The sequence below is a fragment of the Ictidomys tridecemlineatus genome, chromosome 3 (assembly GCF_052094955.1).
Source record: "Ictidomys tridecemlineatus isolate mIctTri1 chromosome 3, mIctTri1.hap1, whole genome shotgun sequence".
Taxonomy (NCBI): domain Eukaryota; kingdom Metazoa; phylum Chordata; class Mammalia; order Rodentia; family Sciuridae; genus Ictidomys; species Ictidomys tridecemlineatus.
Window position 1 is genome coordinate 212,730,580 of NC_135479.1, and position 137,825 is coordinate 212,868,404.

General features: G+C 55.3%; 2 protein-coding genes and 1 long non-coding RNA gene across 12 annotated transcripts; 1 reads left to right on the forward strand and 2 right to left on the reverse strand.

The window, feature by feature from the left end:
- Positions 1 to 3,809: 3,809 nt before the first annotated feature.
- Positions 3,810 to 23,376, forward strand: LOC144376509 (interferon-induced GTP-binding protein Mx1-like). Of its 4 annotated transcripts, none has more exons than XM_078044674.1 (14): positions 3,810 to 3,960; positions 6,246 to 6,367; positions 8,513 to 8,705; positions 9,695 to 9,832; positions 10,542 to 10,696; positions 11,521 to 11,659; positions 12,202 to 12,400; positions 12,953 to 13,031; positions 15,026 to 15,148; positions 15,535 to 15,676; positions 18,279 to 18,437; positions 20,034 to 20,110; positions 20,699 to 20,938; positions 23,004 to 23,376. In XM_078044674.1, exons 2-14 carry the CDS (start codon positions 6,275 to 6,277, stop codon positions 23,232 to 23,234), a joined length of 1,968 nt encoding a protein of 655 aa, XP_077900800.1. In that variant the 5' UTR covers positions 3,810 to 3,960; positions 6,246 to 6,274; the 3' UTR covers positions 23,235 to 23,376. The 4 variants fall into 4 exon arrangements, with proteins under 4 accessions (XP_077900800.1, XP_077900799.1, XP_077900798.1 ...); XM_078044673.1 differs by having other exon boundaries at positions 3,812 to 3,960; positions 6,202 to 6,367; XM_078044672.1 differs by having other exon boundaries at positions 3,871 to 4,098; positions 6,202 to 6,367.
- Positions 23,377 to 28,084: 4,708 nt separating this feature from the next.
- Tmprss2 (transmembrane serine protease 2) lies at positions 28,085 to 62,745 on the reverse strand. Of its 7 annotated transcripts, none has more exons than XM_021725256.3 (14): positions 62,536 to 62,745; positions 53,082 to 53,152; positions 50,726 to 50,948; positions 46,006 to 46,092; positions 45,203 to 45,322; positions 41,504 to 41,630; positions 40,263 to 40,373; positions 37,414 to 37,457; positions 33,719 to 33,887; positions 32,439 to 32,614; positions 31,505 to 31,600; positions 31,077 to 31,219; positions 30,510 to 30,662; positions 28,085 to 29,454 (listed from the first exon to the last, which is right to left on the reverse strand). In XM_021725256.3, the coding sequence occupies exons 2-14, from the start codon at positions 53,094 to 53,096 to the stop codon at positions 29,443 to 29,445; spliced, it is 1,476 nt and encodes a 491-aa protein (XP_021580931.2). In that variant the 5' UTR covers positions 53,097 to 53,152; positions 62,536 to 62,745; the 3' UTR covers positions 28,085 to 29,442. The 7 variants fall into 7 exon arrangements, with proteins under 7 accessions (XP_021580931.2, XP_077900807.1, XP_077900802.1 ...); XM_078044681.1 differs by lacking the exon at positions 62,536 to 62,745 and adding an exon at positions 62,389 to 62,501; XM_078044676.1 differs by lacking the exon at positions 62,536 to 62,745 and adding an exon at positions 60,054 to 60,156.
- A 31,318-nt stretch (positions 62,746 to 94,063) lies between these two features.
- Positions 94,064 to 100,181, reverse strand: LOC144376510 (uncharacterized). Its single transcript, XR_013437064.1, has 3 exons — positions 99,716 to 100,181; positions 98,118 to 98,321; positions 94,064 to 98,032 (listed from the first exon to the last, which is right to left on the reverse strand). It is a non-coding gene; the product is annotated as an uncharacterized LOC144376510 (long non-coding RNA).
- Positions 100,182 to 137,825: the final 37,644 nt, after the last annotated feature.

The following is a 137,825-nucleotide window of genomic DNA, read 5'->3' on the forward strand; positions in this document are numbered from 1 at the left end:
GGAGGACTCACACTCGGGGGCCCAGAGGAGGATCCCGGTGTGCCCTGCAGTCCCTGAGCCCCTGGGCATCCACAAAGCACGTCCAAGCCCAGGGCAGCACAGGCAGAGAGCCCGGCTGATGAGGCTGCCTGGGCTGATCCTTATTGGGGGGGGACAGGGGGTGGCCCTGTCCACCACACCACCCACTCCCCGGCCCCTCCCCCTCTCTGGGACTTAGGCTCCTGGCATTTCCCTTGCAGCTGGCTCTTCTTTCTCACGACCAAAGAGGAGAAAGGAAACTGAAAGGGAACGAGAGTTGGGCAAGAAATGGGATGTTGGCGGGGAGGGGGGGACCCAGTGGCTTCCAGTCACCCTGGAGGGCCCAGGAGGGGCACTCTGCTGCTGTAGACCAGCCTTCCCTTGCCACCCTTCACACCAGGGTCACAGGGACACTTAGGGGCTGGGTGTGCTTTATGCGAAGGGCAAGAGCCAGCAGCAAGGACCTGGTGGTGTCCCCTGAGGGGTCCTCAGCCTGGCAGCAGAGGTCAAGATGCTGTGATAGGGCCATATTGCCTGGGTGAGGGGCACCTGGCCCTGTGCCCTGCCTGCTCACTGGGCATGTCCTGTGGGAAAGCCTCCATCAGCAAGTGCACTGGGCCTGGAGGAGGACGGCTGAGGTGTCCAGGGCTCAGGGCCTGGGAGAAGGAGTGCCCCTGGGCTAGACCAAGTTCATGTGTGTGTTGGGGGGGTGCAGTGAGGAAGTGTGTGGGGGCCCATGGGACCAGCAGTCAGGGCCGTGTGCACCATGCTGAGCACAGTGCAGGGGAGCTCTCCCCAGGAGTGGGACACCCTGTGCCGTGTGAACAAGGGCCACCAGCTTGCCACAGGGGTTGGAAGAGTGTGCGGCTTGGAGGAAGGGGGCGGACTTCACAGAGCCCCCTGAAGGGCTTTCCTTAGTAGCTCCGCTCTCCCCTGTCCCTGGCGAGCCCAGCGCAGCCCAGGCTGTGCAGCCTGTGGAGGGCAAAGGAGGAGCAGAGGAACCGCCGCCTCACACCCAGGGCTGCATGGGCTGGAGGATGGCAGAGGGCCAGTGGAGGGTTTGGCCACTACTAAGGTTCCCCTGCAGAGACTGGACAGGCCAGATGTGTTTACAGGAGGTCAGCAATCTCCTCAGAGGGCAGGACCCAGCCTGGGCCAGGGTGGAGCCACAGGCCCACACAAGGGAGCATCAAGACAGTAGAGTCACCCGTGACCACGGAGCACCTGCTGCAGGTTGCCAGGCTCAAGGTAGTCTCTGGGAAATGCAAGTGTGACCAGACCTTGCCCTGTCTCCACAGAGGTGACACCTCATGAAGGAGGTGGTCATATCCCCCACTCTCACCATTGTCCCTCGAGATACAACAGAATCTTGGCCTGAGTTTAGGCCGCTAGGGGCCCAGAAGACACCTGAGCCAGCGTTGGAAGGGCTTCGAGGGACAACTGCACAGCCAGGCAGACTTTGCATGGGTCTTGCCAGGAAGGGGACTTTCCAGGAGTCTGTGAGCACAGGGCAGCCCAGAAGGAGGACCTTCCTAAACAGATCTCAGGAGGCAGAAGCTTGTGTGGTGGGCAGTGGGTGCTGGGGAGGAGCAGAAGTTCCCCGCATGGGCAGGGAGGCGGTTCTCCAGGGCTGGGGGTTTGAAGTTCTTTTTGATGGAAAAGAGAGACCTGGCATTTATTTAGGAGGGAATACCTTCACAGCAACTTGGGTGGGAGGTGCTGGGGCTCCTGAGGGCAGGCGCTGCCTCTTGATCTTAGCAAAGGGGCAAAGGTGCAGAAGGATGCAGGTGTGGGGGCCAAGTCCTCCCTCCCAGCTAGGGGCCCGCTCCTTGGACCTCAGTCTTCTCCTGTGTGAAATAGGAGTGAGAATCTTCCCACTGGGAGTGTGCTCCTGGGGTGAGTGACTGACCCCTATTCCTCTCTGAGGCTGCTGCCTGACATGCTAAGTCAGTACCCATGATCTGGGTCCAGGTGGCGGCCACTTCCCACTCTCTGGAAGGCCCTAAGGTCACTGTCATGGTGTGCTTATAAAAGTGATGAGGTTCCCGCAACAGAGACCGGGAGGGACCAGGGCAGTGGGGGAAGCTCAGGGCACAGACTGAAGGAGGCCTGCAGCACCCGCCAGAGTGGGGTTCCTTCAGTTTCGGACTGGGCTCCGTGTGGCCCTTCCTCTCACAGTCCTGGCTCAGCTGAGACTCAGCCCAGCTGTCAGTTGGGGGCTTTTATGAACTTTCCTAAAAACAGTCACTGGTTTGTAGGAGCACTGCTGCCCAGCTGCCCAGAGTGAGATCTGGGGATGTCCCAAGGCCTGCATGTTGGCACCTGTGTCCTGCAGAGACCTCTGTCACTGTGCTGATGGCCAGAAATTGGGTCTCTCTTAAGTCTGAGTGGAGGTAAGCAGCTCCGAGGGCTTGCAGGCTTCCTGGGAGGCCCTGGGAGAGGGAGACCTTGGGATCTACCACCTAACACCTAGCACGGGTGGACCCTGTGTGGCCAAAGGACTTCAGCCCAGGCCGATGCGGGCTGCAGGGCTCCCCTGGTTTCCACAGACATTTGAGTTTCTGGGGACCCCGTAAGGAGCGGGGGAGGGTGGTGTGGAGGGGTGGAGGATGTTGATCCCTGATCACAGCAGACTTTGGGGGACTTGTGGTTTGGAACCCTCAGCTGAACTAAGGGGTGTGGAAGAGGGGTTCCTCAGTTCCCCGAGGGACACGTCATTCCCCTGCACCGGGAGCAGGAACCCCCGAAGGAGGGCCAAGCTTGCTGGGAGCCAGTCCAGGTTCTCCCATCCTTTTCCAACCTGGAGAAGTCAGGGGGCAGAGCTGCAGGGAGGCCTCCCAGCCTCCAGAGAGTAAAGGGGCAGGAGGAGATGCACTGGAGATGCCCAAGGGTCCCGCTACCTGGAACACAGAAAGCTGGACTCCTTGCTGCAGTGGGGTGGCCCCAGGGAGTCTAGTCAAAGGACCATCCATGCTGCCATCAGTGCTTCAGGCAGCTCAGAGCATCAAGGGACAGACAGAGGTCAGTGGTGGGAACCCGAGGTTCAGGGACTAATTCTATGAAACGGATCCACTGTGCTGACCCCCACTGCGCTGACCCCCACGTGCTTTCTTTTCCAAGAAGCCATTTACCTGCAGCCCTGCCTGGCCTCAGTGGGCAGGATATGTCCCATTCCTCAGTAAACTACTCTTAACTGTAGGAGAAATGCAGGCCCCAAATAGTGTGGAAAAGAGGAACAAAGGTACCCCAAAGGAGGGGACTTTTGTGACCAGATCCTGAAACTCTGAGAGACAAAGGCAGTTCCTCCTAATCATAAAATCTGTAAGAAGGTACAGTTAAGAATCCAATTAGCACCTAGAGTTCCATGACAGTGGGGACCTTAGAGTCACCTTGCTGTCCTATGATTAGTCAAAAGTCAAGAGGAGGACTGTGCAGGGCTTTTGGAACTCCCCTGGGACACCCAAACTGAAGTGCAGGAGAGGATCCTTGCCTCTCTCCTCTCTGAGAGCACCCATTCTCTCTCTTGAGACTGTTCTCTTCTTTCCCCTTCAATACATTTGTCCTGTTATTCTAAGGGACACTTAGGAAATCTTTGGGACTTGATCAGTAAGAATCAGGGTTTTAAGAGGGGTCTTTGCAGCTGGCTGTATAGCAAGCCTGCAGCTTCTCCTAAAGATGAAGCTGACTGAGACACAGCAGGGTGGCCTGGCTGGAGCATCTCCTTTCAGCAAGATCCAGGAGGAGGAGCTCTGCAGGGCAGCAGCCTGATCTGGGTAAGAATCGGTTTCATTTCTGAGCCTGGCTCCACCTCCAACTCCACCTCCAAGGCTGGGCTGCAGAGGGACTGTCTCCCTTGTTTTTCTGGGAAGCAGGCGGGGTTTGTCAGAACCACATAAAGCCTCCCAGCTGGACATCGCCTGCACTGTACCTGCACAGGGACAGGTGAGTGTCCAGAGAGGCGTGGAAAGCACAGTGCATTCCTGCTGTGGACTGCCGCCCAGGGGAGGCACTGAGGGGGACATTGCTGCCTGCAGGGAAGTTGCTGAGTGTGGGGAACAGTGATACTGACAGGAGCTGCAGGTGAGCTCAGACCCCCTTTCATTCTAGTTCCCACCAACTAACTCCTGCTGAGGCTCTTGGGTGGAGCTTGAGAAACTGTTCCCTCAGCAGCAGTGGCTTTTCTGCTGGTGTTGGTGGGCAGGCAGAGGGATGGGGAGTGCAGGGGTCGCAGAGGGACTCAGGCTAAGGCTGAGCCCTGAGAAAGTTTCAGACCCAGGGCTGCTGGGGTGCGAGCCCACGCCCGCTGCTGACCATGGTCTCGGTGGGTTGTGTTTCCCCCCTGAGGAGGTGCAGGCAGCAAGGCCAAGTCCAGGAGATCCCTGGAAGGGCAGAGGAGTCCTCAGGGATCCTGCAGGAGGTTCCCAGGAAGGGGTGGCAGGGACTGGCTTGTGCACAATGCCCCTGCTCCAGGTCCTCCCCAGCCGTGGACTTGGACTTGGACTGCCTAGGATCGTGGGGTCTTGGGGGTACAGAAGGGTGTCAGTGGCTGGGGCAGACTCAGGTTCAGGGGTCGGACTCAGTTTGCAGAGATGCCTTGGGTGGGCCTGGAGGGGTGGAGAGTGGCAGGAGTCCTGCAGACTGATAGAGGACCCAGGGGCCTGGGAGTCCTGTCCCTCAGGAGGTTGGTGACCACCCACTGCTCAGATGGGGTACTAGGAATGAGTGGTCACATTGTAAGTCAAGGTTTTTCCTGGAAGCCCATCAAGTGCTGGTGGCCACGAACTGTCAGTCCCAGAGGGTTCTAGAAGAAAAACAAAAAGGGGACTAGCCCTGGGAGGGCTGTTTTCAAGCCTAGACTGACCACCTTGGGAAGGTGGCTGGTTCTCAGTGCCCTAGGCTGTCCCTAGAACTGCTGGGCAGGTGGTCCCTTTAGGCTCCTGAGGGAGGAAGGCTCTGAATCCTCCCTGCGTTCCCTGCTAGCCTTTGGGCTCTGAGTTGGGGACGCTGCCCCACATGGATGAGCCCAGCCAGCAGGCTGGATGGCCCCTCACCTGCTGTGGGCACTGTGCCCAGCAATGCTGGCAGCTGGCACCTTGGTCTGGGAGATATGTGCAGGATCCCACAGCCTGAAATCTGGAGTGGAGAGGCAGCAGCCTCCCACCCAACCTCACAGGACAGTCGGTGGCCACAAGGCAGGATCCTGCCCTAGAAAGGAACACAAAGAGCCTCAGCACCTGGACAGTGGCCCCTCCCTGACCCTGAAGTGTGATGACAACAGAAGTCCAGGCCAAACCCAGTCCTCTGCACAATGTGACCACACTACCCTCGTGGGCCCTGCCCAGTGGGGTCTCAGTAGTGAGGGAGGAGAGCTAGGGAGGAGAGAGGCAGCCCAGCTCCCTTGCAGTCTCCCCGCGAACACAGGGTGCACTATCTGCACCTCACGAGCAAACGTGGGCTGAGAGCTGCGGGTCATGACCAGGGGACTCTACCAAGCCCCATGGTGCTGGGTTTGCTTGGTCCAGGTGCACATGGCAACTGGAGGCCCAGAGCAGAGAGAGTAGAAACTGGTGGAATGACTGAGATTTCCTTTCTGTGAATCCACCCTGATGATCAAATGACCCTAGAAAGGTACAAAGCTTGTGGTTTGCAGACAAAACATACAGGACTTAGCTCTCAGGAATCTCCATAGGAAACAAACAGAGGAAGGGAGTATCTACCCAACGACTGCTTTGGTTGCTCAAAGCGAGTCCATGGTCATGGAGAGCAGGCCAGGGACCCATGATGTCACCTGATGGTGTACTAAGGCCCACTGAGACCGTCCTGGCCCAGGAACATGCTGATCTAGGGGGCAGACGGAGGGGGTCTTCTCTGTGGAGCCAGGGACACTGTAGGAACCCAAGCTCTCAGCCCACGTTTGCTCGTGAGGTGCAGATCCTGTTTCCAAAATAGGTGGAGGGCGGTTGTTTTAAGAGAGTTCTGTGGATGGACAGACTCCCTAAGTGGCCTCTGACTCCATGACCTTCCTTATCACCCCACTCCCACAGACAAAAGGAGCCACCCTCCCTTTCCAGAGGGCCAGGGATGACTAGACGCTGCCCTAGAGGCACACAGTCCTGGGGTGGGCAGAGGCTGTTGTCCTCCAGAGGCCTGGGCTGTGGTCTTTACCAAGGCCCCATCACACAGGGCCAGGGCTTCCACCTGCCCTGACTGGCACATCTCCTGTGAAGTTCAAGGTGGACAGGAGACAAGGAAGAAGATGAGTCCTCCTCCATCGGAAGTCAATTGTGTGGAATCCAACCATCTCTTCCCAAACGGAGATGCTTCCACGGCAGAGAGAAATGAGGCATTGGTGAGTGGCTCTGTTCAGAGGAATGCTTTATTTAAGGAATTTTGACACAGTAACAGGAAGATGGCTGTCACAGTGGGTGTGAGTCCTTCCCATCCCCACCCTAAGACTTATCACCCAGCAGGAGGGGCGTCTGGGAGGGAACCCTAAGCAGGTGCTGTAAGGGAGGAGGCGTCGGGTGGGCCTTCTCCTTTGCCTGTGACTTCAACCCTGCTGCTGACACCACTGGACAACTGTTGAGTATTGCTGAGAAATGGAGTCCACCAGAGCAGGCGAGAGGCCAGCATTTGAAACCCAGAGTAGCAAAGACCCCAGCCCCCCCAAGGACCTGACTTGAGCTGCCCTGACTGCCCCCCAGGGCCTCGAGAGCGAGTCCTGTTGTGATTCCTCCTTAGAGCTGGGAAGCCGGCTGCCGAGGGAGGGAGACCTGTCACATCACCCGGCTGAAAGGGCCAGTGTTGGGATCAGTCCCCAGGGCACCTCAGTCCTCACTCCGTGTCTGCTTCGTCCCAAAAGGTCTCCGTTCTACACTGTGGAGACCACGTGGCTTCCCTAGGGATGGAGTGTCCTAGTGAGACCTCCACACTGAGCCATGGTGAGACAGGAGGCAGCACAGTGCGCCCTGGGTGTGGATCCCAGCCCTGTCCCTACACCAGACCATCTCGTCCCCCTGGTCTCCCAGAACAACATGGCGCCCAGCCACATTGAGCTAACCCACTTGGTTGTACCTGGGCCCCAACAGAGCGTGCAAGGACCCAGTTATCCTGCTCCAGGAGGGACAAGACTGACTCAGTTCCTGGTGTCAGAGGTTTCAGTTCATGACAACTTGCTGTTACCTTGAGATGTGGTGTCAGAGCATGGCAGGGAGCCTTGCCACACACGGTGCTCCTCTCAAAGGCTGGGAGACAAAAGAGAGAGGAAGGACTGCCCCTACGTCCCCCCAGGCCGCACCTGTTACACTACACACTAGCTCCCAGTCATTCCAAGCTGGGAACTCAGGCTTCACCACATGTGCCTCCGGGAGACAGGTCCAGATTGTAACCTCTGCTCTCCCCACCTGCCTGGGAAGCAGCTGGTCCTTTCTAGTCTGGGTGAGGGTGTACGTCTGTGAACCCCACGTCCACTTCAAGGTAAGACTGATGCTGGTTCTCAAATGCGCCCCCGACCACAGCATCCGCAGAGCCTGGAAGGTGCTGGAACTGCAGGTACTCGGGCCCTCTGCCGCTGAGACCTGGAGATTTAGAGACGTAGCATGGGGCCAGGATCAGCATTGATGGCCCAGGGGTTGTCTCTCGCCCTCTGGAACCCGTGTGCTCCTGGAGGCCACCTGCACAGCAGTGTTTATCACTTTTCATGGAACCAGCCCAGGGGAGAGTGCAGAGCAGGAAGAGGTTGCCTTGTCGGAATCCCACACTGGCCATCACGTCCTGGCCAAGGCACGCAACTTCTAAAAAAAAACAACAAAGAAGAGCAGCCTAATGAATCCTCCTTAAAATAGAACAGAGTCACCGGCCTGGTTCCTGCCTGCTTCTAGATGAAGGCCACGTGTGCTGGCGGGAGACACGCTGCCCCTCCGTCCCTGGGTCACCCACCGCCCAAGCCATGCTCATCCTGCTTCTTTTCAAAAAGAGGTTTTGGTGGGTCTAGAATCCCACGTTCCTGGGGTTTTCTGAGTGTGTTTAGCCTGTCAGAGAAGGAGGGTACAGCCCAGGGGTAGGGCTGTGCTCAGCAGAGTGGGAAGCCTTGGACTGAAACCCAGCAATAAACCAACCCGCACCAGAAGCAGTGTCCCCCACCTGGTTGGTGGGAGGTAGGAAGCTGCTGTCTAGCCCATCTTTGGTCCTCTGTAGAGAGTGTTTCATGTGCTGGCCACTTTTAGCATTTCCCTTCGGCCCTGTGCTACAACAAGTTGACTCTAAGGTGCATGGATGTAGTTTGTTTTGTATTTCCTGTTTTGGGGTCTTTATGAGGGTTTTGGACCTTTGGTTTATGTTTTGCTTTCGATGGAGGGGTGCGTGCACGACTTCTTCAGGTATTTCCCCCTCCCCTTGGTGGGATTCCAGGGACCCTGTATTACTCCTGTCCACATTGCCACCTTTGGTGGAGCGTGACCTGCACATAACAGAGTGTCCCCTTGGCCTTCTCCAGGGGTCCGAGTTCAACCTCTGCAGGCAGTACGAGGAGAAGGTGCGGCCCTGCATCGACCTCATCGACTCCCTGCGGGCCCTGGGCGTGGAGCGGGATTTGGCCCTGCCTGCCATCGCCGTCATTGGGGACCAGAGCTCGGGCAAGAGCTCGGTGCTGGAGGCTCTGTCGGGAGTGGCTCTCCCCAGGGGCAGTGGTGAGAACTCATTTCTAACTATTGTCCTCGGGCACCTGGTGGCTCCCAGAGCAGTTCTGTGTTCTCCACAGTCTGGAGGCTGCAGGTGCAAGGTGAACGTGGGTTCTCCTGAGGTCCCTCTGGGCTTGCAGGTGGCCACCTCTTCACTGTGCCCTAACCTCACGTGGCCTTTTGTCTGTGCAAGATTCCTGGGTCTCCTCCTAATTTTACAAAGTTGCAAATCACATGAGTCAGGACTTTCCTGTTGTGACCCCTGATGACATCTATCAACTCTAATTGACTCTTCAGTGGCCCCATCTGCAAACACAGTCACTTCGGGGTGATTGGCTCAGCCTGTGCATTTGGGGTGAAGAGCTCTCTGTCTCTTGCACCGTCTGGTTGCACGCTTTTGTGGATTGTATGGGGTCTGCAGTTGGTGGAGAGTCTGAATGGATAGTATTCCAGCCCAGAACACTTGGGTGTCTTTCCTGAGCTCATCAAACCAGGTTACTGGCCAGCTGGGGGACAGTGATGGGCACGCTGTAGAGTGGTGCCTTTGACTTGCATGGACAGGGGTGCCTGTGAGAGCTCAGAGGCTGAGCTCTTAGACAGCCAGGATTCAGAGAGGGCTTATAGAGGCTCCTTCTGTAGGGGAATGTGGCCTGGGGGAGCAGTGAGTGGGGGGTGGCTCAGGAGCAGGCAGGGCTCTTTGCCAGTGTTTGGGAGTTTGTCACCTGAGCTGAAGGCAGTACATTGGGTTGAAACCCCAAAGTGTTCATGGGTTTAGATGAATGAGAGAAAGTCCCTGGGAGGACTGTTCCAAAGCTCATGTCTGAGGTCACCACAGACCCCATGCCCAGGTGCAGGAGAGGTCACTGCAGGGTTTGGAGACCAGAGGCTTCTTCCTGGGCATCTCCCCTGATGATGGCATAAACCTTGGAGATCTGTTGGTGCATGGCCCCTCCAGCCTCAAGAGCAGAGCAGAGGACTGACATTAGCGTGTCTCCTAGGTATCGTCACCAGGTGCCCTCTTGTGCTGAGGATGAAGAAGCTGGGACAGGAGGATGAGTGGAGGGGCAAGGTCAGTTACCTGGACATGGAGTTGGAGCTCTCAGAGGCTTCACAGGTGGAAGAGGAAATCAATAAAGGTGAGTGCCGTGGTCTTGCCTGGACACCAGGCCCAGCTAGTACAGAGGGTCCCCGTCTCCCCTGCCTTGGGCCTGCTCCCTCGGGAGCCCTCCCTTCACCCACCCCAGGGCTACTGCACTTCCTCTGCCTCATGTTAGGGTCACCCACACGACTTGGGGACCTGGGTACTGCAGGAGCAGGGAGCTGCCTAGGCCACACATGCCGACGTCATTATTTGCAGCCATGTTCTAGACTGTAACAGACCTTCCAGAGAGATGGTGTCTACGCTCAGAAGCACCAGGTGGCCCTCAGGAACCTTCTCCCATTCTAACTGTGTCAATACCGAGAGGGTCCAGAGAAGAGCAGGCTCCTAACAGAACTCACCAGTTCCTGGTGCCCTAACGAGTTCCCAGCTCTGGCCTGGGTCCCCTGTGTCCTCCCATTCCTCTCTGTGACTCTCCTCCCACACCCAGGGGAGGGTCACAGCATGCCATCAGGAAGGGCTCCAGGCTGGCCCAGTGGAGATGTCCCAGGTCCCTCTATAGGCAGTCCTATGCACCGCAGGGAAAGAACCGCGGAACCTCTTGAGGAAACATGGGGTCCAATCTCCAAAGGGGACGGGGCTCCAAACCTCCTGCCCCCCAGGACCCCCAAGCCAGAGCTGCTGTGGCAGGCTCCCTAGATGGGCACCTCCCTTCAGCTGCACCCCGTGTCCTTTCCTCTGCACAGCCCAGAACCTCATCGCCGGGACAGGGCTGGGCATCAGCGATGAGCTCATCAGCCTGGAGGTCAGCTCCCCCAGCGTCCCGGATCTGACCCTCATCGACCTTCCTGGCATTACCAGGGTGGCCGTTGGCAATCAGCCCACTGACATCGGGCGCCAGGTGAGACTCCAGCCTCCATCTGCCTGTGCCCCGATGAGGGGGCGCTGCATGAGTGCAGCCGGGAGTCCAGGTCCTGGTTGAAGGGGGCGTGTGGAGGTGATTGGCAGTGGAGAGCCAGCGTCACGATCCCCAGTGGACGGAGACGACCGTGCAGACAGGCAGCTCTGTCCTTCCTGCCTGTGGGAGCACAGCCTGCACTTCTGTAGCCTCCAAAGAGAGTGGTCGGGAGCTCTGGACGCTCCTTGAGCATTTCAGACATTAGCGCACCACCTCGTCCCCTTCCTTAGAGAAGAAGGGACTTTGGGCCTCAGAATGCAGAAAGGCTTCATCTCTGTGTGTTCGGCCGAGCCTTGGTTGGGTCACGGTGACGTTTTGTGTGGCACACACCCTGCCATCTCTTAGAGGGCTCCTAGTGGGCAGAGAGGGTGAAGGCGCAGGGGAGGTGACATCTGGCCTCCGTGGCTCTCACCCCAGGAAGGAAGACTCAGGAAGTGAGTCAGGCAGTAGGTCTGGTGTGTTGCTCTCCACTGGGACCCTCGGATCTGAGGCCTCAGGGACAGTAGGCAGCCACAGCCTCACGGCCTTCCCTGACCTGGGGCTCCACAGTCTGCGGGCACCGCGGCCCTGAGTCTGGCTTGGCAGAGCCATGGGGTTGTGTTTGCTGGTTCACTTTCCCACGGGTCCTCCTTTGAGGAACCGGTTGCAGACACTGAGAGCCTCAGTGCAAGTGCATGGTCTGGGCCTGTCTCCTGCTTGTCCACCCCAGTGTGTCTCCTGCTTGTCCACCCCAGTGCTGGGAAGTCACGGCCTCTTGTTTCCTATAGATCAAGCGACTTATCAGGAAGTATATCCAAAAGCAGGAGACCATCAACCTGGTGGTGGTCCCCAGCAACGTGGACATCGCCACCACAGAGGCACTGAGCATGGCGCAGGAAGTGGACCCTGACGGAGACAGGACCATAGGTGAGAAGCAGGGAGCTGATGGTGGGACCACATCCCTGAGTCCGGGGAGAGGCTGGCTGGCCAAGGGTACCTGCACATGGCTCAGGAACCCCCCCCCCAGGTGTAGGTTACGTGTCTGCTGGGTCTGGAGGAAGGGAGTCACGTTGACCCTTATTGGCCATCTCATGGCCTCCTGACCCATGTCCCTTTGGGAAGGCGCCCTGGGCTCTGAGGGCTGGGCAGGAACAGGATGGAGAAGCTCCCAGTTGAGATCTCTGGAGGGAAGCCAGGCTGGTCTGTGCATGGTGAAGGATGGACAGAACACGGCCTGTCCCTCCATGGGCCTGGGTGCAGGAGTGGGGAAGGGCCACCCCTCTAGCATGGCCCCCTGTCTCCCTGAGGCCTTCCCTGCAAGTTTTTGTGGACTGGGACTCCAGCTGGCACGTGGGTTCTGTAGGGGCCCTTGTCTGCTGTCACCTGGGCTGGGAGGAGGCCTGGGGGCTGGTTCTTCCCCTCTGCCGTGGGACACTGCACGGTCTCTGATCCCAGTCCCTGGCTGGCAGGAATTCTGACGAAGCCCGACCTGGTGGACAAAGGCACCGAAGACACCGTGGTGGACGTGGTGAGGAACCTCGTGTGCCACCTGAAGAAGGGCTACATGATCGTCAAGTGCCGCGGCCAGCAGGACATCCAGTCGCGGCTGAGCCTGGCCGAGGCCCTGCAGAAGGAGAAGGCCTTCTTCGAGGACCACCCTCAGTTCAGGTCGGTCAGCTGCACTTCCCCAAGGCCAGCCCCAAGCAAGGCGGCCGTCCCTGCCGGAGAGAGTGGCTGGGCTAAAGCAGGTGTTGGCAGTACGTGTGTGTGCGCGCGCGCGTGCACATAGGAGTGAGTGTGCGCCAGCCTGTGTGCCCCCGGCACTGACAGCAGAGCTCTGTGCGTCCCTTTCCTGAGAGGAAAGGGACGCACAGAGCGTTGCCCCTAATTTAAGGGAATAAGGAGGCTGCTTGCTGCGGTCATCAAAGCATATGGTGTCTGAGGAGCGCATGTGTATGCTTCATAGACCAAATCTGCAGTTGGATGTCTTGAGACACATTTATTTGATGAGCTGGAAGGGACAGTTCCAGCCCCTGTGGACATACCCGAGCTGCCCACAGGCAACCAGGTCTGATCCAGCTCTGAGCATTGCTTGGGTACCAGCTGTATGCCCTTGTGTTTGGTTGGAAGCGCCTGAGTCTGTCCCGGCCTGCCATCTGCACATGCAGACTCTGATGTGCTGTCCACGTGACCACGGATGTCCCTCTTGCTCTCTCCCAGGGCTCTGCTGGACGAAGGAAAGGCCACGATTCCCTGCCTGGCGGAGAGACTGACCACTGAGCTCATTGCACACATCTGTGTAAGCAGACCCCATGTCCTCTCTGAGGGGTCCCTGGCACCCAGCCGTCCACAATGCTGGGCAGGTCCTGTACCCAGACCTCTCAAGGCTTCTCGGCACACATCGTGCTGTCTTTGCCGTTGGTGACTCCAGCACGAGAAGCCTTGGTGTGGGGACTCTGCTGCCTCACACAGCAGATGTAGGTGGCACCCTGGCTGTGAGTCCGTCTGTACTGGGCTTTGATGGTGGGTATCCATAGGAGCTAGGTTCCCAGTGGGTCTCCAGGGAGAAGAGTGTTGGCTGCTGTGGGACCTGGCAGAGTGTCCCGCTCACACCACTGTGATTCTCAGCAGATGGGCCCTCAGCCGGTGTGGTTGGGGCAGCAGCCCTGTTGGAGAGATCCCTCCCGTGTGGGCACAGATTCTCAGTAGAGATCTTGCCATGCTGCCCAGCACCAGCGTTCAAGGTCTTTTCCAAAGTCCCAGGGTGCAGGGGGAGAGCAGGGTGATGTCTGCTGGACCTGGTGATGAGGGTGGCGCTCTCTGGGCCAGCGTCATGCAGAAAGAGCTCTTCCCTTAGCTAACTGCCCACTTAGAACTGCCTGGGACTTATCTTGGCCCTGCACTGGGTCACCTCCTAAACCCAAGCTCATTTTTCTTAGCTAGGTCACCGCCCGGGAGGCCCAAGGTGAGTCTGAGGCCCATCAGCTGGCTTTGGACTCTGAGTCTCCTCCTCACATTGCCAGTCGGGGGCGCGTGTGAGGGAGGCTGCTGAGGGCCTGGCTGCACCCTCCAAGCTGCAGGGGCGGGGACCTGGGGGCAGCAGGGCACCTTGTATTTTATTGTATGTACTTTTCATTTTTAAATAGGACTTTTGCATTTATTTCTGACTTTGCTTCAGACGTGAGGTGATTTCTTTACATTATGAAATGTATCAAGTATATAGAAAACAGTTAATAGACACTTATATACCAACTTGGTAGATTTTTTGGTATTTGCTTCAGATTCCCCCCCTTTTTTAACCAGTCCATTTTTTATGTGTTGTTTTTACATATATGTATGAGGGTGCAGTGCGTTTTGATATATTTTACATACGTGAAGTATGACTTCCCATCCCTGTGGTTGTGATGATGTGGAATTGCACTGGTCGTGTATTCATGTGTATGAATGTAGTAAATTATGTCCGATTCTCTCTAAAGTCGTCCCTATTCTCATCTTTCGTTTCTTCCCTTGATTCCCTTTTGTTTAAATCAATGAACTTCTCTTTCCCCCTCCCTCCTCATTTTTTGGGTGTTAGCATCCACATATCAGAATGTTTGGCCTCTGTTTTGTTTTGCTATTTTTTGGATTTCCTTATTTCACTTAGTAGGATAATCTCCAGTTCCATTTGGTTAGTGGTCAATGCCATAATTGACTCTTCACTATGGCTGAGTAACGTTCCACTGTGTACATACACCACATTTTCTTTATCCATTCATCTGTTGAAGGGCACCTGGGTTGATTCATAGTTTAGCTATTGTGAATTGAGCTGCTCCAAACATTGATGTGGTTGTGTCCCTTTGGTACGCTGATTTTAAGTCCCTTGGGAATATACCGGGTAGTGGGATAACTAGCCACCTGTTAGGAACAGAATTCCCTGCTAGCTTCTCCCTGCTGAGAACAACATCTAAATGTTGAGGAATCTCAAGGTGTTCCAACTGCAGACAGTGGATCTGTCTGCACCTCTGCACCACCAGAGCTGGTGGAACATGATGCAGAAACAGTGGCACGTTGGTGGCTCCTAGGTGGTCAGGAATCACGCTCAGTGGGCGTCTCTGTGCAGCTCATGGGCTTGTGTGCAGGAGCAGGCTGTGGGCAGCCCTGGTGGAAGGGGATGCCCAGAGTATCTCTCTGCACAGGAAAGTCTTTAGAGGACATCAGGATGTCACATGTACCTTGCAGCTACTCCGGTGAGCAGGCCTGTGGCCTCATTTTTTTTTTCCGAGTCCATATTTGTATATCCCATCGTTTTCCCAGAAATCCCTGCCACTACTGGAAAATCAAATAAAGGAAAATATCCAGAAAGTAACCGAGGAGTTGAAAAACTTTGGTGTGGATGTCCCAGAGGAGGAGAGCTTGAAAACTTTCTTCCTGATAGACGTGAGTATTGCCCGGGGCCTCGTGGGGCAGATTCTGCCTGGTGTCCACACGGGGATGCCGAGCCTCCTCTGCTTCTGTCCTCACTCCCATGAGGCTATCCACGGCCCTCTGCCCACTTGGTCCTAACAGGGACAGGGTTGAGGCAGTGGCAGGGAGTGGAGGGTGTGTGCAGGGTGACTAGCAGGGAGGAGGTCTCAGTCCTCCCCTCCACTGAAGGTGACAAGGGAAGGGTGGGACTTCCTGGTACCTGAATACCTCACCCCCTTTAATCCAGAGTCGCCCAGGAGCGGGATAGACTCATCCAAGCCCAGCACCAACAGGCCTGCAAACACCCTGGCGTCTGTTATTTGAAGATCTGCTCACACTGATGTTGTCCTTATTTGCAGAAAATCAATGAGTTCAATCAGGACATCAATGCTATAGTACAAGCCGAGGAAGTTGTAGGGCCCGAAGAAATGCGGCTGTTTACCAGGATGCGAAAGGAGTTCCACAAATGGAGTACTGTGATTGAAGAGAACTTCCAAAAGGGTGAGTGTGCTGGGTGTGTAAAAGCAGTGGAAACCCGCGGCTCACTGTTCTGGGTCTGTGAATGCCAGATCCAGGCGCCAGCTGATTGGGTGTCTGGTTTCAAGATGGCGTTGTCCAGCTGTGTCCTCAGAGGGAAGCAGAGGCCAAGCTCCCCTGACCCTGTTTCTAAGCACAGGCATCCAGATGTTGGGATAGAGCCCTCAGGACCTGAAGTCCGACTTTTAATGCCACCACATGGGAGAACTTCAGCATGAACTTGGGGACGAGTTTGGCCATGTCAGTGAGTCCAGGCCTGGTCATAGCAGGAGCCTTGGGCTGAGTCTGGGGGGAGGTTCCAGTGGTGGGGATGCTGGAGAGGCAGCTAGGAGACAGCAGCTCACCTGCTCGGCTCCATGCTGCGGGACGAGGCCATGAGCCTTCATGTCTGATGCCAAGGTTACCATAGAATAGGGGAAGATCTATTGGCCCCAACACTTCTTAGCCTCTAGAAGAGACGCTGCTCCTCAACAGTGAGTGGAGGGACATGGTGCATCTGGTGTCCTAGATCCCCGTGAGGGTACTGCTGGCACAAGCCTGGCCTCCTGTGGCAGCAGAGAATGAAGATAAACAGCCCACTGGACACCACCAGGCATCCGGGGAGGGAGAGGGCAGTTCTGGAATGATCTATCCAGATTTCAAGAGGCTGAAGGAAGTCATAGATGAGTTGATCAGGGTTTGGCAGCCAAGCATATTCCAAGTGACCTGCTGTCCCTCGAGGACCTTGATGTGGGTCCACTATTCACCTCCACCCTCCAGAGCTTCAGAGCAACAGATTTCCTTGGCTTTGCGTCTCAAGCTGGGGAAGTGGTGCTCCTCTCTGGGTAGGCCACCTGTGGAACCCACGGGCCGACGGCGTGGAGGGGGTGGGGACTTGGGGCAGTGCTCTTTGGAGAAGCCCATGGAAGGCTCATTAGGGGACAGCGACTTACCTCCTCACTGTGTCCTCTGTTCCTACACTGCTCACCCCTGCCATTGCTGGGAGCAGAGGCTGTCCCCTACTGTGGGTGCATCGGGGTTAGGGAGGGACACCTGCCCATTTCCAACAGGGAATCCTTTGCAATCTCACGGGGGTGAAACGCAGTGCATGGAGTGTAGAAGACAGAGCTCTTGAGACTCCATAGTAACACCCGAATAACCCAGTGAGAAAATGGGAAGAGACCCGACTTCAGGAAGAAGACCAGAAATGCCCAGGCACCTGAAAACCACAGGGTGACCACGTCACAGCCAGAGATGGACAGGACCCTCACGAGCTGCTGGTGGAAAGGGAGGTGGCACAGCTGCTTTGGATGATGGCCAGCAGCTCCACCCCTAGGTCCACACTCCAGGGCCCTGAGACCCATGTGCACACAGGAACTGCAGAACAGGGGTCCCCACAGAAGCCCAGGTGTCCCCACAGCAGCCCAGGTGTCCTCATGTGGTGGCCTTGGCCCATGTCCGGCTCTCCTCTATGGTGCTCACAGGAGCACCCTTATTTAAATCCCTTGCCTCTTACAGACCCTGCCCACACCACGGTTGCACTATGAGGCCTTAGGTGGTGTGACCCCCACCTGCATTTCCAGGAATTTCCTCAAACCACACACAACTGTGCGACGTGAAATTCTCAGTCCCGGGCCCAATGCGTGACCCATTCTGAACATGGCTGGACCTTGGACACACCCTGTAGGTGCAGGAAGCAGTCCCAACAGGCCACATGCACCTGCGTCAATACCTATGCCGTGTCCACAGTGGGCAGAGCTGTCGGCCAGCCAGCAGAGTGGTGGTCGCAGGGACTGGAGAGAGGGACCAACTGGCAGGGACAGTGACGGCCTGTGGCGTCTTCCAGGGGAGGACTTGTCAGCCTCTAGAAGAGAGAATGGTGGGGTCCCAGATCAGGGAGACACGCCGAGAACCACAGGACTGTCCACTTGGCAGAGTGAGTGGTACTGCCTGAGAACTGATCTCAAAAACAATTTCCTGCCAGGAAAACCCCTGAGCAAACAGCCCCCAGAGACCACCCTTCCAGGTGGGAAGCTGGGCCCCTCTGAGGCTGCATCCTGAGCATCCCCACGGTCAGGCACCCTGGGCACACAGTGTGAAGAGAAGCTCAGCATTCTGCCTAGTGGACAGTGTCACTGAGCCTCGGTACAGCACCTGAGGTGCCTGTGCCCTCTTGTCCCCTCTATGACGGACACATCCTCTGTCACCACAGCCCAAGAGCACCTGGTGGGCAGGTGGCTGCAGCTGATGTCAGGGTCCTTGCTGCCCCCAGAGGCCCTGTGGTCCTGGCTGGGGAGGAGATGTGTCGTCCTCTCTCTCTGGCAGAAGTGGGGCAGGGTGACATAATGACACAGGCCAGTGCTTTGTCCAGTGGGCCTTCCCTGAGACCTGCACCTGCTGTTCCTCTGTGTGACCCCTGGGGGGGCCTAGGGACACCACAATGGCCGTGTCCTTACTACAGACCAGAGGGTCACCCATTCCCAAATCGAGGTTCCTGGAATTCCTTCTCCCACTGAGGTCTTCAGAAGACCAGGAAGGTGGTGTCGCCCACCCGCGGGGGCTTACCCCAGCCCCTTTCCTCCTGTAGGGCATGGAGTTCTGCGTAAAGAGATCAGGAGGTTTGAAAACCAGTACCGTGGCCGGGAGCTGCCAGGCTTTGTGAATTACAGGACGTTTGAGACGATCATAAAGGAGCAGCTCAGGTCCCTGGAGGAGCCGGCCGTGGACATGCTGCACACGGTGACGGGTGAGCACCATGTCACTTTCTGGCCTTCACTTCTCAGGCAGGAGGGGGATGGGAGCCGGGCTCGGTTCACAGCTGTTCCCGGGGTTTTCTCCCAGCAGCCCTCTCTCCGCCCAGACCCCAGCCTGCTGTGGGGCTCCATTCTGACACACCACCCCACTGGCTAAGGACACACTCCCCCAAACTGTCCCCCAGAGTACGTGCCCATCAGGAGCCCATCCCTGCCTGTCCCTCAGGCCCGTCCTCAGGTTGGGGCGTCACAGGTGGTCCCAGGAACATGCTGCCTGGCCCCTGGTGTGCGTGGTGCGGGTGTGGAGGACACGGGGCTTGCGTCATGGCGGGTGGCGTGGGTCTCAGCTCAGACGCTCAGAGGTTTTCTGGAGGCCTCCCACCGGGGCCTGGTGATGACTGGAGCCCAGCCCCACTTCCCTCCCCGGAGGGTGGGCTGGGGTGGACACTGCAGCTTCTACAGCTGGCTTGTCCTCCTGGTGACCCACCTCATCCTGCATCTGTCCGTGCCCACAGCAATGTCTAGTGGGGCGAGAGATGCTCCTGTCAGGCAGGAGGTCCCCATGCCTCAACAGGCATGTCAGGGCTGGAGGCCTGGCTGGGGTGCCCTCTTACCCTGCCCCTGGCCCACGGCCCTGAGCACAGCCCTGGCAAAGCTCTGTGTGTTGGCTCCTCTGAGAAGCGGGGTTGGGGGAACGGCCATGCACCCAGTGAGGGCCTGGCACTGCCTCGAGGGTCGAGTGGGTGCGGTGGCATGGCTGTGGTCAGGGACCCAGGTCGGAGCCCTGAGGGCAGACCCGACTTTGTCCTCTCTCACCCCTTCCTGAAACCCTCTCCCCGAGGTTTGGAGAGGGCCTGGTGTCTCCCCTCCTCCCTCCCCGCACACCCTGCCTCTTCATGAAGACTGGTCAAGAGGTGGCCAGGGGCCAGCTGGTGGGCAGCTTCCCCGGGCTCAGCAGGGTGAGTCCCTGGAACCTGGCCTGCTGGGTGGCGTCCCCAGCAGCACCCTCGTCACTGCAGAGCTCTGGCCTATGGTGACCCTGTGGTCCTTGCAGCAGGTCCTGTAGTTACCCAAGAGAAGTGCAGTCTGTCAGCATCTCGGGAGCTACTTGGGTTTCACAAAACTGTGGTTTGGGGTCAGCTCAGACTATTCAAGGGTGATGATCTGGTGACCTGGGATCAAGGACGATCCTGGGAATAGGAAGAACGGGAATGTGTGCTCCTCACAGGAGAGTGATGGCGGGAATTTCTATGTAGTGAGAATCGGCTCTTGCATTTCGCTTCAAATGAATATCGTGGTCCTGCAGATTCTCTGGACAACCTTCAGGCTGATGTGACAGTTTTATCATTAAGGATGACTAGAATCCTGGCCCCCACAAGCCACATTCTTTGAAACTGAGCTCAACGAGTGTCTGTGGAGTGGCGGCCAGGGCTACTGAGCGAGGTACCCCTCCCAGGACCTGAGGCCCACTTCTGCAGGTGCAGGGGGGAGCAGGGCTGGCCCCTGGCCTGTCCTGTGTCCTGGGCTCTGTGCAGGCTGCGTGGGCCACCAGGGCCACCACTGTGGAACCTCTTTTTCTCTTTGGTCAGATATGGTGCGAGTCGCCTTCACAAATGCTTCAGAAAAGAACTTTGCTGAATTTTTCAACCTCCACAAAACTGCCAAGGTGAGAAGAAGCTGTGGTTTCAAAGGCTGACCCCAGGCTGGCGGGTCCTTCCTGTTTCCTCAGGCCGTTCCCGGCCTCTCGTTGGCTCTTGGAGAAGCAGTTCCTCCATCGGGCGGGTGGATCCCCTGATGAGGCCCCCAAGTGGGGTTGGAGCAGAGGAGGGCTGGGGAGGGAGAGAGCAGGCAGAATCGCAGCCTGTGACTCTCAGGAGAGAGGCCGCCTTGGTCAGGTTGGAGGTCACCAGGTGGGCGTGACCCCAGCTGTGGCCCTCAGTGAGAAGCTGAATACAGAAACAGCATCTGTGGAGAGTGCACAGAGAGCGAGGAGTGAAGGGGACCCTCCTGCCCAGAGGACAGGCGTGGCCCAGAGCCCAGCAGGGCCACCTGGGGAGAGGGCTGCTCAGTGGGCCCAGGACCCCAGGGCTCTGACCTCAGCTGGGGTCAGGCCTGCATGAGCAGGGGGTGGCCCAGGCTGCCCCAGGCCGTGCCGTCCTCACCTTGGTGACCCAGGCTGTGGGCATGCTGATGACCTACTGTCTATTGCCCGGGTGACTTGGTGCAGGGAGGCTGAGCGTCTCTCTCCCCGCAGTCCAAGATTGAGGACATCAGGCTGGAGCAAGAGCAAGGAGCGGAGAGATGCATCCGGCTGCACTTCCAGATGGAGCAGATCGTGTACTGCCAGGACCAGGTCTACCGGGGCGCGTTGCAGGGCGTCAGGGAGAAGGAGGCAGAGGAGGAGAAGAGGAAATCCCACGGCCAGAGCCAGCCTGTCTCTGCAGAGGAGTCGTCCATGGCTGAGATCTTTCAGCACCTCGATGCCTATCGCAAGGTGCGTGTGCAGGGTCTCCATCCTCGGGGTTCTGTGGTTTCCCTGCTGCCTGAGCACCTCTCTGTCTATGGCACGGTGGCTGTGAGGTGACCATCAGCCAGCTCCACCTCTCAGCCCTGGGGGAGCCTCCCTGGGGGCAGCCCCACCTCAGGTAGACAGAAGTGGTTGTGGCTTAGAGGACTTGGTAATCTGGCTTCCACTGGCTGTGTGGCTCTGGCCAAGCTGCTTACCCTCTCTGAGACTTGGATTCTTCTCTGTGCAGTGCTGTCTCACGGAGAATGTTCCGTGAGAGGTGTGTGGGCAAGACCCCCAGCACAGGGTTGGGATGGCTTGGCAGCTCCACAGGGACCCATGTCCTGGAGAAGCCTGCTTGGCCTGGCGCTGCCTTTGCTCCCCACTTGAAGTCACAGGTGCAGCTCAGGTGGAGCTTCGGGAGCTTGAACATCTGCAGAGTGAGGCGATGGCCCTCCTGGTTTCCAGACCCTGCCCTCCCCACTCTGGGCTGCGGTGGGCAGAGTGTCTCTGTGTGCACCTTGCACAGCCTGCAGCTCTGCCTGGATGCTCTGTGCCTGGGGGGCCCAGGGGCACTGTGGCTCATGGCCTGGCGCAGTACATGGGTCCGGTTGGAGAGCACCCACAGAGCGCAGGGCTGGCGGACAGGGCCCAGCCCCAGTCCCTGCAGACCCAGGGCTGCAGACCCGGAGTGAGCGGATTGGGAGTGGCAGGAGTGCAGGGCCCATCCTTCCCTTCCTGTGTGCTCAGGCTGCCCCAGGGGGGCACAGGGGATTTTGGGAGAGGGCAAGGTGTGACAGAGCAGAATGGCTGACCCTGCAAATGCGTGGCCACCACCCCGTGGGGACTTGCAGCCTGCCCCAGGAGCAGCCCTTCTCCAGGGTCTTTTGGCTGCTCCCAGGTGACTCTGTGCACTGCAGAGCTGCGCTGCACCTGCGTGTTCTCCTCCTTCTGCACAAGGGCTCGCAGGCTGCCCACGGCCCTGCACCTGGCCCCTCGCACTGCTCCCTGGAGATGGGTCCACTCAGATGCCAAGAGCAACCTGGCTCCCCCAGTGACTGCCCAGTGTCCCACATTAGGGTGGAGCACAGGAGTCTGTCATCTCTTGACAGCACCATCTCTTTGCAGCCTCTGCTACCACAGGGATTTGCAGAGGTGACCCTGTCCACAGCCCATGCCTGTGGAAGCCTGCAGTGCCCGGGCCAGGTTCTGCAGGCAGACAGGACCAGAGGGTTATGTCTAAAAGTCAAAAATTGGCCAATGACTGTGGCCAGTGACTGTGGAGCTGGAAACTGGGGCCAAGTGAGCCGAGCCCGCGGCTGGGGTTTCCTCTTGCCCTTGGATGTAGGTTTGCCCTGAAGGCCTCTCCCTGACTGGACAAGGCCACCCACAATGTAGAGAGTCATCTCCTTACTTAGGGCCAGCTGACCCTTGCATGCCCAGGTCCCAGCATGTCCCCCAAGGTCCCCTTGGCCCGCAGCCGTCCTCTCCTGCACAGCAGCTGGGGCTCCCCTGCTCACCCCAGGCGCCCCATGCTCTGCTCCCTCTCAGCCTCCCCTGCAGCAGCCACTGGGTGCTCCTCGCCTGCCTGGCATCTTCTTGGCTGGCATCTGACCACACGCTTCATCTCCTGGGCCATCCCAGAGGGTCCTGCCCTGCATCCTGCCTCCCAGGGAGGGAGACTGGGCCCCAGAGAGGTCGCAGGACTTGCCAAGCTCCGGCACCTGCCGATTTCCTGAGGTCGGCCTGTGCAGAGGAGCCGTCGGGGATGTGGAGACGTGGTTTTGTGCCGAGTGTGTTGCTGCCTGGTTAGGAATGGCTGCCTCTTCCACGAGGACGAGCCGATGGTCAGGGAGGCTGGGAACACTCGCTCCAGCTCGGTCTTGGACACCTGTGGGGTGGTTCTCTGCCCTGTGCAGGGCTCCCCTCGTCCCCAGCACAGAAGCCTCTGTGGGGACTGAGCCCAGGCGAGGGCCTGCACCCCCAGTCTGGGTCCGTCCAGGGTTCCTGTGGGGAGGTCAGCGTGCCCTGCTGACCTGTCCCTTCCTCCCAGGAGGCTCACAACCGCATCTCCAGCCTCGTGCCCTTGATCATCCAGTTCTTCGTCCTGAAGACGTTCGGCCAGAAGCTGCAGACGGCCATGCTCCTGCTCCTGCAGGACAAGGACGCCTGTGGCTGGCTGCTGAAGGAGCGCAGCGACACCAGCGACAAGAGGAAGTTCCTGAAGGAGCGGCTCTCGCGCCTGACCCAGGCTCGGCACCGGCTGGCCAAGTTCCCTGGCTAAGGCTGTGTGCACCAGGTCCACAGCACAGGGAGGCGGCCCTGGCCTCTCCTGGTGGCTCTGTGACCACTGTCCTCCAGCAGAGAGGGAGCATGAGCCCGGCTGCCCAGGCAGGGGCTCTGCTGGCCCCTGGATAAGGGTTGGGGCTCTGGGAGGCTGTGATTCCCAGTGGTCAGAGGAGAGCCCCTGAGCTCGGCCAGAGGGCTCAGCGCCCTGCCAGTTTCCTTCCTGATTTGCCATGTCCTCTCAGGAGCCATGTCTTGCTGTGGGGGGAGGGCTCGTGGTGGGTGTCCACCTGTCCCTAATAAACCCTGCTGCCCGGCTCTTCTCCGACAGGCTTTGTCCTTGGGGATCCCTGGATAAGGCAGGAGGAGGGGCCTTGTGCCCGACCTGCCCTGAAGTGCCCTCCCCAGGGTCTGGGAGGACAGAGGACAGCAGTGTCCTGCTGATTCCTAGAGATGGCCGGGGAGGGGCCAAGCTTGGAAAGGCAGTGACCTCAGGTTGTCACTGGTGCCTGCTGGGCGCCTGGCCTGCAGGTGAGGCTCTCTGGTCCTGGTGGAGAGGACGCTCTGCCAGTTCTGGCGAGAGGTCCTGGCCGAGAGGGCGGCTGGTGGATGTGCAGGATGGAGAGGCCCTGTGTGGCCAGCAGGGAGACCCATGGGCAGCCACCAGCCACACCCACACCCGAGCGTCCATGCTACTGCTTGACCTTCATCCCCTGGGGCCACCAGGATGGCGGACAGCCGTGCAGCAGTGCCCCGGGGATGGGGGCACCATGGCCTTGGCCCTCAGAGGAGCAGGGCAGCTCTTGCCTTCAGGAATGCCTGAGCCCACACAGGAGGCAGGGACCACCCCAGGCACGAGGGGCAAGGACCAACCAGCAGAGGGACATGGTCTAGGACACTCAGGCCGACCAGTCCTGCTGTCCTTGTGTCCCTGTGCAGCCACAGTCGAGTGATCTCCTCTAACTCTGCTGCCCCTTGACGGGGAGGGACTCAGGCCACACTGGACGCTGCCCATCAGGGGCAAGGTGGGTCTGGGTATGCCCCTGCCTCTCCCATGCACACCCCCACCCAGATCTCTTCTGACCATGAAGCTTCTTAATCCCTGGACGGTGTCGGGTTCGCCTCCAGGACGGGATGCAGGAGGACTGTGGGCTCGGCATAGTCCGCAGCTGTGGCAGGTGTCGCCACGAGGCGGGGGCTGCCTGTGCCCCTGCAGCAGGACCCGGAGCCCGGGAGCTCCAGAGCTGACCGCCGGCTGCAGTGAGGAAAGGACTGCGCCAGTTCATGAGGCTGGGCGGGCAGGGCCACTCCTTGTTTGGTTTTTTTTATTTGGTTCTGGGGATTGAACCCAGGGCCTTGTGCATGAGAGACAAGCACGCTACCATCTGAGCTGTGTCCCCACCCCAGTGCCACTTCCTAATGGCCCCAAGTCTCTCTCTCCAAAGACACTACTTGTCCTCTCTCTCCAGAGACACCCGGTGTCCTCTCCCTCCAGAGACACCCCTGGTCTCTCCCTCCAGAGACACCCCTGGCCTTTCTCTCCAGAGACACCCCCAGGCTCTCCCTCCAGGCACCCCAGGCCTCTCCCCATCCTGCCTGGGAGCAGCCCTAAGGCTGAGGCATTCGCAGTGGCTGCCGCCCTCTGGTGGCTGCTGGAGTCACTGCCCATGGCCAGGTCCCTTGCTGGGCTCTGCCCAATCTTGCAGGGACTTGCAGTTCTGTGGGACAGAAATGGAATCCGAGGTTTCCAACCTGACATGGACTCTGCTCTGCTGTGTGCAGTTTTCCTGGAGATCCCTGGAGGGTCTGGGGTGGGGGGGAGTGGAGTCTGGCTCCAGGGAAGGGCAATTTATCTGGAAGCTAAGCCTGCTGGGGCTCCGCCATGTCCAAGATGTGCCATAACACACCAGAGTCCCCAGACTTTCCTGACAGGTCATAGGCGGCCAGGGGTAATGTCCTGACCCTTCCCCTGACTCCTCACTGGGTGGGGCCTGTGCTCAGTCCAGGGCTGGACTGTCCTCTGCCACCCCACATGGGGGTGACCCCAGCTGCTGCCCACTCCATGGCAGCTGCCTGACGTCCATCTCCTGGGCAGAACATACTAGAACACCAAGGATGCGTGCTCATGGCCCTCCCTGAGGGCAGCTCTGGAATGGGCCCCACAGGCTGAGCAGAGGCAGGAAGGGCCAGAGAGAGCTGGACAGAGGAGAGCGGAGCACCTGGTCTCTGGAACCCGGCTGGCCCGCTGGAGCTGGACCAGGCTGGGAGGAGCTGGGGCTGGCGTGACCCTTGCTCCCTGACGCTCTGGCCTGGCTGTCCTCTCCCATGCCAGGGCCTCCGCCCTCAGGACAGTCCTCCTGTGGCATAGAGCTGGTCCCTTACCAGCGTGGGGAAGCCCCAGGGCAGGCTCAGTCCCTTGAGGAAGAAGTGGATCCCGGGGGAAGACCCTCCCCCAGGCGGCCATGAGCCCCAAGGCCTGAGGTTGGTCTGGTTCCCCTTTATCCTCCCCCAGACACAGCGCTCCTGGGAGTGCAGGGGTTTCACATGGTCTGAGTCCCGGTCCCAGTGGGGGGCTCCAGGTGGTCTGTGGCTCTTGGGGCTCAAACACCCACCATGGGTTTGTTCCCACTGAGCGGGTGACTACGCTAGGGATGTTCTCCGTGTGACTTTCCAAGTAGTGAAAGTCCCGGCTCCTGCCTCAAACACTGGGCGCAGCCGGTGAGCTTGGTCCGGGCCATGCCATGCTGTCCAGCCCTGTGTGGGCTTGTTGGGCCGTGCAGGCCAGTTCTAGGTCAGCTCTGGTCACAGCCTTGGATCTGGAATCAGAGCTGGATCCACTGAGCCACGGCAGAACTAGAGCAAAGGGCTCCAAGCTTGCCAGGGACCTGAGTTTTGGGTGACTGTCCCCAGGGACTCTGCAGAGGTGGACCCAGCTCTCATGCCCAGGCTAGGCTCAGGCTCGGCCAGCTGCAAGCTGCAGCACCAGCTCAGTCCACTCCAGCTCCCTGATTGGCAGCTGGGTGGTTCAGGCCAGGCCATTTCCTATGGGGGAGCAGCGTCCAGTACAGGAAGTCACTCTCCTTGTCTCTCCCCAGCTTTTCCTTTCAGGAGAAGTCATTGTCGCCAAGGATCAGTCATTCTAGGGAAAGTCATTGTCCAGGGACAAGGCTGTGGGGAAGCACCACACCTGCTCTGCACTGAGGGACACTGCTTCCCTTGATTCCAGAGCCCTCCCTGGTGAAGTGCCCCTTGCTGAGGCTTATTTGTGACACGGCTCCTGGGGACAGCTGGGCTCCCAGGCATCCTGGGCACGATCCGCTCAAAAGTGACACACACAGCCCCCACTCCACGTGTTTCCATGCAGATTTCTTGGTGGGTCCCCGGACGGTGTTCCCTTGATTCCAGAGCCCTCCCTAGCCAGCAGCCCTTTGGGGACTGGTGGGGAGAATCTGCCTGTCCTGTGCACCCCAGCGCCCCAGTCCCAGGGAGGCTGTTTTAGGGGCTTTTTCACTGCTGGGACTAAAGGATCTGACCAGAACAATTTCAAAGGAGGAAAAGTTTATTTGTGGGCTCATGGTTTGGGAGATTCCAGTCCAGAGAAGGTCAGCCCCATCCCTCAGGGCTTGAGGTGACGCAGAACATCGTGGCAGAAGAGTGTGTTGGAGGGAAGCTGCTCCCAGGATGATGGGGAAGGGGACTCCACTCTCCAGATACAAATTCACACCCAAAGCCGCACCCCAGTTCCCCCCTTCCCCAGCCACACCCGCCACTTCAGTTAATCCCATCAAGGACTCATGCTGATTAGGCTAAGCCTCCGCCCCTCATTTCTCCTTGGAACTTTCTTGCCTTGACTCACAGGTGGGGGCACCTCACATCCAAACCACAACAGAGGCCCACAGGTGGCCTGTGCCAGCTCCCTCCAGTTCCCGCTGTTGGGCTGTTCATTGCCCTGTGTTTGTAAATCTGAGTTTGGCTGGCGGTGTCCCTGTTCTCATCAGCCAGGGTGCAGCACTGCAGCGCCACTGTGGAGGCCAGCACAGGGTGGCGCAGCCTCTAAAGGTGACACGTGCTAGAGCCGTAGCTCAGGCTGTTAGGGGCTGCTGAATGGCAACGCCGTCCGGGGACCCACCAAGAAATCTGCACGGAAACACGAGGAGTGGGGGCTGTGTGTCACTTTTGAGCGTAGCGTGCCCAGGATGCCTGGGAGCCCAGCTGTCCCCAGGAGCAGTGTCAGTGCTGCCGTCCTAGATCCCTGGAGCTTCCCACAGAACCACTGTCCCCACTCAGAGCCTGTCATCCAAGACAATCCAGGGCTTGGGTCGAGGCTTCGCTCTGTTTTTTCCATGTGGACAGGTTTGAGGAGGGAAGCCAGCCACGGTCGTTTCCTCCAACCCTGGTACACGCTGAGGATGCCCCAGGAAGAGAGGCTTTCTGCCCCACGTGGGGAGAGGCACCCAGTCTCTCTCCTGCCTGCGCCTCCAACTCCAGGGCCTTGGGATGGATACACTGGAGGAGGCCTTTCTGCCACCGTGAACCCACAGAGACTATGGAAAGGAACTGACTGCTTTGGTCAGGTTGGGCCTGAGGACATGGGTACCCTGGGCACAAAGGTGGGAATGAGTGGCTCTCAGGGCCCGAATCTGGGAGAGGTGGGAACCTGGACATGGCCCCTCCAGGAGTCACCAAGGGTCACATCCCACGTGACAGGCTATGGGAATCGAGGGACCTGGCCTGGCCAGGTGCTCCAACCAGCATCCCCTCACCCAAGCCAGGCCCGAACTCCTTGCTGAACAAGGAGAGGCCACCCAGCTCTGCTGCCCGGCACAACTGCAAAGACTGGATGCATACTGGGGAAAAGCACACTTTATTTGCATAGTATTTTGTCATTGAACTTTACAGCTTAGAACAGACAGAGAGCAGGAGACGAACTGCGGTCCACACTGATGGGAGACGCACCGAGAAGGGAGCGTTTGGCCACTTCCAGGAGCTTGAGCATCCGGCCTGGGAGCAGGCACCTCTCAGAGCCGCACGTCCGGAAGGTCCCCGGTGCTACTCCCGAGGAGGTGTGTGGGAGCACCCACCCTCCCCTGCCAGCCCAGTGGGAGCAGCCCATCAGCCACTGGAGCCACGAGAGCTGGCCACGATCAAGGTGGTCACACTGTGCACTTGGCCATGTCCGAGCGGGCCCTCCCTCCAGTGGAAACCCAGGGCCACAAGGGGCCACGGGAGTGCCGCACACACCTGTCCCCTCTGTCACAAGCTTGGGGGCTTTTCTTTCACACTCCTCTGCAGGACCTTGAGTTAGGAGCCAGCTGTCACGTGACAGAGACTCAAAGGCCCCCTGTGCCTACGGGGCACAAGTCGAGCTTCAAGGAGCCCAGTGCGGGCAGGCGTCAAAAGCCAGGTCCCAGAGCACCGAGGTAGTCGAGGAGAAACCAGACCCGGAACCAGGGCTTCCGGATCTGCACATCCCTGAGTCCCCAGAGGACCTCGGCCTCCATGGGATGAGCCGGCCCCCAGAGGGTTCACGAGGGCTGGGCTCAGCCCACTGGCAGCCCAGGGGCCAGCACAGGCTCTGAGGGGGAGGGAGGAGGCCCAGGGAGAGGCCAGGGCCAGGCTGCAGGGGTTGCAGTGGGTCTGTGTTCAGCCCCGGCTCTGAGGGCTCGGCCTACACACTCAGCCTCAAAGGTTTCTGCTGTCCCCATAAGTGGCCAGCATAGCTGTGCCCTAGGAGGACTGGTCCCTTTGTTTCTAGCCAGCATCCACCCTGGGTGCTGAGAAGGCACTAAAATATGACCAGCCACCTAGAGAGCCAGCTGGCAAGGTGCCCATGTGCCTGCCCTCAGGTGGCCCTCCCTGGCCACCAAGACCCCTGCCCTCCCCTCTTCCCTCTCAGGTCATCCAACCATTCAGAGGTCATCCCTCCACACTCATCCAAAGGCGGGCAGCAAGGCTCAGGAGGAAGACCCAGCAGGGCAGCCCCTGCACGCATGTCCCTGGAGGGCCTGCCACCCCACTGGACAGAGGGTTGGGGGAGTGGACGGGGCGGGCCCGCAGCCTGCACTGGATGCGGACAGCAGCAGACAGACAAGTCACTGTTTAATCAAAGTGAAAGGACCTGGGATCATCTGGAAAGGCACACACAGCCCCAGGTGTCCTTGGGTACGACCTTGAGGACAAGGGAGTCGTGGACACGGCCACACAGGTCAGCTGTTCGCCTGTGCAGAGGGAAAAAGAAACAGACGCTGCTTTCTTCAAACAGCAGCAGGCAGGCTCCTCCTCCTCCAGGTGCAGATGGCAGGGGCCAGGCTGCAGGGGGACGGGCGGTAGGGACCCCAGCACCTCTGGGAACAGGCTCAGCCTGGGAGCCACACTCGGCTGAGGACACCAACACCTTAGGGGTGTCACCGTGGAGTCCTTGCTTCCTACCTGCCACACGTCCTGACACCCGGTCCTCTGCCGCTGCAGCCACACACACCCGCTCCTCTGCTCCCTCACCCCCGTGCCCAGCTCCCACTGTCCCTCCTTGTTGCCCCCAATCACAGCCACACCTGTCTGCGTGCAGCCACCTGCCCCTCTCCAGGTGAGGCCCAGCCCCAAGGTAACGTGAAGGCCCTGCACCCAGATGTCATTGAGGGTCAGAGGTAGAGCACTGCCCCTGGTCCTGGCCCTCCTTCAGCCCCTGAGACCTTGGGGACACGAGGAGAGGAAGAGCATGTCTCTCACCAGTGCCAGCCTGGAAGGAGTCAGGACCTGAGACTACGGGCGGCCTGCTGCCCCTGAGCTGGGGACACTCAGGGCTCAGGATGGCAGGGCAGGATGGCAGGGGCCTGGGGTCACCCTCTCCGTGCTCCTTACCCTGCTGCAGGGTCTGGGGACCCAAGGCCCCCAGACACTCCTGCACCCCTTGAGTTGGGGGCTGCCTGGGGCCCTTGGGAGGTCCCCATGAGAGGGGCGCCCCATCCGACTCTTCCCTCTGCTCCCTGCCCCTCACCACAGGGTTCAGTTGATGTGGGCGGTGGTGACTGGCCAGCTGAGCCGGCTCCAGTGCGAGGGCAGAGCCGCAAGGAGGGTCCTGCTGGCTTCTGCCACCAGCACCAGTGGGCACCAGGGCCTGGGGACACTGGATTGGGGGTAGGTGATCTTGATCTAGCTTCACTGCAGCCAGGGGAAGCAGGGTGGCCTGGTGCCTTGGTGGCTAACCAGCTTCCCACAGCAGAAGCTGGCCTCCTCTCAAGGAGACGAAAACCCAGTGGAAAGGACAGGAAGTTACCCTCATCTGTCGGTAGATCCAGTCTGTGAACACCGTCATGTTTCCGTACACTCCGGGCCTGTTAGGCTTGGCACACCCAGATCCCCAGCTCGTGTCCCCAATCAACCACCAGACTTCATTCTTCAAAGTGACCAGTGGCCCTCCACTGTCCCCCTGGGGGACACAACAAGTTACCGAGAGTAGAAAGGCTAGTTGCAACCCTCAGCCCATCTCAGAGCACCTAGAGGGCGCGGGGTCCGGGGTTAGGAGTCGGGGCGCCGTCTGCCCTCCACCCCGGGAGGCAGGCTGCGGCAGCAATGGACGCCCAGCTCAGCGTGGCCAAGAGGCCGGCTGTCTGTGGTTTAAGTCAGCACACTCCCTCCTGCTGCCCGGGACGTCCCCAGGGAAGGGCTCTTTCCCAGGAAGCCGAGCGCAGGAGGCTCTCATGCTGTTGGTGACCACCAGTCCCCACAGCTGCCCCAGAGCGGTATCAGCAGGAGGCCTCACAGAGCCCCGCAGAGCATGGACCCTCACAAGGGATCGGCAGGAACTGGCGAAGCTCAGAGTTGAAGAGAAACTGGCGATTACCTGGCAGGAGTCGATGCTGCCCTGCAGGTACCCGGCACAGATCATGGCCGGCGTGATGAGGTTATTGTAGACATATTTGCTGTTGCAGCGTGAGTGCTCAATGAGGTACACCATGGCAGCGTTCAGCACGTCCGAGGTCTTCCCTAAGGACAGAGTCAGGGACCAGAGGCTCTCAAGGGCGAGTGGATGTCCTTCCCGGAGGCCATGCCTGCTGTCCCCTCCCTCTGCCCATCCTGGTCCCAAGCATGGCGTGCTAGGTAGGGTCAGTGTGATTTTCCCCATTAAGATGGGGAAACTGAGGCACAAAGCCAGGTGAACTGCCTCAGATCATCAACCACTGAAGAACAGAACTGAGACTCAAACCAACTGCCCACGCCTTGCCCCGCGCTGCCCCCACGCCCCGCTGGCCTGCATGCCCCGAGCCTTACCTTTCTCATAGGTGGCCCCCCACCCAGAGATCCAGCACGGCTGTTGTGCCTCCAGCATCATGCCAGGATTGGGCAGGCACACGGGCTTCACCCTGTCTGTGCCAAGAGGAGGAAACCATGAGCCCTGGGAGTCCAGCAGTGGCCTCAGGCAAGAGACTGCACCTGGCCTGGCCCTGTGCAGAGGCAGCCCTCACCACCCTGCCCCGAGAACCCCGGATGCCTATGTGCCTTGACACCCCCACTGTGTGCCCTGGCAGGCCCCTCTTTCTAACAGGCGAGAAGTTCCCCTCTGAATCCTGTGACATCGCTGCTCCTAAAAACACGTTCAGCCTCCGGCTCCTGGCTCCTGGTGGGCTCCCCTGTGAGAGCCCTTTCCCACCTTGAAGGCAAGTTCTTCATGGGGAGGGGGAGGCCCTGCTTCATCTGCACCCACGTGGGGCTAGAACATTCCAGACCTTCGCATAGACTAGTGCGGGGGGGGCAAACAGGAAGCTGAGGGGACGCGCTGGTGTGACCCGTGATTCTAAAGGACATCACTCCCTGAGTGCACATGGGGAATAGAGCTCTCTTTAGAAATTGCAAGCCTCATGCTCCCAGCTGGAGGTGATTCCATCCCGGCAATGTCTGGAGACAGCTTTGATTGTCTCGACTAGTGGATGCTACTGACCTCTAGTGGGCAGAGGACAGGGACGCTGCTAAACGTCCTGCAAGAGGCAAGCAGCTGCACATCAACGAGGAGCAAATCTGGCCATCCCTGCTTCCCTTCCCTACTCCAGGGCACTCCTGGCCTCTGCCAAGCCCTCCTCTAGCAGCGCCAATCCGTTCAGTGCCAATCTGTCTTCACTGGCCACGCGTCTCGCTAACAACCAGCATCTCTCTCTTTACAACCTGGCCCACCACCACTGAACCTCAGCATCACCCCGGCCACACGTACCATTGAACGTCAGCGGTGCCTGCAACTTCATAAGCGCAACATCGTTGTTCTTGGTCTTGGAGTCATAATTGGGGTGAGAGATCACTTTCTCGACCCGGTATCCACTTCCATAGAGCATGGAGGACTGTCTCAGAAGGCCTGCGAACACCGTCCAGTACCGCGGGCTGTTGAGAGGCCTGGGAGACAGAGGCACAGCACACAATGTCTCACCCCGCGCCAGACGGTCTTTGCAAACTACGAGCTGGAGCGTTCCACCTATCACCCCCCCACACACGTGCCCCTCTTTCTGCCTCCAGCTGAGGACTCTGGCTGCTGTGGCCGCTGCACTGGACCACAAATGGGCCCTGAATCTGCCCTAAAGTTGCAAACCCCGTTTCTGGCAGGACTGGGTCCTATTAACCTTCAAATGTCAGGTCACTTCCTGGTAGACAGCAGGTACTCAAATACAAGTATGCTAATAAACACACTTGGACTCTAATAATAATCGAGACATTCCCTTTATCCACGGATTTTATTTGGGATCTGAGGGCCCCCAACTGCTAGAGAGCTCTCAGGATCCAGGGGCTTGAAGGGAGAGGCAGAAGGGGACACTCCTGGGCGAGACATGGACACTCCCTGCAGCTTTACAGCAGCCCCCATAGAGCAGGGCACACCTGTGTGATAGGTGCAGACCATGTAGGTCAGAAACACTGAGTGACCCGTCCTAGACACACAGCCAGAGGACGGCCAGGCCAGGAGTGAGGCTTCCTGCAACACAGGCGGGTGCCAAAGTAGACGCTAAGAAAAGGAAGCGGGCGGGGGCAGTACCTTCCACAACCCCCAGGCACCCACCCCTCCCTGCCCGTCTGCATGGGCACAAGGTCCCCAGTGCATCTGAGGGCTTCTCCTGGCACCAGCATCCGGGAGAGGGGAGGCCCGACAGCAGAGGCCCGGAAGGGCAGGGCAGGGCAGGAGGGAGGCTGCAGGGACCAGGTCACAGCCATGAGCACAAGCCACCCTGGCTGGGTCGCAGGGCCAGGGCCAGGCGAGCAGGGGCACACCTGCTGAGAGTGGACTGGCCTACCCACACTCAGCCAGGCTTCTGGCTGAGAGCTGTCACAGTCTGCCCAGGGCTCGTGGTTCCTCCTCTTGGCACAGACAGGGTGAAGCCCGTGAGCCCCACTCGCCTGTGGATACCAAGGCCTTGGAGCTTCACAGCCCTGAATAAGGCCACAGAGTCTCACTCCAAACCCAGGGTTCTTGCCACCCCCACCACCCGACCTCGAGGGACGTGGACATACTCCTCCACGCAGTGGGCAGCGGTCACAATCCACTCAGGGGTGATGATGGAGCCTCCGCAGACGTGGACGCCTTGGACGTGCAGGCTGACCTGCCAGGGCCAGTCGCCCAGGTTGGCGTTGGATCCACCCACGATCCTGCTCTGGCGCCGCAGAAAGGGGCCACCACACTCTGGGGACAAGCGAACGTCAGCGGGAAGCCAGCCCAGCAGGAGCCACCAGGCACCCAGCACCCAGCCCAATCCTGAGGGCACAGGGCTCCCACCCAGGGGTTCACCAGGCAGGGCAATCGGCAGGACGGCCCTCTCGCATTCCCCTGCATTAGGGGTCCAACGAGAGGTGTCACAGTGTGCCCTGGTAGAAGGGAGAGCTCCCGACTCTGCAGAAGTCCACAAGTAGGAGGAGAGTGAGGAGGTGAGTGAGGGGAATGAGGAGGTGAGTGAGGAGGGAGTGAGGAGGAGAGTGAGATGGAGGGAGTGAGGAGGAGAGTGAGGAGGGAGTGAGGAGGAAAGAGTGAGGAGGAGAGTGAGGAGGGAGTGAGGAGGGAGTGAGGAGGAGAGTGAGGAGGGAGTGAGGAGGTGAGTGAGGAGGAGAGTGAGGAGGAGAGTGAGGAGGGAGTGAGGAGGAGAGTGAGGAGGAGAGTGAGGAGGAGAGTGAGGAGGGAGTGAGGAGGTGAGTGAGGGGAGTGAGGAGGGAGTGAGGGGAGTGAGGAGGTGAGTGAGGAGGAGAGTGAGGAGGGAGTGAGGAGGAGAGTGAGGAGGAGAGTGAGGAGGAGAGTGAGGAGGAGAGTGAGGAGGAGAGTGAGGAGGAGGGAGTGAGGAGGAGAGTGAGGAGGAGAGTGAGGAGGAGAGTGAGGAGGAGAGTGAGGAGGAGAGTGAGGAGGAGTGAGGAGGAGAGTGAGGAGGAGAGTGAGGAGGAGAGTGAGGAGGTGAGTGAGGAGGAGAGTGAGGAGGATAGTGAGGAGGAGAGTGAGGAGGAGAGTGAGGAGGGAGTGAGGAGGAGAGTGAGGAGGAGAGTGAGGAGGGAGTGAGGGGAGTGAGGAGGTGAGTGAGGAGGAGAGTGAGGAGGGAGTGAGGAGGAGAGTGAGGAGGAGAGTGAGGAGGGAGTGAGGGGAGTGAGGAGGAGAGTGAGGAGGGAGTGAGGGAGTGAGGAGGTGAGTGAGAAGGAGAGTGAGGAGGAGAGTGAGGAGGTGAGGAAGTGAATGAGGAGTAGAGTGAGGAGGAGAGTGAGGAGGAGTGAGGAGTGAGGAGGAGAGTGAGGAGGAGAGTGAGGAAGAGAGTGAGGAGGGAGTGAGGAGGTGAGGAGGTGAGTGAGAAGGAGAGTGAGGAGGAGAGTGAGGAGAAGAGTGAGGAGGAGAGTGAGGAGGAGAGTGAGGAGGTGAGGAAGTGAATGAGGAGTAGAGTGAGGAGGAGAGTGAGGAGGGAGTGAGGAGGAGAGTGAGGAGGAGAGTGAGGAGGGAGTGAGGAGGAGAGTGAGGAGGGAGTGAGGAGGTGAGTGAGGAGGAGAGTGAGGAGGGAGTGAGGAGGAGAGTGAGGAAGAGAGTGAGGAGGGAGTGAGGAGGTGAGGAGGTGAGTGAGAAGGAGAGTGAGGAGGAGAGTGAGGAGAAGAGTGAGGAGGAGAGTGAGGAGGAGAGTGAGGAGGTGAGGAAGTGAATGAGGAATAGAGTGAGGAGGAGAGTGAGGAGGGAGTGAGGAGGAGAGTGAGGAGGAGAGTGAGGAGGGAGTGAGGAGAGAGTGAGGAGGGAGTGAGGAGGTGAGTGAGGAGGAGAGTGAGGAGGAGTGAGGAGGAGAGTGAGGAGGAGAGTGAGGAGGGAGTGAGGAGGTGAGTGAGGAGGAGAGTGAGGAGGGAGTGAGGAGGAGAGTGAGGAGGAGAGTGAGGAGGGAGTGAGGAGGGAGTGAGGAGGAGAGTGAGGAAGAGAGTGAGGAGGGAGTGAGGAGGTGAGAAGGTGAGTGAGAAGGAGAGTGAGGAGGAGAGTGAGGAGGTGAGGAAGTGAATGAGGAGTAGAGTGAGGAGGAGAGTGAGGAGGAGAGTGAGGAGGAGGTGAGGAGGAGAGTGAGGAGAGTGAGGAGGAGGTGAGGAGGTGAGTGAGGAGAGTGAGGAGGAGGTGAGGAGGTGAGGAGGAGAGTGAGGAGGTGAGTGAGAAGGTGAAGAGGTGAGGGAGGAGGTGAGTGAGGAGGTGAGGAAGTGAGTGAGGAGGTGAGGGAGGAGGTGAGCGAGGTGGAGGAGTGAGGAGGGAGTGAGGAGGAGAGTGAGGAGGAGGTGAGGAGGAGAGTGAGGAGGAGAGTGAGGGGGAGCGTGAGGGGTGAGTGAGAAGGTGAGTGAGGAGTAGAATGCGGGGGAGAGTGAGGAGGAGAGTGAGGAGGAGAGTGAGGAGGTGAGGAAGTGAGTGAGGAGGAGAGTGAGGAGGTGAGTGAGGAGGAGAGTGAGGAGAAGAGTGAGGAGGAGAGTGAGGAGGTGAGGAAGTGAGTGAGGAGTAGAGTGAGGAGGTGAGTGAGGATGAGAGTGAGGAGGAGAGTGAGGAGGTGAGGAAGTGAGTGAGGAGGTGAGGGAGGAGGTGAGTGAGGTGGAGAGTGAGGAGGAGAGTGAGGAGGTGAGTGAGGAGGAGAGTGAGGAGGAGGTGAGGAGGAGAGTGAGGAGGTGAGGAGGTGAGCGAGGAACGGTGAGGGGCCGGGAAGGCTGTGTGGCCTGAGTGTGCTCCCTGCGGGCCGCCAGGCCTGGGAGTCCTCCAGGTGAGGAGGTGGTTGGACCTGAGGCCAGGTCCTCTGCTGGCAGGAGAGCTGCCTCTCTGATGCCTGGGGGCCCTCTGGCAGCCCTGAGGCCCTGGGGGACGGTCTTATGGAGCAGAGCCAAGGGCTCAGGAGGAAGGGATGGTCGAGGGCATGGGAAGCCGTGGGAAGTCCCTGGGAAGGTGGGCAGTGTGGGGTCCACTGGCCAAGTGCTTCCCGGCGTGGCCTGTTGGCGCCTGAGGAGTGTGACCTGGCTCCTAGAGCACCCGTCAGGGCTCCTTCACATGCCTCCTCATTGCATGGAGGGACGTGGGTGTGGGGGGGCCCAGGCCTCTCCTGGCCGTGGGGACACCCCTACCCAGCGGGCACTGAGCGCAGTCTTGCCGGGAGCCACTGATTCTGTTGGCTTTAGCTCGTCCAAGGAGCGGCTGAGCCTGGGGACCAGCGCCCAGCGTCAGGGAGCAGGCCAGGCAGGCCCTGCTCGAGGGCTTGGGAACCATGCTGATCCCAACAGAGAGGTGCCGCCCAGCTGAAGCCGCGTCCGGAGGGGAAAGGAAGGGAGCTTGGCGTCTGGGCTCTCTCCTTCCAAGGCCCAGTGGCCACCGAGCCCCAGATGGCCAGGTGGTGGCACTGTCCTGAACCTGCCAGGGTGTTGGGCTCAAACCCCAGGTCTACACGGTGGCTCTGACGATGCCCCCTTCTCTCCCTGGCGAGGGAGCCCCAGGAAGCCTCCGGCTCAGGGGGACGGGAACAGGCCGTCAGGTTCCTATCCAGGGTGGCATGCTCTTGGACCACTGCTAAAGACAGCTCAAGCACACCCAGATTAACAAGGGAACCACAGGGCTCTGGGCACATCCCAGCCACTCCCTCGCCCTACACTTGCTGCGTCCCCTCAAGACACAGCAGAACACTTCTGTGAAGACGCACCATGTTTCCTGCTTAGAAAGACAAGATGAGCTGAGAGGCACTTACCCACGCAGCGTAAGGACACCACTGTGTTTGAGGAGCAGCTGTCACTGAAAGAGAAGAGGGGAATTCTGTCACCTGATAAAGGAGGAGATGCCTGGCCCGCAAATACTCAGAAATGAGATTTCCTCCCCCTGTTGTCTCTCCTGTCTCCCCAGAACAAAAGTGTCCACCCCTGAAGGCTTCAGAAAGACGACTAGATCTACAAAAGGGACAATTTTTAAAAGGGTCAAAGTACCAGGTCAGATCTCGGCTGTTCAGTACTGAGCAAGTTCCTTAAACCTCCTGTTCCTAAATTCCTCACGGGAAAAATAACATGATCAGGCAGGTTGAGCATCCCTCATTTGAAAACTGAAATCAGAAATGCTCCAAATTCGAACCTTTTCAAACAGCTCCTTGGGAGCACAGTGGAAAATTCCTCGGCATCTGACCCCATGGGATGGGTCACCGTCCAATGCAGGCCTATCAAAACTGTCACCTCAAGTCACCCTCAGCCCAGGTGCACAAGACACAGACAACTCCATGGGTTTCGTGAGTAGACTTTGACCCCGTCCTCAAGTGGATCACTGCAGACATGCAAAGATTCCGACTGGGAAATCTGAAATGTGGATCACTGTGGTGCCAGGCTTCTCAGACAAAGGTACGCAACATGCAGGGCCAACCCAGCTGGCCGGGAAGGGAGGCCCGCGGAAGTGATGGTGTCCCTTTTGTTCTTGCAACCCAGGCCACCTGCTAGTGACAGGAGGCTATTCACTGGGAAACGTGCCTTCAGATGGTGGCACCGCGTGTGCCGAAGGCAATATGACCCATGCTCGGCCTGGCAGCAGGAAAGAGCCACTTGTCCAGAGTCAACGTCCTTGGTTATGGATGACAAAGAAAGAAGGGGTGCCTTCCATCCCTGTCCAATAGAGAACGGTCCCCATACACTGAGGAGGGACACCAGAGCTGCGCCAGCACTGACCACTGGGTGTGGGTTCCATTGGACAAAGTCTGTTTTGCAGTGACCAGACCACTCTGACGGACATGGAGCAAGACACTCACCCCTGCCACGACGTGCCTAGACGCGGCAGGGACCTTGCCCAAGGCACACACATGAGCCGGCCTCGGGAGGCTGGCAGCCACAGTGTCACCGACACAGCCTGAGCCTCGTGCGTTCCAGCTCCCTGGGAGAACTGCACCAAAGGCAGCGCGTCCCAGAACCCCACACTGCCTGGCACTGCCCCAGGCTAGAGCCGCCCAGGTGCCCGCTGGGTGCCCTGGCCACGACAGCTGAGGGGCACCAGAGAGGCCACACAGAGGCAGACTCCTGCTAGAGGGAGGTGCTGCCTCTGTGTGGCACCCTAAGGTCCACGGGTGCCACCACAGGCAGCAGCACCTGGGAACACGGTGGTTATTCAGGGGACCTGGCCAGGAGCCACCTGGAGACTCAAGCATCAAGGGCGGCTCTGAGGGACCCCACCTGAGCCTGCCGTGCCGACGGGCGACACTCTAGACAATGACCTTCTCTTCTTTCCTCCAAGCCTGGCAGCCACCTTGCGAGTTCCCAGGGCTCTTGCCGAGGGACGGCAGCTTCTCCCCTCCCCTGCTCTGCCCGCCCCCGGGTGCCTGGCTTTTCCTGGCTGCCTGACTTCCGTGTAAGGGAGGAACACAAAGAACCGCCGGCATGTGCAGAGCAGGCAGCTGTGTTTGGCCCCGCTGTGTGGACGGTCCACCTGGCCTGCAGGCGCAGCCCTGCCCCGGTCCCAGGACAGCGAGGCTGCGGCAGAGCTCAGTGCCCCACCCCACCTCGGACAGAGCCACCAGCCACACACACCAGTGCCCACCTCCACACAAGGAGAAGTGGGTCACCTCGGAGCTGGAGGCTAGGTGACAGCGAACCCCTGGGGACAAGTGACAGGACCTGGGGGTGAGAAACCTCATGTGCAAAGCACACTGCACCCTCCAGGATGACAAGTGTTCTGGTAAGAGCAGGGGCCTGCAGGGGACTGGCAGAGGGGTGGCCAGTCCCTCCCTGCCTCCTGGCCAGTGCAGCCGCTGTTAGTGACTGCCCTGGAGCTCCCTGCCACCCATGGCGCCCACCGTGACCTGCCCAGGGTCACAGCTTAGCCTTGGGGTGCAGGAAATATTTGCTAAATGGAACTAGCCACCTGTGCCTGGCCCCTGCTGTGACGGACCCGACCCTGAGATGTTATTCTCGTGGATTCCTGCCTATGGACTAAATGTGATCTGTCCCCAGACTCATCTGGAGTCTTACGTTAGTGGCATTAAGAGGGCAGGAACTTAATCCAACTATGGTGTTTAAAGATGGGGCCCTTGGAAAGTTTAGACTAGATGAGGTTGGGGTGGAACCCCATGCTTTAAACCTGGTGGCTGTATAAGGAAGTGGAAGGAGACCCACAAGACAGGCGCTCCCCTCGTGAGGTGATGTGGCACAAGGTGCCCTTGCCAGAGCCTGTGCCACACTGTTTGGACCTTCTACTTCTAGAGCCATGAGCCAAAATAAATCTCCAGTCTTTATAAAGTAGTCTGCTCAAGTGTCTTGTTATAGTAACGAAAAGGTAACAAATGCATATTCCCTAGCATATGTACGTACACCTCTGGTACCTGGAGAATGAAAAAAAAAATCAACTACCAATAACAGGGCGGACAGCAGAGGTCACAAACAAAATGGCAAATAAGTGTCAATCTCTTCCCAAGAAGAACGAATCTGGAGCAGCCTGTCCTACTTAGCTTCCAACCTCTTCCCAGTGTGGAACTCATCCACACCCAGAACAGCAGCTTAGAGAGATCAGCTTGGGACAGTGATGCCCGGGGGTCCCCTGTCCTCACCACCACCCTCGACAAGGGAAAAACACCTGTGGTAGAGCTTTTTATAGAGATCGACGGTGACAACGCTCGCATTCAGCTTCATGAAGCTCGCGGCACCGCTGTCGTCCGCGATCCCCCGCGTGGAATAAAAGCTGTTCCTAAAAAACAAAAGCCTCCGTAAACAGCGTCACCTCAGAAGCCTTCGCGAGTCCCAGGCAGCACTTCCAAGCCGTGCGCCAGCAGAGGTGGCACTCTCCTGCCGGATGGGACCTCGCTCTGGAAACTGGCAGGGACACACCCTAGGACGGCCGAGGGCCACAGGGCTCCCTGGGAGAGAAGGTGGCCTCAGAGCACAGGGCCTTCCCCACCCCGAGGGCCGCCCTGCCTCCCCAGGGACCCAGGTCCATCTCCTCCAGGCCCACGCTGAGATGGGTCCCTGGGGTAAGTGTCCAGGGGAGGGGGACCTGGAAGGGGCATGTGAGTCAAAAATCCTCCCATCCTCCCTGGCAAAGGGACTGATGCCTACGGGGGGGTACTCCTCCTGAGGGTGGCTGTTGGGGACCAACCCCAGCCTCTGTGTCACCCTCTGTCTCACAGGAGCACATTTGCCCATCCGCTTTCCCACCCAGAGGCCAACCGGCCCAGGCCCTCTCCAGGTGCCGGCAGCATGGGGCACCATGGTCACACTTCCGAGCCTCCAGGACATGGGCCAACATAACCCTCTGCTCTGCACAATGACCAGGCTCAGCTCTTCTGTCACAGCAGCTGAGAACTAAGACACCGGCCACGCTGCTGAGCCCGGGCCGGGGGTCCCAGCCTGGGACACTGCCTCCTGACCAAAGCCCTCAGTGGCTCCCGCGGGCAGTGAGAGCTGCCTGGGATCTGCCAGGCCACCGCCAGTCCAGCCGTCCTGGCCCTGCTGCAGCGGCTTCCACCCGGAGAGGCGAGCCAAGCAGACTGCGCGCAGGCTGAGCGGCTCCTCCAGAAAAGAGCCACCCGAGGCCCTCAGCCTGCACCCTGCCCGGGCACCACGGCCCCGGGGACCGTTCCTGAGTCACAGCGGTCTACAGCGACCAGGGAGCTGAGGCGGCGGCCGTGGGCCGGGCTCACTAGACACAGGGGAGGGCGAGCTCTGGAGGCCCAGGTCCACCTCCCCATACATGGACCAGCTTCGGGAGGTGACCATGGTCTCCAGCACCTTCTCAGGAGGCGGAGACGGTCTGCCCTAAGTCTCTGCCGTCGGTCACTATCTCCGCGTGGGGCCGCCCCCCGGAGGCACCAGACTCACTTATAGCCCATGTCCTTGCAGGCCGCCCTGGCGAAGTGCTCATTCCAGTCATCCTGGCACACGGGGTGCCAGGCCTGCCGCTCCGGCGAGTAGACCTGGAGGATGAAGTTGGGTCCGTAGAGGCGAACTGCGTGAGAAGAGAGCTCTCCTGGGTCCCGGGCAACCGCACCGACCAAGGTGATCCCCTGCCACCCGCGTCCCGCCACCTGACCCGGGCAGCTCTCCTCGGGCACCACGAAGGGAGCCACAATTCTACACAAGAGAACTGGACGCGGTGTTCAGACGCATCCTCATATAAGTGCTCACTGCCGCACGGTCCACGACAGCCCAAAGCGGGCAGCCCAGTGTCCAGCAAGGGAGGACAGGGCAGGCCCAAAGTGTGTGGCGGACTGACATCTGCTGCAGACGGGAAGGAAGCTGTGACCCTGCCTAAGAGGCCAGTCCCAATGGCCCAGAGATGGCCTGAGACCACTAGGAGCCATCGCACGGAGGAGAAGTCTAGGAGAGGAAGGAGGGCAGGGGCGGCAGGAGCCCAGGAACCACGTTCTCCATTGACGGTGGATTCTCTGTGGTGGACCATGGCGCACACAGCTGCAGATGTGTAAACACCAGTGCACTGTCCACCTCACGAAGATGATTGTGAGCTACAGCTCAATAAAACTGGGCTTAAAAATAAAGAAATAAGCTGGGCGCAGGGGCCCACGCCTGTAATCCCAGTGGCTTGGGAGGCTGAGGCAGGAGGATCGCAAGATCAAAGTCAGCCTCTTCAAAAAATGAGGTGTTAAGCAACTCAGTGAGACCTTGTCTCTAAATAAAATACAAAATAGTTTTGGGGATATGGCTCAGTGGCCCAGTGCCCCTGGGTTCAATCCCCGATGGCCCCAAAATAAATAAATAAATAAGACAGAGGGTGAAAATTAAGTGTTCTTTAAAGAACTAGCTGACCTCTTGGTGTCCAGGCCCTGGGCTCTGCAGAGCACCCAGGGTGGCGACAAGGACCTGGCATCTAGGGGACTTTAAGTGCCTCCGGATTAATGACCTTGGCCTTGCAGTTTAAAGAAACTGGTCAGCTTTGGGGCACAGTGGAAGCCCTTCCCTGTCTGGCCCATCCCCCTGGAGTGGCACACCTGGAGCCCTGGGAGCCCTTGGTGGGGTGGAATCTCGTGAGAAGGACTGCTGGGTGGGTCGTGGGTCATCAGGAACAACCCTGAGGAGAGTGCTGCATGAGACCCAGCAAGCCCCCGCTCCCGGTGCGCAGTGAAGACGTGCCCAGGGTGGTGTCCACTCCGACGTGACACTGTTCCTCACAAACAGAAAGTGGCCATTGAGCCTCGAAGGAGACGGACGCAGCACTCAGTGCAGGGAGCCCATCTGAAAAAGCCTCAAACTCCTGGGCCCGGGACATTCCGGAAGGGTAGAGCCAGAGACCAATGGGGCCAGAGCTTCCAGGGCTCGACCCCAGGGCAGCCTATTCGGGAGGACGCCACTGTGGCCAGCACGCCGCACTGTGCTTCTGTGGAAACCCACATGCTGTGGGGCGACTCCTGATTCCCCGCTGGGCCTTCTGTGAGCCCAACGCTGTTGGGAGAATTAGAAGGAACTGGACCTAACGTAGCTCCACAGGTACAGGTGGAGCTGCCCCTGCAGAGTGAGAGAGACCTGAGGGTCCCGCCTCCTGGGGGTCCCAGGCTGCTCCCTCCCCCAGCCATTCACATGCGGACCAGCGGGAGCCACAGTGGGCAACGGGGAGCTGGACAAGCCTCCAGTTTGTCTGTTGCGCTTCCTTTTAGGAACTAGGGATTTTTCCAGCTTTACCAAGGTCTAAAGGACAAACACTGGGTGTGTTCCGGGGTGCACCGTGAGGATTGGATTCCCGTGTCTGCCGTGAGAGGGTCACCAGCAGCGCTCACACCCCCATGCCCCTCGCCCCAGAGGCATGAGGGTGAGAACACTGAGACAGCCCTCTGAGCCCGTCCCAAGGGCACCATATTCGCCGCTAGCTGCAGTCGCCGCTGCCACTCTTCAGTTTCTCTTCCAACATTCCCAGGAAGACTGGCGGGACAGCAGGGGAGAGAGCCGACCACTGCTGACACACTTACATGCACACCTTGCACAGAAAACTCCGTGCGTGGGGATGGGACGTCCTTCCAGGTCAGAGCCAACCCGTGGTGAGAACCGCCTGCTCTAGGAGCAGGTCGGTAGCACACTCCCGTTAGGTGCAGCCATCTCCTCCCAATGAGAAGTCCACGTGGAACTGGGAGAATGGCAGGGAGGAGCCACACACGGCAGCACGCGGAGCCCCAGCCGGAGTCCCATGTCCTGCGTGTGCTGGCAGGCCTGGGGCACTGCTGCTGCGGCTGCAGCCGGAGAGAGAGCCCTCCTTCCACCAAGAGCCTTCCTTCCCTCTCCTAAAGGGGGAGGAGGCAGCCCTTCTGGGGAAATGAGGCAGCGCTGCACCGGCTGCAGAGCCCAGGAGACATGGCGTCGGAAGAGACCACGCCTGGATCTCCCTGCCCACTCATTCAACCCAGAACAGGAACCCGGGGAGCGGCAGCACACCTCGGTGCCACGGCCTGGAGAGGCCCACAGAGACGAGCACCGCGGGCTGGAGCTCTGACCCTCACACTCAGGCAGCCACCAACTGCCCTTGAACCCACCTCCACGAATCAACAGGAGATAGAGAGAGAGTCTCAACTTAAAACCACAGTGAGATGTCACCAAAGAGGAAGAAGAGGAAGATGATGGGGCCAACAGCCAGGCAAGGACAGAAGCCCTCGCTCCCGCCCGCGTGAGCGCCCACAGGAAGGGCCGCGGGGAAGCTGCTGGGCACCTCGGCAGAACTACTCTGTGAACCAGGGCCCAGGTCCAGGGGAGAGACGGCCACACCTCCGCCCAGCACTGCCCGTGCACCACGCCCACACGTGCAACCTGCCCACGTCCACTGGGAGATGGACGGGTAAAGAACTCGGCAGGCCCCACGCAGCCTTGAGGGGAAGGGCAGCCGGCTGTGCGAGACGCCAGTGCAAGAAGCCACACCCGTTCTCACTTGTGCGTGGGTGTGCAGATGCACAGTGACGGTGGCCACAGGCTGGGGTGGGGGAGACGCTGGCCAAGGGAGACGCGGCCTCTATTAAATAGGAGGAGCCCCTTCGAGAGGTCTAGGGGGCAACCTGGCAACTCGGCTGGCAGAAGGTCGTGTGTTTGAAAATCACTGAGAGCAGATCTTCAGAGATCTCCCCGCAAAAAAGGTGGGTACCCCATAAGGTGATGCCTGTGGGGTGGCCTGGGCAGCCATTCTGCAGGTGTCCCTAAGCCACAGCAGCCCACTGAACACCGTGAATGTGGCACGGCTTTAACTTGTCAATCGACAGACCCACATGGAAAATAAAGCAAACCCAAGTGCTCACGTGTGACAAAAGACTTTAAAGGCAGCTTGTCTTAAAGCCACACAGTGACCCCCAACTTCACATTTTAAGCAGCTTCTGGGCTTTCCACCGCGGCCCTTGGCCTTCGTCTGCGAGCACAGGGGTTTGAAGGCAGTCTCGCGGGCCCTGCCATGGACCTCCCACCCTGCTGTGTGACGCTGGACCACGAGGACAGCCCTTCTGAGGCCAGGCTCATCCTCAAGACGGGGACAGAGCTGGCTGGTCACCCCTTGCCCAGGCAGAGCTGCCGCTTCCCAGGGCCAGAGCCGCTCACCGCACTGGTTCTCGTCCTCGCCGTTCGGGCAGTGCGCGATGCCATCACACCAGAAGGAGGGGCTGACGCAGGTCCCCGAGGAGCCACACTCCATCTCGTACGCGGAGCACTTGTTCTCCACTAGCAGAGGAAACAGAGGCGGGAAGGAGACCGTCAGCTGAGGACCAAGGGGACCTCACGGAGCCCCGAGGGGCGCCATCATCCACCCTGGAGCCCGTGAATAAAAAAAGGAAAAATAGCTCCCCCGATTTTTAGTAAGTAGGGAATGTGTCCTTGTCACCAGTGCACAAATGGAATTAGGGCTGGATATGGCGTGTCCACAAGGCCGATGGGTAGGACCCTCCCAGGGGACTTCAGAGCCCCCCATGTCCCCACTGCCCCAGGGTAAAGGCAGAGACAGACACCCTGCTGCCCGCGGTGCAGGGCGGGGCTGCTCTAGAGCAGCCACTGTTACCCAGCAAACATGGTGACCAGGGTTGGCCCCAACGAGGGGGCCAGCTGTGCTCACAGAGCTGGTGCCACCTTGCTCTGGCAAATTCTAACAGTTCCTCCTGTGGTGTGTCCAAACTACAGCAATGGCCCGCGATTGCTGTGACCCACAGGCTAAGAGGAAGCCCACAGCCAGGTGGGACCCATGAGATGAGCCGCTCCCAGGACCAAACGATGAGAAGGAAGGTCCAGGCCACAGTCTCGGAGGGGCCTTGAGGCCTCCCCAGCCCAGGCAGCAGGGTCACCCTGTGCCCAGGACGGCAGGAGCCATGGCTGAGAGGTGGCAGCCGGCCCAGGGGGCTCTCTGAACTTACAGAACTTCCAGACCAGGACAGCGGCTATAACAGTGACCACAAGGAAGGTCCCGAGGGCAAGAGTGACACACAGGACTTTCCTGGCCCCTGCAGGAAAGAGAAAGCAGGACAGCTGGTGAGCACTGACCCTCCCCCTCCCCCAGCACGTCCCAGTCCTGACGCTCCTCCACCAGCACCAGGGCCACGTGGAGCCTGCCAGGCCCTCCGTCCGGCTGGAGTGGCTCAAGGTGACAGGACACACGGACCTGCCCACTGTCTGGCTGGGCCTCATCCGCCTTAAATGCACTCCGAACACCTTCATCAGCCCACGGCTGGCCGAAACCACGTGACCCAAAGCCCATTTCTAATGGAACATTGAATATCCCGTGCAGTTTATTGAACCCTGGGCAGGGGACAGCAGACAGCTTCACAGGTTTACCTTCCCACCGCCATAAGATCAAAAACCAAAGTTGGACCGAGCTCAGTCAGGGCCGCCTGACCACCCGAGGAGGGAGCCCTGCTCAGGAGCCCCACATGTGCCGGCAAGCTTTCTGCCACTAAGAGACACTCCCAGCCTAAGAAATAGTGGGTTTTATACACTTAAAAATGTGAGTTGACGTTGGAAGAACAATGTGTCTCGGGGCCTGGCTTCTTCCACAGCAAGAAACGTCCTGCTTTTTGGAGAGCAGAACCTCTGGTGAATGAAGCCCACCCAGCCTTAAAAGCTCTGCTCCCTAAAAAGGGTCTTCAACTAGGCCAATGATGAATGGGGAAATCAGAGAGGAAAAGCACCTCATTTCAGTAATCAGGAGCCCGAGCCATGTGACAGTGTCCCCCACTGTCATGGCCCCAGGAGAGGCACCCAGGGCGGAGGAACCCGTCTTCCCCAAGGCTGTTTGGAGAGCTGATCGTGTGCACCACCTCTCCCACTAGACAGCTTCCCGCTGCCTGTGGCTTCTTATGTTTTAGTTCATTAAATTTAAATGGAGTTAAATAAAAGTACGTAACTCCAAGCACTTAAGTAGTCACAGTGGCCAGTGGCTACCATACTGGACAGGGCGGGCATAGAACATCCCCATCACTACTGAAAGTGCCCATCACACAGCACCAGCTTACACCCTTGGGTCCAAGGGCAGAATACAGGCCCACTGCAGCTAAGAATAAAGTAATTTGAAGACGGTCAGCAGTTTACTCTGGACAAAACAAAAAGAGGGCATTTTTTATCGGAGGTGTGAACCAAAGTTTGCTTCAGAGTTCGGAACAGCCGGGCTCAGTGGCCCATGCCTGTAATCCCAGGGACTCTAGAAGCTGAGGCAGGAGGATCATGAGTTTAAGGCCAACCTCAGCAATTTAGCGAGGCCCTAAGCAATTCAGAGAGGACCTGTCTCTAAATAAAATATAAAAAGGGCTGGAAATGTGGTTCAGTGGTTAAGCACTTCTGGCACCAAAAAAAAAAAAAAAAATCCTAACACAGTGCCAAATACCATGAAAGCACCCTGCCTCCAGACAACTGTCCCTTATGCTGGGCTAAGGAGGGTGCCCAGCCGGTCACCTCCAGCAGTTCCCATGTGGCATGCAACCTCAGACTCTGGAGCTCCCAGAAGCTTTCCTTGAAAGAAAGGTAGAGAGGTGGGAGAGATTTGATGAGAAGGTATCTATTCATTCATTCATTCATTCATTCATTCATTCATTCATTCTGGTGCCAGGGATTGAAGCCAAGGGCACTTAACCACTGAGCCACACCCCCAGCCCTCTTTTATTTTTTATTTTGAGACAGGGTCTTGCTAAGTTGCTTAGAGACTCACCAAGCTGCTGAGGCTGGCTTCAAACCTTCCATCCTCCTGCCTCATCCTCCCGAGCTGCTAGGATTATAGGCGTGTGCCATCGCGCCCAGCAAGAAGGCACTTAAGCAGACCCTGCCAGGCTGGTCAGGCGGAGTCCCCTGCTGCCTTCACCTATATGCTCCTGGGCTTCCAAAAGTCCGTCAGAGCAAGAAATTAAGGTTCTGGAGTTGGAGAGCCAGAGAGGCCCACCTGCTGGGGTCAAAGCCACTCCTGCCTTCTCCTCGCCACATCCTGCGGATTCTCCAAAGGCTCGCAGGCAGTAACAGACTGAAGAACTTCCTGAGGACCTCGTCCCCAGTCACCAGAATTTCTGACTGACATCTGGGAAGTTGCACTCCTCACAGGTACGGCCCAACGCTGGCCTGAGAACTGCGCCCAAGCAAAGATCTAATCAAAATCTGGCTAAAGGTGGCCGTGCCTCAAGGTGGCAGGGTAGAGCCCAAAGGAAGTTCACAGGAGAAATTCCAAATGGCCTCTGGGACCCATGACCAAGGACACTCCTCTCCTTGGATGACTCCCCTGAATGCCATTGTATCTACGATAAAATAACTTGCTGAGGCTGGGGGTGTCGCTCAGTGGTCGTGGCTGCCCAGCAGGCACGAAAACAAGGCCCTGGCTTTCATCCCTGGTCTGGTGAGTCAGGGTCATCACACCAGGCGTCTTTCACCTCCCAGTGAGGGTGGCAATGTGCCAGGTCTCCCCGGGGACCCGAGCACAGTCGGAAGCCTCAGCTTTACCTCTGGATGGGGATTTGCCCCAGTGCGAGGTCAGCTAGACTCGCCTGGGTCCTGGTTTGCAAAGGCTGCTGCGGAAGGGTTCGCGGACCTACCATTCACCTGCATTAATCATTATCCAGTGGCCTGTGGCTGGCCCTGCCCTGCAGCTTCCAGAGTCAACTATTTGCATCACAGGATTGTTGACCTTTGATTTTCCAAACAGTCTTTCAGATGTATACGTGCTGCTGTGCCAATGGAAACTCGTATAGCTGCTGCTAGAACAATACGTGTGTGTGTGTGTGTGTGTGTGTGTGTGTGTGGTGCTGGGGACTGAACCCAGGGCCTTGTGCAGGTGAGGCAAGTACTCTACCAGCTGAGCTCTCTATCCTCAGCCCAAAAAAACAAAAACAAAGTTCTATGCTCTCCAGATGGGGTACTTCTGGGTTACTACTTAAATCACTTGGAAAACAGTCTCAAAGCTGAAGATGACACTTGCAAAATGCATATCATCTCTTGGGTTATATGTAATCACATGTTCTTTAAAATAAAACCAAGGTGAGTTCAATAAATAATACGTAAAAATTTTAAAGGAAGAAAATCACCTTGCCTGCACAAGGCCCTGGGTTCAGTCCCCAGCACCACAAAAAGAAAAAAAGAAAGAAAATTACTAAATTGTTCTTGAGTCTATGGGGCACAGTTTCTATAAATACATACACGTAAAGAGGTAACCTGCTCCTGTCCCTTTCTGCCACCCCCTGGGCTCTCCCTTGGAAAGTGAGAGTATTTGGCCTCTGCCCTCCTGGCCGACCGCTGTTGGTGTGAGACCACCTTTGGAGGTGCTGACCGGGCTCACCCGCAGCCCGATGGCTGGTGTGTGTCTGTGTGTGTTACTGGGGGTCACACCAGGGACAGGGCCTCCGTAAGTGGCCCAGGCTGGGCTTGAACTCATCATCCTCCTGCCTCAGCCCCCAAGTAGCTGGGGTCACAAGCGTGGGCCACGGCACCTGGTGCCCCTCGACCCTTGACAGTCAGCAGGTTCGACCGAGGTCCCCAGTCCTCTTCACCCTGGCTTCCTTCCAACCCCCACGACGGGCACCCCACCTGGGCACTGTCCACCTCGGCACAACTGACACCGTGGCCTGGTGGCCTTTCTCTTGGGGACCCTCCTACCCACCGCAGGTGTTCAGCAGCAGCACAGCACCAACCCTCGATGCCAGTAGTGCCCCCTTCCTACTTTAACGACCCAAACTCTGCAACACTGTCGACTGCCTCTGAGGGCCAAGGTCACCCCTGTTTGAGAACCACTGGTCTCGACATACCCAACCCCCTCCAGAAGACCTCGGGCAGCGAGGGCAGAGGGGCACAGGGTAGGCGTGGTAGGGGGGGGATGCCAGGCTGAACAGGGCAGAGCTGGAGGGAGGGAAAGACACAGGGTGAGGGGTGACTGAGGCCAGCGGGGGGGGGGGGGGGGCAGAGTGACAGGTCTGGACCGGAGCTGGAAGGCCTGGGAGGGCAGGCAGGGCTCCCTGAACTGAAGGGGGTGGTGTTGCCCCCGATCCTGTGCGGGTGGCATGGAAGTCCATCCATTATCTCCCTTTCACTCTGCGTGCTGTACAGACAGGGATGCCTACGCCAAAACCAGAAACAGGCTCCACCCAAAAGCTTCCCCCTAGAGCTTCCTCTGCACTGTCCAGCTGGGCAGGCTCCAGCCCGAGGTCCAGGAGGGAAAGGTGAGGAGAGACTCCAGACACTGAAATGGCAAGGGCAGAGAAGACGGCCCGCCACCCCACCCCCCTCTGCCCTCCGCCCCCGGGCACTGGGACTTGAGGCCAGGAGAGGAGGTGGGGTGTGGTGGAGCTCCTGCTCACCCCACCCCCACCCCCAGGTCACTTTCCCTGAACACCAAGTCATAGGTGTCTTGACCTTGACCTGCTGTCCTCGAGTCTCACCCTGGGGAGCCACCATTTTATCAAAAGGACACATCAATAAACCTGAGGCCAGAATCAGGAGAAGCTGGTTGGGAAAGACCCTGAGGCAGGGCCCGGGGGGGTGGCAGTTGCACAGGTGGCAGGGAGACCTGGAGTGCGCAGCACTGAGCGGCAGGACAGGGCAAGGAGGGTGGCTGGTGGCGGAGGCGTGACAGCCTGCTAAGAAGGCAGAAAAATGCAAAAAGGGTCCTACTTGTGGTACACACTGTCCCCGGAGGGGGCTTGGGCTGCCGGTAGATCCCAGGTGTCGAAGTGTGCGTGGGGACCCTGGAGGTGTACTGGGGCACCGGGGACGGGCAGTACTGAGCTGGATATGCAGCGTAGACATTGGGAGCCACGGCCGGCTGCGATGGGTAGAGGGCTTCAGGCTGGTATCCGTGGTTCTCATAGTAAGGCCCGACGCCGGGGGACGGCCCCTGAACAAGTGAAAAGAAAAATGACATAAAGCTGTCACTGGCCCTAAAGGGCTGAGTACACGCCTCAGGCCCCAGGCCCAGGGCCCTGCAAGGCCACGCAGACATGCCCGGTGTCTATGATTACACCAGTTTACTTAGAAAACCAGATGCCAATTCCAAACTAACCATCCTCAGCTGTCAACGTTGTTTTGTTTACTATTTATTTTGCAATAAAGAAAAGGTGGCTGACATTTACAGAACAAAATGTACAGAAGTGTGGGATTAGAACCCATGGGACCCACATCCTCGACCTGTGGTTCCTCGGGGCCTCTCCTTGAGCGTGGAGCTGCGGCATTAGGAACCGGTGATAATCATCTTTGGTTTAATCATCTTGGGTTTGAGAGCTCGCCTGCTGCCAGGCCTCGGGACCCATCACCTCTTTGAAACCTGGGCACCAAGCCCCGGGGGGCAGGGCACAAGCTCCACTCTGCACACCCCTTGCAGAACAGGGTTGGAGTGGACAGAGCTGCCCAGAGGCAACCTCTGCTGGTGACTCTGGGGCTCCTCTTCTGCCCTCCCCTCCTGCAGAGCTGCCCGCTTCCTACCACCTCCCCAGGCAGCCTAGAGCTGCACCGCACCCTCCAGCTGCCCTGCAGCAGAAGCTCTGGTGCCGGTGTGCACAGGCACAAATGCCAAGGAACGGCCCAGACACACCACGAGTTTCTGGCTCCTTCCTTCAGCTGGTGTCTCTCTTCTCAGAAAAACTTCTCTTTCCCCTGTCCCCACTTCAAAGCCACCTCCTCAAGACCCACCTCACACAGGGCACACGGGACCCCACAGCCTGCTTCTCCTCTTCCTTCAACTCCCTCTAGTGCTGATGGCTGGGCCTCTCCTTGGATGCCACCTTTGTCCTCTTGTCTGTGTCCCAAGGTCCCCAACTCCTGCCCCTTGTCACTTTGGGCCACAGAATAGCAGAGGGGTTGTCCTCCAAGGACAGGTGTCCTCAGCAGAGGCCACTGAAGGCTTAGGACTTTAAATGGGGCCTTCAGGGAACGTGAGTGTAAGCACAGGAGCAGATGCCACTCCCAGTTAACCTATGCTTAGTACCCACTAAAGCCACCTACAAAGGTCCAAAGATTGTCACTCCACCCAGAGCAGTGACAGAGATGGAGAGACAGGCCATCCCTAACCTAAATGCGGGCACCAGAGGCATGGAAATCAGCCAAGAGCAGCTGGCCTCAGCCCCAACCATTGAACATGCCACTCCACCCAGGGGGGTGCATGTCACAGAGCACTTAGTCCAGGAGGATTCCAGTGCAGTGGGTCTGACACTAAAAAGGGATCCAATAAAAAAGTAAATACCAGTAACCAGGAGTCAATAAAGGGGGATACACCAATAAAGGTATATTTCCCTAGAGGATTCAGATTTTTTTTTTTTTTTGTACCAGGGTTGGAACCCAGGGGCACTTAACCACTGAGCCACATCTCCAGCCCTTTTTTATATTTTATTTAGAGACAGGGTCTCACTGATTTGCTTAGATTTGCTAAATTTGATTTGCTAAATTGCTGAAGCTGGCTTTGAACTTGTGATCCTCCTGCATCAGCCTCACAAGCTACTGGGATTACAGGAGTGCACTACCGCACCTGGCTCAGAAAAATATTTCCACTAACCCTAATGTCTTTGCTAAATGCACTTATTTCAGGCATAATAGGAACCCGTGAGATCTGCTGGGAACAGAGACAGGGGAAGAGTTTCCCAGGGCCAGGAGAGGGACAGTCCACCCAGCACCTCACTCCTACACAAGTGTCTCTGGGGCACCAGGAAGCTCTCTTCCCAGGACTCACCTGCTGGCCCACCCTGCTCACCTGTCTACACACCTGCCCCCCCCACCAACTGTGAAGGCAGGAAGTGGGGAGGTCAAAGCCAGGGTGCGCACCTGGGCTCCTACCAGCAGCAAAGGCTTTCCAGACCCCTCTGGCAGCTCTGGGCTCTGCCCCAACTCAGCCTTTCTAGACAAGGCCTTGAAAGCCCTGCACACAGCCACGGGGGGCCCGCAGGCAGCCCTGAAAAGCGCTGACCCACACCTGCTCTTGGGAACAGCAGGAGGAGGGAGGACCAGGAAAGGGCCAGAGAGGTAATGATTAACCACTTACTGAGTTTAAAGCCATCCTGATTTTATCAACAGCATTGGGTAAGGGTAGGCATCTGGAGCGTTCAAGACGACCTGGAAGAAAAAATTACAAGACCGTAACGCCTCCATACAGGTTAGTTTTCAGAAGATAAATCTAGAAAAAAACTGGAAGACTCTGGCAAAAGGAACCTCCTGCCAGAACAAACTGAAGTTCTGCCCATTGACCTTGATCCCTGACCTTCACCCTCCTCTCCAAACACAGCAAGTGGATGCAGAGGCTCAGGGAACCAGGGTCCTCCTCTGGGATGTGGACATGCCCTTGGGGCCAGCGGGTGCAGGGCAGGCAAGCAGCTTAACACTGCAGCCCAGAAAGGGTGACCTTGAAGAGGGAGGGACAGACTGAAGGACCCGGAGGGAAGGCCTCTCGGGCCTCCAAGCCCTACTGAACTCACATGGCTCCCTGCCGGGGACCATGACCTTGCCCTCATGTCACACCTACCCAAAGAAGAACCCGGGGAATAAAAACAGGTAGGAATCACCACAAGGAAACTTCTAGAGCCATCAAGACCAGCAGAGGTTAGGGCAGACCCAGGAGGAGAAGACCCCGGCAGCTCTCGGCAGAGTCACTTCCGGAGGCACTGGTGACTGAACCTGGCTGAAATCTCAGTGCCTCCTCCCCACACCGTTAGGTCGTGGGTTCAGTGCAGACTTGTGGGCACTTCCCCGTGTCAGGCATGGCACCAGGGGACAGGGGTGCGATCAGCTCCGCCCTCCTCCAGGACACCCATGGGTGCCTGCCTGGGGCCAGCTGCCATGGAGCAGGTGGTCCCGCCTAGTGCCACAGGCAGGCCACGTCTGATGTCTCTAAGTGACAGAGGCCCTCCCAAGGTTTAATAAGTAGATCCGTCTAACACATCCACTAACACATCCACTCCAGTTACTGCCCCAGATCAAAAAAGAAAGAAACTGGAAGCTAGCTAATTTGACCAAATTCAAGATTAGTGAAGGTGAGAGAAAGCTGTGGTCATTTCATGTGTAGCCTTGAGATGCCGTCGGCATAAAATTCTCCATTCTCCTTCAGTCTCCACGGACACAGATTCTTTGCCTAAACCACCTTTACCAGGCTCCCGAACTCCAGTGCACTTCCCGGTAAAATGTGGTTTTAGCCGAGAACCCGGCTAAGTCAGGCTATCAGGAACCCCACCTTGGATACCATCACTCTGGACACCAGAGCGCTTTCTTATCCTCCACACCCCAGAGCGTGTCTGGTCAGCCGGGCCTGCCTCCAGCAAGAAGCCTGTCGGGTCAGTTCAGCCAGAACCCCGCTCACCTGAAGTCTCGTCTCCTCTTAGTGACTTTCCTGCTAGGATCCAGTCTGCTTCTGGGCTGTAAGTTCCCACTTCCCCTTGTGCTGGGAAAGAACCCAATGTTCCCCCCCCCCCCACTGCAAGGCCCCTGCCCTTCCCCTGCTCTATCGAAGTGTCCTGACTCAAGCCCTCCTTGTCCTGATTTGACGAAGATCCTAAATCACTTTCTTTTAACACCCTGTTCAGTGAGGGCTTTTCTCTACTCTCCAGCTGGGCAAGATGGCCAGAGAATATTCTCTGAAACCATCTTTGGGATCATCCTTCCGTAAGACAGTGCTCTGAATGAGGGTACAGGAGCCTGGAGCAGGTCTGGGCTTTGCTGGCCACATCAGAGGCTGAATGTTTTCACCTATAAGAGCCTGGCTCTGGGTAGGTACGCAAACAGTGCAGGTGGCTCGTGTAGGTAGCCCATGACCTCTGGGACTAGACCCTCTGGATCCAAACCTAGCTCAGCCCCTCTCTAGCTATGAACCAGAGCAAGCTAGTTCATGGTCCTATACCTTGGTTCTCTCCCCTGCAAGTTAGGTGAGAGCAGTACCTACGGCATAGTAGGTAGGTCCCTGGGAAGTTCACACTAACCAGTCAGCGTGCTACATCAGTCTTTGTTAAAAATGACCACAGAGCCGGTGTAGTTGCCTGTAATCCCAGCAGCTTGGGAAGCTGAGGCAGGAGGATCACAGGTTCAAAGTCAACCTCAGCAACTCAACAAGGACTTTAGTAACTTAGCAAGACCCTGTCTCGACATAAAATATAAAAAGGGGCTGGGGATGTGGCCCAGTGGTAAAGCGCCCCTGGGTTCAATCTCCAGTACAAAAAAAAAACAAAAACAAAAACAAAAACTGCTGTTTTGTGGCATTTAGAATTTGCTTTTGATAAGTATCCCAAGCTAGTGGGTGACACAAAGCCCACCCAGTCTCAATTCACTGGAGCCAAATGCAGTGGACATCACTGCCTTCCCATCTCCTGGGCAAATCACCATCTGATCATCAAACAAGAAAAAAGAAAGGCCGAGACCTCTGATGGATGAAAATATGAGAGTCACTTCGAACAGGTCACAGCAAAAATGCACCAGCTCACTTATTTACTCTACATGAAGGGCCAGATCTTGTCAAGAGCAGAAAAATGTTTTTCAAGATTAAAAAGACAAAGTCAAGCCCTTCCTGGGTATGAGCAGAGAAAACCGGCGAAGGTGCAGGCTGCGGCACGGAAGGCTTTTCAACAGGTGGGCTGTCACTTCAACACGGCTTCCCGAGTCCCCGAGGTGGAGGACCCTGAGGCGGCTCCGGGCACCATGACCAATCCTGCACCCCTGCCTAGGAAGCAGAATGAACTCGGCCCTTGCTAAGGTTCCTTTCAAAACAGTCCTGCCTAAGCAAACACGCGCCCGCCCGGCTCTGGTTTCCCGGCTCCCTGGCAGCCCCGCCCGCCCGCTGGGCTGTCTCGCCAGCCCTGGGATTGGTTGAGGTTTCAGGAAATGAGAATCTGATCGCGCTGGCGGCTTTCCCAGTTTAGGAGTCCTGTGAAAGGAAGGTGAGTGAATGCCCCAAATCCACACTCTTGCTATTCATTAGCGATCCCTAACAGTGGGAGAAAGAAGCCGGGAAAGGAAGGGACACTGGGAGCCAAGTGGTCTCATTAAAGCCACAGGACACAGAACAACGGGAGAATCCTACCTCACCTAGGGATCCCGCCACCCAGGACACTGGAGCCAGCAGCGTGAAGTGCGCCCGGCTCGGTTTGGCCATGGTGGACTTTGGAATAGAAGACCAGAGCGCTACCCGCCACCTCCTGCCGAGGAGGAAGAAGGGGAGCCCTGTGCCTGCTCCAGAGAAGTGGATCTGAAAGGGAGCGAGCTTCCCAGCTTCCCGAGAGACCCAGGGGCCGCATCCATCCGCTCACCCTCAGAACGGGCTCCATTTCCACAGCCGCAGGAGATTACAAATCGCATAAACCCCTTTCTGAAAGGAGCAGGATACACCCCAGGTGACAAGAGACAACCTGTTTAGCAGTCTTTCCTTCACTGAAAAGACAAGGGCCATTGTTCTCTATTCTGGAAAGCCAGCTCTCACGAGCACTTTGGGAAATTCTCCCTTAAGTGCAAGAGAGCAAATGAGGACAAAGGTCCCGACCCCCTCCTCGCTGGCAGCCAGTCCACTGCCTCCCAACCAAGCAGCTGCCTCCTGCTACTCAGACCCACTGCAGTGTCCCTTCAGGGAGCCGAGGCACCTGCAGCACCTCTGCCCCACCTCGCACCTGGACAGTGCTGCAGGATCCGACCTGCACCCCACGGCAGGCCAAAGCTGTTTCTAAAGGAGAACAAGTTCGTCTTATAGTTTCCGTCCTCTGCAGAGTTAGGAGCACGTTTGCTGGAGATTTATTTTAAAAAAACCACCCAAAGCAAATGCAATCAGGTCCATGGGTGCTGACTCGGACCCAGGGTCAGGGGTGGTCCCTGCAGATCACTACCCTCACTACACGCCACCCCGCACCTGTGCCAGCACAAGTCCCCACAGTGTGCTGGGTACTGCCCAAGTTGCTAGAGGTGTGAGGGGTGCCACATCAACGGACACTCCACAGCCAATGAACAAATATGGAAGAGGATCCCTTATATCAAAACCGAGGCACTAAAATCACACCCAAGATGCTCTCTGCTCTGGGATGTCCCGCTAGCGGGAGGCTGGGCAACAGCAGTGGGATTCAGTAACAGTCAGCATGAACCAGCGTGAGCACATCAGGCGGAGCGCGAACAGCGGCTGACAAGGAATTCTACGGGTGGAGGGCAAGTGAGGTGTTGGGAAGAGGCTGCCGGCACCATCGAGTTTCCCTCCACGACTGCCCCGTTGTCCTAAGGAGGCTACTGGCTTTTTAGAGTGGGTATCGGGTCTGGTCCTCTTTTAAAAAAGCTAGTTTTATACCATACAAAGAACATGTTCGAATATCTTTGAGATCCAAAGGCTAAATGAATATGGTGACATTGAGCACAGTGAGATGGGAGCCAGCACCTGGACATCACCCGCCTCCAAACCAGGGACCTCAGGGGGTCCACAGTGTCCGTGTGCGCAAGAGCTGTGTGTGGGACTAACAGGACAGGTGGGTCTCCAGGCCACTCCAAGAGGAGGTGTCCAGGCCACCAGCCCAGGTAAAAGAACACACCCAAGTCCATCTGCATGACGGGGATGATAGCTGAACAGGGTGTGGCAAGGATTAAGTGGCAAAGCCATCCCTGGATCAACGTGGGAGGAGCCACGGTGACAACATGAGGGTTATCCTCCATAACCAAGGATCTGCTAAAGCAGAAGGGACTTAATGTAGTCTCTGTCCCTCCAAGGCCCTACCAGGATCAATGGTCAGGATAGTCCCCAAAGCAGCACTGACTCCATTTGGGGAAACCAAGTTTCCAACAGTTGTAAAGCTCAAGGACTGTGGCTACCTGGGAAAGAAGAGAATTCCACAAACCTGGAAACATGGACCCAAGACTAGCAGGTCATGTCTCTGGCATATTCTAGAACAGAACCGGGCTTCAGCTGCAAGGCCAGATGCGATGACCTTCTCTAGTTGCTCCTGGGCCTGTAATCCCGCTACTTGGGAGGTTAAGGCAAGAGGATCTTGAGGATGAGGCCAGCCTAGACAACATGGTGAGACCCCATCTCAAAAACAAGAAACAAAATAAGCTAGAGATGCCCCAACCTGTTACAAATGTATTACCACCAGCAGACTTGAACTTGTCACCACGCAGCTCCGTGGACAGAATTCTGCAGAACAATTTCCAAAACACCTCCTGTGTCCAATGACAGATCTGGGGCTGACCCCAAGGCTGCATGGCTGTGAGCTCTGATCTGCACCCTTCCTTCCAGGGTGGCCTCTTGGGAAGCAATGGCCTTAGAGGAAGTTTGACACAGGGCCTCACATCTCAGGCAAACAAGCAATAATAAAGCCCGGCTCCTCTCATCCGCCAGACGAGTGGTCACTTGTAAACATGCCAACACAGTCTGCTCCGCCACAGGGGCCTCTCTCCTCAGTCCCACCAGAGCTCCCGAATCTCCCACCTCCACTGCCCTCACCTGAACGTCCAAGGCCACAAGCACCGAGCGCCCTTGGAGCACTTCATCCCCCTTTCTACACCTCTGTCCCCCACCCCTCCTGACCACCCCCTGGTGCCTGAGGGCTCAAGTGTGGACACAGTGCCCAGAGTTCCCATCCCTTCCCCAGACTCGCCTCAGTTAAGAGCAGAGGGCACGCCTTTGGGTCACCTGCCCTCTTCAAAGTCCACACTGTGCACTTTGTGCCTAGACCCTGCCCCGAAAGCCATCACTCCTCCTCCCAGGAGGCCTCTGCTGACCACTGAGAAGCCTTCCACATGTCACGGCCCTGCTCCTGCCAGTGCCCACAGGCCACTGGGAAAGCCAAGCCCCCCAGGTTCGGCTCTGCTTCCTCTCGGCCCTCCAGCTCCACGCCCGGTCACCCCACAAGGCTTCAGGTGTGAACGGACCACACGTCTCCCCAGGAACCCAAGGGCTGCTTCTGAACAGTGCCCGCTGGCACAAGGGACTTCACAAGCCAGCCTCCTTCAACCCCAGGCCCACGACACCTGGGAGCCGTGAGTCAGGACTTCCCCAGGTCAACCTTGAAGCCTGGCCCAAACCAGACGTCAGCTCTCAGAACCTCCTGCACCCCAATCCTCAAAGACCACCAGACTCACCCTGGGGCCAGCCCCATGTTGGAGGGTCCCTGGTAGGTACTGGGAAGTAAGGAGGGGCCAGGAAAGCAGGCCACGCACGAACCTCCAAGGACACATGGACTGGGGGAGGGCACAAGATGGGGCAGCCCCCACCAGGGCTCTCTGGCCGCCTGCAGGGAGCTCCCCAGGCCTGGGTCCTCCTCCACCCTCCCCAGCAACAGGGCCAGTTTCCAACTCTCAGTCAGGGGACCTGACCAGCCACTCGGCTGACCAGCCACCTTTCCTTTCTACCTCAATGCCCAAGGCTTAGCCTCCTCAGTGCTCCCTGGACCACGGGATTTCTGAAGGGCTTAAATAAAGATAAAGATCAGTGGGTGCCACTCCCAGGGTCTGGGGCGCAGCAGTCGGGACAGAGGAATGACACCATAGAATGATTGTTTTTTATATTTATATATGGTTATCAATTCCTTATTAGTAACTGTTTTTCCCAGGTGGTGCTGAGGGTCAAACCCTGTGCCACACACCTGCTAGGCAAGTGCCCTACAGCACAGCCCCAGCCCCAGCCCTGACGCCACAGTGTTATAAAGCTCCCAGGACTCCTGCCGCGGCTCAGAGGGGACAGAGGGAGCCAGAGCCTGGTTCTCACTTCCTGGCAGCCCCCAGCCCCAAGCTGGGCCCAGAGTAGGGTGGCACCCTTACATGATGGTGGCGGCTCTGGCAAAACGCACCGCGGGTGCCCAGGCTTCACCATGGAGAGTCCTTCACCTTTGGCAGGACGTGTGCACTGTGCTGTCACTCCACTGTGCTGTGACCCCATCGCCCAGGAGTCAGTCTGCCACCACCCCCCTGAGAAGTCCCAGCCCCCCCGCCCACAGGGCACCACTGCCCGGTGGTGCAGAGCCCAGGTGGGACTGCAGGCAGGCGGCTGGGAGGTCAGGGAGACGCTCACCTGACCCCAGAGCAGCCCCCTCTGGTATCTGGATTCCTTGGTCCTCGTTCTCAGTTTCCTTCTCTCCTTTCCTCCACCTCTGTGACATTAAAACCTCGGTACTAAGGACAGTGGAGTGAATAGGACGTCACTTCCCTATGTTCACACAAGACTACACGACCAGCGTTGCTCACACCATGCACAACCACAAGAATGGGAAGTTACACTCCCTGTGTGTATACTCTGCTGAAATATACTCTACTGTCATGCATAACCAAAAAGAATAAATAAAAATTTAAAAAAAGAAAAACACCTCAGCACTGAGAGAGGAAGACAGAATCAATACCCTGTGCCAAAGCCGTGTCTCCAACTCAGAACCTGTTCATAATGAGAGCCAGATGGCCCCTACTCTGCCCCACTTCTGCCCCTTCTGGGTCACAGCATCTTGGGCAACTTACCTAACCTCTCTGCCTCGGTTTCCCTATAATTGAGTTAAATATGTCATAAACAGCTGGCGATGGATGATGCCTCACTGGAACAATGAGTGTCACACCGACATCTACACCTATCGTTATAATGCTGGTGGGGCCCAACTTACTCTTTTGATCTGGGCAACTGTGTACAGGGCCCAGCACCCAACAGTGCCAGGCAGCCCAGGGTCAGCAAACTCCGGGAATCTGTGTTTGGTGCCAGCATTAGCACAGTCTTGTTAAAAGGCTGACTTGGGTGCATGAGTTAAAGGAAAGTTGCTCAGGACCAAATGTTGGAGCTGGGAACAGAGGTCCAGCAAGCTCTTATTTAAATACAGAGCCTGCAGTGTGGACCCACAGGTGTAGGGACAGAGTGCCAGCCCGTGAGGCCAGCCCCTCCACTGGAGTGCTGAATTTTCTTCCCTAGAGGTGCCCTTGAGTTTCATTCTGTTCATCAAGGCTACTGGGAGGAAGGAGGCAGGGTGAGGCAGGGTGAGCCTCCTGAAGAGGCACAGTGAGGGCTGAGAGCCCTGAGCTGCCTCAGTGACCTCCTGGGGACTCCCTCTCCCAGGGCCCACCTGAGCCTCTTTGGCCTCACTGCACTAAGCAGTTAGTGTCCCTGTAAACTCTGCCGGCCCCTCCTAGCCCCACCCTTCCGGCAAGGGAAGCCGCTCCATTCTCACTTCCTGGAGGCCCCTGCCCACCTGCTGGGATGGGTCAACAACCCCCACCTCACTTTAGGTTTTCCTAGTAGCTCCTCTGGAAGCCTGGGTAACTTTCCACTCTTTGTGTAGCTCTTGGGCAGATGGGGAGCTCAGGGCTACAGCAGGGGGTGGGGGGATGTGCTCCTGGATTTAACCCCAGAACTAAGGCACAGCTTGCGTGGTGGGCTGAAGCAACCTCCAAGCCCGGCCCTGGATGACTCCTGCCTACCAGGCCCACCTGGGGCTGCCATGCTAGCCTTCCCTGCTAAGGGGACACCAGGATTCCTGAGGACCAGGATTCAGGCCACAGCACTGAGTCCCAGCACGGGGTGGACAGGTGCTCCCCAATGCCTGCTGCAGGCACAAGCCGGCACTGGAGGCCACCTGCAACCAGGACTCTGGGGCGTGGACTCACAAACTTTTGGCCTCGGGGCAGTTCTTCAACTTGGCCAGCGCATTCTCGGGCAGGGTACCCCCTGTCAGGCAGGCGCATTCGGCCACCCTGCCACCGGCCTGAGTCCTGCCAGACGGGATGCAGTGGACGGAAACTCCCAGGTGCTGGGCAGGGAGTGCCCGCCCTGGGGCCAGCCGGCTTTTCCCGGGCCGGCACCTGCCGCTGCCGGTGCCCTGGCGGCCTGGCCCTGATCGCCACCCCAGGTTGTAGTCCTGGGGCCCAGGCCTGGAGCAGTCCCTCTGCCCGGCAGGGAGCCGAGCCCGGGTCCCTCCGGGAGCCTGGCCCGTGGCCCGCCGCGCCGACCCTATCGTTCCCTGGCATCTCCGAGTTTCCAGTTTCCCCCTCGGTAGGGAACCAAGGAGCAGAAGGAGGTCAGGTAACAATCCCAGGCCGCAGTGATTTTCCCGAAACAAAGAAATGCACCAACAAGTCTACCCTCCTTGGTCCCCAGAGGGACTCAGCCAGGGCTCCTAGGTGGGGGCCAAAGGAGGACAGGCGATCCGGGGGCCCGCCCCGCCCGACGGATCCCACCCAAAGGACCCGGAGCACCCTCTTCTCAGATAAAACTGCCAGGGACCCTCGGGGCCATCAGCCCACCCGCGCAACGCCAGCGGAGGTGGCTGGGGTTCCAACCCGTGCGCCCACGGGGGGCCCGCTGTCGTCCTGCCGCCCGCAGGAAGGGCGCTCCGCCGGCCTCAGCCCCGAGCGCTCCGCCCGCGCAGACACACCTGCCGCGCACACCTCGCTTGCCTCCAGCCGCCCGCACCCAGACCTGGGGCAGGGGAATCCGGCGGTTCCCAGATGCCCAGGTTCCCCTTCCAAGCCCAGACCCGGCGCTCAGACCCCGCAGAGCGGTGCGTCTTGAGGCCACTTACCTGCCGCGCTCGGCCGCGCTCCCCGCCCCTCGGCCTTCCTCCGCGCGTCTTCACCTCCGCCTCCCGGGAGGTCGCGCCTTCCTCTGCCCGGCGCTCAAGTCCCGGGCCTTCCCCAGATCTCGCTTTAATCTCAGGAGGCGGCGTCCCCAGGGCTCAGGGCGACACCCCCCAAACGCGAATCCCCGTTCAACCGGGGCAGGAGGAGGGGACAAGCCGGAGCGGCCATCCCGGACTGGAGGAGGAGTTTCCCCAGGGGAAGCCCCGGACGCGCGCCAGAACAGGGACTCCAGGACGTCTATGGTCAGGCACCCGCAGGCAGTCGGAGGCTAAGAGGCGCTGCCCTCTCCCCAAGTCCGCAGGTCCTCTCGGGGCGCGGGGCGACGCGGTCTGAGGGCTGCGTTTGAATTTAGGAGGAGGATTCTCGGGAATCGAGTCTCCACGTGCGCAGGGTAGCTCCAATTTCCAGACTTCCTGTAGAAGTGTGTCCTCTGTGCTGACTCTGGGCTGGTGGACCGGGCCAGGTTGGCCCAGGAGGTGGCCCTAGGGGACCGCTGGCCCACGTACAAAGGTCCGGGATGCAGCGCCGCTGGGGGCCAAGGACCCTTCTCGGTTCCCCTTGGCTTTTCTTGCAGGACCGCTGGCCTCCAGTCTCCCCTCCTCCTAACGTCTCCTGGACAGCGTTTCCCAGAGGGACACGACATCTTTTAGTGGGCCATCGGTGGAACCCGGCTGAGGAATATGCCTCAGTTCAGAAGACCCGCCCTTCCCCCACTTCTGAAGCCCCTTGGCAAGTCTGCAATTGTGGAGCTCAGCTTACACTGCCCAGAGTACCCAGCAGAGCAGGCCACCCCCAGGCAGTCCTCCCTGCATACTGATGGGCTGGAGCTGGTGTTTTGGAAGTGTAGACAGCCCCTCTGGAAAACTTGCCCTTGTGTACAGGAAATGTCCATCTTCAAAGGACTTTTTCATGAGTAAAGGTTCAGCAGAAAAAGAGAACTGCTCCAGGCAGCTCTGGTCACCAAGAGTCCTTAGTCCTGACTCTGGAGTCCTTATCACCAGGACTGTCCTGCTGTCCCTACAGCAGGGACTGCAAACCCTTGTTCTTTCTGTAGTTTGACGTGGCCTACAAGCCTCAATGGTCTAGCTGGGTGTCTTAGATTTGTGAATGCCTATCTCTGCACATATAACTTTAAATGATTTTTCTGTGAATCTGTCTTATATCAATTTAATTCATATACCAGCCAGAGAAGCTGAGAGTGTAGCAATACACGAATTAAGATACGAATGAACATTTATGAATTTAAATGTTAATTTTCCTCCCCGAGCAATACACAAATTAACATTTATGGATTTAAAATAAACCTGAAGCAGAGTAAAACCTAAATCATTCCCAGCCACTGGCTGCATGGGCCCAGCCGCCCTGGGAAGCGCTCCCTGAATCCCCTCCTGTGTAGCTGGACCTTCCTGGTGAGTTCTTCTCTCCCACCCTTCTTTGGGGAGCATTACAAGGAGGTCTTTCCCCTGGATGCTGCTGCCTCCCCATCTCAGGACTTCACTGCTTTGCAGGTAGGCCCCAGTGGAAGACTTTCAGGAGCAGTGTCCCACAGGGAGCCTGACGGTGCTGTCTTTGGTGGCAACTCACTTCTTTCTGTATTGACAGTGTGTTCTGCACCTTTCTAGCAGGGACTCCTGAGGTCCCCTGGCACACAGGTGGCATCAGCCCTCTTGAGGTGTTTGTCCACCCACCATCCTTTTTCCCTGTTACAGTAGTAGGCAGGTACTAGAGAGGAGCAGAGCCTGTAGGGAACATGGAAGAGATTTATATGAAGAATTGACTCACACAGTTTGGGAGCCGGAAGTCCATGATCTGCCCTCTGCGCCTGGAGTCAGAGAAGAGCCTGCAGTTCAAAGGCCAGAGAGCCAAGAGCCACACCCCAGGGACAGAGGACCTGGAGCAGAGGCGGAGTGAGCTCAGCCCTCTTCCCCCTTTCTGCTTCCTTCAGGCCCTCGCACGCACACTGGCTGACGCATGCACACTGGGCAGAATGGGCTGCCTTCCCCCACTGCCAACGCGATGAGAACCTCCTCAGAGGTCGCATCTGGAAATGACATTTAACCAGCGGTCTGGGCCCCAGGGCCCAGTCAACCTGATCCATGAAAGTAGCCATTGCAAGTCCACCCCCACCAACTTGACACCCAGGTTGGTCTCCCTAAGCCACACTTAACCTCCCAATAAAGACAATAGCAAGGCTACAATTCCGCCAGACCTGACAGAACTATCAGAACTGTCTGCACACAACCAAAAATGTCCGGAAGAGGAGATGAAGTCCCAGCCCCATGTCCACTTCTCCTTGACATTCCCCAGCTTAAGTACCATGATGAGGATTCAGTGATACACAGGAGAGTGATCTGAAGTCATGATACATGAAAAGGGAATGAGAAAGTGCATCTGAGAAATCACACATACATGCACGCAAAATGTATTCAGAACAAACTAAGAACCAATCGTCTGGGTCCTCCTCTCTGTAACTGGCCACATGGTGGGAGCTGGAATTTATGGCTACCTTGCCCTGCTCCTCCTGCTATCCCTTTGTCTTCGGCACGCCGCTTACCTGGATGGGTCACCTACACCTTAATCACTGAAGGGCCTGGGACATCAGAATCGTGCCCAGGTTGGGTGGTTACGGTTTTCCCTTGACCTGAGTCACAGCATGGGGGAACTAAGAAATGCCCCAGGGACTCTGATGCACCAGACACCTGCTCCTTACTTCCACAGTGGAGCAGCAGGGTAGCCTCTCTGTGGTAGTCAGGGTCGACCAGCCCGACCAGTGCCGCAATTCTCTTTGCCAGTTGTCTCACAGGCATGGGGAGTCCACAACGGCCAGTGGCAGTCTTCAGTTCTAGTTTAGTGGAATCCTTATTGTGTCTCCTGGTGGAAGCACTTCTCCCTCGGAGTGAAGCCCTCTACGTCAGCAGAGAATAAACTCACGTGAGCAGGAAGCAAACATTTCACTAGTGGGTCATTGGACCTAATAGTGACTAATGCCACTCCCATTTCCACCCCTTGATTCCTGGTCCCGTGAGTCCCAGCAAGGGGAGAAACAGCACTATGTAGGGGACACTGATCCAGAGCACGCACAGCCTTGTGGGGAACCTTGGCCCTGCTCTGCAAGGTTGTGCCTGCCAGAGGCCTCCACTACTGGGTCTTCGAAGGCCGTCCACCATCCTATCAAGGGCTGCCCAGGATGGTGGGGAACATTGTAAGGCCAGTGAGTTCTATGAGCCAGGCTCTATGGCTGCACTTCTTTGGCTGAGAAGTGATTTCCTTGGGCAGAAGCAATGCCATACGGAAGATCATGGCTGTAGGAAAGACATTCTGCACATCCCCAGAGGGTGTCTCCGGCAGAAGCACTGTGTACAGGCAAGGCAGATTGTCCCAGTAAGAACAAATGCCGTCCCTTCCACCATGGAATCCATCCAATGTAACCATCCTGCCACTGGGTAACCGGCAGATGGCTCTGGAAATGGTGCCATATCAGGGACTCCATCTCTGCTGCTGGCAGGTGGATGCTTATTGGTGACTCTAACCAAGTCACCCTTGGTGAGTGGAAGTCCATATTGCTGAGCCCATGTATAACCCCCATCCCTGCCACCATGACCACTTTGTTCCTGAGCCCCTTGGGCAGGAACAGGGGTGTCTGGGGAAGAGGCTAACTGGTATCTACAGGATGAGTTATCCTAATCCACTTGCTATTTAAGGTCAGTCACATATCTCTTCCCCAAATCGGTTTGTCAACAATTTTTCAATTCAAGTCCCTCCCCACCCTGCCAAACCACTGCCTGTAGCCCGCCAGTGGGTATAGAACCTCATGTCTGGACATCTCTGAGGGGTGCACAGCCAGGCGCACTGCTCAGCCTGCGGCCCTCAGGGAGGATTTCTTATCACCGCTGTCCTTAGGGGTGTCCCAGAGAGGGGCTGTGGTGCTGCAGCTGTCCACTTCATAGCATGCAGAACTTCTGTAAGCCAGGCTTGAGACTTCTCCCCTGTCAACCCATCGCAGGGCACTCCCCGAAGCCCAGGTGCAGGCTGGGCCAGAGAAGGCAGTGGATTGGGAGTGGGGACCATGGACGTTTGGGCCACTTGTTCATATAACTAACTTGTGCCTTCAGGACCGGGTCACACATGTATCACACTTCCAAGTACTGTGCATATCCAGCCTAATGGCTTGGTGTCGACATAACACCCGGTCCATGATGGGCAGCCCAGGTCACCTGGTGGCCCATGGCCAAGCATTCAGTTCTCACCACGCCCAGTAGCAGGCCAAGAATTATCTCTCAGAAAGAAAGTAGCTATGTAGAAAGGATGGCTGGGCTCTGTCCCTAACCCTAAGGGCCTCCGCTGTGACTCAGCTGCGGGATCTGCCAAAGGTTTGCTGACACCTCAAGCACTGTCAGGTGTGCTGAGTCACGTGGCCTGAGTGGAGGAGCAGCTGGGCCTGTGGCAGGGCCTTCTTAAGAGGGTTCAGATGCAGCCACTCATCCCTCACCTTGGAAGGGGCATCTCAGCACACCCCACACCACTGCCCCTTGGGTGTCTCAGTGTTTTCCCCATGCTAATTCCTGCTCACCAGGTCCCAGCAGCATACTGCACCAAGAAGAAGATGTATCTTTCACCCACAAACACAGCAGAGACAGCACAGGAAACCCGGTCTCTGATAGCATCCTTGAGACACGGAATCAAAGCACCCTGAAGTCCAGCCTGCTTTCCCCACTGTCTGCACAAGGACCTCTGGAGAGTCAGACCTGTTCACCAGGAAAGCAGCTGTGACCCAGGAGCACAAAGCGTGAACAGTCAGCAGCACTTCTCTTCCACAGATGGTGGGCCAGAGAGCCTGGAAAACGCTCCCTCTACAGAATAGCCAGAAAGGCTCAGTGAGATAATATGTCACTAGTGTCCTTTAACATCGCATCAGACTTTGCAAGAAAACTTGGGAAACCTCATCCTTGAAAGTGAAGTGGCAGCCCAGGGTGAGAGCCGTGAGGTGTTGGGCCTCTGGAATCTTCTGTGAGTACCCATCCCCCTGAAGGGTGGCAGCCAGTTGAACTTGTCTCTAGTCTTTGCTCCCAATGAAAGAGGAATCTTGCTCTTCTGAGCATGTATAACTAGAAGCAAGCCTTCTTGTGAGAATTTAGGGTTTGAACCCAAATTCTGACTGTCTTCTATGGTCAGAAAAGCTTCTAGCCAAGAATTCAATCTAAAGTGGTCCCTAAAATAAATAGAACTGATTCTGTGATCCTAGATTGGTCATGCCGCAGGCACTTGGTAGAAACAAACTCCAACCTTTTCTAGGGGAATGAATGCCCATCCACCCAAGACACAGTGTCCCCAAGTCACCAACAAAATGAGCTCAAAAATTTAAAAAGCCAAGAACAACAACAGCTGTAGAATCAGACCTTAGATATCGGCATGATTAGACACAGATGAGAAAATAAGAATGTTTACTGTGTTTAATGTTTAATGTTTACTGGGGGAATCTAAAAATAAAAATGAAGCAAGAATTGTTTCAAATCACCTGGGAGAACTGGAGAGATAAAAACTAAAGGGACCTTCTAGAAACAAAATAATATAAACTTTTAATAGGAGAAGAGGGAATCTGGGAGGTAGAATACCTACCTACCTGAAGAAGTAATCTGAAATTCCTACAGGAAGAAAAGCTATTTTAAAGATATGAAAAAGAATCTAAGTGGTGTGGAGACTAGAATGGAAAGTTCTGAAGAAGTCTAACTCGACTTCCAAAGTGGTCATAGAGTAAGGAAGAATCAATGCTTTAGGCAGTATGGGTTGCAAATTTTCTACACTTGATAAAGATCACAAGTTCTTAGGTTATTGAAGCACAATGAATTCCAATCAGAAAAAAAAAGAGGAACCCACAGTTAAGAAAATTGCAGAATCCCTCAGATAAAGAGAAAGATCTAGGAACTGGGGATGTGGCTCGGTGGTTGAGAGCTTGCCTAGGCCCTGGGTCCAATCCTCAGCACTGGAATAAAAAAAGAAAGAAAGAAGAAGACCTAAAATGTTTTTAAAGGGAAGACTCCTCCCTCCAGGGAGTACTGTGGGCTAGCCTGGTGGCAAGGAGGGGTGCAGTGGGAGCAGGGGTACCCCCTGGGGCACTAGGCACAGTGACACTGGGAGCGATCCGCTTCTTCCCCTGCGTGATAAATACATGTGTGCCCACTCCTTGTTCATACTTTTTTTTTGTAGTATATATACTCCCTGGTACTCATTGGAATATTTCGTAATCTGAAAAGTGACAGATGATTGATCTTTAAGCTAGCTGGCTTTAAAACTGAGTTCTGAAACAGGAATCTCATTACTACAATCCTGTAGTAATGAGACAGGATTTGGCTTGATGCTGGTCGAGGAGATCATGCTGCGTCCCGGCTCCGTGGTGACGGCCTGATGCTCATGGTTGGAAGGTGAGGAGGAGACCAAGGGGAGGAGGAGGCCGAGGGCCACTCCAGCTCTGGAGGTCACCTCTACTGTGCTGAGGGCCTCTGACCATGGCCCCAGGGAAGGACACGGTCCCCAATCCTCACACTACCGCCAGAAAAGCCAAGACTTCTAAACTACGGTGCTTCTAGCAGGTTCTTCAGGTAAATTCAGATACTGATTGTTCAAACAAGGAAAAGGGCTTCAAATATTTGTTGTCTCTGTGGTTGAAACGAGTTCTAAGGCTTGTGTCCCAGGCTCAGAGTGTCCACTGTAAAAATAACAATGACCTTTTATTGAACATTCTCCGTGGCGCTCAGAGGGAGGCTTACATCACCACACTGAGGTAGGTGTGTTGACTTCCCCGTGTTACCGCAAGGTCACTGGAGTCCAGAGGGGCCAGACTTGGCCAGGTCGCACAGCAGGTGTGGGGGACCTGACACCAGGGGTGGGCGTGTGCACCACTGAGTGGGAGTCAGGGGCTGGGGTTCCTGGCACCCTTGGCAGTGAGACTGCTCTATTCCTGGTCTGTTCCAGGGACCCCAAGTCCTCCAGGCCCCTTGGCTCCAGATCCCAGAGGGAAGCAGTTGCAGGGGTGTGGGGAGGTGCTCAAGAGGAGCCCCGTCCACTCCTCCGCCCTCCAGGAGCACCCTTGCCCTCTGCTGCCTACCACACAGTCCTCTGACTGCAGGAGGAGAGGTCCAGGCTGGCTGTGGGCCCGAGTGATCACCCCACCTGTCCCCAGCTCACCCAGTTCACAACGGTGGAGGGAACTAGGCTCCAGGCAGTAAAAACAAGGTCCACTGGGCACAGGGGGGAGGGGAAATGGCACTGGGTGGTCATCCAGCCCTGCTGCCCTGACCCTGTGGGATTCCCTGCTGCTCCCAGCTCTGTCCTTGGAGAACTTCTGTCCAGTACTGGGGTGGGTTGGGCTGGGGGCTTGCCTTCCTGTGCATGGACTTCTGCTCCCCTGCCTCGCAGGCAGGGCCTGGCTGTGGCGTTGCAGGTGGAGGACGAGCTTCCCCGAGTCTGCTCAGATCTGTGGCAGCCTCCCAGGGGATTCAGGGTCCAGGTGAGACCAGCTCTGCTTCCCAGCTGGTGTCCTGTTCCAGAGGTCACATCAGACCCTTCGCGAGGTTCCTAGGGTCAGAACCTCCCTGGAAGGCCGCTTCAACCCCAGCCCGACTGTTACAAGGGTGGCCCTCTGGCTCCACGAGGCCCTGCGGCTGGGATGAAGGAGCCAGTGACAGCCTGGTGTCCTCGAAAGTGTGGGCTGTTTGCTCCTGATCTGGGGGCGGGGAGGTCCTGGGCAGGAGACCCAGAGCAAGTGTAGTGGCTCCCCTGGCTGCTGGGGGTACTGATGCCCGATTCCTCAGTCCACCCATGCACTCCCTCCCCCAAACTTCACCATTGCCGGGGAGAGCGCCCCAGCCCACACTCTCAGCCTTTTCTGAGGACTGCATCCAGAGACTTGTAGATAAGAGCATGAATGCCTCTAATCTGGCACAACCCGACACAAGGGTGTGAGGTCTTGGTGGTACCCACGCCACTGCCCCAGGTTTCCCTCTGCCTCACTCTCCTCTCACTCCCTCAAAAGCGCTAACCCCACTTTTACTAGGACTGCTACTGCCTAGTAGTTCTCAGGACCTGCCTCCTCCTAAAACGTGACCTAGGAGTTCTAGAAGACACCACCCGGAGGCAGACCCACACCATCAGGGCAACATGTGGCCAAGATGGCACCCGTGCCTCCAAGATCCATGCACCAAAGGCACAAAGTCCCTGCATGGATTTCTCATGAGCCATTCCAGAGTTAGCCCCTGAAGGATGGACACCAGCCAGTCTCAGCCTTAAGCTTCAAACCCTGACTCCCGTCAAGTGATGCTTCCCCCTTGGAGAATTGGGGCTTGCACCCCATCATGTGCTCCCACTCAGTGTTGCTAAGGGGGTGTGTTCTCCTAAGTCTTATTGAGTGGGACACTCTCCCCCCATGCAAGACAGATATTTTCATCGCATTGTCAGATGCCTACAGTTCCAGATAGGAAGTGGCAGCGTGACGGCCAGTTTCCAGGTGAAGCGTCATCCGTGGGCACTTAAAAGCTGTCCGTGGGAGCAGCGCTAGTTCAGACAACAGCTCCTTGTCCACAGACCTCCTTCAGGGCCTCCAGCGTTATATTCACGCCCCCTCATCTTGAGCTTTCCAAAAGCAGCTGCGGGGATGGAAGGCTGTGTGCGTGGAGGATGGAGAGGCATTAGGGATGCTTGGTCCGGGCTGTAAGGTAAGGATCCTGCCCAAGGCTCCAGCTACACCCGCTTTCCAGAAGAGCAGGGCCCATGGCATCTGCTGCCTGTTGTTAAAGGAAGAAAGGAGAAAAAAAATGATTCTCTGCCCTTTATCAAAGCACAGCGAGGAAAATTCCTCAGGTCCATATACGCAGGAGTAGGCACCAGGAAATGGGGCTTTGCAGAGCAGTGCGGAGATTGGGCTGTACACTCAATGAAGCAGGTGGGCTGGGGGGGCGTGGAAAGTCACTCAGAGGAGACACTGCTGTGGGGAGGGGATGCTGGCTAAACTAACCAGACGGGTTCTTGCTGAAGGCAGCCCAGGGCGACCAGATGCCCCTGAGGATGGTGGAAGAAAAGAAACCCACTAGAGTGACTCAGCAGGGCCTTAGCTGAAACTGGGCTCTACATGGAGTTCTGGATGGTCGAGGAGCGGGCTCAGGACCTGATGCGGTTGGACATGCAGAGGGTCTTGTATCATCTTCTCCCTTGGGAGCTCCTGAAGGGAAAGGCTCTGAAGGAGGGCACTGAGGGCTGCAGGGCTGGAGCCCCTTCCTACCTCCCCAGGACAGGCGCCCGGACCCCACTGGTGCAGGTGCCTGAGAAAGGCCTGGGCAGGGCGGCTGAGCAGGGCGGCTCCCACAAGGCATAGAGGAACCACCTGGGTGGGGCCCAAGTGGGCGGGCACCAGAGGTCTGCCAGCCTCCTCTGTCCACCTCTGCGGAGGTCTGTCTTGCAGAGGATGTGCAAGAATTGACGCGAAGGATGTGTGCTTTCACAGGGGTGACATCGTGCTGGGGGACAAGGACCTTGGAGACACGCAAGGATCACCTGCAGAGTTCAGTGCAGGCCATCCTTGAAGGGCTCAAGAGGGGACTGAAGGTGGCCAGGATGTTTGCCTTCTGGCTTCTTGGCTGTCCCTCCCCCAGGCAGGGACTGGGCAGGCAGCAGGAGGGCCAGGGTCCTGGGGATGGAGTGTGGGGGCGGGACCTACTGGCATAACAAAGGACCTTCCAACACTCTTGTGGTTTTGCATTAAAAAAATTTGCAGCCAAATAAGTAGAGTGGGTTTTATTACCCATCTCAGAACGCAGTTACCTAGGACGACCAGAACTGTTAGGCTCCTGGCCCGCCCTACCGACAGGGAGGAGAGTTGGTGATCTGGACGATTGCTTTCCTTGAAGAGGAGAAAAGTAACGAATACTCTTCTGTGCATAATAGGTTCTTAGAGACCTAAAATTTAAAGGGTTTTTTTTCAGAGTTTTTTCTCATCATAAAGCATGCTTTAATTTTTTTCTGCACCTCACTGGTGCAGGGGCCTGAGAAAGGCCTGGGGCAGGGCAGCTTACCCACAGTCTACTTTTTCTGTTTAAAATACATGCAGATTACTTTTTCAGAAAGAAGGCTATGACCGCCTGCAGCGCTGTGTGCAGGGCCGCTGGGACGCGGCTCCAGCTGGTCCCAGCTCTGGTCCCTGCCGGACAGGACAGCAGCCGCTGCTCAGCTGAGCACTCGCCACCCACCCCTCCTCAGGTGGGGAAGGGTGTCTGGAAACCGCAGGGGCTTCTGTTTTCCTGGTAAAGGATGGCACCCCAATCTCTCCCCCAGAAACAGGCTCCAGCCAGTGGGCGCCGAGGTGAAGTCCTGGGCCTGGAGTGGCTCCGGGGTGACTGGGGGCGGGGGGCACAGCACCCCAGGACTCTCCCTCCCTGTTATTGTCAGGTGGCCAGTTGAGGTCCAGGTCCTTGGTGTCCCGAACTCAGAACTGAGCAGGACACACAGGAGCAACAGGCCAAGTCCAGGCTTCCTGCAGGCGGAGGGGGAGCCGCTTGGGAAGGTGGAGCAGAGGGGCCCCAGGCCAGGTCTGGACGGCAGGGTCCCACTGCTGGGCTCTCCCCATAGGGCCCGACTGAAGGTCACCCCATTGTTACCTTATGACACCTGATGACAATATCGTCCATTCCCCCCACTGGTGACTTTACCTAATTAGAATACTGCCCATTTACCCCCACTGGTCATTTTAAAATACCCAATCTGTGGCAGGATGTTGAGAGCCACAACCAAGTCAAGATGGCGCCTGGCATTTTGCCAGAAGGAGGGGTTGAGAAGTGATGCCAGTGAGCCATTAGGATGATGATAATTAAGTTGAGCTGTGTATAACTATTAAGATCATGACTGATTGCTGTAACTGGATTATGCTAAGTTGAAACCAGCTGTGTATTCAGTTGTGTATATAAACCTCCGCTGTCCGGCAATAAGGCGGCTCCTGCTACCTCGGGTGCCCGCTACTTTTGAGTTCTCGCGGAGTTCCCGTTGGTTCTCGTGGAGTTTCCGTGGAGTTCCGGTTGAGTTCCCGTTGAGTTCGGGCAATAAAGTCGTTCCTGTTTGAACCTACAAGTGGCTCGTGACCTCCGGTTATTTGTGCCCAGCCAGACTGCGGCAGCAGGAGATGTCATGGTGATGGCTGTGTGGGAGGTGCTTGTCATGGCGACTTGTCTCCCTGACTTGTCTTCCAGGGGTACCCTTCTTATACCTGCCCCATCGGCTCCGTGTCCTGAACTCCAGCTGAACAGTGCCTCTCAGGCACAGGACCATCGCCTGTCCCCTGCACTGGGTTATCATGGCAGTGTCCAGGAGAGAAGCAGCTGTCCTGTTGGGGAGGCCACAGGTACCCTGAGGGGAACACTTCACACCGAGCATGATTTGAGCAAGTACACACATGTGGACATGCGTGTGTGTGCGTGTGTGTGTGCTGTACATGCGTACCCGCGAATATGTGTGTATGAGTAAAAAGTCATTTGTCTTTCTCACTGTTTTTTAAAACCATGGCTGCTTGAGCAAATCTGTCCTTCAAAGACTGAGACCAGAACCACCCACGCCCACAGGGCTGGCCACCTGCATGAGGGACACTGGGTGTCCTGGCACTGTCCTCACTGCAGTGACCTGTCACACCTTCCAGGAGACTCAGCTGGGTGGTCTTGAGCATTTCTACACAGGACTCCAGAGAGACCCTCTTCTGTGGTTAAATGTGTCCCCAAGTTGGAGACTTAATCCCCCGTTCATATGCTCATGGTGGGGTGGGGCCGTGGGAGGTGAATGGGATTAGATGAGGTCAGTATCAGTGGCTCTGCAGGAAGAGGAAGAGCCCAGGTGCACGCTGCTCTGTCTCCATGGGATGCCCTCCACCAGGTCCCAGTGAGCCTTGCTCTGGGCTCAGAAGCCTCCCGAACAGACAGGCACAGGACCTCTGCTGTGCGTGAAATACTCAATCTCAGGCCTTGTGTTTCAGTACAAGAAAAGGACCAAGAGAGCCACCAACTCCTCAGTGTGCCTCCCGAGGTTCCTGGACTCCTCACTCTGTTCCACCCCTGGGCTGTCCAGATGTGATCCACGCCCCGCCCACACACCTTGAGCCTGCCTCCTCCGACTCAGGCACCCCGCAGGGTTCCACCTCACCTCCAGCACCGCAGGGCTTCACTGTCCTGCCACTGGGGAAAATAGACCGTCTTATGTAAATATACAGTGATAAGTGACTCAATGAAACTAGTAAGGAAAATAAAACAGTGGTTCTGCCCCAGAGTTACTTCATCATAAAATAAGCCAGATTACATACGTTTAGGCTGTGGAGGATTAAATCAGCCAACAAGGGAGAAACTTGCAAACTATAAAGAGCTAAGGAAACCCAAAAAATGTTTCCCAAGGAATGGAGAATTCAACAAGTATAACAGCAATTCCATAATTATAGCCTAGGGCTAGGATGGGCTGGACAGAGAGGTTCACACCTAGGGTGGCCATGTGTGGTTAAGCAGGTTGTATGCTGTGCAAGTTCTTACGGAGAGGTGCCTGTCACAATTGTAGTGAAGATAGATGTGTGTATTTGACGTAACAGTTTTCCAGCAGATACCAAAAGATGTCTGGTGGAAAGGATGATTTTTTCCAGTTCATAAGAAGATGCTGAACAAGCTCCTAGGGCAGTTATCTGTCCGTGTCCCAATTTAGAAGACAGGGGGGACTGAACCTCGCAGCCACACTGTCTTCACTGTGGGTTGTAATGTGGAGTCGGTTTTATATCTTAACTGTTCTTTGGCCTAAATATATGGCTGGAGGCCAGACATAAAAGCACCAACTTTTAGAAGTGCCTCATTGACTATTTATGATTTACTTACTCACTTATTTTGCAGTGCTGGGCTTGAACACAGAGCCTGGCACACACTAGGCAAGTGCTACATCCACAGCACCAACTGACTTTAGATTGATCTAGAATAAACTATCTGTTGTCGTGCGTCAGGCCAGGTACAACCTGCCTTAGAAACAGAACATTTTTAAGATGTTTGAACTAGCAGTTTAAAACTGGAGGACTTTCCCATAAAAACCAGCTCCCTACCCTCTCTCTCTCACTCTTCCACGTTTTTTGGCATCAGGGATTGAATCCAGTGGTACTTAACCACTGAGCCCCCAGACCTTTTTTTGTAGGTAGAGACAGGGTCTCGCTGAATTGCTTTAGGACTCCCTAAGTTGCTGAGGCTGGTTTTGAACTCACGACTCTCTTGCCTCAGCCTCCCGAGCCACTGGGATCCCTAGCCTCCCTTTAAAACTTGCCATGTGAGGCCCTCTGGGCCTGGCTTTCAGCAAGTCAGGGTCAGGCCCACCTGCCCACAGGCTCCTGGGCAGTCGGCCTGTGTGGAACGGGAATGCCGCTGTCCTGAGCTGTCCCAGGGTGTTGGGCCTGCTCAGCGCCTGGCAGGGAGGTCCAGGAACACTGTGTCCTGGAGGGGTGGTCAGAAGCTGACCACGAGCCAATACCTCCCTCCCAGCAGGTGCCCTCCCGGCCTGCCGTGTCCTCGGCCTAGAAGTGCCGAGGAAGGTGGGCGGGGCCACCCGGAGCCTGGCGCTCCTGCCCACCTGCCCTGCACCTGAGGGGGCAGAGCAGCCTCTCCACGCAGCCTCTGTGCCCCCAGAGAAGGCACCAACCAGCAAGCAAACAGGACCTGTGCAGGCGGGGGGCGGGGGCAAAGAAGTGGGCCCAGAGACGGTGGGGATAGCAGGGGCCTGGGATGGCACTGAACCTGCACTCAGGAAATGGTGAAAACCTGCGGAAATAACCCAGCGTCTCCAGGCGGTGACCCCTAGAAGCAGCACGCCGCTGCAGGTGGCCCTGAGAGGTCTCTTGGGAAGGACGCTCAGGAGTGGAGCTCAGGACCCCTTTACTCCCAGGCGTGTTGGGGTGGGGGTCTGGAGGGAAGTGAGTGACATGGAAGAGCTGGTCCCCTCCAGGGGAGGTGGATGTCACCAGCCACGAGGAACCCACGCACAGCAGACGCGGGGAAGCCCAGGCCACCAACCAGCAACCAGGGCCTGCCCTTCTGCACAAGACCCTCTGCCTGGGCAGGCAGGGAAGAGAGAGCTGGTCACTCTCCCATCTGCCACCCCAGCCCACACCCCACCAGGGGACGAAGCCCAGGCCCGCTCCCATCTGCCTAGGGGAAGGGAGGGAAAAAGACACAAATCTAAAACATCCAGGTGCACAGGAGCCCAGGAAGAGAGCCGCGGGACCAGGCGGCAGCGAGAAGGGGTGGACCGCGGGAGGTCCGTCAAATGAGCGAGTATTGCCACACGTGGAGTGCCTCCCCAGAGCTTCCACACTGACCACCTGAGAGAGCCGGGAGGACGAGGGCCATTGCCCCGGACTTTCTCCACCATCAGCACAAAGACGAGGATCTTTCACTGCAGAAGAGCCCAGAGCCTGTCCCTGTCACTGAGCCCCTGCTTGACGGCTCTCTGTTCTTGTACTGCTCCAGGAACTTGCTGAATTCTGGGATTTCTCTTATTCAGTTAAAGCTCATCAGAAAACCAAGAGACCCTCAGGCTGTGTGCTCGGCCACTTGGGCTTACACCGACGCTGTGCTGCTGAGTTTGAGTTCCAAGGCACGAAGCCCCCGCTCCCGCCAGCCTGCTGTCCACAGTCCCTCAGGGAGGGACCTGAGAGTCCAGAATCCACACCCACAGGTCCTCCTGGGCCTTGCGCTTGGAGTCGTAGGGAAAGCCAGTGGACTCTTCCTTTCAGATGCTGCACACCGGCCTCTGGAAGCAGAGCAGGACACCTGGAGGCCTCGCCTGGGCGAGGTGGCAGATGGCCTGGAGGACCATCGTGGCCAGCTGAAGGGGGCTGCTGAGCATGGTGGAGGTGACAGGCAGAGGTCAGGATGCGCAGGAGGGACAGGACCAGAATCCTTTCAGGAACAAAGCCCAGGGCCAGCTGAAACCCTGACTTTCGAGCCAGAGAGCAGGTGCGGCCCTGGCACTGTCCTTCTAGAAGTTGTTGAATCCTCCAAGCCTCGGTTGCCTCATCCAGGATATGGATGAGTGGTGTCTGTCCCTGCAGGATTATCCAAAGAGGAGGCCCCGGAGGGTAAAGGGCAGCGCTGTGCTGGCCTCAGGTGGCAGGAGCGAGACAAGCCCATGGCCACCAAAATCCTTCCCAGCTCAGCCCAAAAGTGGAGGTGGGAGAAGGGCTGTCTGCACTTGAAGAGCAGCCGTGGGGCAGCTGGCCGTCACCCCCACGGGAGGGAGCGCAAGGAGCCTGGGGGATCCCCATGCGGGGGTCCTGGGGAAAGGAGCCGTGGCTGTTCTGGACCTTCTGCTGGGTGCTTGTGGCTGTCAGACTCACCATCCCACCCAGAGCGTGGACAATGGAGAGAGCTGGACCCTGCACTGGACCCTGCATGGAACCGGCTCCCAGGGTTCAGGGAGAGGCACATGAGGCCGCAGGCTCCACTTCCACAGCCCCAGGACGGTGCTCAGGGAGCCGCGGTCATCAGGGAAGGGTCTGGAGGCTGAGGGTTCCGCCAGGCCTCGCTGGCTCCTGTCCAACAGCAGGGTGTGAGGGACGGTGAAAGCAACAGGGAACACCCACTAGAAGGCAGAGTTTATGATCGACAGTCTCAAAAAGAGTAAGTCATGACACCAGCTGGAGTAAGGAGTCTTGATGATTCCTCAGGTGAAGCATGGTGCTCCGGTTCTTACATGGTTCAGAGGCTGTGCCAGGGACTCGCTGCTCCGAGAAGCATCTCCTTGTTAGCCTGGGACAGCACTGGAGCGAGGGGCAGCTTCGTTGCCATGCACCTGAGGCTGAGCCCAAGCATGCTGTGCAGGGCTGTGTGGTGGCCGGGCTGGGCCAGGATTCAGGAGAGGGGAGGGTGCTGAGTCCCTGTCCCTGGGCCCCCTTCAGCATGGTCAGCTGGGCACCCAGATGGCCAGGGAGACTGTGTGGACCAGGCTGCCCTCCTTAGCTGGCCCCAAAAGCTGGTGCTGCCAGACCCTCCAGCCACCCACCCACACCCAGAGGACCCCACTTCCAGCTGTTTCCAGGACTCCCAGGAAGTAGGGCCAGGGTAGGGTGTCAGGAAGAGAGTGCTGCCTGCCCGTCCTGATAGGGCTGGGCTGGCCCCGGGAGTTGTGCTAAGAGGTGAAGTCAGAGAGCTGCCAGGAATCTGGCCTCTGGAGGGGAAGGTCAGAGAGGAGAGTGAGCCCTGCCCTCCTGCTGGAGCCCCCGCACAGTGCACCCCCAATGTCGGGCAGGCCCGCTGCCCCCCTTGCATTCCACCTGGGGAACGTGGTGGGACGGTGTGCACCTGGGTGACGTGGTTTTCCCAGTACCTGCATGGGGAAGCACTTCTCCTCTTCCCTCCTCACCCTGTGGTCACCTAGAGCCTCGCGGCACCGGTTTTTCCAGTTGGACCGGACACGCTGCCCTGGGCCTGGAGGAGAGAATGTTTCCTGAGGCACATCTTGGCGGCCACTGGAAATGTTGACTGCCACACCAGTGGCCCTGTGTGTCCAGATCTGGTTCCAAGCCCCTCGCACCCTGCTTCCAGCGGAGCAGCCGTCTGCCAGCAACAGGGTGCCTGGTCTCCATCCCAGCTGGAAAACGGGGACTTGGTGACCCGCCTCTCCTACCTCACTGCTTTGTGCCAATGGTCACATGAAATATAGATCTGACCGTACTTCGAAGGGAGAAGAAAGCACTAAGCCAGATACCCAGAGCAAAATGCAAAGCCACCAGCCCAGGATGGGCACGGGGGCCAGGATGAGGGAGGCTGCTGCCTTGGGTATTGTCCCCTCAGGCCCTTCCCATCAGCCAAGGCAAGGCAGCTGATGAACTGAGGATTGAGGGGAAGGAGATGGAAAAGGAGGGACGGTAGGACGAATCCTGTTTACATCATATGTGAATGTACCCAGTGCATCTCCCCTTAGTGCACATCACGATGCACTAAATTTTACAAAAGCAAGAAGTAAATAAATAAAGATCAGAGAGCAGAGGAAAGGGACCAGGGCGGGAGATGCGGAGACAAGATAGCATGCAGGTGTTTATGGGTCTCGGGCCTGAGCAGTTGGAGGGACGGAGTAGCCACCAACCGAGATGAGCAAGAGCTGAGCTGCTCAGACTTGGACGTGTGAAGTCTGTGCCGCCTGTGAGCTACCCAAGCAGAGGGACCGGGGGCAGCTCGATACCCACATCCGAGGTTGGGGAGAGGTCGGAGGGAGAAGTGTGGGCATCGTGGGCCTGTGCAGGAAGGGACACTGATCTCAAAGTGAGCTTGGACGAGTTCACCAAAGGAATGACGCTGGGGAAAGGGACCCTGGAGGGAGCCTTGGGACAGCAGAGAGGATGGGGGAAACTGGCTAAAGGGTGCTATGGGCTGAATGTGTCCCCAGGTCACAGCTTGGAGCCCCAACCCCAGTACCCAGTATGTGACTGTAATTGGGGACAGGGCTTTAAAGGACAGATTGAGGTTCAATGAGGGTGATCCAATCCCTTCCAGGGTCAGAAGCCAGAGGAGGCAGGAAGTCAGAGATGGGGAGGGAGCTGGAGCCAAGGGGCAGCGGCTCCTGAAGGCTGGAAAGGGCAGGAAGCAGACCCTGCGGGAGCTGGAAAGGACACAGCCTGTGACACTAGTCTCTCCCAGAGGCTCATGTCTGACTGCTGCCTCCAGCATGCAAGGGCCTCTCTTGGTGAGGCCCAACCCACCCCATTCGTCCCATCCATGGTAGTTTGTTAGCAGCAGCAATAGATGGGGGGAAAAAAAATGAAGAAGAAGAAGAAGAAGCGTGCAAAACAGGTTTCTTATGTGGCTAAAACCAAGACTCTAGTGACTACAGGGAGGTGACCAGGGCTGGCTTAAGAGCCTCAGGCCCTGGAGGAGCAGCGAAGTGCAGATGTCCTCCTGTTGTCAAGAAAGTGCACAGTGAAGGTCACTTGAGGGAAAGGACTGTCACTCAGCAAACAGGAGCACCGCAGCTGCAGGCCAGCAGGCGGGCAAGGGGAGCTCAGGAAAGGTCCTCTCTGCAAGGGAAGGCAGAAAAGAGGAGGGGAGGGGAAGGCAGAAGGGCTCCACCAGAGCAGGGAGCCAGCTGGAAAAAAGTCTCAGGTCATCAGCAGCCAGAAAAGTGCAAGTCACATAGAGAAGATGAGAATGACCAGACTGGAGAGCAAACGGAATCCAGCTGCATGTGTTTACAGGACAGCACAAGTGGGCAGCGGGGTGTGTGTGCGTGTGTGCACGTATGTGTGTGTGCACATGTGTATGTGTGCACGTGTGTGTGTGCACGTGTGTGTGCGTGTGTAGATGTGTGCACATGCATCAACCACAGCAAAGCTGGTGGAAAAGGTTAAGATCAGACCCATGGAGCTTAAAGAAAAAGACATGAGCTGAAATGAAGAGCGGCACATAAGCACAGGAGAGCAATCGAAATGGACCGTCCTCTTTTGAAGTATACACACAGCACCACTGAGACTGACCACGGTCCACTTCCAGCAGATATAGTGTGCCATGCCAGAAGCCCTGAAGCAGCTACCAGAACACCTTGCAAAAAGCTGGAGTGTAGCAGAAACCCACAAAACAATAAAACCGCTTTTTAAAATCAAAAGCCAGTGAAATAGATGGTTTTCCATCAAGACTGACCAAGGACAGAAGAGGCCAGACAGGAACTTACCACATGGGAACAGAGTGACCAGAAGAAAGTAAACATCATGACAAAACGCGTCACCTTTGTACAAAGTCTGCTTAAATTTACGTTTGTTCACTTTACAACTTGTATGAAAAGAACACGTCTAGAAAAATACAGACCTCTAGAACTGACTCAGGAAGAAAGGAAGACCCCCAAATAAGTCAGTAACCACTAAAAAAACTAATCTGAGATCCAATAGCTTCTCGTATCCTAAAAGGATACCAAGCCCCGATTCAAAGCAGTCATCATCAAAATCTCAAAGAATCTTCACCTCATACAAAAATTACATAGACTAGAAAAGAGAGTTGAAGCGTTTGGAGTCTGAAGACCAAAGCCAGGTGAAGTCATGTGGGGAAAGAAGATTAAATACCAACCTCAGATATGAACTTGGATGCAGAAACATTACGTAAAACATTAGCAAAGCACATCCAGGAGTATCTCTTAAAACGCAAGACCAAATAAGATCTCTCCCAGGAATTCAAAAGTGAATTTGATGTTTTATAAACCACCCTAAGTTTTATAAGGCATCTTAATAGATGTCCTCAAACAGAACTTCTTGCCAATGTTGTGCTAGGGGTTCTAGCCGGTCAGATAATAAGAAGGGAGGGAGGGAGGGAGGGAGGGAGGGGAGGGAGAAGGGACGGTGAAACACTGCCATCGCATGCAGCTGATGCGACTGTCCCCTGGAAACAGCAGAGGGTGTAGGAACAGGTAGCACCACCAAGAGGGTTGGTATACTCGACCAATCAGCCGCGAACCCATAGCCAAAAAGAAGATCCCCGATAACCACAGCAAAATTACCACGTCCATCATCTAACAAGAAATGTGCAAGAGAATTGAAAAGCGTAGTGTTCATCTGGCCGAGCAGACCTGCCGAGCTCACACACAGGAAGGCTCGCATCATAATGCCGATTCTGCTCTTCCCAGGTGTCTCTAAATGCAGAGCCGTTCTGTGCAAAACTCCTAGGCACTTTCTAAGAATCTTGCCAAGTTGATCATGAATTTCTTATGAACAGAAGTTCAATAACTTTAAAGAGCAAGAACAAAGGGAAAACTTGTCCTCAGAGATACTGGGACTTAAAATAGATAAATGGAAACTGTAAGAGTGTCGACCTGCACTGAGAAGACCAACGGAGCAGCACAGAAATGCAAGGGTCAGACCCTCACATGGGGGGGGGGAAGCAGTCCAAGCTCTGGGTGGTGCAACCAGTGCTGAGAGAGGACTTGGAGTAAAGGACACAGAGACCCAGCTTCAAGAGGCCGAGGGCTTGAGAGATGGACCATAAAACTGGCCTGTGGTAGAGAATGGCTGGTCATCTGCCCGGCTCAGCCTTGGGCTCACCTCCCCTCTCTAGGGGGTGAGAGGGAGGGAGGGTGACCAGAGAAGGCTTGGACCCGAGGGGTGGGGGTGAGAAGCTTAACCCAGGTCTGACATGGAGGCTTCTGTTGGGACTCCTCTGTGGGGACAAAGAATGGGACTGTGTGGCCTCCTCCTAGATAAGCCATGGTGCACCAGTGAGTCGCAGGGCCACTGAACAGAACACAGAAGGTAGGAGGATTTCTTGACCTTTGGGTCAAATTAATCATGGTCATATTTAATCAGGTGGCCCCGACTTAGAAGGTCAAATCACAGTTTTACGATATTGCGAAACCATGCCCGTGAGTGGGAACCTGCCCTGGAGATGGGTCTGGACCTTCTCCTGGCCTGGCAACATGCAGCACGGTGCTCTTATGAAGCCGGGCAGCCCCGGGTGGCGGCACCCAGCAGCCGTGATGGCGAGGGGCACCTCCAGTGCTGTGGGGTGCCGAGAGGCCAGAGCAGGGCGTGCAGCGGTGGGGGCCGGATGACTTTCAGCTCCCTGTGTCTTCAGCGTGTGACAGTGCATCAGGACGTGACCCATCCCAAGTCAAGGAGCGCCAGCACATCGGGCTCAGGTGGAACTGACAGGGCACAGGAAAGCAGAGCGCCTTCAGGAACTTTCTGACGGTCAGAGAAGACGCGGCTGCCTGTTTCCCGTAGAGCCAGAGCTGGAGAGCTGCTGGGTACATTTTAAAGGTGAGGAAGTTTTTGTTTAAAATGTTAATATTCAGGCAGGGGATGTGGCTCAGTTGGTAGAGGGTTTGCCTCCCATGTACAAGGCCCTGGGTTCAATCCCCAGCACCAGGAAGAAAAAAAAAAATATTGAAATGTTAATTTTCAAACGATGCTGGATTCCATATGTGCCTGATTAGTTGTATGATAGGAGTATTTCAACATCAGCCTCTAAGGGCTGGGGACAGCCCAGTAGCAGAGCACCAGCCTAGCGTGCTTGAGGTCCTGAATTCAGTCCCTAGTACCCAGTTCTACCAAGACCAACCAACAAAACAGATATCAGCTTGGTGGAGCCCTGGCCTCGCATGGGTGAGGTCCTAGGTCTGGTCCTTAGCTCTGAAGAAAGAAATCGCTTCAAAGTCCAAGGGGCCACCTGCTCTTCCTGTAACACTTTGGAGTTTCCACAAATAAAAACACCACTGTCCCAGGAGTGGGTGGGAGGCGTGTCTAAAAGGTGGCGTTTGCTGGGGGAGCTTGGCTGTGTGGTCTCATCAAGTCAGGTGCACAGGGGCAGCACCCAGTCAAGGCAGAGCAGCAGGACCAGGCCAGCCCCAGCTGTGGCCAGCGAGCAGCGGGAGCACTGGCAGCCTCTCCACTCCCCAGCTTAGCACCCGCCTTCCTCCCCGTCCTCGGAAATGAGGGGCTCCAGTGACCCTGAAGCAGAGGTCCTCGGCCCTGGTGACAGCCTGGGCCACTTACATCCTAGGTCCAAATCCTCAGGGAGGGCTCAGGCCCTGGGGGACTCAGCTTCAGAGTCTCTGGGGGAGCCCAGAGGAGGCCCTGGGGAGCCCCGTGGAGGTCCCCCTGCACCAAGGGGCAGGCTTTGCTTTGTGCCTGTCACCGTGCAGACTGGTGGCCTGAGAGCAAACGAGATGGGTCCTGCTGCCGAGTACGTACGTCCCCCAGGTGTCCTCGTCTGGCTTCTCCTGGGCACAGCCCTCCTCCAGCCCCTTCTGCAGAGGTGGCAAAGTCCCCCCCCCCAGCCACTGGCCTGTCCATTGCGAGAATGCTCCAAGGAGGGTCCCTGGGAAGCAGGGGGAGCGAAGGGACAGAAAGAATCAGCCTTTTTTTTTTTGATTCTCAGCTGAAGAAGAGACGCGGTTATGTTGATTTTGTACAAATCAGTGGCTGCCCACGTGCAGCCTGTGAGGTAAATGACGGCTAGCGTTGGCTCTTCCCTGGTAAAGTCAGCAAGCTGCCAGTGCACTGAGAGCTGCAACCCTCCCAGAGCCCAGGGTGTCTCCCGCCTGGCCGTGAAGCCACCTCGTGTCCCTGAATACAGGTGACGCTGTCCACTAAAGACATTTTCACATGAGAAAATCCACTATAAAGAATCAGTGATGCAGCTTAAATGGTCAGATAATTGTTTAAAATGTTGTTTATAAAATGTATTAATTTTGTTGTATACATTTAAAAAAATCAGGTGTTGTCTATAAATCCCAAGTTCCTGTCTTGCCTCCCACTCTCCCACTGAGGAAGCCTTTGTGGTGGGACCCCTTCCTGCTTCATGTCACAGCCTCCTGGTCACTGCAGACCCTGCTTTTGAGCAAATGGCCTCCCGAGGATGTGGGATGGGCCTCTGATTCCTCCCCCCTCCCCTCTGGGAGGGCACTGTCTCTGGGAACATTTTCCTGGAGAATGAATTACATAACATCAGAATAGTGTTTCTTTTTCATTAAAAAAATTAAATTTGTTTTAATTAGTTATCCATGACAGTAGAATGCATTCATGCACTTTGATATACCATACATAGGTGAGATATGATTTCTCATTTTTCTTTTTTTTTTTAAACTTTTTTTTTAAAGAGAGAGTGAGAGAGGAGAGAGAGAGAGAGAGAGAGAGAGAGAGAGAGAGAGAGAGAGAGAGAGAGAGTTTTTAATATTGATTTTTTTAGTTCTCGGTGGACACAACATCTTTGTTGGTATGTGGTGCTGAGGATCGAACCCGGGCCACACTCATGCCAGGCGAGCGCGCTGCCGCTTGAGCCACATCCCCAGCCCCGATTTCTCATTTTTCTGAGTGTGCAGGTTGCAGAATCACATTGGTCCTGCCGTCACATATATACATACAGTGATAATGTCTGTTTCGTTCTACTGTCTTTCCTATCACCACCTCCCCTCCCCTCCCTTCACTTCCCTCTACCCAAGTTAGCTCTATTCTTCTCTAGCGGCCCCCTACACACACACCTTATTGTGAATTAGCTTCTGCATTTTAGAAAACACATTTGACCTTTGGTTTTTTAGGACTGGCTTATTTTGCCTAGTATGATGTTCTCCAACTCCATCCATTTACTGGCAAATGCCATATTTCATTCTTCTTTAAAGCAAGTAATATTTCATTGAATAGCACATTTTCCTTATCCATTCATCTATTGAAGTATGCCTAGGTTGGCTCCATAGTTTAGCTATTGTAAATTGAGCTGCTATAAACATTGATGTGGCTGCATCTTACAGATTGGGAGAAAAATCTTTACCACCTGCACTTTCAATAAAGCATTAACCTCTAGGATATATAAAAAAAAACCTCAAAAACTTACACCAAAAAAAAAAAAACCCAAATAACCCAGTCAATGAATGGGCTAAGGAACTGAACACACACTTCACAGAAGAAGAAATACAAGCGATCTACAAATACATGAAAAAGTGTTTGATATCTCTAACTATTAGAGAAATGCAAATCAAAACTACTCTAAGATTTCATCTCACTCCTGTCAGAATGGCAGTCATCAAGAATACAGGCAACAGTAAACGTTGGCGAGGAAAAGGCACACCCATACACTGCTGGTGGGACTGCAGACAGGTGCAACCCCTCCGGAAAGCAGTCTGGAGAGTCCTCAGAAAACTGGGATGGAACCACCACTTGGCCCAGTTATCCCACTCCTCAATCTAGACCCAAAGGACTTAAGGTCATTCTTTTTGAAGGTGAATGTACCATGGCTTCTCAGGTGGTCCTTAAAGGCTTGTTCCTAGACCCTCTCTTCCTCTGGACCTGAGACAGTCCCTTCTGGGCTGACTCCCTCTGTGGTGCACATGTCCTCTTCTCCCCTGTCGGTCAGGGTTCCCGCAGGCGGCTGCTCTGAACAGGGCATTCCAGGCAGTTGTGCTTCCTGGAAAAGGAAACAGTTTCTTGGTGGGAAGCAATTGGTGTCTATTTCATGATAAAACATTGGATTAAGAAGTTCAGTGCAAGAGCCTCTTACAGCCTGAGATACTTCATGTGAACCTGAACGATAGGCGTCTAGTCCTGGGGGCAAAACAGATGACTTGTTCATCTCCACTTTCTTTCTTTTTGGGGGAGGGTGGTTACTGGGGATTGAACTCAGGGGCACTCGACCCTGAGCCTCACCCCCCAGCCCTATCTTGTATTTTATTTAGAGACAGGGTCTCTCTGAGTTGCCTAGTACCTTGCCATTGCTGAGGCTGGCTTTGAACTCCCGATCCTCCTGCCTCAGCCTCCCGAGCGCTGGGATGACAGGCGTGTGCCACCGTCCCTGGCTTCATCTCCACTTTCTCTCCTACTCTGGTTCTAGGAGCTCAGGAGACAAACGCACAGGGACTCACACACACACACACACACACACACACACACGCCTCCTCATGACCTCATATGTGCACACAGGTGCCTGCGGGTGGAGATGCACATCTGTACACGTGGGTTAAAATGCACACGTGTGCACACACACTTCCACACAGACAGGCCTGTCACACTTTGTTACATTTCAACAATTCTCTCTGGAAGTCGGGATTCACTCAGGGAGAGAGGGAGCTTCGGGGTGCTGCGGGGAAGTGGGGGCCGCAGGGAAGGGAGCCAAGGAGAGGAGGTGAGGAACTGCTGCAGGCTGGCGGAGCTGTGCAGCCACCCTCTCGTGGCCACACAGGGGGACCCGAAATGGCCCGGGTAGCTTCTCATTCCTCTTCTCCTGGAGACAAGGACAGAAATGATGTATTTGAAGTGAAGACCGACTCCAAAAAGAGATCCACAGAAGGCCGGAGCGTGGTACTGGACACCTGTCGTGGCCCCTCAGGAGCAGCTCCAGCCCAACAGTGGACTTCTGATGTGGTCATTTGGGTCCTGGGCCAGCTGCCTCCCTCTCCACGTGGCTGTCCTTGTGGGCCAGGCCCCACCTTGCACTTTTCCACTTAAGGCGAGGACCTGAGGGGAAGCTTTGTCTTGGCAGCAGCCTTGGATTGGGGGATTTCTGACCGTTTTAGGAGCCCCTGCTCCCAATAGCAAGTGTCTTCCGAGCCGTGAAATTCCGACCTCCACGCAGCACAGCCCAGGGCATCATCACAGAAGTGTGACCATGGTTCCCCCTCGCCATCCTTCCTCCCCATCCTGGCAGAAGGGCGGGGGACTCCTGGGCACGTGGTGCAGCAGCAGCCCTGGGGCTGGAGGATGGATCTCAGAGAATCTAACCAACATGGAATTCCCAGCCTCCTCGGCAGGGCCTGGCCAGAATTTCCAGGGCTGAGCGAATCAACGCTCAGTATATGCTTAGAGCCCTGGCTCAGAAACAGACCTGGGACCAGTGAAGGCCAATGAAGCACCAAGGGAGGCCCGGTGGGGGCGCAGAGAGAGGGGCCCCTGCTTTATGAAAGGGTAGGACCTCTGAGAGGAGCCAGCCTTGCACAGCAGGCCCTGCAGGAGGGGCAGGGGGAACCCACAGTCTGCACAGGCAGGGAAGACAGCGCAGAGGGGCAGGGGGAGACCAGGGGGCCGAGGGAGACCAGAGGGGCTGGGGGAAGCCTCCAGCCCGGCGTAGGACAACCAGACCACACATGCTGGACATGAAGGTGCTTAGCACAGAAAATGCCCTCGTTTCAAAGTCTCTTCAATTGCCTTCTCTGCTCTTGCATTCAAAAGTTCCCCACATAGATAGGCAAAATATTGTATGTACAAAGCTATTCTTAAAAATGTTTTGGTCTAGGGCTGGGGCCGTGGCTCAGTGGCAGAGCGCTTGCCTAACATGCGTGAGGCCCTGGGTTCAATCCTCAGCACCACACAAAAATAAATAAAATAAAGGCACTGTGTCCATCTACAAGTAAAAATGTATTTTTTAAAATGTTATGGTCTAGAAATGTAATGGAAGCTCACAGAAGGGGTGGACGCTACAAGACTATGGTTCTCCAAGTCTAGAAATGGGCCTTGCCACCAGGATCACACTCCCAAGGAGAAGGGGGCACTAATGTGCCCAGGTGCCAGGAGCCTGGAGCTGCGAGGACAGTCTTCCTCGGGAGACCTAGGAAGTCAGGAGCAGGGCCTTGGATGAAGTCTGACTGCTGTGACTAGGGCTGCTCATCTGACCCTGGGGGAACACGGCTGTCAGTCACAGGGTGAGCAAAGGCAGAAGAGAGCTAAGTGGGCTCTCAAAACAGCATCTCCAAACCCAGGAGAAACAGAAACACCTGGAAATAATTCATAATAAATGAAACAATGTTGAGAGCCACAGCCGAGTTGGGATGGCGCCTAGCATTTTGCCAGTACTTTTGAGTTCTCGCGGAGTTCCCATGGAGTTCCGTTGAGCTCTCACGGGGATTCCTGGAGAGTTCGCGTTGGTTGGTGAAGTTCCGCTGGAGGGAGTTTGGTTGGTGTGTGGTGTTCCTGGAGGAGCCGCGTGGGTGACGTTCGGGAGAGTTCCCGGGGAGCGTGTGTGGAGTGTGCTGGTGGAGTTCAGGATTAAAGTTTGTTCCTGCTTGAGTGGCTCGTGATTTGTGCCCAGCCAGACTGCAGCAAAACAAATTAGAGAATGCTCCTAAGGAAACCTAAACGACATAATCAACATCAGAGGACTTGTTTGTTCATATGTGATCTTCAAACAGACAGAGAAAGGGATAATAATAGGGATAAAAACACAAGAGGATGCTATGAAACAATTCAAGCAGCCAAAAATCAAGAAATGTATGATCAAAATGACTGATTTGGAGATTCTGGAAACACGAAACTATGAGATCAAGTCAAAGAACTTAGCAAACAGGATAAACCCTAAACTAGACACAGGTGAAGAAAGAATTAGTGAAATAGAATATTGTCCCAAGGAGTTAATGCTCACAGGATAAAGAAATAAAAACTATAAGAGAATCTGAAATAATATGGAGAGTAAAATAAGACACTCCAACACACATTTAATAAGAGTTTCTGAATAAGAGAGTATGGGAAATGGTGGCAGGAATTTCCAAATTATAATGTCTGGGAATTTTCCAAAACTGAAGGATGACATGATTTTTTGAAGAGAAAGATAACACTGAGGATCATGAAAGATAGATAAAAGTAGACACACTGCATTAGAAATGCAGAACACCAAGGCCAAAGAGAGAATCTGAAGACTCTCGGAGAGAAAAGATAGACACCTTTCACAATGAAGAGCTGACCTCTCAACAGGAGGAATGGAGATGGCAAGGCTGAACCTCAAAGGTGCAGGAAAACGACTTTCAATCCAGATCTCTATAAACAACCAAAATAAAGGCCTCAGACCTGAGAAGACAGAGGAGTTTACCTAAACACAGCCTTTTGGTGAAGATCGGTGGTCCATTAATACTAAAAAATGTTCAAAAGTTTCCAATGCTCAGGCCTTACCCGGAGCAGACTTCACTTTTTTTTAATCTCATTATTCCACTGTTCAGCTAGAGCCGAAATCACTGTTCCACCTAGTTTCCCCCAGAAGAAGAGAACTGTGTACAAAGGGGTCACCAAGGTGCCCAACTCCATCAGCTGCATCAGGTCATAGCATTAACTTTATCGGGGCTGGTGGGGCAGGGGATCTGTGCCACAAGTCTATTGCTTGGAATGAGACAGTTTGGAACAATCGATTTCCCTACGATGATTCCACACCAAGTGAATCTTTCTTGTTCATTTTTGAAGTACTTTGCATTTATTTGTGGGAGAAAGGCCCATTTGGGGACCGGATTCTGCTCATACTGTGGACCTACCGCCTTGCTGCCGATTCTTTATCAGAGCCACTTCCAAGGGTCCCACCGGAACGGGCGGGGGACGAGGCCTTGCTCACAGTGGGGTTGTATCTCTCCAGCAGCCACCAAGTTTGGGAACCCTTGATTTGGGGTTCTGTGGACGAAGGATATCAGAAGAAATAAACAGAAGGAGGAAGCGGTGGATTGGTGAGCTCTTCTGAAGCCCTCCTAGAGAGAGCGGCCTGCTTAGTCCTACAGAAGGTAGGTGCCCATGGGCTCCTTTTCACAGTTTTCTTAGATAACGAATTCACACGTCAATCAAAGGATTTTTGAACAAATTGGAAATATCAAGAGAGTTTGTCAGTCACTTAAAGAATCTCTTATTTATATTTCTTTTTCTGTTGTACTTACTGATATTTCTATTTCTGCATTTCACATTGGGATCTGTCAGCTGATTGGAGGTGCCAGTGACTGGAAATCTTATCTCAACTTTGGGGGACTTTGGACGAATCAGTTCAGTGTTTGATGGGGTTACTTCCTTGAGAGTGCCGTGGGGAAACCCAGCCCGTCCTGGGTGTACCTGGGCTTATAAGGGATCTGACAGCCCATTCTTAGCTGGAAGTCAAGGACTGCACAGGGCTTCCGTGGACGCCCTGTGACCTCTGGGTCACTGGACTTCCATGTTCAGTGTCAGGGTCTGTGTCGGACCCCCTACCCTGACACAAACAAGCCAGGTGAGTCTGGCCCACCAACCCGAGCCTGGACTTCTGTCTTGAAGAGGAGTTGCAAAGGTCGATTCCTAGGAAAGCAGGGTGAGGCGGTGCCACTTCCTAGCAGGCAGGTGTTGGCTCTGGGTGCAGCCAGGGCTCTGTCACAGGGCCGAGTCCAGCCTGCCTGAGGAGGAGCCAGGAGTCTGCACCTTCAACCCCGCCCCTGAAACCACCATAGATGTGGGGTCACCCAGAAACCGCTGCCAGTGCGGGCACTTCCTCCTGCAGGCTCCCTCCTCTATCAGCCAGATGTGTCCCGTGCCCTTTCTGGCTGACGTCATCCAGGGCAAGGTCACTGGTGCTGCCCTAAGATCCCCCACACAGCCGAGCGCCTGCTGCGAGAATGGAGAAATGGGATTTATTGTTTCTGTCCTGAACACTTTATGAGATGGGTGCTATATCGCTGGGACTTGATGGCAACAGGTGACAGCTCTCACCATGAAAAGCCACGCGCAGAGCCTGTGCCGTCAGCAGGTGCTCAGGGGTCAGCCAGCAGGGTGCGGCCCCAGGAGCGGGCTGTGGGGGCCTGGGAAGGGTCTCTGAGAACACTGTGCTCCGCTGACCTGGGAGGTCCCCCGGTTTGCCTCGTCGTTTTGCATCTGGGGAAACTGAGGCTCTACGGGGTGGCTTCCTCAGGCTCCAGCACCCACCGCACAGGCAGACACCCAGGCTCCTGCTGCGTCTGCCCAGGTCCCTGCCCCTCACTTCACCAGGACCTTCAGGGATTCATGGTTCAAATGTTTGGGGCACCAAAAGCCAGCTGCCCACACCGAGTGCCTGCCTTAGGTGGGTTGTCTGGGCCCACAGAGCTGGACAGTCTGCCTAAGATCCAGGCCCCGACTTCCTCGTGGCTGGCGGGAGGAGATCATGGGCCCAGCCTGGGTGGGTCTTAAGAGGCATGTGGCACGACTGCCTGTGACCTCTCAGGAGGGCACTGGGCTCCAGGCTCCCTCCTGCACACACACCCTTCCTACATGAGGTGCCTGGCAGGATCAAGGTCACAGTCCTTGGGGCAGGAAAGGAACTCTACCCAAGACAGCATTGGCTTCACCCTGTCACACCATCATTGCCCCCAAAACAGTGTGGACAAAGGAGGCCCGGGGACGGGATTGCCTTCGCCGCTGGCTTCCCTACCCCATAGCTCTAGGCACACTGCCTGGGAGCCCACGAGCCAGCACACAGCAGGACCACAGTGCCCGGTGATGGCTGGGGCCGCCCAGCCAGTGGCATCTGTGTGAAGTGTTGCACGCGAACCAGAATTTACTGTGGGCAGAGCTTTAAGGTTTGCCTGTGAGTAACAAAATAAACTAAAAAAAAAAAAAACTTTACTGAATTAACAAAGCAAACACCCACTCAATAGAACAAGAGAAGGTTTCCAGAGCCGCGGGCTCCTGGGTGTGGCCCAGCTCCTCCACCTCCCACAGGCCAACAGCTAGCCAGCGGATCAGGGTCCAGAAGGTTCCAGAGTTAGCTAGTGAAGGATGCCCGTGTTCTGCCGATCCCAGGCAAGGAGCTGTGTCTGTGGGTCCCCTTGGGGGTCTCCTGGGTTGGGGCAGCACCTTGCAAATGGCCTGCCCTGATGGTGGGCACCCCCTGCTGCCTCCTCCCATTGCCTGGCCAGAGTGGGTTAGGGTCACACCTGCACCTCAAACTCCTGGAGGGTCAGCTTGCTTATCCAGATGGCCTGCCCTGGGGGTCCTCGCAGCAGGTCGTGGTGCCTGCAGGGGGCGGGTATCCCCACCTGGTCTTTACCAGGGGACAGCCCTGTTACCTTCACTCCCCCAGTCTCGGTTTCTTCCTGAACAACCTTGAATAATTGTCCCAAGGTTGTAGGAAACACTTGCCCCTCCACAATGCCCTGCTGCGCTTCTCTACCCTGTTTAGCAAAACACTGGGTTTCTAGTGGTGACCAGCAGGGCCCGCGAGTCACTTGTTCCGGGAGCTAGAGCCAAGTGTGGCTCCTCAGAGGCCTGGTTACTTCCTTGTGAGCAGATTTTTTTTTTAATGTTTTTTTTTTTTATGATGATCTTTTCAAGCAACTTCCGGAGGATATTTATGCTGCACACACCTCCTCGGGGTTGTCCCCTTTTCTTTCCCTAACCCTCCTTCTCTCAAACGATTTATCACCCCTGACAGCAGGATGACAAGTTTCTGGGATTCCCTGCTGCCCCCAAACTGCCCTTCATGATCACATAATGTGCTCCCGCATGGTATGCAGACCGTTCCCTCCTGTCGATTCTGCCGTACCAGAAAACCAGCCCTGTTTATCTATTTATTTATCTATTTATTTATTTATTATGTGTGTGTGTGTGTGTGTGTGTGTGTGCTGCTGGAACCGGGGGCCTCGTGCACGCTAGGCCAGCCCTCTGCCACTCAGCTACACCCCAGACCTCTTATCCTCTTTCTCTCCCCAAAATGCTGCCCGGGAGCCAAGTGCAGTAGCTCATGCCTGTAATCCCAGCAACTTGGGAAGCTGAAGCAGGAGTTATCACAAGTTCCAGGTCAGCCTCAGCAACTCAGTGAGGCCCTAAGCAACTTAGACCCCGTCTCAAAATAAAAAGGGGGTGGGTGGATGTGGCTCAATGGTTAAGCACCCCTGGGTTCAGTCGCCAACACACACACACACAAGCCTGCCCTGGATCCCTGACAGTCATACTCAACGATCAGTTCTGAGACCTAATGCTCTCTGTCTGACAAGACTTTGTAAGTCCTAAAATAAGGATCCTTATCTGTGACATCTATGAAGTCCTTCAGGAAGTCCACACATCTTCCCAGTTTCTCCCACCAGGAGCTGCGTGTGAAATCAGCTGGCAGAGCTCCCTGTCATCAGAACCCCCTCAAGGACTGTGAAATTCAGAGCTGTTTGAATTGTACATGTTCCACACCGGAAGCCACTTACTGAGTTTGAACTTTAGGGGAGAAGTAATTTATTAGTGTCATAAAAGAAATCACCATCTATGAAGATCAATTGAGAAAATATCAATTTTAGATTGATTTTAGATTTAATGAATGAAGACATGGGAGGGATGAAGGAACTGGGACTGTCAGAGACCCAGTAGCGGCTTAGAGTAGGACCAGGCCCTGCCTGGCCACGCCTGGCCCCCCGGCTCTGCCAGGCTCTACCAGGCTCTGCCAGGCTCTCCCAGGCTCTCCCAGGCTCTCCCAGGCTCTCCCAGGCTCTCCCAGGCTCTGCCAGGCTCGCCCAGCCTCACATGTGGAGGTCACCAGGGACCTGGACACCCCCTTCCTCCTTGGTGAAGCCCTCCCTCCCCCCTGCCGGGCCAGGTGCAGGCTTTATGGCCCCCACACCCTTACAGCCCCTCTGGGGCCCGCTGACATCTGGGTGCTGCCTCCAGGAACCTGGCCGGGCGCCTGCTCCATCCGCCTGTTCCCGCCAGGTGAGCCAGGTGTGGCTGTGCCTGATGGAGGTCTCCCACCCCCAGCCTGCGGTGGGTGATAACCGTGAGGTTAGCTAACAGGCCAGAGGGGAGGCGCCTCCCACCGCCCGCTTAGAGATGTAGGCACTGAGTCCTGGGGAGACTGAGTGCTGGCCCCTGGTCCAGTCTTAACCATGGAGCTAAGAGTGTCCTTTTCTTCAATGGGATCGGCTTTGGCTGAGTCACCTGGATGATTGACCTGGTCCCAGGGGCACCTAGAAGGCTGTTTATTATCCAGAGCCTCCAGCCGTTCCCTGGAGTCAGGAGCCGCCCGGAACTGAACTGCCTTCTGTTTCCCACGCAGCCCATTCAGGGGCGGGAAACCTCTCCCAGGATCCCAGGAGAACTCAGGGGGCTGTGGGGTCACCACTGGCCACACAGAGGCAAGGCAGGTCTGTCCTGCCACAGGACTGCGGTGGAACGGTGGTTGAGGTGTAGGGGTTCCATCTGCTTCTCCAGCAAAATTAAATAAAAATAAAAAATCAGAATTAAGCTTTGGCCTTGCCAACCATAATCTGAGTGCCACTTTAAGAGACTGGTCTCTGTGTTCAGAGCCGTGCTGTCCTGAGGTGTGACCTTTCACAACTGAGTGAGAATCAGGTCAGCTGAGCCCTCTCCTGGCCCCAGAGCTGGCTAAATGAAAATAAAAGAGGAGGGTGAGCAGGTGGCTTCCTGAGGCTGAGGGGTTTAAGAGGCCGGGAGGGAGGGAGGGAGGCAGGCCCTGAGGACCACCTCTGGGAACTGGAGTCTTGGCTGGGTCTGCCCAGCCTTGGTTGTCAGCCCCGGAGAGGAAACATGGTATGGAAGAGCCACCGAGCGCAGGACCTCAAAGGCAGCAAGTCTGGCTTGAGGACCGACTCACTCCTGCCGCGCTCCTCCCTGGGCAGACAACAGGGCCAGTCTGGCGGTCACCCACAGACGTGGGCATGTGTGACGGGTCCTCAGGGCACAAGCAGGGCTCATAAATGCCTGATGCCCGCCCTGCCCTGAGTCCCCCATGGAGGGAGAGTACTCCTCACTTGCTGAGCCACACATGACGAGTGGCAGAGGCTTGGGCCCAGTGTCCATGAGCTGCTGGTACAGTCGTTGCCCTGCCAGGCACTGCCTGGGCCCCAGGACCTCACCATGAGCCAAGAGGTAAATCTAGCTGAGCCTCTAGCTGAGCTGCGTCCTCCACCTTTGGTGGCTCCAGTGGGGGAGTCCCGCCCCTCCAGGAGACAGGCCTCCGCCCTCACCCACCCAGGTCTGCACCATGGTGCCCTGGGCCTGGCCACCAGCAGGGAGGTGGTGCCCACTGGTGCCCCGAAGTCTTCCTGATTTGATGTAAATGGCTGTGAGCAGAACTTCTGCGCAGACACACCTTTCCTCGCTGGCCTGATCTTTGCACAGCCGTCTGCCTGGATTTGAATAGAACTGGAAGGTTCCAAAGAGTCTGAGATCACAAGCCCATTGTAAATGCCAATGACGGGTAGAAAAGCCTGGCAGAGCGGAGCGAAAGCAGCAACTGCAGGGAGCAGGCCTGTGTGCTGTCCGGGCGGGAGAGAAGGCCTCCCCGGGGCGGGCCAGGACTGGGGCCAGGGGCAGCCCAGGGCCTGCAGGGACAGCGCCCCAAGAGGAAGCCAGCAGGCCTCGGGCTCCAGCATGTTCTGGGGCCTGGAAGGCTCAGGCCGGCTGACGGGACACTCAGCAGCATTTGAGCTGTGACTTGGAGTTCCAGGCAGATCTGCCCTGCTTCCCAACAGGTCACTTCACAGTGTTCCTGTGAAGTGGTGGGGACATGGCGCTCATGGTGGACCCCGCAGAGCAGACTGGCACAGTAGAGGGAGCGGGATGGGAATTCCACAGCTGCTGCTCTGGCAGGGTGGCCAAGTCCCCAGGATGGATTCCTCCAGGCAGGCCCTGGGGCTGGGCCTCTCCCTCTCTGGCTCTATCCTGATCCTGCTCTGATAAGAGAGAGAGTGAGCAGGGGACCCAGGGGAGGGGGACCCCAGCCATGGAGAACAGCCAGTGGAGCTGGTCACTGTCCTGCGGGTGCACCTTGGGCAAGGTGGGCTTCTTAGACACTCCATTCAGCCCTGGGGAGGGAGCCCCTGTGACGTCACTGACCCCCTTTCCTCATCAAGCCTAATGGCTACCAGCACAACAGAGAGGTGGCCAGGTCAGTCTGGCCCTGCTACCTGTTCACAACAGCCTGCTGGGTCACCCAGGCCACCCAGCCTCTCCAACCTAGTGGTGGGAGGTGCTTGTCTGGATGGGGTGGGAAGTCTCTGCTCACGTGTGAACATGGAGCTGCACAGAACTCAGAGCTGGGTACAGGTTCAGCACCGGGTCCCCGAGGCATGCGGGGGGACCACCGGAGGCAGGGGCAGGAAGCTGGTGTCTCGAAGCCTTCACCCCACTGTGCCTTGCAGGGTACACCCCTGTGCAGGGGCCCCAGCCCTCGGGGCTCCCTTACGGAGCCTGGTGCCTGGTGGGGAAACCCCTTGGGGAGCATTCTTCACCTCCACAGCCCACGTTCACTGCCTGTGGGGTCCCAACCCTCCAGCAAGAGAGCTGAATTTCAAGTGACCGAGGGTGGAAAGAAAACAGTAAGCCCTTTCTAGACATTACATCTTCATCCAACTCAGGCTTCAAACTATTTCAGTTCCTAGAAAATTGAACAGTTCGCGGTTAAAAAATAGTCCCATCGCCCCCCGAAGCCAGTGGATGGGCAGGCAGCAGGCTCGGGCCCGCACAGGCTTCAGGCCCTGAAGATGCGCAGAAGTCGAACATTCGCTTCCTTTGCAATGAGAAAAAGACAGGCTGAGGATTCTGCACCTCCCAGAAAAAAATCATGAAGATTCCACCAAGAATTGAAAGGATCACCCAGAAATCAAAGTGATATAATCGAACTTTAGAACTCAATTGTCGCAGAAAAGCAAAAAGCTCTTCCCTAGATTCCCAGGTGATCAATGAGGAAAACGGGGGGAAACTCCCCGTTGACCACTCCCACAGTAACCATTCTTTCAAGCAAGAATCATCCCCTGGATGTTGAAATTAAAGGACGGAAAGAAACAGGATGTTTGCGCCATCAAGTCTCCACAGACGTGATTCAGCACAGGGCGGGGCAGGGGTGGGAATTGGGCCTTTATTGCAAGGAAACCAGTCAGAAGTCCCGCTCCCAGCTGCTGGGCGCCTCCTAGAGCAGGCACCAGGGTGGCCCACGGCTGCTGGCGTCTCTGTGCACTTCTGCCAAGAAGCACGGACTGACCACGAGGAACACCAGAAAACCGGAAGGAAGGACCTTTACCAAATAACAGACCAGCTCCCTGCAGAGAGACCAGGAACTGTTCCAAACCAGGGACCAGACAAGGAACCCAGGGACCCTGGCCTACTCGGAGCAAGGTCTGAGGGTGTGTCAGTGACCTCCTGGCTTTGATGGTGCCCGGGGCTACGGGACAGGCTTCCCCGGGCATCTGAGCAAGCCCAGGTGAGGGTTGTAGGTAGGGCTGCTGTGGTGTGGCGTTCTCCTACGTCTGAAATTATGACAGAATGAGAAGTTAAAATGTAAAAGCACTGAATAATAAACATAGAGGGTTAATCACATCAACAAAAACTTACCTGGAATGCAGCCCAGAAAGGCCCAAGAGGCGGACGGCAGGAGACGACGGAGGACGACGGAGTGAGGAGGTCTGACAAGAGCTACCCTGAAGCCCAGAGGGGAGAGCAGAGAGAACCAACCCTCTGATGTTGAAGAGGAGAATGGCCGAGAATTCTCTGGAAAGTTGAAAGACCTCAAATCCTAGACCCAGGAAGCGAGTAACCCTAAAACAAGATAAGTGAAAAAGAACCTGTGTCCGGGCACATCACAGGGACCCTTCAAAGCACCAAAACAAAGGGAAGATCCCAACCCAGGCCTCCCCTTCAGGTCAGGAGCCCAGCTCCCGACCAGCCTTTCACCACGGACAGGCCAGGGACGGCTTGCACAGGAAGGAGGCGTGAGCTGTGTCACAGGCCATGCCATCTGTGGGTGGAGAATCCTAGAAATCCAAGGTCCTGGAACCTCGGATGCGTTTAGGAAGGTGGCAGTATGCAAACTCAATATTGAAAAACTCAGCTTTCTCCCATCTATTAGCAGAGATGAATGCCAAAAGAACTTTTAAGGATGTTGGGTACAGCAGTGACATCAAAGCCAGGGACACCGAGGTGGATTTGATGAACATTTATAAAAGCGTCACTAAAACTACAAATCAACGCGGAGAGGGGAGCTGCAGGTCTAAACAGGAGCAGTCGCAGCTCCTGAGATTCATTTGGGCAACAATAGTACACAGTGTCCCCAGATTCATCCACAGATTAAATACAAACTGAAACAAAACCCCAGCAAGACTTTTATTAGAAAATTTTTCAAATTGATTCTAAACTTCACTTGGAAATGCAATTGATCCAGAAAAACAACACAAAAATGAGAAGACAAAAAATCGGGGAACCCACACTCCTTGATTTCCAGGTTCCCCTTAAAGCTACAGTGATCAACACCGAGTGGTGTTGGCTGAAGGATAGATACATAGACTGAAAGAGCAGAGGAGGGGCCCAGGATAGACCCACATTTATCTCGTCAGTTGGTTTCTGATGAAGTCACCAAAGTGTTTCAAAAGAGAGAGAAAAGTTGGTCATAGATGAAGCTGGAACAAAAACATACCCACAGAGACAAAAAAAAAAGTTAGTTGCCCCTTCCCTGAACCAGTTGCCAAAGTCAACTTACAGTGGATCATCGACGTCAGTGTAATAGCACCAGACTTCATCAAATTAAAAATCATGAGGAAAATTAACAAACAGCACAGAGACAGGGGGAAAATATTTGTAACACGTTTGTTCTGTAACATCTGACAAAGGACTTACATCCTGAATGTTTAAAAATGGCCACAAGTTGATAATAACACGAAACAACAAAAAATTTAAAAAGACAAAGGACCCGATAAAGATATGGACCAATCACCTGGGAAGATGTATAAATAGTCAATAAACACATGAAAATTGTTCAGGGTCTTCAGCCATTGTGGAAATTCAAATTAACACCACAATGGACCACTGTACCAATATTAATAGCCTTGTGAGGTCAATTTTAATGTTATCATATCAGTTAACTTAATAGTAAGAACATTCTTTTAGCTGACACTGATTCAACCACCACCAGGTACCCCCATTAAAGAGACCTTTACCATGATGAAGCTTATTGTCAGCAAGACTTTACAAAGAGCGCCAACAGGATTTCATAGGAGATCTGCAGAGAGCTCACGTGGTTTGAAGCTTCCTCTTTCTTGTAAATGCCAGCTTTGCAGACACAACGTGTGAAGCCTCTGTCTCCAGAGAGCCTGCTGTGCTAAAGTTACTCTCTCTGTCTAACCTAAGAATTTGGGACAAACGTAACTGTTCTGCACCCACCCACTGTGGTGTAACCACCCTTCTGAGTACACACCTAGAAAAATTTCCAGAACTGGGGTCCAGAAATTTATAGGCATGATCCCCTCTGGACCACTGCAGCCTAAATAAACCTGCTTCCTGAAAATTCCTCAGGTGTCCAGCCTCATCCGTCCTACATCCATAGCTTAGCCAACTTCATCAGACTGGCAGCTCCAAATGTTGGCAAAGGCATAGAACAATTGGAACTCCCTTGCCCTGCTCGTGGGAATGTCAAACTGTAGAAGAGCACTGTGGAAAACTCCTTGGCAGATTCTTAAACAAAGTTAAATATTTACCTGTTCAAGACCTGGTAATTCTACTCTTGGGTAGTTTTCCAAAATAAACAGAAACTGGAAAAAAAAATGAAAAACCATGTGGATATTTCATTCTAGTTGAGGTCTACTGGACAAAAATTGGAACCAACCCCAATTTTGAGCAATAGAAAAATGAATAAGCCATTGGGAAACATCCATACAATGGAAATATCAGTCAGAAATAAAAAGAAGGGGACAACTGGCTATGGACTGGGTATTCTGTGCCCTTCCTCTGTTGATGCCTGTTGAAGCTCTCACCCCATGTAGGGGTATTAGGGGAGCAGCCCGTGGAGGTTAGAGGTCATGGGGTCACTGGGACCCCAGGGGTGCCCTTGATCTTCCCTCCTGAAGACGCACTGAGAAGATGGTGTGTGCAGATGAGCCCTCACCAAGGGCTCAGCTATGTTGGCCCCTTGATCTGGGACTACTAGTTTCAGAACCAAGAGAAATAAATCCCTTTATTTAAGCCGCTGGACTGTGGCCTTCTGCTCCTGCAGCCTGAAGTGACCAGGACGCCACACACACCTGCAACACGGTGAGTATCCAAGATGGTGCCCTGAGTGAAAAAGCCAGGAGCCAAAGAGCGTGCTGTGAACGCCCACTGTGTGTGGCACTGAAGTCGGCAGAATGGGGCGGTGCCGTCTCGGTCCCCCTGGTGCTGACCTAACAGTACACTTGGTTCTGGAGGCTGGAAAGTCCAAGAGCATGAGGCCAGCGTCTGGTGGGAGCTTCCACGCGGTGTCATCCCATGGCAGAAGGCAGACAAGCAAGAGGACATGAGGGCGCCAGCAAGAGGGGGCCCAGCTCACGCTCATAACACACCCACTCCCGCTGCATGGCATTAGTCCATTCCTGCCAGCAGAGCCCTCTGGAGCTACCCACGCTCGTTAGGCCCCGCCTCCCACCATAGGGGAGGAGTGAACTTCGGAGGGGCACATTTAAACCATTGCAGTGGCTACCTCTTGGAGGGGACACAGAGACTCCCTGGGGAGGAGCACAGGGATCACTGTCGTCTGATAAAATGTCTGTATTGAGACAGGAGTGAGGGTCTGTGTCTGGGGCACAGGCTTGTGTGGCTTGACTCTTGCTGGTGCCAAGGGACAGAACATGAGACTTTCCTATCAGCTTTTCCAGATGTGGAACAGAAGGAAAGGGAGAGTGTTGGGGCTTAAAACCATCATTAAATATGAAAGTAGAAAAATCTAGAAGCTCTTTATTATACCCATCCAACTGTAAGGTGTAATATGTGTACATTTCACTCTTTGTAAATCGTATCTTTGTTTTTTAAAAAATAAATAAATAAAAGGGGACAAGCAGATAAAAGTGGAACCAAGAAAATGCAATAGCATCTTCCAAGTACAGAGAGAAACATCTGTCAACCTATTATTTTATACCCAGCAATGATGGCCTGGGAAACAGGTGAAATAAAGACATGATCAGAGGAACACAAACAGAAAGCATTTACCACCAACAGATCCATGGAAAGAAATGTAAAATACATTCTTCAAGAAGAAAGAGAACTTTTCCAGACAGATGGTGAGCAGAGGCCATGGTGAGGAGGCAGATAGACCTCATACAGTGCCAACTGTGACATCCAATTTGTAGGGTCTCAAGCAAGAAGGAAAACAAAAACCCAAACTCAATATGACACAGCGATCACGCCCTGCATTGGCCTCCTGGTCACCTGCTGGAGGGTGCCTGGGTGGTCTGCAGTGTTTAGCCATCGAGGTCAGAGTTGCTCTGACCTCTATGTCCAGCCTTTTGTGTGACCCCAGGAGTGGAGCTGCTGGATCATAAAGATGTAAATGTTTAACTTTTTAAAAAAAAATTAGATTTGGTTATTAGATAGTTTTTGGTTCATAGTAAATCTAAGTAGAAAGAATAGAGCTCGCCCAACCACCCCACCCCGCACTCACATGGCTTTCCCTATGGTCAGTATCCAGGACGGTAGCAAGCAGAGCAGGACCCGTCATCGACAGTGACGCACCATGTCACCCTGAGCCTTCCAGGCGGGGTCGCTCTCGGTGCTGAAGGTTCTGTGGGGCTGACTACGGCACCGGGATCTGGACCACACTTGCGGTATCACCCAGAACAGCTGACGCTGTCACACCCTTCGTACTCACCCACGCTCCATGCTGCCTGGCCCGGCGACCACTTGGCTTTTCCTTTTCCCGTGACCTTGGCGCTCACAGGGCACCATGTCCTTGGACTCACGAGCTACGTAGTTTTCCAGAATGCTTTCTTCCACGGGAGAACGTGCATTTGAGTTTCCTCCCCGTCTTTTCGTGGCCCGATGGCTCATTTCATTTGGTGCTGAAGGACTTTCCATGGCCTGGATCTACCACAGCTTACCCACTCTCCTGCCGAGGGGCGTTTGGGGGTCCGAGCTTTAGCAATCATGAGCAAAGCTGAAGACACGGGCCTGCAGGTAAAGGCCAAGCAAGTGCTGAGACAGCTGGACGATCTGCTAAGAGGACGCACCGTTGGCAGGGCACCTCTGAGCTCTCCCTCCGGAGGGACAAGGCCATGTGTTTTCCCACCAGCAAAGTGTGGGCGCCTCGCTGCTCACGGCCTCGCCAGCCTTTGGTGCCGTCGGTGTTTTGGAGTTTGGATGTTCTGATCTGTCTGTGATGGCGAAACTTACTGCTGCAGTGCTCTACCTTTTAGGACTTGGTGAAACTGCTTCCTGGAGTGGCTGGTCATTTCACTCTCCCCCAAACCAGGGAGTGAGTGGCAGCTGCTTCCCTCCTTGCCAATGCCTGGCGTGCTCTTTCTTTTGTAACGTCAGAAATGTCATTGCTGTGGCTCTTACTGCTCAATAGTGAGTGTGGCCGGGGTGGCTCAGTGAGTCCTCTGCCCGGGCCCGAGCCAGGCTGAGCGAGGTGTCTGTCTGGCTGTGTCCACTGGTGAGAGTAGACAGACCAGGCTTCCAAGCTCAGGCTGTGTCCAGCAGAATCCAGGTCCTTGTGTTGCTCACTGCAGGCTTCAGTGTCCTGAGGCTGCTCCCGGAGGCCGCCCAGCCCTGCAGGCACCTGGCTTCCTGGGTTCTCCAGCTGGCCCCGGGCTCACTGCCCACAGCCGCTCCTGGTCACCTTTACACCTTCCCATCACCCTCACAAGTGTGTTCAGGTGGTTGGAAGCAGGTCACACATCCTTCCCACGTTTAAGGGGAGGGAAGAGCACAGGGTGGACTCCAGGTTGGGACAGGGGCATCACAGGGGCCACCCAGAGACATAAAGCTGGGAAAAGCTGTAAAACAGACACACAGGACTCTAGATGTGAAGGACACAGGAATCACTCTGGAAAGAGAAGAAATCTTCACAAAATATCCTCAAAGAGACGAAAATGATCATACCCACAAGTCAATAACAGTGCGCAGTGAAAGAGCCACCAGGGGACAAGAAGGCACAGAGGACAGTGGGAAATGTGGATAATATGTGAGTCATGAAGACAGGGAGGTCCAGGAGGGAGAGCCTCTTCATAGTTCTCCATTTCCCCTGCCGCATATTTCAGATCAATAAGATAATGTAGAGGAACATCAGCGGGACTGTACATGATGGTGGGAGCTGGGCATGGCGGGACACCCTTGTCGTCCCAGCAACTCGGGAGGCTGAGGCGGGATTAAAATTCAAGGACAGGGGCTGGGGATGTGGCTCAAGCGGTAGTGCACTCGCCTGGCATGCGTGCGGCCCGAGTTCGATCCTCAGCACCACATACCAACAAAGATGTTGTGTCCGCCGAGAACTAAAAAAATAAATATTAAAAATTTTCTCTCTCTCTCTCTCTCTCTCTCTCTCTCTCTCTCTCTCTCTTTAAAATAAATAAATTAATTAATGAAAAATTCAAGGACAGACTCAACAACTTAGTAAGACCCTGTCTCAAAATAAAGCATAAAAAGGGCTGGGGATGTGACTCGGTATTATTCTGGAAATAGAAGAAATTATAAGGGTTCAATCCCTGGTGCTGGGGGAAAGGTCAGGATGGGGAGTTCCAGAAGAAATGAGCTGAGATGGATTGCCTTTGTGGGGGGAAGGCGGGTGGAGCCGAGAGAAGGATAAGCTGTTTCGTGATCTTTTAATCATAGAAGTAGTTATTAAATGTATATTAAATGTGTGATTAAACCACGTTGACTTTTAAGAGAAGTAAGGCCATATTTAGGCACCAGGGGCACCAGGGCTCCCACCTGGATCCAGGAGGACCCACGCCACTATCTTGGCCGTGTAACCTGGTCTAGATGTCGGACCAGCCCTGTGGATCCCGACCCTGGCCTCTGCATGCACCTGTGGCAGCAGTCACATCAGTCGGCATAACACACTGATTCCAGGCCAAGTGTCCCCTGTGTTTGACCCTAAGGCTGTGAGTTAAGGCGGGGCACCAGCGTGATCTGGGCTCCCTCCAACGGAAAATTCCACACAGGGGTTCCCAGACAAGCAGCTTCCCTGCCAGAAGTTTCAGATTATTTAGAATATTTTAAATATTTTCATATTCATAATGCCATATCTGGGAGATAGGGCTAAACACAAAATTCATTTACGTTTCATATGCATCTTATACATATAAAAGGTAATTTTATACAATATAAAAAATTGTTGATGTGGGGGACTTGCAGCGTCTTGTCATTTCTCCTCCAAGTTGGGCCGTTTCTTCCTGTGCCTTGTCTCCCGCCCATCTAAGGGCTTTGACATCACCCTGAATTTCTGCCAAATGATGCTTGCATTTCCCATCATGCCATGAAGCTCTTCACCATCTCCTCCTGCTGCCTTCCAAAGATCCGCCTCGTGGTTTGCCCCAGCAGGAGGGAAACAGGCATCTTGGGGTTTTAGATCTACTTCTGACCACTTTTCTGAGGTCCTGAGCTTTACTCTTCTAATAATCTCTGCTTCTAAAGCCTTAACAAAGGAATCAAGTCTGGAATATTTATTTTGGACTTTTTCAATCTCAAAAATGATAGATCTCAGCCTCTTTTTATGGTAGCTTCCAAATTAGTACATTATTTTATTGGCAAATGAGTAACTTCTCCTTGTTGGCAGTATCTATCAAATGTTTTTGTCTTTCTCTAGTTTCTCTGCTAGTTGGTCAATTTTGCTCAATCCTTTACAAAGATGCTCATGGTGGCTGGTTAAATTTGACACATAGTTGGGCTGTTAGCCATCCCTTGAGGGAGTACTTTCCATTCATGTCTCTGATTAGGACCTTCATGATTCAGTGCAGGGATAGTAAATGCAAGAAGTGGACGATCCTCAGGATGAATTGGAATTGGAAAAAAAAACAATCTTTAATGTAGCTAAAACATACCAAGTTTTTGGCAAAGCAGACAATTGGGGAATCCCTGATTGAGCAAGTCCCATAATAACCATCTCATTATTAATGGCTCTTAAATCTTGCAATAATCTCCATTTACCAGATTTCTTTTTAATGACAAAAATGGGAGTATTATGGGGGAGATACAGAAGGTTGTATATGTCCCTCCGCTAATTGTTGTTTGACCAGGTCATGGACTACTTGTATCTTTTCTTTAGTCAGGGGCCACTGAGGAACCCACATTGGTCTTTCTGATTTCCAAGTAATTTTTATTGTCTCAGTGACCCCTCCTGAAAACCCAATCCATGTCTATTTATTTCTTGATCTATTTGAATTGGTGCTGCTATACCTTGTTCTTGTTCTCCTAATCTTTTTTCTTTCCTAAAACCTTGTCTAGCCATAACAGTGGGTGCATTTTGGTTGATGTTATTTGTTAACATCAAACCTAGTTGATCTAGGACATCTCGTCCCCATAAATTTACGGGAAGATGATCCAATACATATGGCTGTATAGTTCCTTCACATCCTTCAGGATCCTTCCAATCTAATACCATTGCACTTCTATCGGGATTAGTCGCCACTCCTAGGCCTCAAAACGTTTGAGTGGCTTGTTGTAATGGCCAATGTTTCGGCCATTCCTGACGAGATATGATGCTAAGGTCTGCACCTGTATCCAGTAGCCCATTAAATTCATATCCTTGAATATTTAGTTTTAGGATTGGGCGAGAATCTAAATTTAAAGACAGCATAGCCCAATCTACACCTGTGGAGCCTAATCTCCTGGAACCTCTTTCTATAGTACCACTGGAAAATTTATCATGTAGGCTGGGTATTATTAATAACTGTGCTATTCTATCTCCTGGTGAAATTACTGACATACCCCTTGGAGAACTAGCTATAATTTTTATTTCACCTTCATAATCGGGATCAATTACCCCAGGACTTATCATAAGTCCTTTTAGAGTAGAAGAGCTGCGTCCCAATAATAAGCCTACTGTTCCTTTGGGAAGAGGCCCTTTTACCCCTATGGGAATGATTTGAACTCCAATCTCTGGAGTTAGTACTGCTCTGGCGGAGGCGCAGATGTCCAATCCTGTGCTCCCTCTGGTTTGTCTAGTGAGGGATCTAATGGACAATGTGTCCTGGGCACTACCCTGATGGTGTCGCTGGGTTCCTCCAGTGCCCCATATATTTGTGGTCATGGGCCCTGGAGCATTGGGCCCCCCTGTCCATTTTTTGGCAATGGAGCCCAATGCCTTTCTCCATGATATCGTGGGTAAACACCTGGTTCTTGTTCGTTTTTTGATAATGGAGTACCCTCTATGGTGGTTTGAGAACGGCATTCATTTGCCCAATGTCTCCTTCTATGGCATTGTGGGCAAATACCTGGTATTCTACTCCTTTGATACCTAGCTTTGTTAAACCCTCCTCCTGTGGGGCAATTCCTTTTAAAATGTCCTGTTTGTTCACAATTGTAGCATGTTTTTGGCCTGGCATCTAAAGCCTGTTGTATTGCAGCTGCCAGGACTTGCCCTTGTTCATTAATGTCTCTACATAATTTGATATATGTGTTTAAATCTCCATGTTTCCATGGTCTAATGGCCTCCTTGCACTATCTGTTTGCTTGCTCAAAGGCTAGCTGTTTAATTAATGGCATTGCTTGTTCTGTGTCCCCCAAAACTCTGGTAGCTGTTTGAATAAGCCTATTTATAGATTCAGCGTAAGGTTCATTAGCTCCTTGTATTACCTTAGATAATTGACCTTGTAAATCTCCATGTCCTTGTAAAGCCTTCCATGCCCTAACCGCATCTGCAGCAATTTGTGAATATATAGCAGGATCATATGCAGTTTGTTGCAGCTGACCTTCATAAGGTCCTTTTCCTAACAACATATCCAGATTTCTCTGAGGATACCCAGCTGTTGCATTTCGCCTAGCCGTCTCCTTGCAAAATTCCTCATTGGCAACCTTTCATAACAGGTATTGTCCTCCATTTTGCACAGCTTTTCACATACTAGTCCAATCTGCTGGTGTCATGTTCAAGTTGGTAATGGATTTGACCAAGCTTATAGTGAAGGGTGCTTGAGGATTATAGGTTGTTACAGCCTCTTTTAGCCGCTTCACTGTTTTGAAATCTAGAGCATGGTGAATTCGCTGCCCTCCTGCATGCTCAAGTGCAGGGCATGCTAATCTTTGAGGTGCTGTCTCAGGATCCCATCTATCAACTACGGGGGTTGGGGGCACCATAACATATGTTGTCTCCATAGGTGTTGCTGTTGGTTGGACACTTACGCCCTCTGGTGATAGAAAGGTGTTAGTAGCAGCCTGCTGTTGTAACTTTTTCCCTGATAGTTCTTCCTCCTTTAAATTTTCTTCCTCTGTCTGACTAGCTTGAAAGACCTTCTCTTTTACTTGAACTAAAATGTCTTTCTCCATGGTCTGAACTCTAACAATTTTCTTAACACCTTTTCGGTTTGTTTTTTACTAATTTCTAATCTACTATAAAGCTAACACAACCCAACAAGATAACACAAAACCAAACCGAAACAGAATGAAACAAAAACGGAACAAAAAATCGTTGTATCAATTTTCCTATTTTCTTGAAACGTATTTTTGTGGTCTATCTCTATCTCTTCCTCAGGGCCAAACAACTTCAAACCTTGAGCCAACCATTTTTCCCAGTTTGCCTGAGAAAGTTCTAGGGATAGGCAGCTTGAAACAAAAACAAAACAAATCAAAACAAGAACACTGTTTTTTGAAATGGTCACCCATTCTCTCGCCTTCCCTCAGGGGCCAGCAGTTTACTTTGTCACTTACCCTCAGGTGTTCCTTGTAGGGGCCACCAAATGCCGCAGTCTAGCCGGGAACAAAATAACCAAGCCTCCACACAGACTTGTAGGTTCAAAACAGGAACTCCTTTATTCTCCGCACTCCCGTGAACGCCACGCTCCTGGCCTTCTCCTGAGACACACCACACACACCAACCGGAAATCCCTCCTCCAGAAATCCCTCCTCCCGCACTTCCCCAACCAATGGGAACTCTCCAGGATTCCCTGGAAGAACTCCAAAGTAGCAGGCCCCTGCGGACAGCAGGGGTCTAATATACAATTGAATACGCAGCTTAACATAACCATTATCATCTCAATGGCTTGCTGGTGTCACCTCTCAACCACTCTGTTCTGGCAAAAATGCCATCGTCATTCCAACTTGGCTATGGCTCTCAGCACCCTGGAGAATGAAGACTCAGTGTCACCTGCTCTTCTTTTCATCAGTGTGGTCCTCCAAGTCTTTGCCAAGCCAAGCTCCCTGCTTCAAAGATTTGTATCTCAAGTTACAATCCACAGCCACTGGCTTTAAGAGACCCCAGGACCAAAGCGCTAATTCCACCTCACACTGCAACTCGCCCAGCTCCTCTTCCCTGCCATGGGGAGGACGAATTCACACCTTGAAAAGTTGCAGAGGGTCAAGCTATGGGATGGGCCCCAGGCTGGGCTGCAGTGAACCAGCCCGCTGTCAGGCTCTGCCTGTTACCACACGTCCTCTTCTGCAGCCTTGAGGATAAAATGTGGGATGGGGAATGAGACCCAGGGAGGACCCAGGGGACCCCAGGCCCACGTCCCCAGAGCCAGCCCAGATCCAGAGAGGGAGATGTCCACTGAGCGTCCTGGGGATAAAACCTAGCAGCTCCTCTGTCACTCCTCGGTTCACCAGGTCAGGGTGATTTCCATCCCCTGGCCTCAGATCTTGGTGTCCCTAAGCCCCAAGGAAGTAGGCCTTGGTCTGGGAACCCAGTCCCTCTCCCCAGGTGGGTGCCTCTGAAGGCAGGTGCTGAAGGATGGAGGGGGTCAGCAAGGCCTGTGAAGGTTCCTCCAAGGAGGACCACCACTGGGGCGGGAACTGGGGCCCAGACAGGGGTGGGGACAGGCCCCTGTGACCAGCAGCTGCTCACCCTGGGGAAGGTGCCAGGCAGGCAAGGCAGATGGAGGGGTCCTGGTCCCTCTGGGAGATGCTGCGAGGCCACCTGCAGAGCCTTCCCCACCCTGATCCTGGCCCACAGGGAGGCAGGTTGAGCAGGCTGATTTGACTGACCAAGGCTGCCCCAGTCCTGCAGGCCAGGTGCCTTGCAGCTCTCACCACCGACCTGGGCAACCTGCTTGAGTCCTCAGGTGTCCCTCAGGACCCCTGCCCTCCACCTCACCACAGTGGGACAGAAGACCCAGACCCCTCGGGGTCCCCACAGATGGGCTGCACTCTCCTTGCCAGGGGAGGGTTGAGGCAGGAGGTGGGTGCACAGGTACCTGGGAAGGCTGGTCGCCCACCCCGGGGTGGGGGAGCTGCTCTCTGCAGGGGTGAGGGGAACCAGAGGCTGGGTCGGCCCATCCCAGAAAGCCCCGAGTCCAGGAGGCCCCCGAGAGCCCCATTTCCCTTTTGCTGGGTCTCCACCCCACAGAGCTAGTGCAACCCAGGCCCTGGGAACCGCACGCTGGGGTGGAGGATTTCAACTCCAGCACGTAGCCATCTCCTTTTGGTAAGGGGCTGTATTTCCCACCAGGGACCCAGTCTTGAGGTGGCAGCAACCCTGGGGTCTGCAGGGGACACACTCCTGAGCCAGTACAGAGGCGACAGGGCTGAGCCTGGGATTCTGCCAAACTGCAGGTCCTGGTGGGAATCCAGGCCCTGGCCCCTGCTGGAGCTGGGCTCTGCACTGGCCAGCCAGGGCTGAGACCACAGAGTTCCCTGCCTGTGCTCCTGAGATCCAGGCCCGGTAAGGGACGCTGGGTCCAGAATGCGCAGCCACAGGGACACGGTCGTCCCACTGATGGGGCGTGGGCAGACAGAAGCGGGTCCTTGTGAAGCCCACCCCAGGGGCCAGCAGGGTGGGGCCTGTGGGTGGCCCTGGGAGGGCCTGCGGGTTCCCGCGGGAGGCACCCTCATCCCCAGAACCTCCTGACCCAGAGATGCCTGGCTGTGACATCCACAGCTCCCCAAGTCATAGCCTCCTCACATTCCCTGCAAGAGGAGTTTGGCTGTACGTCCATCTTTGGTAGGATTCAGGAAAGTCCTCCTCATACCGGACTTCCTGCTTTTAAACACTTGCTTCATCAGAGGTGAGACTCTGGTTTCTTCAATTACCTGCCAGGGCGACAATACCTGCGCCCCCACATCCTAACAGAAGCCCAGTTACGTACGTCCAGTCAGGTAACACGCCCAGTAAAAAAATCTAACAGACTCCTTTGAAGCCAGGGGTGGCTTCATAACGCTTCTGACAAATAAAACGAAGCCAGAGATCTGCTGTAGCCTCTGGGGAAGCTTCTACTTCCCTGAAACTCGCCCCCGCCCCCGGCTTCTTTATCTCATTCTTTCTTCCTCCTTGAACCACAGAAGGAATGTCTGGGGCTGCAGCAGCCATTTTGTGATCACAAAGCAATAATCCAGGGGAAGGAGGTGAACATGAGGGATGGTGAAGATTGAAGCTAGAAAGATCCAGGGTCCCTGGCGGCATTATTGGGTACTTCCCCAACACTGCGAGGTCTACCAGGTTTTATTGTGTGAGACAGACATTATTCAGCCTGGGTCTGCAGGGTTTGTCAAATTTGCAGGTGAATGGTCACAGATCTCAGGGAAGCTCTAAGATCTGGGGGGCTTTGGGAGGTGATCAGAATAGACCCAGGTGCTCTAGGAGCCTTCTGGTCTGTCCCTGGTGGTGTTGCTGATCAGTACAGATGACGTGACCAGTGACAAGCCTCCAGACAAGTGCAGTGCAGGGTTCACCCCAGGGCCTGATCTCCTGCAGTCTGAGTGGGGCCATCTCGGAGTTGTGGGTGACACAGAGGCACGGTCTCTGCTTCTCTGGGCCTGTTTGGTTTGCTTCTTTGTTTTCACTAAGTTCTCTTGATGATCTAGCCTTCTCTCCTCCCAGCTCAGGGGACTGGACTGCGGCAGATGGAGCAGGTAGAGAGAGGGTAGCTCACGGGGACCTTCCGACTCTGGCCAGGGCTGTGAGGTGGCTCATGAAATAGCACCTCTACAGAGGAGGACTCTGTTTATCTCGCTGCTTCACAAGAATGTACTCAGGTATATCTGGCATTCGTAGGAACTCCTCACCCTGAACCCGAATGTTTACATGCAGGCAAGTGGGGCCTGCCTGAGTCTGCTGGCTGGGTCAGGTGCCACCTGCTCGGGAAGAATGCCATCCTTATGGGCCACTGAGGAGGAGAGGGCTACCGAGGACACCCCCGCGAGGCCCTTGACCCTGCTCCCGCACCTCTGTCTCTGGTCCTGGCTCTGCAAACACTCGGTCTGCGCGACTGCATGCCAGGCGTGTCTGGGCAGCTGGCACTGTGCACCGAGAGCTCCGTCCAATGGGAGTGTGCAGCGCCCCCTGCAGGCTGCCTGGGACATGGCCTCCCAGTGGCTGAGCTGGGGCTTCTGGGTGCCCCGCCTTTACCCCTTTGCCTGTAGCTCATCCCCGTGCCCAAGCCCAGCAGAGAGGAGTCCTGGCCTCCCTCCTCCTTTCCAACTTCACCCCATTGCTGGTACCAGTGCAGCAGACCCTGGGGCAAGCCAAGCCTCAGGGCTGAACCTGCCAGCAAGCCTGGCTGGGGTCACCGAGGTGCTCCAACCACCCCCAAGGGAACACGCTTTTAGCTTTGACGGAGAGGCCAAGCTTTGCTCTCAGAACCAAGGTCTGGTGGAGCTGAAGCCTGTGGGCATCTTGATTAGCATGGGGCTGTCCTACCACTCAGGCCACCGACTCTGCTCACCAAGGCACATGGCAACACACACTGTGCAAGCACACCTCATACACACAACACACACACACACATACACAAAGAAAAAACCCTGATCATTAATATTCGATGAACTAAAAGAAGATCTAAGGAATGAATAAATAGAGAAAATACAGAAGATGAAAGATCATTTTAATAAGTAAATTGGCATATTAAAAAAGAAACCAGACAGAACTCCTGAAAATGAAAGACACAATTAATCCAATTAGAAATTCACTTGAAAGCATCACCAACCATTTAGATTGCATAGAAAATAGAACTTTAGGCCTTAAAGACAGATATATGAACTTGAATACTCAGTAAGTGATAAAATAAATAAATAAAATAAAAAACCATGACCTCTGGGACAGCATTCAGAGAACAAACTTGAGAGTCACTGGGACAGAAGAGAACAGGAGATACAGGCTAAAGACATTAAGAAACTCTTCAGTGAGATAATAGCAGAAAAGTGTCCTTGCCTTAGAAATGAGATGGACCATCACACACAGGATGCATATAGAATAACAAATAGACAAGATCAAAAAGAATCACTCTGAGATACCTCATAATAAAAATGCCTAATATAGAAAATAAATGTTAAAAGCTGCAAAAGAAAAATGTCAGGTCACTTTTAGAGTCAAACCAATAAGGCTCCATTCTGACTTCTTAACTCAGACCTTGAAATCAAGGAGATTGTCCAAGCTCCAAAAGAAAACATTTATCAGCCAAGATTGCTCTATCCAGCAAAGCTATCTTTCGAAATCAGTGGAGAAACAAGAATGTTCCAGATCAGGATAAACTAAAACATTCATGAGCACGAAATCAGCACGGCATACAATATTCAAAGATAAACTGCATACAGAACCCCTCCCCCAAAATCCCAAAGCTCCAAGAAAGATGAAGATCACTAGGACAGCAACCAAATAAATGAAAACCAAACAGAAGTACAACCAATGAACTAAAATGGCAGGAAACAACAAACATCTCTACACAATAACACTGACTATAAATGGTCTCAATTCCTCAATTAAAAGACATAGATTAGCAGAATGGATTAAAAACAAGATATCCAACTATATGCTTTTGCAAGAGACTCATAGGCAAAGATACTCCCACAGGCTGAAAGTAAAAGGATGGGGGGAAAATTGTGAAAATGGAGTCCAAAAACAAGCAGGAGTAGCTACTATTATTTCTGACAAAGCAGATTTCAAGCAAAAAGCTCATCAGAAGAGACAAGAAGGCCACTACATAGTGGTAAAGGGAACAATCCTACAAGAAGATATGATAGTAAATATCTATGCCCCAAATGTCAGGGTACCTAACTACATAAAATAATACTTCTTGACATTAAAACCCAGTTAACTCCAATACAACAATGCAGAGTGGTTTCAACACACTCTTATCACCAATATACATGCCACTCAAACATAAAATCAATAAAGATATTCTGACTTAAATAATACTATAAGTCAAATGGATCTAAGAGATACTTACAGAATATTATACCCCAAAGCTGAATTTACTTTCTTCTCAGCAGCTCATAGAACATTTTCCAAAATAAGGTTGGTTCAACATATGCAAATCAACTAACATAATTCACCACATAAATAGAGTTAAGGACAAGAATCATATGATCATCTCAACAGATGCAGAAAAGACCTTTGATAAAATCCAACACCCATCCATGTTAAAAACATTGGAGAAACTAGGGATAGAAGAAATTGATCTCAAAAATTATAAATATATGACAAACCTAAAGCCAACATTATACTTAATGAAGACAACATTTTCTCTAAAATCAGGAATAAGACAAGGATATATACTCTCATCAGTTCTGTGCAATATAGTTCTTGAACCCATATCCACAGCAAGAGAAGGAAATGAAAGGGAACACATAGGAAAAGAAGTTAAAACATCTGTTTGCTTATGACATAATTCTATGTCTAGAAGACCCCAAAAATTCTACCAGAAGTCTTCTAGAGCTGATAAACAAGTTCAGGAAAACAGCAGGATACAACATCGACATACATAAGTCAATAGATTTCCTATACTCCAATAGTGGTTCTGCTGAGAAAGAAATTAGGAAAACCATCCTGTTTAAAGTAACCTCAGAAAACAAAATACAGCAAAACACTTGAGAATGGATTTAACCAAGGAGGTGAAAGATCTCTACGATTAAAATTATAGAACACTGAAGAAGAAAATTGAAGAAGACCTTGGAAGGTGGAAAGACCCCTCATGTTCTTAAAGAGGCAGATTCAATATTGTCAGAACGGTCATACTATCAGAAGTGTCATACAGATTCAGTACAATCCCCATCAAAATCCTAATACATTCTTCCCAAAACTGGGGGGAAAAAAACCCAGTTCTAAAATTAATTCGGAAGATAAATGACCTAGAAAAGCCAAAACCATCCTGAGCAAGAAGAGCAATCCAGGAGGCATCACTGTACCTGATGTAAAATTATACTACAGTGCCACAGTGACAAAAACTGCGTGATATGGCATCACAATAGACGTGAAGACCAATGAAATAGAACAGAAGACACAGAGACAAACCCACAAACTTATGGTCATCTGATACTTGACAAAGGTGCCAAAAATATCTGGCAGAGAAAAGCTAGCCTTTTCAACAAATGGTGCTGGGAAAACTGGAAATCCATATGCAGAAGAATGAACTAGACCCTAACTCTCACCTGCAAAAAAGTCAAGTCAAAGTGTATTAAAGACCTAGGAACTAGACCAGAAACTCCCCAACTACCAGAAAAAAAAAAAAAAAAACAGAGTCAACATCAGACAGACGCAGGCACTGACTTCCTCAGGAGGGCCACAGAAGTTCAAGAAATAAAACCAAGAATCAATAAGTGGGATGTCCTCAAGTTGAAAAGCTTCTGCACAGCTGATTCTCCAGCTGGGGACTGATACCCACAATCTGTGAGGAACGCAGAAAGCTTAACACCAGAAGACCAAGACCAAAACAGATAACCCCATCAGTAAACGGACAAAAGAACTTAACAGAAAGAAAAAAAGACAACAGATACATATAAAAAAAAAAAAAGCTCAACATCTTTAGCAAACAGGAAAATGTAAATTGAACTATACTAAGATTTCATGTAACTCTAGTCAGAATGGCATTTATAAAAAGTACAAATAATAATAAGTGCTGATGAGGATGTGGGGGGAAAGGTACACTCATACCTTGTTTTGGGAACTGTAAATTAACACAAACCTGCTGGAAAATATTACGGAGATTCCTCAAAAACTAGGAATGGGAAACACCATATGACCCAGCTATCCCATTCCTTGGTATTTATCCAAAATAACTCACATCACCATACTGTAGAGGTAGAGCCACTTCCATGTTTATAGCAGCACAATTTACAATAGCAAAGTTATAGAACCAGCCCAGTGTCCCTCAATAGATGAATGGATCCAGAAAATATTATTTATACACACACACACACACACACACACACAAAATGGAGTTTTACTCATTCATCAAAAGAATGAAATTATTGCATTTGCTGGTGAATGAACAAACCTGGAGAACATCATGCTAAGTGAAATAAGCCAGACTCACAACAATCAAGGGTGAGTTGTTTTCTCTCACTTGCAGAAGCTACAGCAAAGTAAGGGGGTCAGGTGGGGGTGGGGGGGAGTCAGAGATCTCAAAGATACAGTGAAGGAGAAGAGGGAAATCAAGAGGGAGAGGAGAGGAGGAAATGTGACGAATTTAACCCAATCACATTAGGATCATATGTAAACCTAGCACCGTGAATTCCAGCTGTATGTACAGGTGTGAAACAGCAAGCAAAATTAAATAAGTGAATGGGTGAAAGGCAGATGGGTAAAGTAGAGGAGGGAGGAGGGGAGCAAAAGGTGGGGGGCACCCGGGACTGGATTGGGGTAAACCACATTCCATGCATGATTGACTTTGTCAAAATGACCTCAACTATTATGTAGAAAATGCTTTAATTTTTTAAAAAAGATACTGAAACACTGTTTCCACCTGTTTCGCTGGGTTGACACAAAGCAAGAAGCCTGGTGACATGCTAGCTGGAAAACCTGTACAGGGCAGGCATTCCCCTGCCACTTGTGGGCGGGATCACATGCTCACCCAGCACCCAGAGAGACAGCAAGTAACAGAACCAGCTCTGGCTGCACCCCAAAGCCGTCTTGGCAAAGTCACCAGGTGATACCTACCCATGACGTCCACTCAGCACAGCTTCATTCGTCTCGTTCACGGGCAGAGCTGCCCATCAACCAATGAACTGGCTGATACGGCCACGAGGAAGGCGAGGAAGGTGCCCATGTCCCACCAGAGCTGTCTTCAGGACACACCATCAAGTGGAGAATGAGAGCACAGACCCGTGGGTGGAATGTAGGAAAGAGGAACAACACACACACACACACACACACACACACACACACACACACACACTTTGGGTTATGTGTGTCTTTTCAAAGCAGGGAAGGATAAAGCAGAACTTACTAGGTCTATGGCCCATGAGGAGCAGGGACACGGGTGAGGGGCCTGGGCTGGGCACACTCTGTGAAGGGGTGGTGAAGGGAGTTACTGCACACAGACCCCCTGGGGCTGGACAACTGCGCTGCAGGCCTGGCCCTGGTGTGCTGGGCCGGCCCCAGCTGCCGCGTGCCAGGGGCAAGTTGATTGTTCGGTATCCAGGTGCTTGCCAAGCAGCTGGTGGCTGAGGTGCTGGAGTCCAGGGCTTCCCTCCAGGACTCCCCCAGACTCCCTGCCACACAAGGGACCAGACTTTTCCCTGGGTGACCAACCACCCCCTGCCTCATCCAGAGGTCTTTCTCCATCCCTCCCTCCCTCCCTCCCTTCCTTCTTTCTTCTTGACAGATTTCTGATAGTGTACAAGTGATATGCTAGTGAATTAGATTTTTTAAAAACAAAGTACAAATTTTTTGTTCATCTTTTTTTTAATTGTTTTAGTTGTCATTGGATCTTTATTTATTATATGTGGTGCTAAGAATTGAACCCTGTGCCTCTCACATGCTAGGCAAGTGCTCTACCACTGAGCCGTGACCTCAGCCCCTTTTGTTCATCTTATAAAAGATCTTGACTTTCTTTCCATGGCCACACACAGCTCCACCTCGCTCCTGGCATTTCTAAGCAGTCTCAGAGAAAGACAAGGCTGTGCACAAACTTCCAGCAACTATTAAGGTTTCAGAAGTAGCAATGGAAACTATTCAGCAACAAAATCCACATACCTCTACATTCAACAGTGTGAGTGATGCTGACAAATGAAATGGGGGGGACCGGAGGTTTGATAAAATGGTCCCATTGGCTGACCATTTACATAAGATTTGCAACCGATAAAATTGACCTAGAATACTATTATAGAGATGCCCAAAAGTAATCCCATTCCTCTGTTAATGGTATTCTCCACGAAATGCAGTGTTCCTGGCTCCTGGCTGTAAATGTAGGAAGGACACTAAACCAGAACAGGGCAGGAGCCACGTCTGTCAGGCCACCTGCGGCACTCCCCGCACAGCCACACACCTGGGGACGTTTCATAGACGGACAGCACAGGGCTCAGTTGAGACTGACACACCCTCATGGGGCCCTGTCAAAATGAGAGTCGGGGGCAGGGGCTAAGTGCTTGGCTCCCTCCAGCTCACAGTGGGTCCAGGCTCCACGGACCAGTGGTCATGACCTGGGTCTCTGAAGGTACAATTGGCATGGACATCCTGGAGCCAGGCACTGGGACCCCTTGGCCTCGTGGTGAACACTCTGGAAGCCCAGGGCCCAGCATCTCCTGCAAAGTGTTCTTGCCCCAGGATTGACCCCGCTCATGAACCTGCATTTCAGCCAGTCTGCAGATCTCCTATCACAGAAACCAGAGACAGTGAGGGGATATTTTACACAACACGAAAGACAGATGCAGAGGGCAGGCAGCTCCCCAGGACAAATAACTCCACATCTTCAATAGATAAATAGTAATGCAGGAGAGAGTTGCCACATGTTGAAAGGGACTTAAGACACATCAGCCACATGCTTCGTGAAGCTCACTTGGACCCTGATTTAAATAAATCAGTAATTTAACCGTCACTTTTATAGAAGCAGAATCAGTTGAGTGGGTATTGTGCACACATGATCTCCACCTCATTCTTTTAGATGCCTGTGTAGTATTTCATTTTACAGATACTCTGAAGTAATACCATTCTTCTCTGAATGATTCTCCTATGTCTCCTTTTGTTGCTGTTATGAACAGGGTGATCATGGACACTCTTGTTTGTGTATCTTAGAGCAAACAGTTCTGTTGGCCGGTTCCTAGGAGAAGGAGAGAGGGGCACTGGAGATTGACTGGCCCAGGACTGCGTGACCAGTAAATAGCAGAGCTGGCTGTCCAGCCCTTTCCTGTGTCCTGGAAGGCTGGCGGCACATCCTGCCCTGGGGGTCTTAGGGGGTGCAACACACCGACCTCAGTGGCTCACTACCCTCACCGCCAACAGCTGACAGCTGCAGCCCCGGCCACCGAGCCCAGGCATTGCGGCCATTCCTAGGGTGGAGTGCTATTTCTCAAGCTGAGATCCTGTAGTGGGCAGAGCTCACTCTCCCTTGGCATATGAATTGTCCCCCTATAGTAATGAGTTGACAGCTGAATGACAAGCCAGAGGCCATGGCAGAATTTCTCTCTGGGGACTGTACTTGGTAATACATACCCGGCCACACCCCGGACGTCACTGTTGGGTCCACTGAATTAGAAGACTCTGGAGAAGAGAGGACAATGATGCCACTTGAGTGGGTGGCCCCGAGAGAGGCTCCCTTGTCCCGCCTCCTTCCCAGGGGTAATGGGACAGACCTGAAACAGAAGGCTGCTTTTTGGTATCTCCCCTAACCTGTTCTGTCCATCTCGGGTGAAGGAGCTGTCGCCTAGCAACTGGAGTTGGGTCATGACGTCCTTGGAATATTCTGTTCCCACCTGGTGACACCAAATGCTGGTTGATGATTAGCACAAAGACAGGGAGGTGGCAACCACTTTAGAGGAAAACAAGCCACACGGGACAGAGGGGCTTCGAGGGTGGCTTTGGGAAGGGGGGGTTTTCTGTCCTCAGAAAGAAACTCCTTCCTAAACCCACAGGATTCCTTGGTATTAAGAAAACGCTTTGAAATACGAGCCCTGCCACTTAATTTCCAGTCTGTGAAACTGCAGTGCAAACTGTGGACGGGCCCGCCTCCCTGGGCGTTTGGAGTCTGTAGACTTTGCAAGTGTTTTAAGCAACTGCCAAAAAGCGTCACCTAAGTAACTATGATGTAGCACTAATGGCCTCTCTGGGTCCTTCTCTTTAGAATGTGTTAATAATTCACGCTTAACCAAGAGCCACTGTTGACACAGCAGCAGAAGGACTTTTCAAAGAGCCATTTCTGCACCAGGTAAATAATCCTAGATAAGCTCTGCTCCCCCTGAGCCTTGGTGTCTTGGAGCCGGGAGGGCGTGCTCTCGGGAAACCAAGCTGGATCCTCCTCTCCCACAGCCAACTCGGGAAATACAAGGAAAACACTTGTCACACAAAACAGATTTGGGGTGCTATTTGAGAGCTTGTGGTTCTGGAAAAGAGAGCACTGTCTTGCCCAGCCCTACAGGACAAAGGGCCAGGGTCCATCCACCCTGCAGGTTTAGACCTGGTAAACAGCGAGGGAAAGACGTCGCCACGTCCCCACTCCTGGAGGGTGTGGTGGGGTGCACGGCAGGCCTGGGTGCCTCGGGTGAAATCATGGCCATGTTCTAACCTCACCGATGCTTCTTTCACATATAAGCCTTGTAGTGACAGACCTGTCAGCAAAGTGAATGGCGGCTGTGGCAGTGACAGGGGAGAGAAAGCAGTGTCTTTGCTCACCCGTCACAGGGCCACGGCTGCTCTTCCCTAACAGATGACAGCTAACAAGAGAAGAGAAGGGCATGTTTACTTAATCAGAGTTCTACATGAGCAGGAGCCGCGGAAATGAAGACCCAAAGACCCGGGGGAAACCGCATTTTATGCTTAGGGTTTTTGTGGCTCTTGTTTTTCCTTGGTGCTGGGGATTGAGCCCCGGGGTGCTCAAACAGCGAGCCACATCCCAGCCCTTTTTATTTTGTATTTTGAGACAGGGTCTCACTAAGTTGCTGAGGTTGGCCTTGAACTTGCAATCCTCCTGCTTCAGCCTCCAGAGTTGCTGGGATTACAGGCACGTGCTTCTGCTCCTGGATTGTGTTGGGGTTGATGACAAATACCATTCAGAGGCACCCCTGGACAAGGAGGGGATGACCTGTAGGGCTAGGCGGGGAGCTGGACAAGGCTGTGTGTTCAGACTCCCTGCTTCTGTGTTCCTTCTGGGTACAGAGCAGGAATCGGCAGGTCTGTGGGAGAAGGTCAGAGAGTGGTCTTCTGTCACAGTTTTGATCCCAAAGCCTGGGTTCCTTTTCTCTCTTGGAATTAGGAAACAAGACCCAGTATGGACTGAGCAGCAAAGCAGGCTTCCATCCTTGGCCAAGGGTAGAAATGGGAAAGAAATTCTAAAATGGCTTCCCACCCCTTGGGGGGTGGGAGGTTATGGACACAGGACAAAGGAAGTGGGGGAGGAACTGTCGCATCTTCTGTTTCCTGAAGTCAGAGGTGTCTGGTCTCCCTGGCAGGGGCTCAGACCCAGCGGTTCCAGCCAGCCACCCTGCAGAGGGACTTATGACCCTCGGGCAGTGTCCTCAAGGCAAGGCAGATTGGGGCCCATAGAGCTGAGCCAGGCCACCAGGCAGGGCAAGAGCAGGCCAGGAGACCCCTCCTGCTTCTGCGTTCTCTCACCCGACTTCAGTTTAAAACAGGAGGTACCGAGGTGCTGCATGTGGGGTATCATGTTCTGATCCCCAGCACAATTCTCCAATGTCCTTGACATCATTTGAATGAGGCTTTGCCATTTAAGATGATCTCCTGTACTGCGGGGACAAGCAACTCTGAAGAAGAAGGAATTCAAGGAATGTGGAGTTGAGGTTCTGACCATGATGGCATGAAATCTCCCCAACACCACGAAGCCCCAGGCAGAAAAGGTCTTGCCCTTGGCATCGCACCACAGCCCACGTCTGTTCCCCCAAAGGTGGTTCTGATCCCCTCCCAGACAGTCTGAGACATTTGGAAGGCGAGGACTTTGACCTTCCAGGTCTAAGGTAGGAGGGGGCTCTGTGAGAGAACTGCACAGACCAGGTGGCTGGAGACCACAGAGTGCATTTAGCATCCCAGCCAGGGCATGAGTGGCCTGCTGTGCCGCACACGCCCCTGTGATGTGCTGCTTGCCACAGGCCCAAAGCAGGAGCCACCAGCCATGGACGGACACCGCCAAAACTGTGAGCCAGAATGAAGCTTTCCTGTGCACCCAGATAGCCCACCCAGATCCAGAGCTGGCATCTGGCGAAGGCTTCATGCTATAATAATGTGGACCAGAGCAGGTGGCCAGACAGAAAATCTGCAGAGTTCATGCTATCAGGGACTACTTCATTGATAACTAACCCACTCCCAGGATAACCAACCTACTTTCTCAATAACTAAGCCAATTCCAAGATAACTAACCCATGCCCAGGATAACTAACCCACTCCTATGATAACTAACCCTTCCCATGATAACTAACTTACTCCCTCAATAACTAACTCACTCCCATGATAGCTAATCTACTCCCACATAACTAACACATCCTCAAGTAAGTCTTCCACTCCTATAACTTACTCCCCAAATAACTAACCTTCTACCAAGATAACTAAACCACTTCCAGGATAATTAACCTACTCCCATGATAACTAACCTACTCCCTCAATAACTAACCCACTCTCACAACCAGTAATGTACTCCCACAATAACTAACCCACTCCCATAACTAACCTACTCCCTCAATAACTAACTCATGCCCATGATAACTAACCTACTCCCATGATAACTAACTTACTCCCATGATAACTAATCCACTCCTAGGATCACGGACATTCTTCCATCATTATTAACCCACTTCCAAACAACCAACCCGCCTCCGTGACAACACTCCTTGGTAATGGCATTAATCGCCTCTTGAAAGGACCCCTCTCCACGTGTCCGATGCCAGCCAAGGCTCAGTGGGCGGTGGGGGAAGTCACAGCACAGCCGGAGGGTCTCTGCGGGTCCCAGAGGAGCACAGACTTGCTGGCACTTTGTCACACTGCTGGCCTCCAGAGGTGGGAGAGGACACATCTCCGTGGTTGCAGCCACTGTGTGGCATGGGTCTGCAGTGCCCCAGAGCCCTTGTGCTGAGGGCTCCGTCCCCAACTTGTCACCCTTGGGAGGTGGTGGGACCTTTAAGGGGTCCTCAGGGCCCTGGGGACACGCCCTTGATGTTGGGACCCTGGCCCTCTCTCTTTTCACATCCCAGCCAAGACATGAGTGGCCTGCTGTGCCACACCCACGCTCCGTGATGTGCTGCTCGCCACGGCAGGGCCATCAGCCATGGACGCACACCTCCAACTGTGAGCCAGAATGAAGCTGTCCTCTCATCAGCTGGTCCTCTCGCCACCTGCTCCGGTGAGGAAGGCTGAAGAGCCAGGCCACCATCTGTGGTGGTCGGTCACAGCAGCCACAGGGACCCACGACTCCCAGGGCTGCTCTGAGCCAGCGTATCCCAGCATCCCACCCCACAGGGTGCACACAGCGCAGCCAGGGCAGGTCCCCTGGGCCCAGCGCCGTGCCACATGCCTGGCTTTCTGAACCCAAACCTGCCCCTCTGCCTGCCTCGTCCACCAGGGCAAGAGCAGCAGAGCGCTGGCCACCCCGGACCTGCCTGCGCTCGGAGCAGCAGCCCCGGCACCTGGAGCCAGCCGAAGATGCCCCATGGGAAGGACCGCAGCTCTCCCACCACAGCCGCTGGCAGGTGTCACTGCGCCTTCTCCTTGTCCCCGTGCACTCTGTCCCGTGTCACTGCGCCTTCTCCTTGTCCCCGTGCACTCTGTCCCGTGTCACTGCGCCTTCTCCTTGTCCCCGTGCACTCTGTCCCGTGTCACTGCGCCTTCTCCTTGTCCCCATGCACTATCTGTCTTGTGTCACTGCGCCTTCTCCTTGTCCCTGTGCACTCTGTCCCGTGTCACTACGCCTTCTCCTTGTCCCTGTGCACTCTGTCCCGTGTCACTGCGCCTTCTCCTTGTCCCTGTGCACTCTGTCCCGTGTCACTGCGCCTTCTCCTTGTCCCTGTGCACACTGTCCCGTGTCACTGCGCCTTCTCCTTGTCCCTGTGCACTATCTGTCTTGTGTCACTGCGCCTTCTCCTTGTCCCTGTGCACTCTGTCCCGTGTCACTGCGCCTTCTCCTTGTCCCTGTGCACTCTGTCCCGTGTCACTACGCCTTCTCCTTGTCCCTGTGCACTATCTGTCCTGTGTCACTGCACCTTCTCCTTGTCCCTGTGCACTATCTGTCCTGTCCCTGTGGTTCGCGGGGCCTGTGTGCAGAGGCGCCCCAGGAGGGGCAGAAGCTCACGGGGAAGCCTCTGAGTGGCCTGGCCAGGCCCTGGGGGTGTCACTGCAGCAGCTTCATCATTGACATGTCGTCACTTGTCAACTCAGGTTGGGGGTCATTTTGCCAAGACTGAGCTCTGGCTGTGTGGCCACAGGGTGGCTGCTCCCCAAGGTGTACACGTGGGGTGAGCAGCCGGAGACGTGTGTCTGCCTGCACACCACACCAGGGACTCTCACCTTGTCCCCTGCCATTCCCCCAGGAAAAAGTCCTCCTCCAGGTGGCAGGTCATAGTCCCTCCCTTCCATCATGACTCTGCCCCAGGCCACCGCCCCCGGGATGCCTGTGAGAGCAAAGCCCTCCGGATCCCGGCGGGGGCGAGGAGGGGCAGCTCAGGCTTCCCCTGTGCTGACCGAGGCAGGAGGGTCCCTCCATCTCCACGTCTGCGTCATCAGCAGGACCAGCAGGACAGGCCTTCTGGGCTGGGGTGACCACCTGCAGAGCGGACCCGGCCTGTGACATGGCCAGCACTTGGTGAGTCGAGCTGCTGCTGCTCCTGGCCAGCCGCTCCCTGGGTGCAGAGGGCCGAGTGGACACAACCCACCCGAGGGCCTCCCACAGCCACCGTCTGGCCTTCACATCCTGTGTGGGTCCCTCTGCCACGAGGCTGGACCCCCTGACTTGTCCCCAAGGACAGCAGCACAGCAGAGCCAAGGGGGGCCTCTGCCCATGGGACAGGCCTGCAGGCCCGACAGCCACCTCGCAGACTCTCCTGGGGCTTGTCAGCCTGCACACGCTGGTGAAGGACCAAGCAGCTGCATGTCAGGCAGGCGGCGTGGCCAGGAGCAGAGGGACCCTGAGGAAGAAGGTACAGCGAGCTGGACAGCCCCGACCACGGGGGCTGTGGGACCTAAGCCAGTGGAGCCGCTCCGAGCGGGTTGATGTGTCATGTGCCACAGCTCAGGACACAGCCTGTGCCCCCGGTGCCAGCCAAGCAGGCGCCAGCCCACAGCACGCGTCTCGACGCAGCCTCCTTGGCTTGACACCCTCCTGCCACATGCAGGCTCTTAGGAGAACCCGGAGCTGGCCCTTCTCTCCAGAGCACATCCCTGCTGGGTCCCAGGACCCTGAGTCACACCCAGGGTCCCACCTGTGACCTGGCAGACACAGATGGGGGTGGGGGTGGGGCTCAGCTGGGTGCAAGGGCAGGCTGCACCCTTGTTCCTGAGCCACGTCAGGCAGCTCACAAGCAGCTCCAAGCCCCAGCTGCAGCCAGGGCCCACTCCAGCTGCAGCCAGGGTCCCTCTGAATGACCAGTGGCAGCTCTGCCATGGTCAGTTACTCTGAACCTCACCCTACTGAGATGCACAGCCACAGCAGGGTCACTGTCCTCCCACCCCCGCCCAGTGGGAGAATATCTAGAATGAGCACGGGCCCCTCCTGGCTTCTCCCTGCCCCGTCCACCAGAAGACAGCTGCCGTGGTACATGTTCAAACCAGCTCCGGGGACAGAGGATGGCACTTCAGGCCAGGGGGCACAGGACTGGTGTTAGGCCAGGCCAGCCCTCCAGGGACCCTGTGGAGTCACCGCGTACTCGAGAACAAATGTCCTGGTCGATCCCAGTGCCGCCCCTGGCTACTCACGTAGGCATCTTGGCAAAGTCCCTGCAGCTCCCGGCAGAGCTCTTGCAGATACACAGAGAGCACAGCTACCCAGGGGCCCTCCACGCGGCTTCCCACAGGAGTAAGCCCTACCTGAAGCAGAGAATGTCCAGACCTCATCCTGGGCACCTTGGTCTGCGTTGCCTCCCGGACCATCAAAGTATCTTCCACGGCTTCTCTTCATCCCTAAAGGCTTGGAACCTTGTCAGTATGTCACCTAAACTCTCCAAGTCTCCATGTCTGCCTCAAAAGAGAAAAACACTTCAGCCGCAGGATAGGTGCTTTTAAGAGGTCCAGTTTGAAAACTGTGTTGGCTTTCCGAAGGCAGCCCCAGATGCTGCCCCAGGCTCTCCAATAGGATAGTCCCAGCTCTGTCACCACTGGCTGTGTGACCTCAGGAAGCTCACTCAACCTCTCTGTCTCCTCTCCTCCCACAGGAACTGGAGATAACACTGACATCTCTACAGGGCACTGCACTGGCCAGGTGCAGTGCTAGACAGGTGTGCTGGGTGCTCTGTTTCTCGCCCCTCCACCACCGCTCTTCTGTGCCTACTGCATCCTTCGTCTCCCTCACCTGGTCCCAGACTTGCATGTTTCTCTGCTGCCTTTATTTTACCTTTCCTGACTTTCTTCTCTCCGTATTCTCTCTCCCTCTTTTTCATTCTATTTCTGATCCCAATGACCCCAGAGTTGGTGACGGACAGGGAAAGGCTTCAAGTGGCTGTGACGGCTGGGCCAGGAGTGCACCTGCACAGAGGGGGCAGCGAGGCGGGGCTCCTGGGGGCCGCAGATGTGCACAGGGTGGGGACAGACCCTCCACCAAGCTGGGATGCATCAGGGCTGCTAAGTGCTGCCCACGCTCCTGCTGCAGAACGCAGCGGGGCACTGCTGAAGGGGCACTTCAGCCACTCGGAACCATGACGTCCTGCATCAGGCCCGCCAGCCAAGGGCACAAGCTACGGCACTCACTGTGTGCAGGGGACCTGAGCGCCAGCTCTCCCCTAGAGCTGCTCACCCGGACAGAGGCTGCAAACACTGCCACCAAGACCGTGGGGTGGCAGGAGGGGGCCGTCACCACTGTGCTGTCCTGTGAAAACACAGGACCCCTGACTTGGGCTTCACATGACACATGCCACCCTCCAGAAGACACACAAGGGCCAGGTGTGGTGGCACACCCCTGTAATCCCAGTGACTCGGGAGGGTGAGCCCAGAGGATCGCAGGTTGGAGGCCAGCCTCAGTGACTCCGTGAGTCCTCAGCACCTGAACAAAATTCAACAGAATAAAGGGGCTGGGACGTGGCTCAGTGGTAAAGCACCCTGGGGTCCGGTCTCCAGTACCAAAAAAGAAGAAAAGCAGACCTGCAGGCTGTCAGGAGGTCTTTCCCCAGCCCAGGGCACAGGTATCACTTTTATCCCAGGGACCTGGGGGCAGTTGGTAGAGGGACTGGTCAGCCCCGAGGGGATACTGTGTGGAGGGGAGTGGCGGTGACACTTGAGAGCCAGGTGAGAACAGAGAGAGAGGACGCATGGTCCCTGGATGCTGGTCCTCCAAGCCCTCCCCGTTGCTCCCCCAAATGCAATCCATGCCCCCTTCCCCCGGGATGGCAGCCCAGGCTGGGGTTTGCCTGAGTGGACTCCCTGCCCACGGCCCACCTGGCTCTTCCCTCCAGGACTCTCTGCCCAGGGGCTCCAGTGTCCTCCGGAGTCCTCCCTCCGTCTCTCCCTCCTTGGTCCTGACTCCAGAGGGGGAACGTCTAGACCCCTGAGACCAGAGCAGGAGTGGCCACACGACTTGGCAGGCCCAGCATGACAGGGACGCGTGGGTCCCAGGTCCAAAAAGTCATGACTTTCTGGATGGTGCCGACCATGTGTCGGCGTGGCAGGGACACTGCGCCACTGCCCAAGTCCTGGCCTGTGGGGCCCGCCCTGGCAGATGAGGTGGGGGCTTGGGCCCTGGGGTGTCCCTGAAAGCAGAGGACAAGCTGTGCCTGTTAATTCCACAGACGCTGCCCCACCCTGGGGCGGACTGGAAGGGATCCCAGAGGTAACCCTACTCACCTCGGAACCGGAGGCCAAGGAGAGGAACAGGCGTAGCCGTCCTTCCTGAGCCCGCCTTGTGTCGCCACCTAGCCACAAGCCCAGGCCCAGTGCCTGGGAGCCCATCTTACAAGGGGACACCAGCGGAGACCCTGCCTAAGGCTGACTCCAGGGTGTGTCCCCCCTTGTCCCCCAGGCCTGGGGACAGCCAGGAGCTCCAGCCCTTTCTCCTGACACCCAGCTCAGCCCCTCCCCAGCATGGTTGCCTCCTAGTCCCCGGCAGCTGCCCTTCCCAGTTTGAGATCAAGTGCTTCAATGCCCCAGCGGCCAGTGGGCTGGGACAGAGCTGGGGGCTGGGACTGTGGGGGGGCTCTGGGCCAAAGTCACCACGTAGTGGGTGGGCCAACCCCAAACAGAGACCCCGACCCACCCACCCACCTGCCACCCAGGACCTGGGAGGGCGGCTCTTGCCAGAGAGCCAGGCTGAGCCTGCTGACGTCACGGAGCCTCCGGGCTTGGAGGACTGGCAGGGGTTAAAAGATCCTCACCCGAAGGCTGCCCGGGCTGTGCCTGCCCAGGAGACAGGCACAGCTGCCGTGTTGTTCTCAGGACACTTTGAGGAGGGATTTCCCGCTGTCTCAGGTTGAGGAAGTTGGAGGCTGCACATTTCTGAGGTTTCTCAGTGCTCCTGGAGCAGCCGGCTGGGCTCCCACCACCAAACTGACCCTGGGAAACTCTTGTTGTTGCAAATGGCTCCAGACATGGGGTGGGGAAGAGGCGGGACCTGAACTGTGCTCATCGCACCTCATGCAGGGGAAGGCTGTGCCCCCCAAAGATATGTGCGAGTCCGTCCAGCCATGCCTGTGGAGGTGACCTGGTTGGGAAGCAGGGTCTTTCCAGGTGGAGCAAGGCCACACTGGAGTGAGTGGTCCCCTAGCCCAGTGGCTAAGGGAGAAGAGATACATGGAGGAGACGGAGTGACAGCAACCAGGGCCTGAGGACACTGAGGACCAAGATGGCAGCTGGAGGAGGGGCAGGGAGGTACTGGTCCCAGACCCTTGGAGAGTGTGGTGCCCTGGGACTTCCAGCCTCCCCAGCCATGAGAAACCACCGTAGCTGCAGCCTGGTGTCCACCCAGGGCCCTCTTAGTTACAGCAGCCTGGAAACCTGCACCTGTCCCAGCATTGTTTTCCAGGACGATTTGCAGATGCTGCTCCCACCCTGGTGCTACCCTGAGCCCCAGTGACAGGGGTATGGGGATGACTGCCCCCTGCAGAGAGTGTCCAATCATAGATCATGGCCTTCTGCAGCCTGCAGGTGGCACAGACAATCCTGTCTTTAGAGTGGCATAAGTGTCATGAATTCCTGAATGGGGACAGCATAACAGTGAGCATGGCAATCCGACCAACGACCTTGAACTTGAGCAAAGGTTAAGAGCAAATGAGACCTGGACATAGAAAGGCCTACTGAGAATGGACGATCCACCCATCCATCCACCCATCCTTCCATCCATCCACCTATCCACCCATCCATCCAACCATCCATCCATCCATCCATCCATCCATCCATCCATCCATGTAGCCACCCATCCATCCATCCATCTACCCATCCATCCATCCAACCATCCATCCATCCACCCATCCATCCACCCATCCACCCATCCATCCACCCATCCACCCATCCATCCACCCATCCACCCATCCATTCATCCATCCATTCATCCATCCACCCAGCCATCCATCCATCTACTAATCTACCCATCCATCCATCCATCCACCCATCCACCCATTCATCCACTTATCCATCCATCCATCCACACATCCATTCATCCATCCATCCATCCACCCATCCATCCACCCATCCACCCACCCATCCATTCACCCATCCATCCATCCGTCCACCCATCCATCCATCCACCCATCCACCCATCCACTCATCCATCCGTCTATCCATCCATCCATCCAACCATCCATCCACCCATCCACCCATCCATCCACCCATTCATCCATCCATCCACCCACCCTCACATCCACACATCCATCCACCCATCCATCCACCCATCCACCCATCCATCTACCCACCCATCCATCCATGCACCCATCCACCCATCCACCCACCCATCCATCCATCCACCCATCCATTCATCCACCCATCCACTCATCCACCCACCCATCCATCCATCCACCCATCCTTCTACCCACCCATCCATCCATGCACCCATCCATCCACCCATCCATCTACCCACCCATCCATTCACCCACCCATCCATCCATCCATCCATCCATCCATCCACCCATCCATCCACCCATCCATCTACCCACCCATCCATTCACCCACCCATCCATCCATCCATCCATCCATCCATCCATCCATCCATCCACCCATCCATCCATCCCCCTGGTGGACTTACTGGAGAAAGACCCTGGGGCAGGGAGGAGAAGGGGACCTTGGACTATATGGTCACTTAGGCCAGCTGACAAGAGGCCCTGGAGTAACACAACCCACAGGGCACAGGAGATCCTGCCACAGTAGCCCCCACAGAACCACAGATGGGTCATGGCTGTGCTTCCTCAAACACGGCAGAGGCCAGGGTGCAAGCCCTATTCACCCAAGTCACCTCCCACGAAGGCACAGCTGCAGGGAAGACAGTCCCCCCATGTCCCAGGCCCTTCTGCACTCAAAGGTGACCCTCTTTGGAGCATGTCTTCTGACGAATTCTGAAAGAATCTCATCTGCAGAGGCTTCCCTGGGCACCACCCAGCTGCCCTGCTGCCTCGTCGCCTGGCTCTTGCCCTCCTTTACCACCAGCCACACTCTGGCAGGCACCAGCACAGAGCCTGTCGCCAGCTCACTGCCAACTCAGCAGCAGGCAGCGCATACGTGAGCCTGGACACGCCACGGGCCCTCACAGAACCGGAGACAAGTCACAGAACGCAAGCCCTCGTGAAGCCCTGCCAGCAGCACTGTCCCTGCAAACCCTCAGAAGGAACCAGCCCTGCCCCACCTTGACCCAGGCTTCACCTCCAGAGCCAGGCTGACTGCTCAGTCTGAGGCTCTTTGTGACGGCAGTCCTGAGATAGTGACACAAACGTGCACACTCAAGTATTTCCTGCCTATGGAATCAACATGGCAAATGCAAAACCACAAAAAGGGAAATGGCACGCCTGCCTGTCAGAGAGGGTAGACTTTGGGTGTATTTCCTTTTATTTTTTTGTCCCTGGGTGTAGATTCCAAACCCAGTTCACATCATGTACTTGTCCTTGAAAACACGGTCAGTATTTTCCCACGTGATAAAATGCCCCTTTTACATGGGTCTGTGATATGCCATCAAGAGAGCTGCCGCGGGGCCCAGGCAGCCAGCACAGGATGGCGACTGAGGAGGTGGGGCAGGGCGGGACGAGGAGCGTGGAGAGGGTCTTCTGATGAGGCCCCCTTCCTGCTTGATGGAAGAGCTCGTGGACGCGGGGACCTGACGAGCAGACACTTCTGCACTCGTGCTCCCAAGCAGGGGACCCAACAGAAAAGCTAAAACAGACCCGGGGACCCGGGGGCACCACCTATAACAGTGAGGAGCCGTGGACAGGGAGGAGAGAAGGACGGGAGGAGACTCCAGAGACCCTGGAAGGAACAGGCCCCACGCCCCAGCAGACTCCCAGCTCTGGGCCCTTCTCTCCCGAGAAGTCTCCCTCGGCCTCTCTGTCGCTTTTCAATAAACCTGCGCCTCACTGCTGCCTCTGTGCCCTTCAGTTCGTTGCTGAGCTGAGACAAGGAACCCAGCACCCCTAGAACCCAGCACCCCTAGAACCCAGCACCCCTAGATGGTAACACCATTAAATAGGTGGTTACAGTCTTCTTCAGATTGTTTCCAATTGTTGGCGGTTGTGAAGAACTCCAAGTGAGCGTGCTCGTGCCTAAGTCACTTCTGAGCATTTCCTTGGGACATTTCTGGGGTAAAGCCAGGCTTGACCTAGCCACCAGACCAAACCTGCTCCCAACATCCTTTCCCTCCCCATTTTGTAAAGACCACAGTTTGGCGGGGGGGTAGGGGGGGCTACCCATGCCACAGGGATGGCCATGATTATTGTAAGCCAGCCAGGTACGTCCCTCCTCTACCCCAGGGACCATTCAGAGTCACTCTGCCCTAAAGTTGTCTGTGTGCAGAACTCCCCTGACCACAGAGATGGGTTCAAAAACAGGTGTGCAACCTACTTCCTGCAGAGAGACAAGGGGGGGAGAGGCTCCCTTGCTCCTCCGAGAGGCACTCTGAGAGCCGGCATTTCCTTCTCATGGATGGTGCAATACATAGATGTAGGACTTGGAGTCCCTGCAGCCGTTTTATCCCTGGAGGGAAGGCTTCCTTGGGCAGAGCAGAGACAGAAGGTAACCTGGTCCTCAATAGCCCTGTTTATTACGTGGATCAAACCAACCCATTTCCAGATTTCTAGGAACGAGAACAGAGCAATCCTCATATTAAAGCCTGTTGAGTGAATATCTGTATCCTACAGAACTGGTGAGTTCCAACAGATCTGACCTCTGGGATCTGCCATGGACAAGAAGCAGAGCTGGAGAGAGCACACTGGCCCTTCCTGTCCACAGGGCGCGGCCTTCTGCTTTGTCAGTACTCAGGCCTCGGTAACTAGCAAAGAGAAGAGCCTGGGACAGACCCGACACGGGCCTGGGCTCACCAGACATGACAGCAGACCTGGCCACCACATGCGTCCACGGGGCTCCTTCCAACCAGCCGTGGTGGGCTGTGGAGGGACAGGGAGACAGGTGAGGCTGAAGAGCAGCTGTGGCCAGGACCTTCGCCCTTCCAGAGCACCAGAAAACCGCCAGAGTGAGACCACATAGACCCTTTGTGCCCACAGCAAAGTCTAGAATCCGGGCAGCCTTCCCTCTCCTGTCTTGCCTCTTCCCAAACACAGGGACTCACCATGGTGTGGGTTGAAGTGTGCCCCAGCACGTCCACCCAGGGCCTCGGAACTGACCTTCCTGGGGACTAGGTCTATGCAGAGGTCTTACTGAAGGACCTCCAGAGTGGGTCGACCTGAATCAGCCAATGGGCCCTCGTTCCAAAGCCTGGTGCCATTTCAAGAAGAGAGAGAGAGGCAGCAGGTGCGGTGGAGATGAGACTGGGTGACGCGTCCGCAAGCCAAGGAGCACCAAGCATTGCCACTGCCTCCAGAAGCCCAAGGTCATGGCTGGTTTCCCCAGAGCCTGGGAAGGCCGGACCCTGCGGAAATCCTGACCTTAGATTCTGACTTGCAGGACGAGAAGAGTCCATTTCTGTTGTTTGAAGCCACCAAGTGAGTGGCGATTTGCTCTGGCACCCCTGAGAACCCTGGCGCCCTGGGGCATTAGCATCAGGCCGCACAGCCTCAGAGGGATGGCGTCTCAGAGACCTCTAGTCCAAATCCCTGTCTCGTGTCCACATCACTAAGGTCCCTGGTCCTAACAGGGCAGGCCACTTCCCAGCGCTGCACAGCAGCCTGTGCAGAGAGACCTATGTGAGCAGGTCACCAGGTCCCAGGTGCTCTGGAGTGCAAAAGCCACAAAGCCAAGTTTCCGGGCGGAGCTCCTGTCCACAGGCTCTTCTTCAGTAAAACACGGGGTGTCCAAGAAGACGCGAATCACCCTGGGCAGTGCAAGCAGCCCCCCTGCTTAAGCTGTAGAAGCCATCTGGTGTCGATCATCTCCAGAAAGGCACGTGGGCATTCCTGGTCCCTGGAATGCTGGTCCTCGCCAGCCTATTGGGAATGAAGGGAGCACCGGTGTCTGCAGGTCTGAGCTGATGTCACTTGTTTCTTCCTTTGACACAAAGGCAGCCTGATGCACTGGTGTAGGGTTTGGCTCGGGAGCCGGAGGCAATGGGTTTCGTGGCCTTTTCTAGAACTCTTTTCTCTACCCAGTTAGTTATTCCTTGGCCAGTGGCCATCGTCCTGGGGGAGGAGGGAGCCTGTGGCCCAGCCAGGCAGAGATTGGCTGTGCCATCAGCTGCAGGGCCACGATCCCTACCTGATTGTGGCCAGGTAGCACCGGGGCTGTGGCCCACGGGATCAAGATGCACAGGGGTGCAAAATGCACACTGGCCTTAAAGCCTTAGTGCAAAACCAGGAAGTAAAATGTCTCGCTAGTAGGCTTTTTTTTTTCTAAGTTACAGTTGAAATGGTATTTTGAATAGGTCCAGTTAAACAAATTACATTATTGAATTTAATTCTGCCTGTTTCTTTTCTTTCTTCAAAGGTGTCTACCACAGAGTGTCGCATTATACTGCGTCTCCCACTGTGGCCCTTGTTTTGTTTTGTCAGAGCAACAGCTGGGCTGGGGTCTCCTAACATGTTGGTGTCTAGGTAGGAGGAGCCCACCCTGGCTCCCTCCCCAGCCTGGACGGCTGCAGGGCTAGGCACCCAGAGACTTCTCTCAGGGGCTTGTGTCAGGGCCAGGTCTAGAATGGGGCTTTGCAAGGAGAGGTGAACAGGTCTCAGGGTATGATGGTCAGTGGAAGACGGACAAGGTCCCCGGCTTTCTTGGATCTCCTCCCAAACGTAGCAGGTAACCTAGACATGGCACGCCCCAGAGGCAACACACAAGCCAGAGACCTAATGTGACGAGAGTTGCATGGTGGTGACAACAATGGCCCACCAAATCTTGGGGTTCACTGCCTTGGAGGAATCAGTGCCTGAGCTGCCCTTGCTGGACAGAGGCCACAGGGGCATCTGTGAGCCCTTGACGGGCAAGGGCTGGGTCCTGGCTTCTTGGGCCCCCTCTGGCCTCCCCAGCAAGGAGGTGCTGGTGGCCGTGGTCACCATGCAGGTGTCTTTGGTGGTGAAGGTTAGGTTCACAGCCCTCTCTGGGGCTTAGAAGGCAGAGTGACGCAGAGCAGAAACGGGGAGATGAGCCTCTCCGGCCAGCAGGGGGCACTGTGGTCCGTGTCTCCTCCCAGTGAGAAAGGACGGGCCGCTTGTCCTCTGTAAGCATAGGGCCTGACCGGTGGCCTGACCCTGTACTGAGAAGGTTCCAGAAGTGCATGGAGAGGGGTCATGAGGACTGAAGAGGACCAGCCGGTGTGGGTTCCTCCTACCTGGACACCCAGCCTGCTCTCATCAGGATGAGGGGAGCCGGGGTGATGTGATAGGTGGAGGAGAGCTGCTGGACGGCAGGCTGCCCATTCCCTGTGCCCGGCTCATAGGGAAGAGAGGGAAGGAGCAGGGCCAGGTGGGGTGAGCCAGGAGACTGAAGCCTGCACTGGGTGGGGTGGGGGCTCCTGCCCAAAGGGGGTGAGTCGTGAGCCACACAAAGGTGAACCCCCTGTGTGCGCCAGGAGGAGGAGGAGCTGTTCTGCATGGCCCCAGCTGGCCCCCGGGGAGAGAAACGGCTCCTGTTCCCTGTGCCAGGAAGGGTTTTGGCAGGGACATCCCACCTCCCTCCCAGAAAGTGTTTCTGAACCAGAACACAGGATCCAGGCCCAGGAACTGAAAGAAGTGATGAAATTCCTAATTTCCCCCGGCTTTGTGTCATGTTCTCTCTCCTACAGCATCTCCATCCCCTTCATTTCCCGGCCCTGGGGCCGGGGCACAGCCTCTCCAGGTGCCCAGCGAGCTTGCTGCCTAGGGAGCTCTTCTTTGTCCCCAGGGGCTTTCGTTTGGAAGGCAGTGTGTTTTATTGCGTTACTCTACCTCACCTTAACTTTTCAGTTGCCTTCATCTTTTGTAAGAAATGGAGGAAAGGCCGCCAGGGGCTTGCCGGTCATACAGCTGCTGTTTGCACACAGGACAGTACAAGATGGCCAGGCTCTTGCAGTAAGCCTCCAGCCACAGGTAGCTGTGTGTTAAAAAAGTTGAGGCATAACTGGACCGTGTGCAAAGGGGCTTCAGGGATCTTGGTGCAGGGCAGGAGGCACAGTGTCCCCTGGGCCAGAGACAAAGCCCTCCAATGTGGCCCTTATTTATCCAGCTTTGGTAACAAGTACCAGTGCCCTGGGACTGTTGGTGCAGCCCAGCAGCTGCTGGCACATACACATGTGTTACGCCTTCCAGTCAGGTTCTCTGCTGGGAAGATGCACCAATGGCCACTTGTCTCAAGCAGGAAGACAGGGTCCCCACGATTCCCATTTGCTGGAAGCTGGTGGAAGGGATCCTGGGAGAGCCAACTGCACTGGAAGCCACAGCTCCCAGCGGAGGGAGCTCCAGTCTTTGCCTTGACTGGTGCATGGATTCAGCACCTGCCTAAGATGGCAGCACCCTGTCCCTCCGGAACCTTCCACTGGCCCAGAACACAAGGACTGGACAGCAGCACCGTGGGGAGCAGGACAGGGAGGACAGGGTGGTGGGTGGGACGAGGCAGGGGATTTCCCAAGGCCACCTCTTGTTCCTTTGCAAACACAAGCTGGGTATCCTGGGGCACCCAGGAAGGTGACAAGGATGATCTGTCTCAGGCTTCGCAGTGACAAGAGAGGCATTGTCTTTCATTCTTAGCAAGAGCTGCTAACTGCCCTGAGTCCAGCTGCTGGAATCCTGCTTTGGGTGTGAGCAAAGCCAGGACTGAAGGGACTGTCCACAGATGGGACACGCTGGGGACAGGGACCTGATCCCCACAGGGGCAGGTGGGAAGGATACAGAGCCACACTCAGAACCAACAGCAGGGGTCACCGGCACAGCCCCCGGTGATGCCCACAGCCCCACCCTGGGACCATCCACCGGGGAAGGCCTCAGCCTCAGGGATGGCGCCTGGGCAGATGTGCTCAGGTGTGTGCTCAGGAGAAAGGGAGCGCCTCCCGGATCCCTCCAGATCCCTCCCTGCCTCCTGGGAATCCCGTGCTCCCCTCCAGCAGCAGAGCCAGCCCAGGTGGCAGGCAGCGCCCGGGCTTTGATGGTGCCGCCACAGGTGGCATCCTGAGCTGTGGGAAGCTCACCGCTAGCTCACAAACAAGCCCGGGCAGCCCAGCCAGCCAGGGCCTCGCTCTGCCGCTCCTCCCCAGGGGCATCCACGGACAGGGGCACACCAGCGTTGTCTGTGGTCGGACCTGGGACAGGACGGCCTGCAAGACTTGAAGGGAGGGGGGATTCTGCCGGAACGTGGGGAGGCTGCGGTGGGTCTCCTTGGGGGCAACAGGCTGGTTGCAGCCAGGCATGCAGCGGCCATCAGAGCTGAGCCGGCTCCACCAACCTGCGCTGTAGCCCAGAGCCGTGCCTCAGTTTCCCCCTCCGCCAGCTGGAGGTAAAAATCCCAGATGAGGTTCTCCGAGGCAGCCAGTGGCACCTGCCCCTACAGCCTGGCTTCCTCCAGAGCGCCAGGAACGGGGCTGTTGCTATTTACCCAAAAGAGAACAGCACACCTCCCGAGGATGGGAGTCGGAGGCCTCAGCCAGGACCCTGAATTAAGGACAACAGGAGAAGAGGGGGCAGCTCCCAGGTGGCTCCAGGGCCTCCCTGAGCAAGGAGCTGCCGGGCAGGGGAGCTGCCAGCCGGCCTCCCAGGGACCAGGGACCGGGAAGTCTGCCTGGTGCCCCAGGGCTCCTCCTGGCCCAGGAGGTGGCCGCAGGCTCTTCTGGGGCTCCTGCTGAGAGACTCCAAAGACATTAAAGTGGTGTGTGTGTGTGTGTGTGTGTGTGTGTGTGTGTGTGTGTGTGTGTGTAATAGGAAACACACCTGCACAGCTTAAATGGACAATAAGTACACACATATTATAAAAGGCATACCCAGGTACTCATTAAATGCACACATACTGTAGAGCCCCTGGCTCCTCCCAGCCCCTCACCCCCACCCTTAGATAACATTCAGCAAATGCAACAGAGCCAACAATGGATTCCTGCCCCCTCCCTGCAAGTACCTGCACACAGCACTGTGGTGCTGCCTGGCACTCACAGTCCTATCTGGGAGGTGCGGTTCCAAGTACCTCCCTGTATTAACTAATTTCACCTTTATAACTCCTCTGTGAATAAACTGTTGATTCTGGTTTACAGATGTACAGAGAGGTTAAGTTACCTGCCAAGGTCAAAATGATCAGTAAATGATCCAGTAGTAAATGATCAGTAAATGATCCAGCCGGCACCCCATCCCTCCACCTGCCCTCCTCAAGCTGCCGTGGTAGACCTTCGTCAGGAAAACCATGTGCACCTGCCCGTGCTGGCTCCTGTCACTCATGTGTGGAGCCACAGCGGAGCCCCCAGGAATACTCTGCACAGCTGCACACCAAAGAGACTGATCATTGAACTCAAAGCCACAAGCCAGCGCACATTGGTTCTTTTGGTTTTGAGAAAAATGGTTCCTCTTTTGAGTTATGGTTGTTATTACTTCTCTTTTTAACAACAAAACCCTTCAGTT

What these genes read in the sequence shown, in the direction of transcription:
- LOC144376509 (XM_078044674.1), top strand. Translation starts at nt 6,275, where the DNA reads ATGAGTCCTCCTCCATCGGAAGTCAATTGTGTGGAATCCAACCATCTC. An exon ending in TGAAGAGAACTTCCAAAAGG is followed by an intron (nt 15,677 to 18,278) that starts GTGAGTGTGCTG and finishes TTCCTCCTGTAG; the next exon opens with GGCATGGAGTTCTGCGTAAA. An exon ending in CATGCTGCACACGGTGACGG is followed by an intron (nt 18,438 to 20,033) that starts GTGAGCACCATG and finishes CTCTTTGGTCAG; the next exon opens with ATATGGTGCGAGTCGCCTTC.
- Tmprss2 (XM_078044676.1), bottom strand. Translation starts at nt 60,141, where the DNA reads ATGTCACAGAGGTGGAGGAAAGGAGAGAAGGAAACTGAGAACGAGGAC. An exon ending in CGAGGACGAGAACCAGTGCG is followed by an intron (nt 41,631 to 45,202) that starts GTGAGCGGCTCT and finishes CTTCTCACGCAG; the next exon opens with TTCGCCTCTACGGACCCAAC. An exon ending in TGCAAGGACATGGGCTATAA is followed by an intron (nt 40,374 to 41,503) that starts GTGAGTCTGGTG and finishes TTTGTTTTTTAG; the next exon opens with GAACAGCTTTTATTCCACGC.